The sequence below is a fragment of the Erinaceus europaeus genome, chromosome 2, assembly GCF_950295315.1.
Source record: "Erinaceus europaeus chromosome 2, mEriEur2.1, whole genome shotgun sequence".
In the NCBI taxonomy this organism is placed as follows: domain Eukaryota; kingdom Metazoa; phylum Chordata; class Mammalia; order Eulipotyphla; family Erinaceidae; genus Erinaceus; species Erinaceus europaeus.
This window is the reverse complement of record NC_080163.1, coordinates 69,726,152-69,870,330: the sequence shown is the minus strand read 5'-3', so window position 1 is coordinate 69,870,330 and position 144,179 is coordinate 69,726,152.

The window sequence follows — 144,179 nt, the reverse complement described above, 5'->3', positions numbered from 1 at the left end:
ATCATGTTTTGATGTTTGGCAGACTTTGTTTTGTGGCAGGGTGGACTGTGCCTGTCATAGGTTGGGGATCAGCCTTCCGTCTTACCCGTCATTGGAACACCTGGTCATTTTTGCCCAGTAGTACCAGATTCCCTGTCTTAGGTTGACTGGATAGCTCTAGTTTCCTCTTACCCGTCATTGGCTAGCCAGCCCTCTACATGGTGGACGTTCTGATGGAGGGGGGCAAATCCTCCACAGAAACTCAATATTCTGCCATGTCCAGCCTATGATAGTGAGTTTGTATAGGTTGCATCTTTATGGCATCAATCTGTTGCCACAAAAGGCCATGAGCTTGTGAAGAATTATAGGACTGTGGTCCAGGAGGTGGTGCAGTGACTAAAGCCTTGGACTCTTAAGCATGAGGTCCTGAGTTCGATCCCTGGCAGCACATGTACCAGAGTGAGTCTGGTTCTTTCTCTCTTTCTCATTAATAAATAAATTTAAAATGTTGAAAAAAAGAATTATAAGACCTATTGTGAGCAGAAGTAAAACAAGCTAGGGTCCCACAACTAAGGGTATACAGGTAAGGAAGGGGGAATGTATCCATTGATATGAAGAGGTAGGATCATATCTCAAGTCTAAGGGAAGCAGTCAGTGGATGTGATGTCCAGGGGAACAGCCATTTGTCTTTGGGGGTAGTAAAGGATGTCCGTGGCATGGGTGATGTTATAAAGGGAAACATCTTTAAATTGTTGGCTGACAAAGGCAGGCCTATGGTGCCAAGACAAGATACACCAGTTAAGTTTACAAGAATATGTGAATGTTGCTAATTCACATAGGTTGGATATGGAGGAACTTCTTACAGTTTAATACCTTACCATATGAACAGATGATTCCTCATATGAAGGCTTGATAGCTGTAATCACTTACTTGTGAAAAACAATAAAACTTGTAACAAGTTAGAGGTTTACTATAATTGACTTTGGACTATAAGCAGACTCAGGTTACTTAGAGAGTTAATGCATGTTAGTAACAATGGTTTTAACATTTAGAGTACTTCTGAGCAGACGGTTCATACAAAAATTTTTGGTCATTCAGCACACTCACTCACAAAACACAACTGGCCATTCATAACATAAGACATTCAGGGAAGGGGTAGGAGAGAGGGCTCTGTGAGCCAACTTTTGTAGGTTCTGCCATTTCATATTATGGATCCTGGGATGTATCCTGCATCTAGTCCTCTTGTGTTTCTTGTTCTTCAGGGATAACAGTGCCATCATGAGGGTATTGTCGGACATGGCGGGCAGGAACCCAGACAGGTTTAGAGTAATTATGAGGGAAAATACATGCAAAACCTCTTCCCATGGTCAATAGAGGGTCAGGCCCTTTCCAAATTTTATCAAGTGGGTCTTTCCATTTGATCTTAATAGATGGGAGAGTAGATGGTGTTTGCCAGTGAAGAATAATAGGAGGTAAGTCCAAGTTATTGCAAATATTAAAGAGATTTAACGTAGTTAAGGCTTTTGCTAGCTGTATGTTGGGGGGATACATTCCTCCTTTATCTGGAGTTTTAATTAGAGGAGGAACTCAGCATGGGACATTTGTGTCTTAGTTGGATGCAAAACCTCGCCTTGATTTTTAACATTTTTGGGTAATAAATATTTAACTGGAAACCATGCAGAGAGAGAAGGTATTCAACTCGAAGGAATGTAGTACACCAAGTCAATGGTTAAGGAAAATTACTACATTTTGCAGCTGGAGGCAGTAAATTCATTAATGAACTAGCAAATTGAACTGCTACTAAAAATCATGAAGTTGGAAGAGTAAGTATATCTTCAGGTTTCTATTGCTTTCATTTAAACATGTGTAACATGTATTTTTTATTTAAACATACATGTATTTTTACATGTGTTTCCATTAAAGTCTGTGCAAATATTTCATCAAGGCTAAGTAGACATAGGATTAAAGGAAAGATCTATAACTACAGGTAGTGGGGAATCCAAAACAGGTGTTTAGAATAGTGTCTGTCATCTTCTGTCACAACTAAAAGATCTTAAAATTCTTGTTCAGTCTGGTCTACACTGCATATAAAATGGTATTCACATTCCACAAGGTGATGTTCTTGGTGAGTCTCCTGCTCTTTTAAAAAAATTCTTTCAAATGCTGATGTCATCTGTTCCCCCATAATCTCTTCACTATTTCTCATTCAGAAATTCAAAAATAAGGGTTCAACATTTAACAGGATTTCCAGGGAGCATAGCTATAATGAATAAAATGTCAAGCATATAACTGAATTAATAAATAATCCAGGGGTGCTAGAAAAGCTGTTTGCACACTAACTTTCCTGAAATTTAAGTTATCTTTTTAAATGCACTTAAGGAATTTTTGTCATTATGACAGCCTTTTTTGAATCCTTTAAAAAACAAAGATTACCTTGTATCTGCTTTGCATGCTAGATTTCCAACCATTGAATTCCTTAAAGCATAGAAATCATAAATAAATGCCAATCACAAAATTCTCTGTGAGGTTTCTTAAATGACCAAATTCTTACTTTTCCTTTTAGTTTTCTTCCTTTCTTTCTTTTTTCTTTCTTTCTGCCTTTCTTTATTTCACTTCTTTGCTCTTTCACTCCACACCTTCCTCCTTAAAAGAAAACAAAGTATGATCATCTGGGACCATTATTGTATTTCTGAAAACAAAAGAAAAAGCATTATCCAGCTTCCTTCCTACTCTGTCTCCAATATCTTTTTTGAACAAAAAAGATATTGGAGACAGAGTAGGAAGGAAGCTGGATAATGCCCATGGGGGATCTGACTGTTTAATATGGGTCAAACATGAATATAGTAAAAATAGATTTATGGGAAGTTGCCTCTTGCTACTTAAAATTCCTAAGCTAATCACACATTTCAGCACCATCTTGTGAAAATAGAAGAGTTTCCATTTATTTAAATTGGGATCTCTTTCTCTTATTTATGATTTATTTAGTCTTTTAAAATATTTATTTATAAATTTATTGTTTATTTATTAAATTTATTGTATTTTATTTATAAACTTAATATTTATTTATGAATTTATTTATAATTTTTGTTGCCCTTATTGTAGTTATTATTGTTGTTGTTGGATATGACAGAGAGAAGAAGGGAAGACAGAGAGGAAGAGAGATAGATACCTGCAGACCTGCTTCACTGCCTGTGAAGCATGTGGGGACCTGGGTGCTCGAACCAGGATCCTTACGCAGTGCTTGAGCTTTGCACCACCTGTACTTAACCCATTGCGCTACTGCCAGACTCCCTAGTTTTGGGGTTTTTTTTTAATGACAATATTATCATATTTTTCATAGTGGTTATACCAGTTTGTATTGCCACCAACAGTTGAACAGAATTCCTTTTCCCTCACATTCTCATCAGCTTCACAAACAGTGGAGCAGTGTTTCGAGTATTCTCTCTCTCTCTCTCTCTCTCTCTCTCTCTCCCCTCCCTCTCCCTCTCCCTCTCCCTCTCCCTCTCCCTCTCACTTTCCCTCCCTCCCTCCCTCTATCAAAAAAAAAAGAAGCTCTGGGAACAGTAGAATCATGCAGGACATGAGACTCAGTAGTAAGTCTGGTGACAAAAAAAAAAAAAACCTGACAATTGTGGGACAAAGCAGTGGTGCACCTGGTTAAGTGCATACATTACAGTGTGCAAGGACCAAGTTTCAAGTCCCTGGTCTCCACTTGTAGGGAGAAAGCTTTATGAGTGGTGAAGCATGGCTGCAGGTGTCTCTCTGTCTCTTTCCCTTTCTATCTGCCTCCCATCTCAATTTCTTTCTGACTCTATTTAATAATAAACAAAATTAAAAGATTAAAAAAGTTTCCTAAAAATACCATATTTGCTTATTTATACTTAATTTGCCTTGCCCATGGGATTGAATCTCCAAATTCTTTCTGATATGAAAGTTCTGGAGTATATCACCCAAACTTCTGTGTGTTTTATGGTTTTTTTTGTCTTTAGCCCATTTTTGAGTAAACTTTTGTTTATGGTACTAAGTCATGGTTTAGTTTTATTTTTTCACATATAACTTTTTCCTCAATACCATTTATTAAAGAGGTTTTCTTTTTCTCTATTGTATAGTTTTGATTACTTTTTCATAGGTAATATCTCCATATATATATATATATATGTGTGTGTTTATTTCTAAGGTCTTTGTTTTATACTGTGAATCTGCATAACTGTTTGAATTAATTTGTAGTGGAATTTGAAGTTAGGAAACATGGTGTCTCCATGTTTCTTCTTTTCTCTCCAGATTATTTTGGATATTCATGATATTTTGTGATTTTAGAATTTTACAATTTTTGTTCTATTTTCTTGTAGAACACCATCAGAATATTAATAGGTAATTATAGACTTGGAAATTTTTCAATTATTTCCTTGCATATGGCTTCTGTTCATTTTCTCTCCCTTTTCCTGCTGGAATTCCCATTACTTGATATGTACTTTTTATAGTAAATCTGTGAGCATTTAATCTGCTTGATTTTTCACTTAAAATGTTCATCCTCTTTGATGAAGAACTGTGTTTTTCATTGTATCTTGAATGTAGTTTGCTATGTTAAGAGTTTGAAATTTATTTACATGTCAGTATGATTAATCTGTATTTTTTGTCTTGTAAACCCTCCATTTCTGCATCTATAGATATTTCCTAAGACCTGCTTCTCTTTATGGGATTCCATTATATTTTTATATAGGTTGAATATCTCTTTTCTCTGTTTACACATATGATTTAGCTCTTGTGGCTTACCTGCAGCTGATATTATGGTTATGGTGATGGAATTTCTTAATTATTTTGTATGCAATGACAGGGAGAACACTGGTGTAATAAAAGCTGCTGTGACTTCTAGTGTTGCCAATGGATGAGTAGGAGGTACAGAATCCAGTGAGAGGGCTTTTGCACTGCACCTGGGTTTTTATAGACTTCTAGTGCAATTAATGAGGCACATTTCTCTCCTCTTTTCAATAGACAATAATCTCAGTTGCCCCATCCACATGTGAATCATTCACTGTAGACTAAGGCTGTTTTCAGACCCAATCATTTCTCTTTTGGAGTACTGACTTTGTTGAATCCACATACCAGTTTTCAAATTATCTTATTTTCTTCTCAAGAGCTGAGTCTTTTCAGGCAGTTAAGTGCCTGGCTCCCTACCCCTTGGGAAGTTCCCTGAGACTGAAGATTAAAAGCAAACCTTGTCTCCTGTCCTCTCAGACTCTATTCTAGTAGCAGCAATAGTGGCCAGAAAATGCCACACCACTTGTTCCTAATAAATCTATTTGCTGCCTCCTCCACTAACCACTGATTTCACCCATCTCTAGGTGGTTTTTTTTGTTTTTTAGGCAAACTTAACTGTGAACTGGTGAGGTTTTGCTGTATTTTATTGATCACTATATCAATATTTTTTGGAAATCATGTTTTCTTGACACTACTGTGGAAAGGTTCCACTTCTAGAACTTGCAGAATCATATTTCATTTTCTTTTCTGCCACCAGGATTATTACTAGGGCTTGGTGACTACATGGCACCACCCTTCCAAGCAGTTATTTATTTATTTACTTATTTATTTTTATCTTTCTTTCTCTTCTTTTTCATTCTTTCCTCCTTCTTCCTTTTTTGAATATAGCAAGAGATAGATAAAAATAGAGGGGTAAAGAAAAGAGAGAAAGAAAGACATCTGCAGGGGCACTACTCCACTGCTCATAGAGCTGTGAAGCTTCTTGACCTGCAGATGGGAACCTGGGTTCTCATGCATGTAACATGTATAGTCTACTGGGTAAAGTACCACCTGATCTTTCACAGAAACATTTTTAAAAAGAAAACAGGACAGTTATTGGGAAATGTTTTAGCAAATAGACAAGGGATAGTGATGACAATTTGCTATTTTACTGGAGAAGTGGTCAGAAATATTTATCTTTCAAGCTTCAAGAAGGTCCCTCCAAGTTTTTTGCAGATAAAATAGATCCTGGTGGTATGTGTGTGTGTGGGGGGGGGGGGGATGCTGTTATTTAAGATAGGAATTCAGAGGAGGAGACAAGATGGTGACATGGACTCAGCAGCTGGCATGAGCTCAAACAAGCAGCAGCCTGTGACCTGGGAATCTCTGGATAGGGAGACTGGGTGTCCTATTGAGTGTGAGAGGAAGTTGTTTCTACTACTTCCCTCAACTAGCACTTTTCCCACCTCCTAGCTAATTAAAAAAAATTGTTTCCTTTTACTGCTCTTTTTTTTTTTTCTTGTTCTTGTCTTCTTCCTTCCTCCTTCTTCTGCTTTCTAAATTCATTGATACTCATTTGTGAATTATTTTGGGGAAGAAATTTGACTCAGAGTGGGCTCTGTGTGTGTTTCCCTTCTCTACTTCCCTTCCTCTACTTGCTATCCTTAGAATTCACAGTACACAGTAGATTTGCATAATTTTCTATTCTTGCTTTCCCTTTTTTCCTTTCTCTTTCTTTTTCCCTTGTATTTGGTCACTATTTTTTCTTGGACTGGAGGTGTTGTTTTGATAACTGGTATTAGTAGAACTGCAGCAATCCTTGCTTCAGTTAATATTGTAATTTCTGAGGTTGAGTGACTACATTTGTCATAAAGTAAAATACCTAGGAATAAAGCTGACCAAAGAAGTGAAAGATATTTATACTGAAAACTTTGAGTCACTATTCAAGAAAATAAAAAATTATTTCATGAAATGGAAAGACATCTCATGCTCATAGATTGGAGTAATAAATATCATCAAAATGAATATTCTCCCCAAGTCTATATACAAATTTAACATAATACCCATCAAAGTTCTGCCAAGCTTCTTTAAGAGAACAAAACAAAAACTACAATCATTTATATGGAACCAGAAAACACCTAGAATTGCCAAAACAATCCTGAGGAAAAGAGACAGAAATGGAGGCATCACACTCCCAGATCTCAAACTATATTCACTACAGAAGAGATCCAAAAGTCTATCAAACAAATGAAAAGTTGCTCCAGGTTGCTGATTGTCAGAGAAATGCAAATAAAGACAACATTGAAATACGAAATACCACCTCATCCCTGTGAGAATGGCATACATCAAAAATGACAGCAGCAAACAATGCTAGAGAGGCTGTGGGGACAAAGAAACCCTTCCATACTGCTGGAGGGAATGTAACTTGCCTCAACCTCTGTGTAGAGCAATCTGGAGAACTCTCACAAGGCTAGACATGGACTTTCCATATGTCCCAGTAATCTCTCTCCTAGGGATATACCCCAAGGACTCCATAATACCCAAGCAAAAAGATATGTGTACACCTATCTTCATAGCAGCGCAATGCTTAATAGCTAAAACCTTGAAGCAATCCAGGTGCCCAACAACAGATGAGTGGCTGAGACAGCTGTGGTATATATTCCCAATAGAATACTAAGCAGCTATTAAGAACAATGAACCCACCTTCTCTGACCCATCTTGGATCAAGCTAGATGGTGTTGTTTTCGACAGGTTATGTTGTTTTCGCCGGGCTTGCTTCACGGGCGGGTAACAGATGACCAGGGACTTATGGTTGAGCTGTAGGCAGTATCTCTTTATTCATGCAGGATGCAGCACAATCTAAGACGAGCTAAGCTAAACTCAAGTACCCCAAAACTCACAATGCTGTCTTTATATATACTTGCCAAGTAGGGTGGAAACAGGATGTGACATAGAGAGGGTGGATAGAAAAGTGACTGGTGAAAATCAGAGTGTGACAAGGAGGGGGCAGAGCAGGTGAGAATCCTATCACTGAACCACCAATGCCCTGGAGTACTTTATGTAAATGTAAAAATGATTTATGTAAATAGACCAAAGTTTTGAATGGGATTAAATCTATCCCTATATAGGCATTTGGTTAAGCAGAAGCCAGGGGGAGCTGGCATACTATCCAACAAGATTGAATTATGTTAAGTGAGAAAAGTCAGAAAGATAAAGAAGAGTATGGGATGATCCCACTCATCAACAGAAGTTGAGAAAGAAGAACTCAAAGCAGGATTTTACTGAATTTGTAGTAGGTCACCAAAGTAAAAACCCTGGTTTGAGGGTGAGGGTGGATGTTCAGCTTTACAGGGTGGGGGTGGGGGAAGAACGGGGGCGGGTATGGGACACAGTCTTTTGGTGGTGGGAATGGTGTTTACGTACACTCCTATTAATTTGTAGTCAGATAAATCTCTACTTACTTAATATTAGAGGGGAAAAATTGATTGAATATCTCAAACTTTTTAAATCACAGACTGAGTCTTTTTAATACATAGGCTGAGTCTTTGATATGTTGACTCTCTTAAAAGCTTAGAGCACATAGTGAGGGTTATATTGCTATATGGAAAACTGGGAAATGTTATGCATGTACAAACAATTGTAATTACTGTGGAATGTAAAACAATAATTCCCCAATAAAGAAATTTAAAAAAATGCTTAGACTAGGGAGAACAGAAGTAACTGGTGGCACAGCTATATAAAAATAATGTCAAAGAACATAAATTATGGTGATGTTGTGTATGATAGAGCAAATCCTAATGGTATTTTTCAAAGTTAACCCAAATGCCAAATAATGTGATTATAGCAATAACTATCTATTATCTTCTCAAACCCTAAGACAGCAGGAACCTCCCATTTCTACTATAGAGCCTATATTTCCCCCAGCCCTGGAATCTCTAGGGTGGGGCTAACTTCTCTTCATGCATCTCTTAATTCATACCAAATGATATTGCTTCTGCCAATCCCAGCCTAATCAATGCAACAAGTACCACCTCAGTATGCTTCACTTCAGACTGTGTCCAGAGACGTCAGGCATGGAATATACACCCTTCACCCTGATTACTCAGGTGAGACCTTTCCTTTCATGGTATTCTCTAATTCCATTCCAGGAGGTTCACTTCCTAACAAAGTCCCAAAACCTAGATATAGACCAGATCCCCTAAGATAGAGCATATGTTCACATGTATCCATAAATTAGGACAAAATATATACCTGAAAAATACACAATAGTCTGTAGTGAGTCATTATAAAGTATAAAGTTCATAATGAAATAGTGTCTACTTAGATACCCTCCTCACCTACTTCTTATTACAGTTCTCTCACTCATTCCAAAGCTAACCTCATCAAAGCAAATACTGAAAAAGCAGAATAAGGGCAAGAGACTGGCATACTTTAACGATGACTGTCAGGCCACCCCATCAGCTGGGGCCCTATTCGGGGAGACCTGAGATTCCCAAACAGACATGATGGGCCTAGACCTCAAATAAATCCCTCTCTCCATTGTTACCTGTCATCTTTATCAAGAACAACACAATATACCCCCTTGTGGATCCCCATAGGACCTTGCCCTCAACTTGGACCAACAATGGTAGAGAATGTTCCATCCTCCAAAGGGAGGCTGGAAAATATACTGTATACTACACCTGAGGAAGATGGGTCCTGATATTGGGGCAGCTTGAAATGTTCCTACTTACGACCACAGAATGTGAGCTCAAATCTACAGGGATGCAGAGGTCATATCATATAGGCTCCTAAGCTTAATATGGACCCCAGATGACATCAAATCTATGGGGTTTACAATGAATAATATTTATACACCTTTCCCAGATTTGTGAGCTACTTTCTTCCCTGTTCCAGCTTTCTGGTCCTTCTGCCAGCTATGACATCATCTCCCCAGACAATAATTAGGATCCACCTGCATATCAGATTTCAGGCTCAGGCAAAAAAGGAAAAAAAAGAAAACACTAGTATAGGCACAGGCCCTTTGGAATATAACTAAAATATTCCTACTAGCTATCTACAAAACAAATACCCCCCCCCCCAACATTTCACCTGCACTATTCCAGCTTTTAGGTCCATGATTGGTCAACAATTTCTTTGGCTTTGTATGTTAACTCTCTTGTCAACCACCAGGTTCCAGATACTAGCAGAATGCTGACCAGACTTCCCTGGACAGACAACCCCACCAATGTGTCCTGGAGCTCTGCTTCCCCAGAGCTCTTCCCCAATAGAGAAAGAGAAAGACAGGCTGGCAGTATAGATGGACCTGTCAACACCCATGTTCAGAGGGGAAGCAATTATAGAAGCCAGATATTCAACCTCCTACATCCCACAGGGACTGTTGGGTAGTATGCCAGCTCCCCCAACTTAAAGCTTCTGTCTCTAATCCTGCTTAACTAAGCACCGACATGCCTGCAGGGCATTGGTTTGATCCCACTTAAAGCTGCGGTCTATTTACATAAACCACTGTTAACTAAGCACCACCCTCCCTCCAGCGCATTGGTTTAATCCCAATGGTTCATACTCTTTTTGCTCTGCCCCCTCTCCTTGTCACACCCTGATTTCCACCAATCTTTTTTCGCTCCACCCTCTCTACGTCTCATCCTATTTCCACCCTACTTGGCGAGTATATATATAAGGACAAGACTGTGATTAGAGATAGCTTAGCTTAGATTGTGCTGCGTTCCACATAAATAAAGACTGAACTGCGAGTCCCTGGTTGTCTCTCTCTCCCGCCCGTGAAGCTAGTCCGGTAAAGGACCTTGGGTCCATACTCCCAGAGGGTTAAAGAATAGGAAAGCGAGGAGTCAGGAAGTAGGACAGCAGGTTAAGTACACATGGTGCAAAGCACAAGGACCAGCCTAAGGATCCTGGTTCGAACCCCGGCTCCCCACCTGCAGGGGAGTCACTTCACAGATGGTGATGCAGGTCTGCAGGTGTCTTTCTCTCCCCCTCTCTGTCTTCCCCTCCTCGCTCCATTTCTCTCTGTCCTATCCAATAACTACAACAATAAAACAATAAGGGCAACAAAAGGGAATAAATAAATAAATATTTTTAAAAAATAAGAAAGCTATCAGAGAAGGGATGGGATACAGAGTTCTGATGGTAGGAGCTTGTGTGAGGTTGCATCCTTATTATCCTGTTGTTTAGTCAGTGTTTCCTTTTTATAATTAATTTTTTTTAAAAGACAGGAATTCAAAAATCCAGGGATAATTAAAAGTTGAGGTAGAGAAGTAAAGTAAGATAGTTTCCTGTGGTAAAGATGTGTTTTAGAAGTTCAGTGTCCATTCAGAGACTCAGATCCATAGACATCCTAGCAGCAGGCAGATGAGCAAAGTTAAAGCAGGAGGACCTGAAAGTTTCTAGAGAAAAAAAGGATCACCATGACTGGAGATCTTCAACAAGAGACAGTGAATGATAGGTGGATACCTTACCATAGGGAATGTACATTAGCTAGAAGGATTTAGAAGTAAAGCTCAAGTTGAAAAGTCAGTTTTAGACAACTTATAGTTGATTATTATCAAGACTTATTTTTGCTATTTAAAGGTTTCTAAATAAATAGTTTATCTACCATCTCTTCTTATTGGACTCCAGCGTGATACTATGAAAATATAAATCTATCTATATGACTTTTCTACTCAGATTCTTCCTATGGGCTTCCCATATGCTGGGAGCAAAATCCAAGCCATTATCACATTCCACAAACCTTTCTAGATTCTCTCATTTAACTATATCCTGAAGTCGTCCATGTTCTTTAAATGTGTTATATGCTATCTGTCTCATAGGGTCTCTGCACCCTTCATACCAACTACCTGAATTTCAGTTTCCTAGAATACCAGCAAAACTCATTTTCTCTCATTCATATGCTCTCTACTCAAATGTCACTTTGTTGTGAGACCATTCTCACAAACTTTTTTTTTTTTAAATTTTTTATTTAAGAAAGGATTAGTGAAAAAAAGCATAAGGTAGGAGGGGTACAACTCCACACAATTCCCAACACCCAATCCCCATAACCCACCCCCTCCCCTGATAGCTTTCCCATTCTCTATCCCTCTGGGAGCATGGACCCAGGGTTGTTGAGGGATGCAGAAGGTAGAAGGTCTGGCTTCTGTAATTGCTTCCCCGCTGAACATGGGCGTTGACTGGTCGGTCCATACCCCCAGTCTGCCTCTCTCTTTCCCTAGTAGGGTGTCTCACAAACTTTTATCTCTTCTGCTTATTGCAATTGGTTCGTACCCTGTATCATAACCTAAGATAAGCTGAATATTTATAGTAATTGTCACTTCCCCCCAAGAATGCAAACATGATAATTAGAGGCACATTATGTTCTTCATTACTATATCCCCAGAACTTAAAATTACACCTGAAACACAGTAGACTTCCAATAATTATTACTGGATGAACAGATGCATTGAACATTTCTGAGAATTTGGATATTTGGTAATGAGATTAAAAGAGAGGGAATGCGTACTTAGTCTATTAGTCCACAGACTATAGCTTGACTACCTTTCGATTGAATTCAGTCCATAGTGCTTTGCTCAATGTGCCATTTTTCAGCAATATAAACCAATATTTAATATCAAGGGAGCTCACATAAATATCCAGAACTCCATCTTCCTTTCACAAAGTAAAAATATATCATATCCACTGGAACTAATTCTTACATTTCAACAGCATTCTGGAGTAGCTGCTCTTTCTCCAGTTTGTGCACACAAACTCACAACTACCTTCTCAACAGCAAGGCCAAATATTTGTGGCCATTTGTCATTGTTATTGCCTGCTTTATGGGTTGTGGTAGAGAAATATTTCTCTGTACCCATGTCTCTGTCAATCCCAAGAAAACAAAAGACCAAGAAAGCCACATGATTCAAGAAAAATGGAAGTCAGTATATTTCTTTGTAGAAGTAAATACATCTGGGCTAGAGAAACAGCACAGTGGTTATCAGAAGACTGTCATGTTGGAGGTTCTGAGGTCCTGGGTTCAACTGCCAGCACCCAAACAAACCAGAGCTGATCAATGCTCTAGTCTCAAACTCTTTTTTTCTCCCCTCACCACTCCCCCATTCTTTCTCTATACCTTTCTCTGTGTATTTCTCACCTAAAATTAATAATGCATAGATAAAAAGTCATCAAGTATTCTTTAAAAGAAGTAAATGCATTCCTATATATTTAAAATAACATTAGATCACTAGTGCTATGTATATTTCCTGAATGACCCCTATAATCACTTGAGTTTACTAGGCCTATGCTTACACAGAGGCAAAGAGAATGATGTGTTAGCTCTAAGAGTCCTCTGGATGTTAGGAAATCAGGGGTTTTAGAATAAAAACTCTTGGCTCAACTTCTGTGATTTTTACATATATTTAGTTCCTTCTTTTTTTCCAGACAGCTGCTTCTCTGGCTTATGGTAGTTCAGGGGATGAAACCTGGGACTTTAGAGCCTTCAGGCACAAAAGTATTTTTGTATAAATCTTATGCTATTTATCCCGACTCTTGCATTATGTTCTTGTTTGCTCTATTTTTTCTTAGAAAGGTTTGTTTGGAAAGAGCTTTATAGATCAGATGAATCACACAGATCTACACTTGTTACTCATCATATAACTCCAACAATGTTTATTTGCTTATCTCTTTGTTTCCTGAACTGATCAATAGCTTAATTAAAACATGTGGTCAAGTTCTGCCCTGGTAGCTTCAGCCTCAGGCTAAGGGTAACTGGTGTCCTGCAGGCAAAAGAAAGGGCAAAGGTCAGAGGTGAGAGGGATTGCTGAGAATTGGGTTTTTACTTCATGTACTGGGTGGCAGGTAGTAAACCAAGGCCCTGCTGGCTTCTGGCACAAATTCCAAACTGCTAAATGCCTTGTAGGCATCTACTAGTTTATTTAATTATCCCAATAAATTTATACAATATTACTTATTAGTCTATAAAATAGGAGAATTGAGACTCAAATTGGAAAAGGTATCATTCAGTAGTATCAAACCTAGTAAATATCAGAGCCAGAATTTAATTTCAAATCTGTTTGACTTTGAAATCCTTGCTCTTAGCTAACTTACTACTCTGCCTTCACTGTGACATTACATCAGAGCCTCTCTCTCTGTCTCTCTGTCTCTCTCTCTCTCACTCTCTGACTCTCTCGTGTTTGTTTATAAGAGAGAACTAGAGTATCACTCTGGCACATGTGATGTCAAGGCTTGAACTTGAAACCTCATGCTTGAGCATCCAGTGCTTCATCCACTGAGTCACCTCCTAGTTCTCTACAGCATATATACTATTAGTGCTATAGACAAAGGCACTGCTATTCAGCTTACTGTAGAATGTTTAACAGTTCCCTTGAATTTTATTCAACAGATGCCAGTCACATTCCCTCACCCCTTCCCAAACCAAAAATTTCTCCAAAGATATGGCCAAATGTTCCTTAAGTAAGAACTACTGCACTGTGGTGGCATGTGAATGAATGCAGGTTGTTGGTGGTGGTGGTGGTCAGAGGTAGAATGTAGTATTTGCATGTACAGTGCAGTCTAAGTTTGAGCCCCAGCTTACATTTGTCAAACTATTGTCCTGGTTCTCTATCTCCCAAGCAAATCTAGCTATCTCAGGGACAGGGGAGAAACTATTATACTAAATGGAGACTAATGTTTTCTAGTTCTTTCTTGACTAAGCTAGTTAAAATTCTCAGAGGGTCACAGGAAATAGAAATAGCAGCATTTTGAACTAAAAAATTAAAAAGAAAAGTATTTTTATAGGAAAAATTTAGATACCATCTCCCAAATGTGGTACAAAACTTAGAATGAAACTCAAGCATATGTATATATGGGCAGGAGTGATTATAAATCCATTTTCATCATGAGGTTCCCCCTCTGGAGCCATCAAGATGTAATTTAAAGCAAAAGCACTCGCAGAGCTGATCTGGGTTGACTTCAGTGTGATGCATGGCCAAAGATGAACTACGAAGTTAACAGAGCTAAGAGACTTAGAAATACTCAAATAGCTTCACATGCTCCAGCCAACTAATTGGTTTTTAAAATGTATGTCTTTGTAATAGGGGGGTTGGGCAGTAGTGCAAAGGGTTTAGCGCACATGGCACAATACCCAAGGACTGGTGCAAGGATCCCTGTTCAAACCCCCCAGCTCCCCACCTTTGGGGAGGGGGTTGCCTCATAGCAGAGAAGCAGGTCTGCAGGTGTCTGTCTTTTTCTCCCCTGCCCTGTCCTCTTCTCAAACAACAACAAAAGCAATAAAAATAGTAGCAATAACAACAACAAAGGCAACAAAAATGGGAAAAGATGACCTCCAGGAGCAGTGGATTCCTAGTACAGGCACTGAGCCCCAGTGATAACCCTGGAGGAAAAAAAATGTGGTTGGCTTTATTTATTTATTTTTTTAATTTCTGTATTGGGGAATTAATGTTTTACATTTGACAGTAAATATTGCAGTTTATACGTGCATAACATTCCTCAGCTTTCCACACAACAATACAACTCCCATTAGTTCCTCTGTCATCCTTTTTGGACCTGTACTCTCCCCCACACCCACCCCAGAGTCTTTTACTTTGGTGCGATATACCAATTTCAGTTCAGGTTCTACTTGTGTTTTCAACTTCTCCTGAGAGTGAGATCATTCCATAGTCATACTTCTGTTTATGATTTATTTCTTTTTTAAAAAAAATGTGTTTTAAAATATTTACTGATTGATTGATTGATTAACCAGAGCACTGCTCATCTCTGGTTTAAGGTGGTACAGGGTATTGTTTATTTATTTATTTATTTATTTATTTATTTATTTAAGTAAGGAGACATTAACAAAATCATAGGATGAGGGGGTACAACTCCACACAATTCCCGCCACCCAATCTCCATATCCCATGCCCTCCTCAATAGCTTTCCCATTCTCTATCCCTCTGGGAGCATGGATCCAGGGTCATTGTGGGTTGCAGAAGGTGGGAGGTCTGGCTTCTGTAATTGCTTCCCCTCTGAACATGATCCTTGACTGGTCGATCCATACTCCCAGTCTGCCTCTCTCCCTAGAAGGGTGAGTCTCTGGGGAAGCTGAGCTCCAGGACTCATTGGTGGGGTCTTCAGTCCAGGAAAGTCTGGCTGGCATCCTGATAGCATCTGGAACCTGTTGGCTGAAAAGAGAGTTAACATACAAAGCCAAACAAATTGTTGAGCAATCATGAACCCAAAGGTTGGAATAGTGGAGAGGAAGTGTTAGGGGGGTACTCACTGCAAACTCTAGTGTACCATTGCTTTCAGGTATATATTTGCCCTAGTTTATGGATATCTGTGAACATATGCTCTATCTCCTGGAACCTGGTCTATATCTAGGTTTTGGGACTTTGTTAGGAAGCGAACCACCTGGGATGGAATTAGAGAATACTATGAAAGGAAAGGTCTCACCCGAGTGATGAAACTGAAGGGTTGTAGTTCCACACCTGAAGTCTCTGGACACGTCTGAAGTGAAACATGCTGGGGTGGCACTCATTGCATTGATAAGGTTGCAATCAGCGGATGCAATATTATTTGATAAGAATTGGGAGAAGCATACGGGAAAGTGGGCCCTACCCTAGGGTCCCAGGACTGGGGGAAATTTAGGCTCTATAATGGAAATGTGAGGTTCCTGCTGCCTTAGGGTTCAAGAAGACAATGGATAGTTACTGTTATCATCACATTATTTGATAATTGGGTTAGCTTTGAAAAGTCCCTTTGTTAGACATACAATCAATTTTTCTACCTCTCATATTAATTAAATAGTGGTTTATATTACTACAATTAATAGGTGTGTACATAAACACCATTCCCATCACCAAAAGATTGTTGCCCCCACCTCCACCCTCCTGCCAGCCCAGTAAGCCACATGTCCACCCTCCCGCTCACCACTTATTTCACTTAACATGATTTCTTCAAGCTCCATCCAAGATGGGCTGAAAATGGTGAAGTCACCATTTTTAATAGCTGAGTAGTATTCCATTGTGTATATATACCACAACTTATTCAGCCACTCATCTGTTGTTGGACACCTGGGTTGCTTCTAGGTTTTGGCTATTACAAATTGTGCAGCTAAGAACATAGTTATACACAGATCTTTTTGGATGGGTGTGTTGGGTTCCATAGGATATATCCCCAGGAGAGGAATTGCGGGATCATATGGGTAGGTCCATTTATAGCCTTCTGAGAGTTCTCCAGACTGCTCTCCACAGAGGTTGGACCAATTTACATTCTGACCAGGAGTGCAGGAGGGTTCCTTTGACCCCACAACCTCCCCAGCATTTGTTGTTGCTACCTTTTCTGATGTTTGACATTCTCACAGGAGTGAAGTGGTATCTCATTGTTGTCTTCATTTGCATTTCTCTGACAATCAAAGACTTGAAGCATTTCTTCATGTGTTTCTTGGCCTTGTGGATTTCTTCTCTGGTGAATATTCTGTCCATGTCCTCTCTCCATTTTTGAATTTGGTTATTTGTTTTCTTGTGGTTGAGTTTGGCAAGTTCTTTATATATTTTGGTTATTAGCCTCTTGTCTGATGTATGGCATGTAAAGATCTCCTATTCTGTGAGGGGTCTCTTGGTTTGGGTAGTGGTTTCTTTTGCTTTGCAGAAGATTTTTAATTTGATGTAGTTCCATAGGTTTATGCTTACCTTACTCTTCTTTATAATTGGATTTGTTTCATTGAAGATATCTTTAAATTTTATGCGGAAAAGAGTTCTTCCAATATTTTATGCTAAGTATCTGATAGTTTCTGTTCTAACATCCAAGTCCTTGATCCAGTTGGAATTTACTTTTGTATTTGATGAAATAAAGTGGTTCAGTTTCATTCTTCTGCATTTCAACCCATTTTTTCCAACACCATTTGTTGAAGAGATTCTGCTTTCCCCAATTAGTAGTCTGAGCACCTTTGTCAAAGATTAGATGTCCATAGGTATGGGGGGCTTACTTCTGGGCTCTCAGTTCTATTCCACTGGTCAGTGTGTCTATTCACGTTCCAGTACCAAGCAGTTTTGATGGCAACATCTCTATAATACAATTTGAGATCTGGGAGTGTGATGCCTACAGTTATGTTCTTTCTTCTCAAGATTGTTTTGGCAATTCTAGTTCTTTTCTGGTTCCAGATAAACATTTGTAGCATTTGTTCTATTCTCTTAAAGCATGTGGTTGGGATGATGATGGGGATAGCATTACGTCTGCATATGGCTCTGGGTGGTATATTCATTTTGGTGATGTTAATTGTTCCAACCCATGAACATGGAATATCTTTCCACTTCTTTGTGTCTTTTTCAATTTCCTTGCATAATGACTCATAATTTTCAGTATACAAGTCCTTCACTTCTTTGGTTAGGTTTACTCCTAGGTATTTTATAGTTTTTGTTACTATAGTAAAAGGAATTGATTTCTGGATTTCAGCTTCTTCTAACTTAATGTTTGCAAAGATGAATGCCACTGACTGTTATAATGTTGACTTTGTAACCTGATACCTTATTGTATTGCCTGATGATTTCCAAAAGCTTCTTTCTGGATTCCTTAGATTTTTCTATGTATACTATCATGTAGTCTGCAAAAAGGGAGAGTTTGACTTCTTCTCTTCTAATCTGTATGCATTTAATTCCTTGCTCCTACCTGATAGCTATGGCAAGACTTCCAACACTATGCTGAATAGTAATGGTGATAGTAGGCAACTCTGTCTAGTACCTGATCTGAGGGGAAATGCTTCTAGTTTTTCACCATGAGTATTATGTTGGTTGTAAGTTTTCTATATGTAGACTCCACTAACTTCAAGAATTTTCCGTCTATTTCCATTTTTGTAGTGTTTTGATCATAAAGGGATGTTGTATTTTGTCAAAGGCTTTCTCTGCATCTATTGATATGACCATGTGGCTTTTGGTCTTGCTTTTATTGATGTGGTGGATCACGTTGATTACATATATTAAACCAACCTTGTATGCCTCTGATAAACCCCACTTGGTCATGATGAACAATCTTTTTAATATACTTCTGTATCTGGTTGGCTAGAATTTTGTGCAATATTTTAGCATCTATGTTCATCAGAGATACTGGTGTGTAGTTTTCTTTTTTGGTTGTGTCCTTGTCTGCTTTTGGTATCAGAGTGATGTTGGCTTCATAAAAGCTGGAAGGGAGTATTCCTAGGTCTTCAGTCTTCTGGAAGACTTTTAAATGTAGAGGCATTAACTCTTCCTTGGAGCTTTTGTAGAATTCATTTGTAAAATTATTTGGTCCAGGACTTTTATTGTTGGGAAGGTTTTTTATAACTTTTTCAATTTCTTTGGCTGTAATGGGCCTGTTCATATTAGCTAGTTCTTTTTTATTTAATTTTGGAAGTTTGTAGGTATCTAGGAAATTATCTGTTTCTTCCAGGTTCTCTAGCTTGGTAGCATATAGGTTCATAGAAGCCTCGCATGATAAATTGAATTTCTGCTGTGTCTGTTGTGATATCTCTTCTTTCATTTAAATCCCTATTTATTTGGTTCTTCTCCCTTTTTTGTTTTGTGAGTCTGGCTAAATGTTTGTCTATTTTGTTCACTCTTTCTGAGAACCAACATTTACTTTTGTTGATCACTTGTATGGTTTTCTTATTTTAAATGTCATTTATTTCTGCCCTAACTTTAGTGATGTCTGTCCTTCTGGTAAATTTAGAGTTCTTTTGTTCTTCTTCTTCTTCTAGGTATTTAAGATGTGAAACCAGGCTGTTTATTTGAACTTTTACTTGTTTCCTAATGTATGCTTGTATGGCTATGAACTTCCCTCTCTGTACTGCCTTAGCTGTGTCCCAAATATTTTGATAGCTTGTGTCTTCATTTTCATTGAACTCTCGAAAGATTTTGATTTCTTCCTTTATTTCATTTTTGACTCAGTAGTTGTTATGTAGTGTACTGTTGAGATTCCATATTTTCAGACTATTACTAATCTTTTGTTGATTGTTAAGTTTTAGTTTAATTCCACTGCGGTTTGAGAAGATGTTTGGGATGATTTCAATGCTCTTGAATTTGCTGATGCTGGCTTTGTGGCCTAACATATGGTCTATCCTTGAGAATGACCCATGTGGACTTGAGTAGAATGTGCGTTACAGTTCCTTGGGATGAATGACTCTGAAAATCTCCAATCATTCTAGTTTATCTATCTCCTCATTTAACTCCCTCATTTCTATATTGATTTTCTGCTTGGATGATCTGTCAAGTTGAGAGAGTGGGTGTTGAAATCCCCACTATAATTTTGTTGCTGTTAATATATTGCTGTAGTTCTTTCAGTAGATGTTTGATGTATTTAGATGGTTTATCTTTGGGTGCATAGATGTTAATAATTTTTATGTGGTCTTGATTGACTGATCCTCTGAACATTAAGTAATGCCCATCCTTATCTTTTTAAATTTTATTTGTTTTAAAGTGTATCATCTCAGATATGAGAATTATTGTTCCTGAACTTTTTTGTGTGTGGCATTGGCTTTTATGATAGTTTTCAATCCATTCACTTTAAGTCTGTGTTTGTCTTGTTGAGCTAGCTGGGTTTCCTGTAGACAGCAGATTGTTGTGTCTGTTTTCTGATCAATCTTCCTATTCTGTGCCTTTTAGTAGATGAATTCAGGCCATGGCATTTATTGATATCAAAGACTGAATATATTTTAATGCCATTATTTTAGAGTTTTAGAGTGTTGTGATGGAAGACATATTTATGGTCATCTGACTTTTTATAAGAGATCTTTCAGAACTTCTTTCTGGGCAGGCTTGGTGATTTTGATTCTTTCAACTGTTGCTTGTCTGAGAAGGTTTTTATGCCTCCATCTAGTTTGAAAAACAGTCTAGCAGGATACAGTAGTCTTGGTTGAAAGCCTTTCTCATTGAACATTACATAGATATCTTGCCATTCTCTTCTGGCCTGTAGTGTTTGTGTGGAGAAGTCTGCTGCTAATCTTATGGGTTTTCCTCTGAAGGTTACTCTTTGTTTTTCTCTTGCACCCTTCAGAGTACTTATTCCTTTTCATTTTAAATATGATGTGTCTTGGTGTCTTCAAGTCTGGGTTAATTCTGTTTGGGATGAACCTTTATGTCTTTGATGTTGTCTAGACTGGAGGACTTCTTAGCTATTATGTCCTAAAGAATACTTTCTTCCTCTCCCTCTCTTTCTCCCTCTGGTAAGCCAACAATGAGTATATTGTTTCTTTTGAAGTCATCCCATAGGACTCTGTTGTTGTTTTCAGTATCTCTTGAACTGTTTTTGAGATATTTTACTCCTTTTTGAGTTGTCTCTAATTTATCCTGGATCTTGCTAATTCTGTCTTCAGCCTCATTGATTCTATTCTCTCTCCCCTCTACTGTTTTCTGGAGTTCACCTATTTTGTTACCCTGTTCTGATAATGTTTGTTCATCTAGTTGTGTTTTTAGCCAACTATTTCAGTTTTCAGGTTTCTAATAACCTTGAGATTATTAGTGTTTTCTTCCAGAGTCTCATTTGTGGTTTCTGCATTTCTGATGACAATTCTTTCAAACACTTTTCTCAGTCCTGTGAATATTTCCTTAACTAGTTTTTGGATGTTGGCCTCACTTTTTTTGGTTCATCCTTTGGGGGTCTTTTAGCTGGACTCTTGTCCTGGTTCATTTCTCTAAGATTTCTTCTTGTTGGTTTAACTATTCTATATAGTATGTTATGAGCTCTCGCTCTCTCAGTACTTTTCAAATTACTGATCACTCTTGCCCGGATTGACTTGTGTATATGTAAGGTACTTAAAGAGTTCATAGTTGTGGAAATTGAGTTTTTTTCAATATTATTTCAATCACTGTGTTGGAGCACAGAGGCTGTTAAAGGCCTCTTATTTTTTTTTTCCCTGTAGGCTATGGGATCCTGAGGGCTTTTAAACTTTAAGTAGACTTCTTAACTTAATCACTCACACCTGACTAAGAGATAAGTCAGGTGGGGAAGAGATAGCACAGTGGTTATGCAAAGAGACTCTCATACCTCAAGGACTGAAAGCTCCATGCTCAATTCAGCTTCTCTGCCAAGCCTGACAGCACTGCTGGGCCCCGTGATTTTTTAAACAAGTCCTATTTATAGTCTGTAGGTTCTGAGGCAATTATTCACCATGTTCTCATGAGGAGAACAATGTGGAAAGGCTCCCACTATACAGCCCTCTGCTAGGCCACCAAAGTGTAGCTCTTCTCCTGAGTCTCCCGGTCAGTTCTCTGTTCCCAGATATCAACACAGGGCCTCCCCTCCGCTGCTCCAGCCTCTGAGAGCAGTAGCAATGGAGACTCACAGTTGCATATGGTGAGTCTTAGGGGAGTCCTCTCCTCCCTTCGGCAGTCATTTTGTTGGTTCAACAGACTGGAGGTGGTGTTTCAACTGATAAACTGTTGGACTGTTACCAGCTGCTCAATCTCTCCTTAAGCTCCTCCCTGTCCATAAGCCACATGTATTTGCACTCACCTATGGTTTGGTGGATTCCTGAAGTCATTCTAGTCATGCCTTGTTGTGGTCCCAGGTGGTCTCCTTTGATATTCCTAGTTGACCAGGGAAAGGATAGGATAGAAACACAGATGCTGCTGCTCCATATCCCTGCCTCTGGAAGTTCATCAGGTTGGCTTTATTTTTAAATAGAACTAAAACATGTACTTTAAAACTCTGCTTTATGGGGTAAACATGTTTTCTCTACTAGAAAATAAAATAGTACAATAACAAAATTATGATCTTCCTTGCTCAGCTTCACTTCGGTATTATTGCTAATCCTGCTAAGTACCTCTTCTCAAAACTTTCTTTGCAAAGTGCCCTTACCTGAAGAACACACCACCATGTTTTGAAGGATTTGCTCCAGTTATATCTCAAAGCAATTACTGTTATTTCAGTCTCATGGAATAAATCTAAATTAGACTTTCTAGCTTCTTTCAACTTGAAGACCCAAATTTTATCTGCTATATTCTTAACTTTAGGTTCTTAATTATTGGACAATTTGTTCTTCCTTATATCATAATACTTTTCACCCATCAAGTTGCAGATGCTACCATGTTGCCAACCTGACTTCCCTGGTTAGATAATCTCACCATTATGTCCTGAAACTCCACCTCCCCAGAACCCTACCCTTTAAGGAAAGATAGAAACAGGTTGGAGTATGGATCAACCTGTCAACTCCCAGGTCCAATGGAGAAACTATTAAAGAAGCCAAACCTTCTGTACCCCGTAAGTGTCTTTGGTCCATGCTTCCAGAGGGATAAAGAATAGGGAATCTTCCAGTGGAGGGAATGGAATGTGGAACTCTGGTGGTAGTAACTGCATAGAATTGTACTCCTCTCATCCCACAATCTTGTTGATCATGATTAAATCACTATAGATGCATATATATGTACATACACACACACACACACACACATGCATCAGGCAGTGGCACACTGGGTTAAACACACATACTATGTAGTACAAAGACCTGCACAAGCATCCTGGTTTGAGCCCGTGGCTCCCCACCTGTAGGGGAGGTAGTTTCACAAGCGGTAGAGCAGGTCTTCAGGTGTTCCTCTTTCTCTTTCTTTATTTCTCCTCCCCTCTCGATTTCTCTCTATCCTATTAAGCAAAATGGAAAAATTGGCCTCCAGGAGCAGTGGATTCTTAGTGCTGGCACTGGGACCCAGAGATAATCCTTTATTTTATTTAAAAACAAAATATAAAATGGAGGGAGGAGGAAAGAATGGAGAACTAAAGAAAAGAAATCTTCACTACTAAGAAAACCTAGATTTCATTCCAAGTTTTTAAGATTTCAAAATTGGAAGAGAGAAGTGAGGATTTGATTCATGGTATAGGAAGCATAGAACATGTTTTTAATTTATAATGGCAAATCAATTGCAACACATCTGAACTATGGAAACAACCAGTCATATTATTGTTCTTTGATGGAAACCTAGTAGGGCCATGTGGAAACCCTGCTGGAATCAGATGTCCTGCAGGTGGATTTATAAGGATCCAGTTAAATAGGGGACTGACATTCAAACTTTGAGCATCATTAAAATTACCACTGCAGTAACTTGGTAGATTACTTGAACCGTTATCCCAGTTTTGTCATCTGTAAAACTGGGATGGAAATAACATTTACCTCAAACATAGTTATTTTGGAGCATAAGATAATGCTAAGTATGTGCAGCATATGGAACAATGTCAGCATATCACAAGACAAAAACTGTTATAATTATTGACTTTTGATTCATATGTCTTTCCATGAAGTAGATTACACGGTTTGTTGGAGGAGGCAGTGAGTATGGTGAATCTAGTGTTCCCATTAAAATTCTGAAATGGATTAAACAATGGACATTTTATCGGATGTTTAAGGTCGTGTGTGTGTGTGTGTGTGTTGTTGTTGTTGTTGTTGTTGCTACAATGTTATGATCAAAGCAAACTATAGCAAAATACTTTTTTAACTCTGAAGGATAAGTAGTTGTAAGAAAAGTAAGAGAATAGGTCATGGTCACTTAAGATTTGATTTAAAGAACAGTCCCATCCTGTGACCTCCTTGTGTCCAAGGGTCTTTCTTCTGACCTTAAACTCAACTTCACAGAAACTCTGGGACCTGGTTTGGGTGAGTTGTAGACTATAACACAATCTAGTTCACTTCATAGTTCAAAGTATTTCTATTTAATAGAAGACCAGACAGCACAGCAGGCATTTTCTCCTCCTAACTGAGTGAAGGTTGTACAACCATCACCCATCATATTGACTGACAATGAAATGGAAGCACAGAGTTCTGTGACAGAAGCTGACAGAATTTAACAGTCTTCAAAATGGACTTTTACTTCACATCTTCTGCTTTAATGTTTTCTTAACAGCTGTTTTTGTTTGTTTGTGTTTATTTTTAATGAAGGAGAACTAGCAAGAAGAAAAAAGTTTCTAGGGTGCTGAAGAAAATCTCATGAGGCTTGTGTGCTGCTTTGTCATGCATGGCACCCAGGTTGAAGCCCAGCTGCACTCAACTGAAGGAAGATTGGTTCTGTGTTGTTCCTCCCCTCCTTCCCTGCCCCTCCCACTTCTCTCTGCCTCTGTGTCTGTTTTTATTTAAAAACAAACAAAAACCTTACTAGGTTTCACTTTCTAGGAGGAAGTCATAAAGCTGCAAAGAACACACACCAACCACTTTTCAAACTTCTTTTCCAGCCTGATTCTAACAATTGAATTACCTCCAGCTAAGTAAGGGCATACTTGCTGAGTTCTTGAAATCTCTCAAGTTTTGTCTTTGTTCTTACTACCACTGCCTAGAGCAATTCTCCCACACTCACATATTTCTCCATCAAATGTTTCCTGACCTCAAAACTGGGAGCAAATTCCTCCCTCTTAATTAGTATAACACACTCTTTTTGTGTTTCTATTAAAGTATTTTTTTTAATTTTCCAATTACAAAAAGACTTGATTTCTTTCAATCTGAGAACTTTTAAGGAGATCCACATCTTACACATCTCTTTAGTATGTAAAATTTATAGTTTCTGCAACTTCTCACAGATAGTTGTTTATTATTTTTTCTGTTACTATTACCTGAGAGAATGGACCTTCAAAGATGTTATTGAAAAGTATGAAATGTACTTTTAAATACTCAATTGTGACACCTCCCTACTTTACAGGTTTAGACAGTGTTCTTTGCACTGCGTCTGTGACTTGAGTCAGCTAACAGCTAGAATGTACAACTATGAGAAGTCAAGAATAAAGAAAAATGAGACTGAATCATCTCACTAAAACTGACTAGAAATGTTTTGTTTCCCAGACTCAAGACTTAGTACTTTATCTTATTTTCCAAAAAAGAGAGGACTTCGGGTGACATAGTAATAATTTCAGTGACCTGAAAGTTAATATTGAAACCAGACCAGTTTAAACTTTCCTACAGTTGATTTTATGTTTCCTGGTGGACTAATCTTGATTAATAAGAAAGAACAGACATTAAAAAGCTTGTCAGGAGAGATAGCATAATGGTTATGCAAAAGACGTTCATGCCTGAAGCTCTGAAATCCCTGATTCAATTCCTGGCACCACCATAAACCAGAACAGAGTAATTCTCTAGAAAATAAGTAAACAAATAAATATTTGTTTAAAAGTATCTGAAACCTAAAGAATTCTGGAAAAACCCTTGGCATTCCCATATTCCAAAGTAAAATTCAACCAGAAACTGCAATAACAAAAGTCAAAACTACCATATTTTGCTATCGACTGTAAGCCATTAATTCTCCCCAATAAAGGAAGTCAAGAAAAACGACTAAAATATAGACCCACCAAGATCAGAAGCAGATGGTTCCTGCAAAGGAAAAATGAATGAGTAATAGAGGAAGGGATTTGTATATTATGTTTGTAGTCTGAAAGCAATTTGCAAAAGTGAGAGATGGATTATTTATGTATGTATGTATTAGTTCTTTTGATGTGTCTAGTTTTCTCTCACACATATATATGCATATGAATAAATACAATGCTTCTTAAGTTCATTTTCTTTCCCTATTTTTTGAAGTAATTATTTTATTTTGTGAAATATATTAATAATAATTTTTTTTGAAAGTGGGAGAGTAGATGAGACCAGAGCACCTCTAAGTCAAATGTGGTATTAGGGACCACTAATACCACATTTGGGGCTTCACAGATGAAAGTTCTGTACTCTACTCACTGAGCTGCTTCTCAAGATGCTAGTTCATGTTCTATCTGATACTATATGTGACAGTAGTGGTTAGCTGTATAACTGGTTAACTGTGTAACTCAATTTTTAAGCAAAATAATTTCAGAATTTGCATGAGTGATCAGTATCACTCAGAGTATACTAGCATACCCAATTTAGTGTCTCCATTTTCCTCAGAAGTTGAAAATGTATTTGATTATGATCACAATGGTATCATGTTAGATAATATTTTTCTTCAGAAGTCAAATACAGATTAACTGAGTATTTTGAGTACCTCCTGGACAACAGGACGGACCTTGCTAGATTGTTAGATGTCACACTTTTACTATATCCCTACTGAGATAGATGTGAACATGTGTTTCGTGAAATTTGCATAGAATGGTTCTATTCTCTAAACTCATCACTGTTTCCAGGATAATAACATTAAACAAGCCCAAACTGAAGAACAGTATACACAATACTTAACTAATACTCTTCAAAACTCTCTGAGATCTTGGTGAAACTTCTGTAGACTGCATAACAGTACGATTTCTGTCCATACTCCATCCTTCCTTTGTTACTACTAATCCGAATAGCCCCACGATAAATTAATTAACTCTCCCAGCCATTTTTACCTCATTTCTCATTTTCTTGGAGGCATTTATCCTCTACTGAAAACCATACATTTAGTTCCATCTTAGGGTCAGCTTCATGGATCACCTGAACTAACTCACTCACATGTTAAGATCTCTCCTACAACGTAGAATGGAAGCCAGGGGCTGCAGTTTTGAGATAATTCTTCCCTTTGTGTTTCTAGGATAAAGTTTACCTACAAAAGTAACTAGCATGACACTTAGAAAGCAAAATGTGTGCAGGTTGATTATACTTGGGATGTCATTATAAGCAAATGCAGTGAATTAATAGATGTTTCAGTGAGCTACCATTTTACTATAATAAATGAGGAAAGTACTCTTTCCCACAACTAATAATTATCTCAGTATCTTTTTCCACTTAAAGCAACTTGATGAATAAAGGTAATTGTCTATATTTATCATAGGTATTTAATATTATATAGTCATCAAGGCAACATGCAAAGTTCATAAATTGCATAACCGTGGCTCTTGTTTATGTTCAGTCCAAGAGTAAGTTAGTGACAACTCTTCATCTTCAAGACAAAACACTGGTATTGAAGAGAATGCTAGCATTCATCCCATCTTTGTTTTCCTAGAAAATAGAATAACTTATTGCCATATTAAGAGCCCAGATAATACATATTCATATGGAGAAATCATAGAAAAAATAAATATGTTCATAGAAAAAAAGTATGTTCATATACTTGAATAACGATACTATTTTAAATGAAAACTTTATGTTCACAAAATTAAATGAAGTATAAAGAGATAAATTTAATATTCTAAATTGGGCCAATTAAGGACCAATACAAGAGAACAGCATATATATGCAAGTTTTACTGAAACAATGATTAAAACATTACAGGCATTTGTCTTGGGTCAACCAAAATGTGCGCTTTCCAAGTAGGCTTGCCTACATAATGTTTTATAAAGTAACCATGTATGCCCATGCTTTGAAACAAGAATCTCACAGTTCCTACTAAATTTGAGATGAACCATGTTTTTCTGTACAACAAAAACTACAATATCTATTCCATTACTAATTTCAAAAAAAAATAGTATTTGGGGGGAAAAATCTTTCAGGTTATGTTGAAAATCCAAACAAGCAAAAGTCACCCTTGGAAGCATCCATTTCTGGTAAATGGTTTGCATTTATGTTTCATGCTTCATTTCATACCTTTCAATTTAAAAACTAAGAATTTGTCTGAACAATCTGGTCTATTTGTCTAACAACACTCCAACATTTATATATCTTTTTTTTTAATTTGACTTCATATTTTTTCTCTTCTCTTTGTCTTTTCTAAAACTTTTACTTCAACATAACAATACACCAAAAGTCTTTCTAAGCTTAAAACTTATATAGGCTCTAGAAGACTTAGTGGATTCTATAAATTTATTCTTGGATATCCACTACTTTCTGTAAAGAAATCCAGAGCTCAGAATTCTAGAAAATTCTCGTCTTTCAAAATATTAACACAAATTCAATACCCCATTCATTGAGAATATTGTATAGATTTGTGCCACTATCAAGGGTTTTATTTATTCAGGAGTGGATAAATTCTGTGTCATTTAACTCACCAAACTGTAAGACTGAAAAAAATTCTACTTGTATATGGATATACACTCACAAACAAACATGCTTTTGCAGCTATAGTTCCTAAGGTGGAATGCAACACCCCAATTCCAGGTACTTGATATGTAGGTATTGACTGAACAATTTCTTTTCAATTGACAGTATGAAGCAACTTCAAAAAACAAGGTCAACTTCACTGTGTTCACAGACAAGTGAACTCTAGTCAGTTGTTTAAAACATGTTAACAGTCTTGATATAGTGGAGTATTTTGATACATTGGTTTAATTAAATTAAGAAAACATTCTAAAATTATCTACAATTGTTTTTGCCCTTTTGATAGCTGCTTAACTAACACACATCCATGTCAGAATGCCAAAGATAAAGTTAATTAAGATGCAGGATCTGCTGCATTGGTGATGTTTCTGATGACTTAGTGATAGAGGATATGTCAAAAACTTCATCTTAAAGTGAAAGATGAAACTTGTCCTTGTAAATCCCATTCAATACAAAGAGGCACAATATTGGAGAATGATTCTCTTTGTATTCTAAAAGACAACATATGCCACATTTCCTGTGCTATATAGTACAGTATCTGAGGAAATATCAAGTCTTCCTATTTTAGTAAGGTCTTCAGAAGATGGTAGACAACTCTGCCGTGTCCATTGTATTTTATGACTCAGTGACCCATTGGTGATTTAAGTTATTTTTGGAAGAGAGTGAATTAAAAAGTGTGGTGAGGGGCCCACTGTCTGGGAAGTCCAAGCCATTAATTCCATAGGAGTCTGAGCATGTTGACCCTGAGCCCCCTCCTAGAGTGGCAGGAGGAAAGTCCTCTCCTGACCTCATGAACTTATGATGGATAGGCTTTTTCAGAGTGGGAACCTTCCTGCACATGCTTCCTAATTCCCTCTGAACAGAGACCATGAATTACTGTGTACGGCCAACCGAAACCCACTGCAAATATCCTGGCTTTGCTCAATTGCCCCCTTCCCCCCTGCCCTGAGGTGCTCATAATTCACGCTTAGAGATAAAGGCCTACCTATGTATTGTGAGCTCATGACCAGACTTTATATGGCAACTTTCCAGTTGTGATCAAATACTTGATAAGTCAAGATTTAACTCTGTGTTGTGTATGGATTAATGATTACCTTAACCTTTCTCAAACCTTTGGGTATATCTACTTGCTTGTATGCCCCAATAAAGGAGTCATCTTTGAGACTTTTCCCGGAGGACAAAGTCGTGTGATTGCCTCCTCTCCATGCACTCTCCCTCATCACCAGGGTCTCCCAGGACTCCCAAGTGCTGCCCTGTCTCTGCTGCCAGTGGCCAGGGAGACAGAGAGCCCAGGATGACAACCCACAAAAAAAAAAAAAAAAAAAAAAAAAAAAAAAAAAAACTTGGTCATGTGAGGGAATGCCTACTTTGTCATGTCCACTACCCAGGTTCAGTCAGCTCCCAGTGCATTGGGGGAAGTTTCATTGTTGTGGTATCTTTCACCCCTCCTTCATTGCTGTGGAGTCTTTCCTCTTCTTCCACTCAGTAACTCTGCCTTTGCATCTCTCTTTCTCTGGAACAGTCAACCCAGAGTAGAGAAACTCCAATGGAAAAAAAAAAAAAGCCTCAGGTTAAATTTCTTAGGTCTTTCTAGTTAGATGATACCTATTCCTGCAGCTAACCTACTACAGGTCATTTCTGTATCCTAATAGTCACTTAACAGTGAGATATTTAGTGACTTTGTAGCCCTGACAGCTCTTTAAGAATTAAGCAATATATATGATATAATAATATACATAAATTTAGGCAGCAAGGTGACATTCAATGGGTAAATAGAAATAATTAATATTAGACTAAAGCTAAGAAGGTCCAGAAGTCATAAATGCAAAGCATATGCTGGTAGATCAAAGAATCAGATTCTCCTGGTGCTTGTTTCTCCACTATTGCCACCTCTCTTTCAGACTAAATAGATGATGATTAGGGGAGGTGGGCAAGGTTTATGAATAGGTATGAATGGTATCAGGTAGAAACGGATTGTTTCTCCATTGTAGCTCTGCTGAAGGTTGGTTCTTGAAAAGAAATCCTTCAAGTGCAAAGAACTTTAAGTAGAAATATCTGATTGCTTTCATGAAAAGTTGTTAGGGACTTGGAACAGGATTGTAATTCTGATGATATAAAAGATTTAGGAAGATCAAGTAGTTGAGTTTTGTAGTTTGGCAAGAAAATGTAAAGATATTATAAATGTCCGTCAGAAAGCATCTGTTATAAAATGACACAGCTTCATGAGAGCTAAACAGGACTGCAGGTGTCTCTCTGTTTCTTTCCCTCTCTGTCTTCCCCTTCCTTCTCAGTTTCTCTCTGTCTCTATCCAATAATAAATAAACAAATAAATTTTTAAAAAGAAATAACAGAGCTATAAAAATACAGATATATAGGGTCACAGCCCAAAGACCTAGATCATTAAATTTCTACTATCATAAGATTATGAAATGCTTTTTCTCCTACTTGCTATCCACACCCATTTATGATCTAAATGTATATATTTTATATATATGTATTTATATATATATTATTTCAGAAGATATTTTTTATCTTTTTCAAAATTCTCCTGTTATCACTAAGACAAATCCATAGGAAAAAATGCTGATGTTTTATATAGCTAAAGTAATAATTTACCTCAGGGTATACTATCAGTAGATTAAAGAGCTGTGATAAACAAATATTTTCACTTCTAGGACATTTAAATAAAAAGTAACATAATTCCCTTCTTGCCATAGATACTGAAAATCATTCTGGAGTATGCATATGTGTATATAGTTTTTTGATATAATATTTTACAATATATTAATAAATCTTTTATATAATTGGGCCCCAGCTGATGGGGTGGCCTGATAGTGACTAAAGAGTCATTACTTAAGTATACCAGTTTCTTGCCCTTATTCAGCTTTTGCAGTTCTTGCTTTGATATGTTTAGCTTTAGAGTGAGTGAGGAAAGTGTAATAAAGTAATAAAGTAGTTGAGTAGGTTATCTAAGTCTAAGTAGACATTATTTCATTATCAATTTTACACTGACTCACTGCAGACTATTGTGTACTTTTACTTTCAAGTATATATTTTGCCCTAATTTATGGATACCTGTGAATTAATGCCCTATCTCATGGGACCTAGTCTATATCTAGGTTTTGGGACTTTGTTAGAAAGTGAACCACCTAGAATGGAATTATAGAAATCTATGAAAGGAAAGGTTTCACCCAAGTAATGAGGGTGAAACATTGACATTCCATGACTGAAGTCACTGGACGCAGTCTGAAGTGAAGCATACCGTGGTGGTACTCATTCACTGATTAGCTCGGGATCTGCGGATGCAATATCATTTGGTATGAATTGAGAGAAGCTTGCAGAAAAGTGAGCCCCACCCTAGAGATTCCAGGACTGGGGGAAATATAGGCTCTATAGAGGAAGCAGGAGGTTCCTGCTGTCTTAGGGTTTAATAAGGCAATAGATAGTTATTGCTATAATCACATTATTTGGCTATTGTGTTAACTTTGAAATATCTCATTATGATTTGCTGTATCATACACAACATCATCATAATTTATGTCCTTTGACATTATTTTTATATAGCTGTGCCACCAGTTGCTTCCATTCTCCTTGGTCTAAGCTTTTTTTAACATTCATTTATTTACTTATTTATTCCCTTTTGTTACCCTTATTGTTTTATTGTTGTAGTTATTATTGTTGTTATTTATGTCATCATTGTTGGATAGGACAGAGAGAAATGGAGAGAGGAGGGGAAGACAGAGAAGGGGAGAGAAAGATAGACACCTGCAGACCTGCTTCACCGCCTGTGAAATGATTCCCCTGCAGGTGGGGAACTGGGGGCTCAAACCGGAATCCTTATGCTGGTCCTTGCACTTTGCACCACATGCATTTAACTCGCTGTGCTACCGCCCAACTCCCTGGTCTAAGCTTTTAAGAGAATCAACATATTGAAGACTCATCCTATAGTCTGTGCATTAAAAAGTTTGAGACATTCAATTTTCCCCCTCTCATATTAATTAGTGATTTATATGACTATGAATTAATAAGGTGTACATAAACACCATTCCCATCACAAAAAGTCTGTGTCCCATCCCATCCTCCCCCTCCCCCATCCTACCCCCATCCCTTCCCCTGTGAAGTAGAACATCCAGCCTCACCCTCACCCCAGGGTTTTTAAATTGGTGCCCTACTCCAAATTCAGTCAAATCCTGCTTTGAGTTTACCTTTCTACTCTTCTTTCTCAATTTCTGTTGATGAGTGGGATCATCCCATACTCATCTTTATCTTTCTGACTTAGCTCACTTAACGTAATTCCTTCTAGTTCCATCCAATATGTGTCAGAGAAGGTGGATTCATTGTTCTTAATAGCTGCATAGTATTCCATTGTGTATATATACCACAGCTTTCTCAACCACTCATCTGTTGTTGGGCACCTGGGTTGCTTCCAGGTTTTAACTATTACTATTATAAAGTTACACCGTTGTGCCATGCAATACAGATATTTGCTTTTAGATATTTCTAGCTTATGTCAAACTTCTATCCACTCTAAAACCTACACTTGAATGTTTAGGGCAGATTAATGATTACTAAAATTGGAAACAACTGAAATGATTTTTTAAAAATATTATTTATTTATTTTCCCTTTTGTTGCCCTTGTTGTCTTTTTACTGTTGTTGTAGTTATTATTGTTATTGTTATTGATGTCTTCATTGTTAGGACAGAGAGAAATGGAGAGAGGAGGGGAAGACAGAAGGGGAGAGAAGGATAAACACCTGCAGACCTGCCTCACTGCCTGTGAAGAGACTCCCTTGCAGGTGAGGAGCTGTGGGCTCAAACCAGGATCCTTAGGCCAGTCCTTGTGCTTTGCACTACATGTGCTTACCCCACTGTGCTACCACCCAACTCCCTGAAATTAATTTTTAAAAAATGTTTACTTATAAAAAAGAAACACTGACAAAACCATAGCATAAGAGGGGTACAACTCCACACAGTTCCCACCACCAGAACTCTATCCCATCTCCTCCCCTGATAGCTTTCCTACTCTTTATCCCTCTGGGAGCATGGACCCAGGGTCATTATGGGGTGCTGAAGGTAGAAGGGCTGGCTTCTGTAATTGCTTCCTTGCTGAACATGGGGGTTGGAAGGTCAATCTATACTCCCAGCCTATCTCTTTCTTTCCCTAGTGGGGCAGGGCTCTGGGGAAGCAGGGCTCCAGTACACATTGGTGGGGTCATTTGCCCAGTAATGTCTGGTTGGCATCATGTTAGCATCTGGAACATGGTGGCTGAAAAAAGACTTAACATATAAAGCCAAACAAATTGTTGACTAATCATGAACCTAAATGTTGAATATTGAAGATGAAGATTTGGGGATCTCCATTTTGGAGATAGATAGTAGGCCTATTTTAGTTATATTCCAAAGGACCCTTGACTATATTAGTTTTTCCTGAGCCTGACCTCTGATATGCAAGTGGACCCAAGTTATTGTCTGGGGAGATGCTGTCATGGCTGGCAGAAGGACCAGAAAGCTGGATTAGGGAAGAGAGTAGCTCCCAAATATGGGAAAGGTGTATTGCCATGCCCCGCTCAACTCCAGAACGACGGGTCTGACAGGATCAGCACCCCGGAAAACTCTCTTCAAGGAAGTAGAATTCTGGGAGTGGGTCTTGGCATCCTGAGCAGATCTAAATTGGAAACTCTGATTATTGTTTTCATTATGTACATGGTAATGATGCCGTGTAATCGGGGATGAACAGCCCCTGTTCCCAGATTAGATACAGATGAACAGGAAATGAGGTGGACGAAGTTATGGGTCATCAAATACATAAAGTTTTAGGAAAAATTCTTAGTAATACTTACTCACCTCCTCTTATGAAATATGTTAAAACTCTACATAAAATACTATCTGCTAAGCCTATTACTCAGAAATGCATCACCTCATGAAGTACTACATTTCTTTGTAAATCCACAAGGCCATCTAATCAAGAAATGAGCTTTACTTTCTGTTTCAGATATTGTTTATGTAAGACTGAAAGATATATAAACTCTCACTGGCTGAATAAAACTTGAGCTCAGATTCACCCTCCAACAGAGTGTGGTGTATTCTGTTCTCCCCTGAGCCGACTCCTGACCCACCAGGTAGTCGCTTTCGGAGTTCCCTGATCCTTCCTGCTGCTCTTCCGCTGTAGTGGTCCGTCACAGTGTATAAATATTGTTGACTGTAGACCCCATCGATTTGATCTAGGGCCTATATTCAGCTTAAGAGCCTATGTGACCTCTGCATCCCTATAGATCTGAGCTCACATTCTGTGGTCATGAGTAGGAACGTTCCAAGCAGCCCCAACTTCAGGGCCCATCTTCCTTAGGTGGAGCATAGAGTATGTTGTCCATCCTCCCTTTGGAGGATGGAACATTCTCTAGCATTGTTGATCCAAGTTGAGGTCAAGGTCCTATGGGGTCCCACAAAGGGGTCTATTGTGTTAGTATGTAAACTGGGAAGAAAAACATGCCATACAATGAAATATTCAGAAAAATTTAAGCTTACTATCAAGTCTGAAAAGACATGCATGAATCTTCAGTACTAAGTTAGAGAAGGCATATAAGAAAGTAACATGTTCTAAGATTTATATATGACATTCTGAAAAAAATGAAAGAAGAAAAAGCAATTTTTAAGAATCTCAGTTGTTTTAGGAGTTAGGGGAAAAATAAAAGGCTAGTTACTTGAAGTGTAGGGAAAATTTTAACATGATAAAACTATTCTGTATGACATTGTGTTGATGAATAAAAGATAGTTATACATCTGTCAAAACCCATGGAACTTTAAAATACTTGATATATTCAAATTGACTAAACATATAGAAGGTGAGGAGAATCCCAGGATGAAATGCAGAAAGTGACAACAACAAATAAAAAAATCTCTAACTCCATTACAAATGAATGAAACCATCTCAGTACAGGAAATGAAGAAAAGAACTTGCAAAATAAGTCAAAATTTTTATTTCAAAAGTCTTTTACCTCTCAGATTTACTCCAGAATGATATATATATATATATATATATATATATATATATATATATAGTTGTGTGTGTGTGTGTGTGTGTGTGTGTGTGTGTGTGTGTGTGAAGTTGAAAACAGAATTGCTTTATTCACTTCCCCTTTCCTTTGACTTATCATTTGTGCATAAAACTGTCACATATTTTGGTATAATTATTTTGTATCTTACCATTTTACTGAATTCACTGAGCTTCTAGTAATTTTTTTTTCTGGAATCTTTAGTATTTTCTGTGGATATTATCATGTCACCTGAAAATAATGAGCATTTAATGTTTTCTTTTTCAATTTGGATTTTTTCTTTTCCTTACTTGATTGCTCTGGCAGAGGCGTCAAGAACTATGCTGAACAAGTGTAGTTAGAGTCAAGAGTCTTTAGGTGCAATTCAGTTTTTCATCTCTTGGTATGACATTAGGTATGGGTTTGCCATGCTTTCACTTTATTATGTTGAAGTATGTTCCTTCTGCTTCTAGTGTATTTGGGGTTTTACTAATGTGTTCAGTCTTGTTGAATGTTTGGTCAGACTCTATCATTATCAGTGAGATTTTTAGTTCTCTTTTTTGTTGATGTGGCATTTTGCATTGAATGACTTGTGTATGCTAAACTTTCGCTGTATCCCTGAGATGAATTCCACTTGTTTATCTTGATTTTTAATACTATTATACAATAAAAAGAATGAGGGACATTTTATAAACATCTGAATATAGGTCTAGGTTAAGAAAAAAATAAGGTGAGCCTAAGGCATCTCGAAGTATATGAAAATAAGGAATTGCTTAAAACAAAAACAAAGTATTAAGGGCAGTACAGAAAGTGAACTCTCAAACATGAGGTTCATAGTTCAGTCCCCAGCAGCACATGCATCACAGTCATCTGTGGTGTTCTTTCTTGCCTATCTCATTAACAAATAAATTAAATCTTTTAAAAAATAATGAAGGGATATGTCAAAGAGCACGGGAGCTGATAAAAATATACCAAAAGTCAAAACTGGAAATATTTGAGCAACAAAATAGTTATTGGGTAATAATAAAATAAATACTTGTAGATTTTTACTAATACAAAATAAATCACAGACAAGTATTGAATGTCTGGATAAACATTCAGTACAAAAATCTGTGTTGGAAAAACACATCTTAGTCTTACTCACTGATTTACAGTGTGTTTCAAATAGGAGTAGCTAATTTTATTCTGGAAGTTATATAGATTTCCATGTTCTTCCCCATCTCTATCTCTCTCTTTATTTGTAAGTAATCTTAATTCTGCCCAAACTATTTCATTAATAAAGCTACTTTTAATTCTTCAGCTACTAAGACGTAAGTGGGTTTCCCCATCCTCTATTACTTAAAAGTATTGCATCATATATTTCAAAGAAATTATTATATTTACTACACTGATGTATGTTTATCTTCCAGTCTTCCCAGACATACTATTAGTATATAATAGGATTTTATTCTTTTAATTTTTAATTTCTTTCTTTTTTTTTTCCCTAGTGTAGGTTTTCAAGACATTATACATTCTATGGGAACCATTTCATCTCTCTTGAATTGTTTATAGCTATTAGAACTCATAGGATGGTTGGCAGTTAACACTTCAAGTGAGAACTTACTACTTGAGCAAATGAATACAAATAGACATGGTATAAAAATAGAGCATATTTTAGCTGATTTGACTCCCAATGGCATAAAATTCCATACAAGTTTTGAATTCTAGATATATTTTTATAATACTCCATAAAATGTTAATTCCCAAAAAAATAGTTTTTAAAAAACTGCTGGTCTGGAAAACTCTCAGAAGGCTAGACATGGACCTTCCATATGATCCAGTAATTCCTCTCCTGGGGTTATACCCCAAAGACTCCATAACACCCAACCAAAAAGAGATGTGTACTCCTATGTTCATAGCAGCATAATTCATAATAGCTAAAACCTGGAAGCAACCCAGGTACCCAACAACAGATGAGTGGCTGAGAAAGCTGTGGTATATATACACAATGGAATACTATACAGCTATCAAGAACAATGAACCCACCTTCTCTGACCCATCTTTGCTGGGAAATTGTACCTATGCAGTCACATCTACCATGTTGTCCCCTCAGGCTACTGCTAGTTTCCGCCAGAGTTGGGACATTCTCGGAGTGCCTGTTCAGCCATGTTGTGCCCGCAGGGCATTGTCTATCTCCCCGTGATATTTGGAGTGCTTTGGTTACTCCTCCCCCCTCCCATTCTCATGAGAGTTATTATCCTATCCTGCAGTGCTATGGTTACTCCTCCCCCTTCCCATTCTCACGAAAGCTACTCCAATGAAAGCCCTTCTTCTTCTGTACCTCACTCTCTTGCCAGCGCTTCACTCCGGTGTTCAGACTCAGGAAAGGGTACTGCGTGAGGCGGCCATTTTCGCTACCTCCACGTGGCCCAACCTGCTTCTCTAGCACCCAACTCTGAGGTGCCAGCGCAAATAAAGACTTGTGTTTCCTCTTCTCTCCAGACCCCCTCTCTCTCTTCTCCGCAGGCCACGCACAACAACACATCGTGGGCAGAGCTAGAAGGAATTATGTTAAATGAGCTAAGTCAGAAAGATAGAGATGAGTATGGGATGATCCCACTCATCAACAGAAGTTGAGTAAGAAGATCTGAAAGGGAAACTAAAAGCAGGACCTGACCAACTTGTAAGTAGGGCACCAAAGTAAAAACCCTGTGGTGAGGGGTAAACATGCAGCTTCCTGGGCCAGTGGGGGGTGGGAGTGGGTGGGAGGGATGGGTCACAGTCTTTTGGTGGTGGGAATGGTGTGTATGTACACTCCTAGTAAAATGTAGTCATATAAATCACTAGTTAATTAATACGAGAGGGGGAAAATTAATTGTATGTCTCGAAGTGTTTCAAAACACAAACTGAATCTTTTCAATGTATAGGCTGTGTAATTGATATGCAGAATCTCTCAAAGCCTAGACCAAGTAGATCAGAAGCAACCAATAGCACAGCTATATACAAGATACTGGGTACTGTACAGCAAACCCTAACAAAAGGACTTTTCAAAGTTAACCCAATTACCAAATAATGTGATGATAGCATTAACTATCCATTGTCTTTTTGAACCCTAAGACAGCAGGAACCTCACATCTCCACTATAGAGCCTCTACTTCCCCCAGTCCTGGAACCCTTGGATGGGCCCACTTACCCATATGCCTCTCCCAATCCATATCAAATAATATTGCATCTGTCAATCACAACCAAACCAACACAATGATTGCCACCTCAACATGCTTCACCTCAGACTGTGTCCAGAGACTTCACGTGTGGAATGACAACCCTTCAGCTTCATTACTCGGGTGAGACCTTTCCTTTCATAGTATACTCTAATTCCATTTCAGGTGGTTCACTTTCTAACAAAGTCCCAAAACCTAGATATACACCAGTTTCTGTGAGAGAGAGCTTATGTTCACACGTATCCATAAACTACTGCAAAATATATACCTGAAAGCAGAAGTCCACTAGAGTCTGCAGTGAGTACCCCCCTAACGCTTCCTCTCCACTATTCCAAGCTTTGGGTCCATGATTGCTCAACAATTTGTTTGGCTTCGTATGTTAACTCTCTTTTCAGTCCAGATGTCATCAGGATGCCGGCCAGGCTTCCCTGGACTGAAGACCTCACCAATGTGTCCTGGAGCTCAGCTTCCCCAGAGACACACCCTACTAGGGAAAGAGAGAGGCAGACTGGGAGTATGGACCGACCAGTCAATGCCCATGTTCAGTGGGGAAGCAATTACAGAAGCCAGACCTTCTACCTTCTGCAACCCACAATGACCCTGGGTCCATGCTCCCAGATGGATAGAGAATGGGAAAGCTATCAGGGGAGGTGGTGGGATATGGAGATTGGGTGGTGGGAATTGTGTGGAATTGTACCCCTCCTACCCTATGGTTTTGTTAATAAATCCTTTCTTAAAGAAAAAAGAAAAAAAATAATAAAAATAAAATTAAAAAAAAACTGCTAGTCTTCTCAATGAAGGATCAAAGCTCTAAAACTCATATTGATGTATAATGTGCTACATGTATAATATTCTTTATTACAGTATATTGACTATTACTTATTTTATATTTTATATTCTTATAAATTACTGAGAATATTTACTAGGAACTTGTAATTAAAATAGGTAATATGTGCATAGATACACAGCTATTTGGTTTAAGGTATATATAGTCGAAGAATAGGGTCATAGTTAATACTATAGGTGAATTGTAAGTTCCTTGTAAATTTTCTTAATATTGTATAAATATTTTAACAATCTTAGAAGGAGCACCATAATCTAGGAGCTGAGCTTCCAATCAAACAGAATTTTTTTAATTGTCTTATTATGGAAGCAGTGACTTACAAGATAGATGTAGTTACATGGATATAACTTCTCATCTTTCCACAATAAGTGTCTGCAAACCACTTCCATCACCATTAGGTCCTAACACCTACTAAACCCCGTGTCCCTTTAGCACCTTGATCTTGCTGCAAGAGGCCACACCTAACTACCTAGTCTAAATTTCACTTTGTATTTTCCCTTTCTTTGTTTCTTAATTTCTCCCTATAAGTGATATCATCTGATGTTTGTTGTTATGCCTTAACATGATTCCCTCAAGTTCCATCCAAAATGAGGCAAAGAAAATGATAGTAGTATTCCATCATGTATATGTAGCACAGTCTTCTTTACTTGTTTATGGTTGCCCATCTTGGTTGCTTCCATGTTTGAGGTATTACAAATTATGCTGCCACTGACATATGTATAGATTTCTTTGGGTAAGTGCTTTTGTTTTTGTTTTTGTACAAGAGGAATGGTCTCTTTGCAACTCAGATAGGATTATCAATAGTCATTATTCAAGTGACTGAGACCTAGGTAGACACAGAAGTAGTTAACTCATTTAAAGATGTGCCTTAGTATTGTGGAATAATAAAAATGAAAGTGATTTCTCTTCATCCATCTAGACATTCACACATCTGGAAGGCACATCTACTGAATGCAAATATAATGTTAGTCTCTAGCACATCATAGTCCCAAACTTACACTTATTTATTTGTTTATTTAATTGAAGACAAAGATTCAGGTGAATAGTCAATCCTCCCCAATCACCAAGCTAGTTATTGGCAAAGACTGGAAGTCAGGTGTCCAATATCTGCCTTTACTATATTTTGTAAATATGAAGAGGCTGGTGATGTTTTTCAAAAGGAAAAAGTGTGGTCTTTTCAGAGTTTCCTCTATATCTTAATTTCACTATTCTTTGGGTGGGAAGAGGCTCCTTCTCTTTCAGATTCTTTTGTGAGAAGAAAGAATAATATGACAATCTTTAATGTATAGAATATATTAATTGTTAAATGTGGGAGGAAAAAGTTGAAGCAGTATAGGCACACTGGGAACGTGACAGGAAATAGATAATAGTAAGTAAGAATAAAGAGCAGGAAGGACAGAAAATCTAAGTGCTGCACTGAGGCAGACAGATGCCAACTACTTCACAGCTTCGCCTCAGGCCAATCAGGCCTGTTTCAGAATAAAGTAATTAGCTTGCTGAAGTCTGAACCATTGGTTTCTCTGTTCGAAAGTTTCCCTGTGGCTTATAAACTTCACTCTGTCTGTGAGTGAGCAGACCTAGTGAAAAATCACCTATGACACAAAGTTTGCTGCTGATTAACAGGGTTACCTTAGGAGTGATCACCCTAGAGTCTAAAGAACAAAGAGCTTCCGTTGTTGATTGCAATATTTTCTCTTGTTTTCTATCAGAAATCTCAACAGGACAAAAGGACGAGCAAGAAAGAATTTTTTTAGGGAGTTGGGCGGTAGCGCAGTGGGTTAAGCGCACTTTGCGCAAAGCACAAGGACTGGCCTAAAGATCCCGGTTCCAGCCCCTGGATCCCCACCTGCCGGGGAGTAGCTTCACAGGTGGTGAAGCAGGTCTCCAGGTGTCTATCTTTCTCTCCTCTTCTCTGTCTTCCCCTCCTCTTTCCATTTTTCTGTGTCCTATCCAACAATGACGACATTAATAACAACAATAAAACAAGGGCAACAAAAGGGACTCAATAAATATTTTTTAAAAAGAAAGATTTGTTTTTAATTGTTAAAAGTAGATGAGAGTCTAGCAAGAGCACAAGTTTTCTGATGAGATAGTAAAAAAAAAAAAACTTAGTCTAGCTTCTTGGATATTTTTTCCCCATAAAAAATTGATTAGGAGCACTAGGTAGGTCCAGAGTGAACACAGAAAAACCAAAGGTCAAGTTTAATAGGGCTGTGCTCATGCAGGTGGAGTCCATGCTACTTAGAAAGGAATGTGGATGAAAACAGAGCATAAATGCTAGTACATTGCATGTAGAAAAGTCATTTTTCTCCTAGTTTTATATAAGTACAAGTCACTGAAATCAAGGGTCACAAATACCTATCAACTAACTCCCTTTGGATGACATCATGAGCATGGCAGTATATAACAATGGCTGTCAATAGTCCTCTGCTGGAAGTATTTGCTATCAGAATATGGCTTCAGAAATGGAACACTCCATGCTAGGATGTTGACAAATTGATCTGGTAAGGGTCTAGTCTGTCATTCAAATTCAAAGGCCCTTCAGACCAAAAGACCTCCTCAGAAAGAGTCTGAATATATTAGAAGCTTGAAAAGTACAACAGGAAAGATGGATTGAATACTCTTTAGTGCCATTTCATACAGAAATAAGAACTTATCTTTCACGAGAGAAACACTTGTCAAAGAGGCAAGAAAGCTTAGTCTTTGGAGTTTGTTTTCATTAGAAACACAATACCAGTCAACTCTGAATTACAAATAAGCTACAAGGTGCTTGATATTCTGTTGATGTTAAAGTTACTTCCTTTTTTTCGCCTTCTTTAAGCTTTTAATTGTGAAAGAATTCACAAAAAGAATTCAAGTGTGGAAAAGAACACATTAGATATTCTTTGAATTTCTCAGGTAGTCACTGAGAAACGAAACAGCAAGTGTTTGCCAAGCAATCTTGATTTATTTTTTTCTTCCACCTTTCTCCCTGTATCCACTGGGTTATTTTAATTCAAACCTCAGACATCATATTGTCATAAATATTTCAATATAGTTTGGCTTTGTATAACCTGTATGTTTCAGGGTGTACTTAACTGGTGCAGCACAGTTTGGCTGATTCTTCTGGAGATAAGGTATTGACTTGTTAAATACAACACCCTTTTTCTCTGTGCCCAGAATACTACATTGACTGTTAACTACCAAAGTGCATGTCTGATTCAGAAGTTCTGGTCCTTGTGCTTCGTACTATGTGCGCTTAAACCACTGTGCTACCACCTGACTCCCCTTTGACAGTATCTGTATATAGCTGTGCCATTGGTTGCTTCCCTTCTCTTCTTATAATAATGACTTTCTGCTAAGCCCCATCTCACTCATAGGCCTTTAAAGAGCATTTATTTACATCAGTCTTCTTTTTTTTTTTTTTCTCAAGATTGTTTTGGCAATTCTAGGTCTTTCCTGGTTCCAGATAAACATTTGTAGCATTTTTTTTCTTTTTTTTTTTTAATAATTTATTTCTTTATTGGGGAATTAATGTTTTACATTCAACAGTAAATACAATAGTTTGTACATGCATAACATTCCCAGATTCCCATTTAACAATACAACCCCCACTATGTCATTCATCATCTTTCATGGACCTGTATTCTCCCCACCCACCCACCCACCCCACAGTCTTTTACTTTGGTGTAATACTCCAATTCCATTTCAGGTTCTACTTGTGTTTTCTTTTCTAATCTTGTTTTTCAACTTCTGCCTGAGAGTGAGATCAACCCATATTCATTCTTCTGTTTCTGACTTATTTCACTCAACATGATTTTTTCAAGGTCCATCCAACATCATCTGAAAACGGTGAAGTCACCATTTTTTACAGCTGAGTAGTATTCTATTGTGTATATATACCACAACTTGCTCAGCCACTCATCTGTTGTTGGACACCTGGGTTGCTTCTAGGTTTTGGCTATTACAAATTGTGCTGCCAAGAACATATGTGTACACAGATCTTTTTGGATGGGTGTGTTGGGTTCCTTAGGATATATCCCCAGGAGGGGAATTGCAGGGTCATAGGGTAGGTCCATTTCTAGCCTTCTGAGAGTTCTCCAGACTGTTCTCCACAGAGGTTGGACCAATTTGCATTCCCACCAGCAGTGCAGGAGGGTTCCTTTGACCCCACACCCTCTCCAGCATTTGTTGTTACATCAGTCTTCTTAATGTTTCACCAGACCACTCTTTTTTTTTAATTTTTTTTTTTATTTAAGAAAGGATTAATTAACAAAACCATAGGGTAGGAGGGGTACAATTACACAATTCCCACCACCCAATCTCCATATCCCACCCCCTCCCCTGATAGCTTTCCCATTCTCTATCCCTCTGGGAGCATGGACCCAGGGTCATTAAGGGTTGCAGGAGGTAGAAGGTCTGGCTTCTGTAATTGCTTCCCCGCTGAACATGGGCGTTGACTGGTCGGTCCATACTCCCAGTCTGCCTCTCTCTTTCCCTAGTAGGGTGTGTCTCTGGGGAAGTGGAGCTCCAGGACACATTGGTGGGGTCTTCAATCCAGGGAAGCCTGGCTAGCATCCTGATGGCATCTGGAACCTCGTGATTGAAAAGAGAGTTAACATACAAAGCCATTCTTAACCCCACACTTAGTCTCTTACTCTCATGTGGCAGTTTTTCTGTCTACTTTTTTTTCTTATTCCAATCAGAAAGACTCTAAATCAGTCAGAGGATGAGGTAGAAAACAATCACCATGGCATCATTACATCACTTATGTCTGTACTGAACTTGAATTCATAAAAAGCCAGCTCAGGGGCCCTATTCGGGAGAACTGAGATTCCCAGACATGATGGGCTTAGATCTAGAATAAATCACTCTCTCCATTGTTACCGGTCATCTATATCAGGAACAACAAAATAGACCCCTTTGTGGGCCCCCATAGGAACTTGCTCTCAGCTTGGATCAACAGTGGTAGAGAATTTTCCATCTTCTGAAGGGAGACTGAACAATATACTCTATGCTACACCTGAGGAAGATGGGTCCTGATATTGCAGCAGCTTGGAACGTCCTACTTATGACCAGAGAATGTGAGCTCAGATCTACAGGGATGCAGAGGTCACATCACATAGGCTCCTTAACTGAATGTGGACTCCATATCACATCATATCTCTGGGGTTTATAATCAACAACATTTATACAACTTTCCCATATTTGGGAGCTACTCTCTTCCCTGATCCAGCTTTCTGGTCCTTCTGCCAGCCATGACATCACCTCCCCAGACAATAATTAAGACCCATCTGCATATCAGAATACAGGCTCAGGCAAAAAAAAAAAAAAAAAGCTAGTATATTGGGATATAACTTAGACATGCCTACTGGCTAGCAACTCTTCATCTGCACTCTTCCAGCCTTTATGTCCATGACTGGTCAACAATTTATTTGGCTTTGTATGTTAACTCTCTTCAACCACCTGGTTCCAGATGCTAGCATGATGCCAACCAGACTTCCCTGAACAGATAACCCCACCAATGTGTCCTGGAGCTCTGTTTCCCCAGAGCCCTTCCACACTAGTGAAAGAGAAAGACAGGCTGGGAATATTAATCAACCTGTTGACATCCATGTTCAGTGAGGAAGCAATTACAGAAGCTAGACCTTCAACAATCTGCATCCCACAATGAAATTGGGTCCATACTTCCAGAGGGTTAAAGAATAGGAAACCTATCAGGAGAGGGGATGGTATACAGAGTTCTGGTGGTGGGAATTATGTAAAGTTGTACCCTTCTTATCCTATGGTTTAGTCAATGTTTCCTTTTTATAAATAAAAAATTAAATAAAAAAGAAGCCAGCTCAATAGGGAATACCAGGTAAACTATAAGGGCAAGCAATTAAGAGGATAATTAGACAACTCTAATTATCCTAGACAACTCTAGATCCTTGTGTGGGGTCTCATAAATTAACTATGATGGAGCTACAGGAAACCACCACCAATTCAGTAGATTCTAAGACTACTCCACACCCCCAGCTTATTATTTGGACTTGGTAACTCTTATTATTTGGACTCTTCCATTCCTGGTGGCCTTTTCCCTTTTCTTCTTTTCTTTCTTTTCCTTCTCTCCTTTTCTGTTCTTTTCTCTTCCTTTCTCTTTCTTCTTCTCTTCTTCTCTTTAATCCTTTCTTCTTTCTCTATTGATAGAGGGTAAGAGAAAGAGAGAGACCTGTGCTGTGCCTCTTTTTCTCTCCCCATATCTATCTCCCTCCTCTCTAAATTTCTCTGTTTGTATCCAAAATATTTTTTAATCAGAAAAAGAAAAAAAAGACTGAATATTCAACAGTATCAAATTCAGTGAGAAGTCAAATGAGAAAATTATGAAATTAACTGTTATGTTTCTTTTAAAATAATGTTATATGGAAAATAGTGATTCATAGTATAGTCTTTAGCTCATGGGCATAGTTTATCACCTCCCAGTGACACCTATTATATTTCATAGCTTATTCTATCAGGGCAATTTGATAAGCTAATGGAAATGATAGTTTGATAAGGCGAGATTATGAGAAAAACAAGTAGAATAAAGCACAATATTCACAAATTCTAAGGAGAAATATTACCATAACTTGAGAGGAGCATAGTGTTTGAGCCAGGAATGTTCAGATGTCAGAGTCTAGTCAGTTTGCCTTGTCTTTCATACCTACAACTCACCACTTCTCTAAGTTAAAAAAGCAAGAGAAGAATATGCATTACCATAGTTCAAGATTCGAGTGGTCACATGAAAAACCTAAAACTACAACAGTTGTATTCATTTTGAACTGGAGCCAAGGAGAGAACTTAGCTTCTATAAAATATAGTCTACCTGTGAAGATTCTTCTTGCTGATGGCTTAACACTGGCTTGGAGAATCTTAACACTGGACAGTGATTCTGAGCAGTGTCTGGCTATGTAAGTTATCTGAGGAACTTTAAAAATGTCAATGTCCAGACTCTGTTCCAAAGTAATTTAATGAAACCTTTCAGTATATATGTTTCATGATATCCAAATGATTCTCATGTATAGCCAGGGCTGAGAGTCACTGTTTCTAATATTGCATTATAAAATAGTAAGGACTTATTTCTTCAAAAGTGTCTCCAGTGCTTGATTTCAGACCTAAAACATGCATCATAGGAATGAATAGTGAAAACTTAACACATCTTTCTACTATTAAGTTAATTTTCTTAATGAAATGGGCAGCCTGGAAGTTCTGGAATCTTTTGCTGATTTTTTGAGATTAAGATGAAAAGCATAGAAGTGGCATTTTCTGGTTTTCTTTCACTATAAATGGAGTAACTAAGCAGTGTGGTTTCCCACGTGGCACTGAGAGACATAACTTTCCTGGATGCTCTAGGTCACAGATTATTGAAGTAGGGGGACAGCTGCTTGCTACATGGAGTGAGGAATTAACACAGCTGATCTCTTTTCAGGCCACTAAAATGCCTTTCAGAGAATCTCATATTTATGCTTCTTTTATTTGGAATATATTATGTTCCTCATAATCAAGGTATTTCTCTTCTATAGCCTGAAATACTCGTCACTTTTACAGAATCAACACCTTGAATCTATGGATCAGAAATAAGCTACTGGTCTTTTATTGAGAATCCCACATTTCAGGTAAGTAATTTCCCCAAGTAGTTGGGATTTAGTCAGTGTTCTTAGTTATAATTAAATGATAAATCTTCATGTGGAAGGCACCTAACACCCAATATGTTAGGTCCATCAAAGCAAAATAAAGAACAAAATACATTTACCTAGAAAAATGATTCCACTTTGGAAAGCTATATCCTCTTGGCTGAAGCCAGATGACAAGCAGTCACCTGGAAACAGTCAATAACAAAAGGCTTTTTAGTGGCTCATAATGCATCTTCCTCACCCTACATCCATGCAGTTTTCTGGAAATAATGAGTGACTCCTCCCTGTCTGACATGTCTTTATTGGCATCAGCATCCCCAAAGTTCAGATAGGTTTAGTGCTCAGCTGATTTAGGAGCACTGTAAACTCAGCTGGGATGGGAAGCACATCACTGGTAGCTGTTTTGTGTCTCATGGATCATTCTGCCTCACAATATTGTTAATTATGCTCCTTTCAGATCTCTTCACTAAGCATTTATTAAATACTTCTCACTGACTGCTATCATATTAAGCAATGTCAAGGTGGGGGTAACAACTTTATGACTCTTTTGATTAACTTGTCCAGTGAAGCAGCAAGAGTTCATTGACATAAGGGTAAGTGCAAAACTCTGAACTAATCATTCAAATAGTCTTTTCCCAAGTTAAATTGCTATCTCTCTACTTGTGTGTGTGTATATATATATATATATATATATATATATATATATATATATATTTATAAGTTTAGACATAACACCTATTAATTCACTTTTGTATCTTTCATTATCCCAGAAAAAGCCACTATCACTCTTAGTAATTAATTGATCTTTTATTCATAATGTAGTAGTTAACACAATCACTGGAAATGCAAGATTTAAAAATCAAAAGTGGTAAGAAGCACATAGCTTGCATACTGCATGCAGAATAGTTGTGAATCATTTATTCCTCAGACAACTCTAGAAAATATAATTGTTTCAATTTTTCAAATAAGAAATTGGAATACAAAGGGGGCCAAGCAGTGGTGTACTTGCTAGATTGCATACATCATACACATGGACCTGGATTCAAGATCCCAGTCCCCACTGGTAGGGGCAAAGTGTCCCAAGTAGTGAAGTAGTGCTGCATATCTCTTTCTCTCTCTTTCTCTCTCCCCTTCCCTCCCTCCCTCTCAACTCCCTTCTATCTAAATTTGTCTCTGTCTCTATAAAAAAAGGAAGGAAGCAAGGAAGGAAGGAAGGAAGGAAGGAAGGAAGGAAGGAAGGAAGGAAGGAGGGAAAGTTGAGCACTGAGCAGTGGCACATTATGTTAAGCACATACATTATCATGTGCCAGTACCTGTGTTCAAGCCCCCTGTCTCCACCTGCAGGGGATGAGGGGAAGCTTTATGAGAAGTGAAGCAGTGCTATGGTGTCTCTCTTTCTCTCTCCTCTATCTCCCCCTTCCCTCTCAGTTTCTCTCTTTACTATCCAAATATATAAACAAATAAATAAAAAACACCTATCTTAAAAGAAAGAGAGAGAAGGATGGAAGGAAGAGAAAGACAGTCACTGGAGCAGTGAATTCCTCATGTAGACACCAAGCCCCAGAGACAACCCCAGTGGCAAAAAAAACTAAAATTTAATTTATCGAAAGGACTAAATTAATTTAGCAATATATACAGAATGGTTTTGAATAATGCTTGTTATTCAATACTAAAACGATATTTATTAATTTATGTAAAATGATGACTGTAGGGGAGTCAGGCGGTAGCACAGTGGGTTAAGCGCACATGGAGCAAAGCACAAGGGCCAGTGTAAGGATCTTGGTTGGAGCCCCCAGATCCTCACCTGCAGGGGTGTTGGTATGCTTCTGGTTCTGCTTCTGGGATCTCTTCCGTTACATTGCTTGATGTTGTGGTCTATTTACATGATCATTCTGTTACATTGGTTTGGTCTCACTCCCCCCGCCTCCAGGAGATTTGGTTTAGCCCTTGCTAGTTTCGTGCTTCTTCCCTCTCCCCGCCCCCTGCTAGGTGCTTCCTGAGTTCCTCCAGCTGCCACCGGAGGAGAAAGAGGCAGGACGGATTTGTGTGGTGATTAGATTAGTTTTTTGAACTGTTTGCTCATGAATAAAGAAATAATGCTTCTCTGCTCAGCCGTGTGTCCCTGGTCTCAGTCTCCTGCCCGCGAAGCTAGCCTGGCATACTGGTGCCCCGAACTTTCACAACACAGAGGGGTCGCTTCATAGGCAGTGAAGCAGGTCTGCAGGTGTCTATCTTTCTCTCCCCCTCTCTGTCTTCCCCTCCTCTCTCCATTTCTCTCTGTCCTATCTAACAAGACATCAATAACAACAACAATAGTAACTACAACAATAAAACAAGGACAACAAAAAGGAATAAATATTTTTTTAAAAGGTAACTACTTTGTTATAGATACCATCATTATTTAACTTCACTATAAATATTTATATTGTTGCCTATTGCTGGCCTTTACTCTTTGCAACAGATTGTGTACTCTCTCATCCATTCAGGGTTGTATCCCAGGAACTTATCCCTTTGTCCTATATTATTCTCTTGCTATATCATCCTAATCACCATTCAGACACCTCTCCTGTATTAAAGAAGTAACTCTATTTATCCCATTTACATACCAAATGCTATCCCTTTCTTTCTGTTCCTTGTTGCAGCAATATTCCTTAAGAACATTCCATGAGGGTGCCACAGACTGGTGCGCCTGGTAAAGTAAACATGTTACCATGTACAAGGACCTGGGTTTGAGCCCCTACTCCCCACCTGCAGGTATAAATCTTCATAAGGGATAAAGTAAGTACTGCAGGAGCATCTCTGTCTCTCTCCCTCTCTAACTCCCACTTTTCTCAATTTCCCTCTGTCCTATCAAATTAAAAAAAAAAATGGCTGCCAGGAGCAGTGGATTCATCATACAGGCACCAAGCTCCAGCGATAACACTGATGGCAATATATGTATTAGGATAAGAGGTATATAATTCCACACAATTCACACCACCAGAACCCCCTATCCCATCCATCTCCCCCCAATCCCCCAAAGCTCTCCTATTCTTTATCCCTCTGGGAGTATGGACCCAGGATCATTATGGGGTGCAGAATGTGGAAGGTCTGGCTTCTGTAATTGATTCCTTACTGAACATGGGCATTGGCAGGTCAATCCATAATCTCAGCCTGTCTCTCTCTTTCCCTAGTAGGACAGGGCTCTGGGGAAGTGGGGCTCCAGGACACATTGGTGGGGTCGTCTGCCCAATGAAGTCCGATGACATCATGGTAGCATCTGGAACCTGGTGGCTGAAAAAGAGTTAAGATAGAAAGCAGAGAAAAGTATTGACTAATCATGAACCTAAAGGCAAAAATATTGCAGATGAAGATTTGGGTTTTCATTTTGGGAAAAGTTAGTAAGTCTATTTTAGGTATATTCTAAGGGCCCCATGATAGCTAGTTTTTGCCTGAGTCTGACAGCTAATATGCAGGTAGACCCAAGGTATTGTCTGGAAAGATGGTGTCATAGTTGGAAAAAAATACTAGAAAGCTGGATCAGGGAAAAGAGTAGCTCTCAAACATGGGAAAAATATATAAATATTGTTAGCTGTAAACCTCATCGGTTTGATTTAGGGCCCATATTCAGCACAGGATCCTATGTAGCCTCTGTATGACTGTAGGTCTGAGCTTGCATTCTGTGGTCACGGCTCAGAACATTCCAGTCTTGTACTAATTTCAGGACCCATCTTCCTCAGGTGATAGAGTATGTTGTTCACCCTCCCTTTGGAGAATGGAACGGTCCCTACCATTGTTGATCCACATTGAGGGCCAGGTCCTGTAGGGGATCACAAAGGCACTCATTATGTTGTTCCTGATGACCGTAGAGAGAGGGATATATTAGAGGTCAAGGCCTATCATGTCTCTGTGAGAATTCCAGGGCTCCCTGTCTAGGGTCCGAGATGATGGGGTGGGCTGGTAGTGACCAAAGAGTCATCTTTATGTATTCCAATTTCTTGGAATATGTCCTCACTTATTATTTTTTAATAAATTATTTCAGGTAATCTTTGATTTTGCAAATAAAAGTAATAAAATCACTGTTACTATCTACAGAAGCCTATAGTTATTACATAACTCTATAGATGAAATTTTATAGAATTAGCAATATGATAATGCTGAATCTACCAATCAATTAACATAGTATGCTTTTACATTTATTTATGTCTTTTTAATTTTTAAAACATTTTTCATTATCTTTATTTATTGAATAGATACAGCCAAAAATTGAGAGGAAGGGGAAAAGATTGAGAGAAGAACAGAGATAGAAAGACACCTGCAGCATTGCTTTACCACTTGTGGGGACCAGGTGCTTGAACCCAGGTCCATGTAAAACTTACTAATCAGTACGTTTTGGTGAGTTCTAGGGGATTTTTCTGGTAGATAGTGATATTGTGTGTAAATAGACATTTTATTTTTTCACTTATAATCTCTATAGTCATTATTTTTTTCTTGCTGTTATTGCCTTGGACATGATACACTCACTTATGAGTTCTGAGGTGTTTTATCATAATTATGGGCAGAAAAAAACATGTAGTGTTAATGTTTCTTTCTTAAATTTGTGAATGCAGCCATCAATATCCCTAGTTTTATCAATTAGTTCAAATATATAAATAAATACGTAACTATTATAGTTCTGTATACTTTGGCAACTTGGGAAGTTTATCCATTTAAAAATTTCTCAATTTACCCTTTTAATACCTTTAGGACATCTAGTGACACTCCTTTTATTTCTGAATTTGCTAACTGGTATTCTCTCTCCCCTTACCCCTTTGACTTGCTAAGTTTCTAACTTTTGTCCCTCTTGGCTACAACTGATGATCATGTTTCAACAATTACAATGAATTATATGGTTGTGGTGGTGTCCTATTTGTTCCATCATTCCTTTGGTTCTTTTTGTCCTTTCAACTTTCAGTTAGTTTATGAGACTATCATATTTCCACTTTTCTCTATGAATGACATAAATATTTTTCTAAAATTATCTTATTTGATTGCCCTTCCATTTATCATGTCTAAATTTAATTTGTCATAATTTACCTTCAAATAACATACCACTTCATATAAAGTAAGAATCTTAAGTCAGTGTAATTAAATTTCTCTCTTCTTGCTATTATTGCAGTACTTTTTTGCTTTATATATGTTACAAAATCCACAAGATATCATTATTAATTTTGTTTTATGCATTCAACTATTTGAGTGATTGAAGATAATGAGCAAAATGACTTTTTAAATTCACTTTTATTATTGCTACTTTCAGAAGTCCTTATTTATTTTCTAGATTTATATTTATGATATTTGAAGACCATCCTTTAATACTTACTATAGTGCAGAGTTATTCAAATGAAGATGCCTCAGATTGTTCTTCTGATAAAAAAAATATGTTTCCATTGTGTAAGTCCATTACTTCTTATATAGAAGTCTAAGCTGACATTTTTCACAAACTATTTTGCTATGACTTTAAGTGTTATCTGACTTACAATTATTCTGACGTGAAGTAGACTGCATTTTTATTTTTGCTTATCTACATGATTATAACTTTTCCCTACAGCTGTAGCTTTTCATAAGTTGAAATATGGGTATGTGTATGCAGTTCACATTTATGCTTCTTGTTTTGTGAAACCAGTTAGAAATCTTTTTCTTGGCTTAGTGGTTTTATGTCTTTAGTTATCTTTGAAAAATTTTCACTCTTTGTCTCTTTATATATTTATTTTTCCATGTTCTTTCTCTCCTAAGATTTCAGGTATTTATACATTAGACAGTTTATAATTTATTCAAATGCCAAACATAGGTACTTGGTTATGTTTTTCTCTTTCTACAATTTGAGTAGTCTCTAGTGATATATCTTTAATTTCCCTAATTAATTTTCATCTGCCTTAACTTTCTCTTCTAATGTTTTTGAAAGAAATTTTAATTTTGATATAAATTTCTATCCTGTTTTTCTCTTTACTATAACTTTCCTAAACTGTATCATCTGCTCATGAATATTGTCCATGTTTTCTACTAAATCGACCCTTCAAGATATTATTCACAGTTATGTTTTAAATCCTGTATATAGTAGCAAAATGTGAAACAACTGAGTCTGATTCTGGTAATTGCGTTTTATCTTAGTTTGTTCTTTTATTATTTTTTTTTTTGGTGTGTGTTTTATAACTTTTATTGAATTTAGGTGTTTCGTGTAGAAAAATACATATTAGAGGAGTCATTTGGTGGTACACCCAGTTAAGCACATATTATCATGCTCAACGACCACCACCAAGCCAAGTTAAAAATATATATACCATAATCAGCCCCAGATCACATCAAATCTATGGGGTTTACAATGAACAATATTTATACATCTTTCCCATATTAGGGAGCTACTCTCTTCCCTGATCCAGCTTTTTGGTACTTTTCCCAGCCATGAAATCATCTCCCCAGACAATAACTTGGATCCACAGGCATATCAGATTTCAGGCTCAGGGGCAAAAAGAAAAAAGAAAAAAAAAAAAAAACTAGTATAGTCACAGGCCCTTTGGAATTTAACTAAAATATGCCTACTAGCTATCTACAAAATGGAGCCTCCCCCCCCCCCCAACTCTTCATCTGCACTATTCCAGCTTTTTGTTCCATGATTGGTCAACAATTTCTTTGGCTTTGTATGTTAACTCTCTTGTCAACCACCAGGCTCCAGATGCTAGCATGATAGCTACCAGGCTTCCTTGAACAGATAACCCCACCAATGGAGCTCTGCTTCCCCAGAGCCCTTCCCCACTAGGGAAAGAGAGAGACAGGATGGGAGTATGGATCTACCTGTCAACGCCCATGTTCAGCAGGGAAGCAATTACAGAAGCCAGACCTTCAACCTTCTACATTCCACAATAACCTTGGGTCCATACTCCCAGAGGGTTAAAGAATAGGAAAGCTATTTGGGGAGAGGATGGGAAAAAGAGTTCTGATGGTGGGAATTGTGAAAAGCTATACCCCTATTATCCTATGGTTTTGTCAATGTTTCCTTTTTATAAATAAAAATTTTTTTTAAATCATCCCACTTCTTTCTACTAAATCTCTAGACAATTCTCAATACTAACTTTTCCCTACGACCAGTGTTAACATAGGTGATCCCTCTTTATAAACATTTTCCTTGATTTTCAAGTCACAATGGCTTCACAGTTTTTCTTATTTCAAGATGCCTCACAGTTTTTCACAGCCAACTACTTAACATTTTCAACTTATTACTACTTATTGAAAGTTAAGTCTGAGAAATAGATCCTGGACAACTTCATTTGTATAATTCTAGTTAGAACTGTTGGTCTATTGGTATAGTAGAAAACTTAAAGAGGGCTCTTCAGCTATAAAGAAGCACTCTGAAAATCCACTTTAAATGTGATTCATGAGCCCATATATGGCATATCTCCTCCCTCCCCCCTTAACCAGATTTGTACTATCCTATGTGACATATAGCTAAGGGGACTCACTACAAGCATTCTTCTAGAGCTGAGGTCTAGAAATTTTCCCTATATAGTCTTTGCATATGCAACAATTTTCAGATTAATTCCAAACTAAACCATACTTTTCCTAATTTTATTATTGGGTTTTTTAATATCTCTAACAGATCTGGCCATAAGGATGTATACAAGCACAGAGGAAGGATGCCATTTACATTTGTATTACCATTATAATGTGAAAATGTTTTTGTTTTATTTTATTCATGTTTCACAAAACATGCTATTACAGAAAAGTAATTTTAAAGTTGAAAAATCTTACAACTCATGTACTTATAACCTCCCACATGAAGCAGATTTAGTGAAAATAACAGATATTGCTTGATAGCTTGTAGTAAAAGGAATTTATGGAAAACACAGTCAAGTGTTTATCATGATTGAACTTAGTATTTAGAAAAGTCAGCTTATACAAAGCATGTGTTAGTTATTGTAACCCTCTGCTCATCCTAAACCTATCTTCTGGAGCTGCCACTACATTAATCTACTCTCTCAGATATCATAAATAATATCTTCCCCCAAACTAAAGTTAGAAAATTGTCAAAATTAGTTTAAAAGGTGTGATTTCAAAATCTATGGGTAATCTGCCAGAATTCATATTAAAATGCACTTCCTTTGTTTTTAGCATTCAACAATCTATTATCAAAACTTAAAATTTCATTGTTTCTTTTATATGTGTCTATGTAGATGCATCAATAGTTGATTTATATTGTTTTCATACTAGAAAATCAAACTCATTTTCACATGAATTCCTGATAAATCAAGTATATCACATTTGAAATTCATGCAAATGATTTTTCATTTTTAAAAATATAGTATTTATTTTATTTATAATAGAGATACAGAGAAAGATGAGTCAGGGGTGGAGCAAAGAGAAAGGCAAGAGCATTTCTCAGCTTTGTCATATGATGGTGCTGGGGATTTAACCTGTGAGTTCAGAATCTCAGGCATGAGAATCTTTTGCATTACCATTATGCTCTCTCCTTATAAAAATAAATAAAAGGATTTCTTTCTAGCATTTTGAGGTATTTAAAGTTCGCAGTATTATAGCAGGGCCTGGACATCTTGACTTAAAGACCTCAGAGTAGGGCTTCTGGCAGTAGCACAGTGGGTTAAGTGCACATGGCGCAAAGTGCAAGGACTGGCGGTGTAAGGATCCTCAGCCCCTGGCTTCCCATCTGCAGGGGAGTTGCTTCACAGGTGGTGAAGCAGATCTGCAGGTGTCTCTCTTTCTCTCCCCCTCTCTGCCTTCCCTTCCATTCTCCATTTCTGTCTTATCCAAAAATGATGACATCAATAACAACTACAACAATAAACAACAAGAGCAACAAAAGGGAATAAATAAATTTTTAAAAATTAATAAAAAAAAAAACCTCAGAGTAAGTGTTTGCCCTCTTCAGTTTTCTGGAAGAGTTTGAGAATAGGTGTTTTGAAAGTCTTATAAAATTTGTTAGTAAATCCTCTAGACCTGGGCTTTTATTCTTGGGAAGACTCTTGGTTACTGATTCTGTACTATTGATTGGCTTGTTTAAGCTGTCTACTTCCTTTTGAGTTAGGTGGTATGATTCTAGAAATGGTATCTATCTCTTCTAGGTTGCTCAATTTATTTCTATAGAGATGTTCACAGTATTCACTTATGACTCTGTGTCTCCACATCTCAACTGTAATTTCATCTCTTTCATTTCTGATATTTTAAAAAATATTTTATTTATTTGCTATTGGATAGAGACAAAGAAAAATTGAGAGGGGGCTGAGAGACAGAGAGACACCTGAAGCCCTGTTTAAGTACCGCGCTAATCGACTGCGCCACTGGAGCTCCCACCTGAAGCCCTGTATCACCACTCATGAAGCTTCCTCCCTGCATGTGGGGAATGGGGGCTTGAACCTGGGTTGTAATGGTGTAATGCATTGTAATGTTGTAATGTGAACACTTATCCAGGTGTACTACCACCTGGCCACCATTCCTGATTCTTTTTTTTTAATTGTTGTTTTCTCTCTTTTTCTTTTTGCAAGTCTAGACAGTAGTTTATTTTATTTATCCTTTTGAAGAACCAGCTCTTGTTATCATTTATCTTTTGGGTCATCTTACTGAATTCTATTTCATTGATTTCTGCTCTTATTTTGTCTATTTCCTACCTTCTGCTGACTTTGGGGCCTCTCTGTTGCTCCTTTTCTAGATTACTCAGTGGTAGCTTACCTGAGGTCTTTGCTGTTTACTAATATGGGCCTGTGTTACTATAAATTTTACTCTGAGGACAGCTTTTGCCTCATACCACATGTTCTGGTAGTTGGTCTCTTCATTTTTGTAGCTATCCAAGTAATTTTTTAAAATTTTTTATTTAAGAAAGGATTAATGAACAAAACCATAAGGTAGGAGGGGTACAACTCCACACAATTCCCACCACCCAATCTCCATAACCCACCCCCTCCCATGATAGCTTTCCCATTCTCTAGCCCTCTGGGAGCATGGACCCAGGGTCTTTGAGGGTTGCAGAAGGTAGAAGGTCTGGCTTCTGTAATTGCTTCCCCGCTGAACATGGGCGTTGACTGGTCGGTCCATACTCCCAGTCTGCCTCTCTCTTTCCCTAGTAAGGTGTGTCTCTGGGGAAGCTGAGCTCCAGGACACATTGGTGGGGTCTTCAATCCAGGGAAGCCTGGCCAGCATCCGGGTGGCATCTGGAATCTGGTGATTGAAAAGAAAGTTAACATACGAAGCCAAACAAATTGTTGAGCAATCATGGATCCCAAGCTTGGAATAGTGGAGAGGAAGTGTTAGGGAGGTACTCACTGCAAACTCTAGTGTACTTCTGCTTTCAGGTATATATTTTGCAGTAGTTTATGGATACGTGTGAACATAAGCTCTCTCTCACAGAAACTGGTGTATATCTAGGTTATGGGACCCCGTTAGAAAGTGAACCACCTGAGATGAAATTAGAGTGTACTATAAAAGGAAAGGTCTCACCCGAGTAATGAAGCTGAAGGGTTGTCATTCCACACGTGAAGTCTCTGGACACAGTCTGAGGTGAAGCATGTTGAGGTGGCAATCATTGCGTTGGTTAGGTTGTGATCGGTGAATGCAATATTATTTGGTATGGATTTGGGAGACACATACGGGAAAGTAGGCCCTATCCAAGGGTTCCAGGACTGGGGGAAGTAGGGACTCTATAGTGGAGATGTGAGGTTCCTGCTATCTTAGGGTTCAAAAAGACAATCGATAGTTAATGTTATCATCACATTATTTGGTAATTGGGTTAACTTTGAAAAGTCCTTTTGTTAGGGTTTGCTGTACAGTATCCAGTATCTTGTATATAGCTGTGCTATTGGATGCTTCTAATCTACTTGCTCTAGGCTTTTGATAGAGTCTGCATATCAAATACACAGCCTATATATTAAAAAGATTCAGTTTATGTTTTGAGAAACTTTGAGACATACAACTGATTTTCCCCCTCTCATATTAATTAACTACTGATTTATATGTCTACATTTTGCTAGGAGTGTACATAAACACCATTCCCACCACCAAAAGACTGTGACCCATCCCTCCCACCCACTCCCACCCCCCACTGGCCCAGGAAGCTGCATGTCTACCCCTCACCACAGGGTTTTTACTTTGGTGCCCTACTTACAAGTTGGTCAGGTCCTGCTTTTAGTTTCCCTTTCAGATCTTCTTAGTCAACTTCTGTTGATGAGTGGGATCATCCCATACTCATCTTTATCTTTCTGACTTAGTTCACTTAACATAATTCCTTCTAGCTTTGTCCAAGATGGGTTAGAGAAGGTGGGTTCATTGTTTTTGATAGCTGCATAGTATTCCATTGTGTATATATACCACAGCTTTCTCAGCCACTCATCAGTTGTTAGGCACCTGGGTTGCTTCCAGGTTTTATATCCAAGTAATTTTTATGTTATCTTTTCATTTCTTCAGTGACCCAGGTGTTATTCAGAAGTGTATTGTTTAGTCTTCATAATTTGGGTATATATCTTTGTTTATTTTAGTAGTTGATTTCTATCCCCACTACCTCATGGTTAGAAAATATACTTTTTATGATTTTAATATTCACATATTTATTAAGGCTGTTTTTGTGTTCCCCAAAATGGTCAGTCCTTGAGTCCTTGAATGTTCCATGTGAACTTGAAAAAATGTGTATTCTCTTTAGAGCAGGAGGGAGATAGAAGGTTCTGAATACATCTATTAGATTCATCTCACTTATGACATCATTTAAGACCTTTATATCTTTATTGATTTTTTTATCTGATCTGTTTCTTGATGTGAATGGTGTCTTGAGGTCTCCTACTAGAACTGTGTTGCTGTCAATGTCTCCCTTGAAATCTGTAATTACTTTGTTTAAAATAGATTCTGATGCACACATAGTGGGAGTGTTACACTGGTCAATATGTAATGTCTATATCTGTGTTTTTTCACCTACTTTGCCCGAAAGGTTATTTCATATGATATTAGAATAGCTGTCCTTGGCCTTTTGTTTATATTACCGGCTTGTTCCAGCCTGTCACCTGGAGTTTCTCTGTTTTTATTTTGGATATGTGTTTCTTGGAGACACAGAGTAGATGGATCTTGGTTTTTAATCCATGCAGTCACTCTGAATCTTTTTTTCTGGTGAATTTAACACATTCACATTTAAGGTGATTACTGATATATGTGGTTTGCTTAAATCCATTCTGGTTTTTCTCTCAGGGTTGTTTTATACTTCTTGTTAAGTCTTTCCCTGTTTGTTGTTTTATGTGTATGGTTTTCTATAATGGTCTCGCGTACTATATCTATGTTTCCTATTTGCGCTATATTTGTTATCAAGAGGATTGTGCCTCATTTACAATATTTACAGCAGTCATTTTTAAGTTGGACTTGGTTCACCAACATGGGATCATCTCACTTTATCTATTTTGTTCTCCCCTTTCCTTTGTCTATTTTCCCCTGTTGTTGTATTCTTGGTTCTATTCTAATACTGATCACCTTATTAAAGACTGGATTTCCCTTGATTCTTTTTTATGTGGGAACCCCTCTCAGTTTATTCTACAGAGTAACAGTAATCAAAACAGCATGGGATTGGAATAAAATATATACTTTGATCAATGGAGCAGAATCAAGAACCCAGAAATGAGCTCAAACATATCAATCACCTAATATATGTCAAAGGGGCCAAAAGCATATGATGAAGCAAATAAGGTTTCTTCAACAAATGGCGCTAGGGAAATTAGACAACCATCTAACAGCATACACCAAAGTCAAATCAAAATTTGTCAGAGATCTGCATTTTGACCAGAAACTCTAACATTTATAGAAGAAAACATCAGTGAAATTTTACAGGATCTTTATACCAAGGACATATTTGAAGACAATAATATGGGCATAGGAAATAAAACAAGACTAAATTAATGGAATTACATAAAACAAGAAAGCTTCTACACTTCAAAAGCAAACTACACAAAAATAGTTAGGCAAACCAACAAATATGAAGAGATTTGCACATCGCACATCCAACAAGTAACTTCTTCTTCTTCTAGAGTTTGCCCTTCTTCCGTAGGCAGTCAACAGCATCAGGTTGAGCCTGATGTAAAGTTTCGAGACCTCCTTTGAATCTGGAGAGGTGGCAGTCATTGACTATGTGGGTCATAGTCTGTCTGGAGCCGCAGGGGCAGTTCAGGTCGTCTCTGGCTCCCCAGCAATGGAACATAGCGGCGCACCGGCCATGGCCTGTTCGATAGCGATTGAGGAGGACCTATCATAACGTGCTAGGTCAAAGCCGGGTTGACGCTTGCAGGGGTCTGTGATGAGGTGTTTGTTCTTTACTTCAGCTGACTGCCAGCTCTGTTTCCAAGAGACTGGAACAGAGAAGTTCAGTGTAGGCGTAGGGGACCAGATTGGGTGACGAGACGTCAAGCGTTGAACAGGGTGGGCGAAGATATCCACGTATATTGGCAGGTCCGGTTGAGCGTAGATGTGGGAAATGAACTTAGATGATGCTGCATCCCGACGAATATCTGGCGGGGCGATGTTGCTAAGAACTGGCAGCCATGGAAGCGGGGTGGAACAGATGGTTCCAGAAATTATCCTCATGGAGGAATATAATTTCGAATCGACCAAGTGGACATGGGGGCTACGGAACCATACTGGGGCACAGTATTCTGCAGTGGAATAGCATAATGCCAGAGATGATGATCGTAGTGTGGAAGCGCTCACGCCCCATGAGGAGCTGGCCAGTCTTGCAATGATGTTATTCCTCGCACCCACCTTTGCTGCAGTTTTTATGAGATGTTCGTGAAATGACAGAGTGCGATCGAGAGTAACGCCAAGATAGACTGGCTGGGCTTCATGCCGGATTCTCGTATCGCCAAGCTGCACATTAAGCTCACGTGAGGCCGAGGCATGGTGTAGATGGAAAACAGATGATACCGTTTTTGCAGTGCTAGGGATTAGTCGCCATTTTTTACAGTAATCAGATATCAGAGACATGTCTTTCGTGAGTGTTTCCTCGAGGATGTCGAACTTGGATGCCTGAGTTGCACAGCAGATGTCATCGGCGAAGATGAACTTCCTTGAAGAAGTTTCTGGGAGGTCATTGATGTAAATATTAAATAGCGTAGGAGCCAGAACAGAGCCCTGGGGGAGGCTACTTGAGACAAGTCTCCATCTGCTAGACTTGTCACCCAGATGTACCTGGAATTTTCTGTTTTGGAGAAGAAACGATATAGTGTTGGCCACCCATGGAGGCAGGCATCTTGAGATCTTGAGCAGGAGACCACGGTGCCAGACCGTGTCATAGGCTGCTGTGAGATCAACAAAGACAGCACCTGTCTTTAAATTCTTCTGGAATCCATTTTCAATGTAAGTTGAGAGGGCCAGGGCTTGTTCGCAGGTAGATCTTCCTGGGCGGAAACCAGCCTGGGCGGGTGATAGGAATTTCTCTGTAAGATGAGAAATACGGGACAGAAGCAGCCTCTCAAGGAGTTTGTAACACATGGAGAGGAGAGAAATTGGTCTATAGCTGGAGGCCAGTGTTGGGTCTTTCTTTGGTTTCAAAACCGCTATAATCTTCGCAGGACGCCAAACTTTGGGCATAGACTCAGATTCCAAGATGTGGGACAGGAATGAAGCAAGCCACTTCTTTGCCGCGGGGCCCAGGTTAAGAATGAGTTCTGGGGTGATGTTATCATAGCCAGCAGCTATTCCCGGTTTAACCCTCTTCAAAGCATCTTCCAGTTCAGACAGTGTAAAGGGAGAGAGTTTTGGAGATGGACAAGATAAACGGAAGTGGATGACCACTCATGGGAAATTTCTCTTTTCCAGACTGGGTCTATCTTAGCACGTCCAACTTGAGTTAGGTGACTGGCCACTGAGTTTGGAGATACGGGAGGATGGGAGATGGGAGGGGGTTGGCTACTGGCACCCAGTCTGTGAAGAAGCTTCCAGGCCTTCCTACTTGAGTGGGTGAAGTTCAGACTTTCCATGAGTTGTTGCCAGCGGGCTTGGCGTGCTGCATCCAGGGAGGCAATGAGATGGTCAGCCACATCTGGGTCGCCCGACTCATCATACTGCTTTAGTAGTTGCTCGCATTCAGCATCAAGACAAGGCGTATAGTTAGCACGTCTCCCACGAGGAATGGCTTGGGAAGCTGCTTTGAAGATGGCTTGGCGGAAGCGCCTGTAGGAATCTTCAGGGGGGATAGAGTTAATTGGAATTGCAGGAATAGATTTGTTGGTAAGATCACTGAACAGACGCCAGTTTGCTTTCTGAAAGTTCCATCTTAGTTTCTCCGAGCACAGTGGGAGCTGGAGACCAATGTAGATGATAGCTGGGCAGTGATGACTGTGCGGGAAGATCTTGAGAACTTGTCTCGTAGCGGGAAAGGCTTGCCCGTTGACTGTGCTAATCCAGCACAGGTCGGGTGACGAGTCTTTATTCAATCTAGCACTGTGAAAAGAGCCTGGTTGTTTGAGATCGTATAATAGGGAGAGGTCATTCGCTGAAGCCCAGTCGGCTAAAATAGAGGCGTCAGTACGAGTGGAGGAATATCCCCAGTCTTGGTGATGACTATTAAAGTCTCCAACATAAACGGCTGGGTGATTCAGGCTAGGCAGGACCTCGTTATCCCATGAGGCACTGGGAGGCTTATATACGTTGATGAGCTGAATAGTTTCAACAGTAATGGAGTCATAGAAGGTCGAAGAGGCCGTATGGTAAACGTCTGCAAGACACAATTTGGCGTAGATGGCTCGGCCATGTTTATGATGGAGATTACAGCATATTAAATAAAATCCACTGATGGTGAATCGAGCAGCTTCATCGACTGCTATATGTGTTTCTTGTAGGCAGATAACATCTGCCTTATGCTGTATCACCAATTGACCAATAAGAACACGTTTGGCAAAGGACAGCCACTCAACATTAAGTTGGAGGACTCGAAGAGCATGACCAACAGCTTGAAAGCTGGCAGGAGTTGCTTGTTGCTGGCTTTGAAAGTGACTGGGATCCATGTGGATTCAGTTGGCTAGGAAGGATCATCAGTTTCCCCAATGAATGGGTACTCACGAGATGCACCACGGGAAGGTCGATCCAATGCATCCCAAGTAACTGATATCAAACATCTATAAAGAACTGATACAGATCTACAAAAGAAGCAAAAATATAACCCAATAAAATGTAGGCCAAAGGCTTGCCACCTGCAGGGGCGTTGCTTCACAAACAGTGAAGCAGATCTGCAGGTGTTTCTCTGTCTCTCTCTTTCTCTATTTTCTCCTCCTCTCTTAATTTCTCTCTGTCCTGTCTTTAAAAATGGCCAGAGGAGCAGTGGATTTGTTGTGCAGTCACTGAGCCCCAGCAATATCCCTGGAGGCCAAAAAAAACAAAGCCAAAGAACTGAACATACAGTTTTCTAAAAAAAAAAAAAAAGAAAAGAAAGAGTTACACATGGGGCCCATAGACATATGAATAAATGTTCCACTTCACTTGTCATTAGAGAAATTCAAGTTAAAACTATGTTGATATCATCTCAACCCTGAGAAAATTGCTTATATCAACAAATCGGGAAATGACAATTGTTGAAGAAGTTATAGAGAAAAAGAAACTGCTAAACTGCTGGTGCAAATACAAACTGATACAGCTCCTTTAGAAGACTGTATAGAGAGTATTTAAGCAAATAAAAATGAAATTACTGTATGATCCAGTGATAGAATTCTTAGGCACTTATCCAAAGGACACTGAACCACTAATAGGAAGGTACACATACATCTATATGTTTATAGCTGCATTATGCACAATTGCCAAAGATTGGATGCCACTTAAATGTACATCAACAGATGACTAGCTAAAGTTATGTGACATATATTCCACGGAATAGTACTCTGCAGTAAAAATATATATATATATGATATTATGTCCTTTGGGACAAAATGGATGACACTGGAGTTTATTATGCTTAGTGAAATAAATTAGGAGATGAAAGGCAACTACTAATAGTTTCACTCATATGTGGAACCTATAGATGTGATACAAATGAATTTAAAAAAAAAGATGCAAGCAAACAAACTGTTTAAGACTTTTGAGAAATATGGTAGGTTTCTTTGGGAGGTAGTAGAGTGGGGATAAAAAAAATTGTGGTGGTGGATGTGGTATGGAGCTAACTATACACTGTAATTTTATAATATTGTAACATATTATTAACCACAAATAAAAAATTAAAGAGGTCACATAGGCTCCTAAGCTGAATATGGGCCCCAGATAACATCAGATCGATGGGATTTACAGTCAAGTATATTTATACAACTTTCCAATATTTGGGAGCTATTCTCTTCCCTGGTCCTTTTTCCAGCCATGATATCATCTCCCCAGACAATAACTTAGATCCACCTGCATATCAGATTTCAGGCTCAAGATAAAAAAAAAAAAAAGAACTGGTATAGTCATGGGCCCTTTGGAATATGCCTAAAATAGGTCTACTAACTATCTACAAAACGGAAACCCCCCCAACTCATCATCAAAACCATTTCAGCCTTTAGGTGCACAATAAGTCAACAGTTTGTTTGGCTTTATTGTTGATTCTTTTTTCAGCCACCAGGTTCCAGATGCTAAGATGGTGCCAACCAGACTTCACTGGGCAGACAACCCCACCAATATGTCCTGGAGCCCTTCTTCCCCCCAGCCCCGCCCCACTAGGGAAAGAGAAAGACAGGCTGGGAGTATAGATTGACCTATCAATGCCCATGTTCAGCAGGGAAGCAATTACAGAAGCCAGACCTTCCACCTTCTGCACCCCATAATGACCCTGGGTCCATACTTTCAGAGGGATAAAGAATAGGAAAGCTGCCAGGGGAGGGAATAAGATACAAAGTTCTGGTGGTCAGAATTGTGTGGAGTCGTACCCCTCTGATCCTATGTATTTTGTCAGTGTTTCCTTTTTATAAATAAAAATTGAAAAAAAATTAAAGTAAAAAGAAACTATACTTGCATAGATTACTTCCTGTCATAAAATCCATTCTCCAGACAAGATACAGGAATTCCAGGAGAAGAATTAGCAGAGTGGTGAGCCAGGGGAGCAGGCAAGTGTGTGAGCAAAGTTACAGGAGTAAGCAAGAGAACTGTTTCTGCCAAAGGTCCTCTTAAATCTAGGGGGGTCAGGTGGTGGCCCACTGGTTTAAGTGTGCTTGAGCTCCCAGCTCTTCACCTGAAAAAGGATGTTGCTTCATAAGCAGTGAAGCAGGTTTGCAGATGTCTATCTTTTTCTCTCCTCTATCTCTGCCCATCCCAATTTTTCTCTGTTCTAGCCAATAAAATGGAAAAAATGGCCACCAGGAGCAGTGGATTCCTGGTGCTGGCACCCAGCTTCAGTGATAATCCTAGAGGCAAACTAAATAACAAAACAACATCAACAACAAAAAAGGTTTTCTTAAATCTCTTCAGTTCTTGCAAATGCTTGTGTTACTATGTTGTATATTAATGGTGTCTACTAATCACGCCCATGTGGCCCTGCTTTCCTCTTCATTTAAGGCGTAAAGCATCACCAGTGTATTCCCAGACCCCCCAGCCCTCTTTTATCTTAAGTAATTCAAACACACTATGTTAAATTAATCTGTTGAGTTTTAATCCATTTTCCATTCTCTTAGGATTTTTTGAATTAACATTCAAATTATTGGAACCTATACCAAGTTTTATCTTTTAAAAACTGAAACAAATGCCTTTAAATGTTTATCTAACCTATTCATTAAAACATTAAATATAACAGAACTATTAGAACCCTTTGCTTGTTAACTTTAGCCCTCCTTCTTAAGTGGCATGATTCTAAAGATCTGTATTTTTCATGTGATTTTTCTAAAGGCTTCATACTTCCCTTACAATAATATAAAGTAGTATTTTTTATGTACATTCTCAAGCTTACAATGATTTAAGATAGACAAAGAAAGTTATAGACTGAAAGTGAAACCAAGGGAAATTCCTTTAAGTTATGAAAAGGTCCTATATCTTGGCTGGGGCATATATATTTACATGGGTTATACAGAATCATCAAATCCTACATTTAAAATATTTATATTTTGAATCATGTTAAATAGGTAAAGCTTTTAAAAATAGTTGAAAATAATATGCAAATTACACATTGATAAGATTAAATCAAGAAGTAAATTGTAATCAAAGAATGCTTTTCTTAAAATAAATGGAGACTGGAGAGTTCCCGGAAGATGGTGGACTGAGAAGCTGCTAGTGGCTTGAGCTCTGACCACATCTTCTGGAAACGGTAGGATTTTCTGCCTTTAGTAGGCCAGTCAATAAGGGGTCCTAGTGGTGACGCCAAGGAGGTGACTATAACTTAATTTGGGTTAAGAAATAGAGTAGAAAAAAAGGGAAATTTTTTTTCCTTTTAATTATTCAGCACATCACCGCCCCCTCCACCCCATAACCAGTCCCTAGGGACCAGCTCCTAGCAGGCTCCCCTGCTGAGCTTCTGTCTTTACCAAATTCCTATCCCACCAGGGAGTATCATTAATTCTAAGTCTATACCCTTCTGAAACCTCTGGCCTTTTTTCTTTCTAAGTAGCCAAACCCCCCCACCTCACCCCGCATAGCTAATTAAATAATTAAAAATAAATAAATAAATAAATAACAATTTCCTTTATGACTGTTCTTTTTTTTTTTTAATTTTTTATTTATTATTTAAGAAAGGATTAGTGAACAAAAGCATAAGGTAGGAGGGGTACAACTCCACACAATTCCCACCACCCAATCCCCATAACCCACCCTCTCCCATGATAGCCTTCCCATTCTCTAGCCCTCTGGGAGCATGGACCCAGGGTCGTTGAGGGTTGCAGAAGGTAGAGGGTCTGGCTTCTGTAATTGCTTCCCCGCTGAACATGGGCATTGACTGGTCGGTCCATACTCCCAGTCTGCCTCTCTCTTTCCCTAGTAAGGTGTGTCTCTGGGGAAGCTGAGCTCCAGGACACATTGGTGGGGTCTTCAATCCAGGGAAGCCTATCCAGCATCCTGGTGGCATCTGGAACCTGGTGATTGAAAAGAGAGTTAACATACAAAGCCAAACAATTTGTTGAGCAATCATGGATCCCAAGTTTGGAATAGTGGAGAGGAAGTGTTAGGGAGGTACTCACTGCAAACTCTAGAGTAATCCTGCTTTCAGGTATATATTTTGCAGTAGTTTATGGATACGTGTGCACATACGCTCTCTCTCACAGAAACTGGTGTATGTCTAGGTTATGGGACTTTGTTAGAAAGTGAACTACCTGAGATGAAATTAGAGTGTACTATAAAAGGAAAGGTCTCACCCGAGTAATGAAGCTGAAGGGTTGTCATTCCACACGTGAAGTCTCTGGATACACTCTGAGGTGAAGCATGTTGAGATGGCAATCGTTGCTTTGGTTAGGTTGTGATCGGCGGATGCAATATTATTTGGTATGGATTGGGAGATGCATATGGGAAAGTGGGCCCTATCCAAGGGTGCCAGGACTGGGGGAAGTAGGGGCTCTATAGTGGAGATGTGAGGTTCCTGCTGTCTTAGGGTTCAAAAAGACAATCAATAGTTAATATTATCACCACATTATTTGTTAATTGGTTTATGACTGTTCTTTTTCTTATCTTTTTCTTTTCTCTCTCTCTCTCTCTTTTGATTCTTTTTTCTCATTCTTGTCATCCTTTCTTCCTTAATCCTACAGCTTCCAAAGCCACAGGCCCCAGCCCCCACACCACCAAACAGTGTTCTTTTTTGAATTCACTGATACACATTTGAGAATTATTTTGGGGAAGAAATCTGACTCAGTGTGGACTCCCACTGCGAGTGTCTCTGCTCAACTTCCCTTCCTCCTTTAGCCACCCCTAGAATATACAGTGGATAGTAGATTTGCATAACTGTCTATTTCAGCTATCCTTATCTAGTCCTGAGGTTTGTTTTTTTTTTTCTCAGTCTTAACAATCAGCTGCCTCTGATCACAAGGTTTGAGGTAATCTGGGACAGGGGTTTTTTTTTTACCCTGCTCTATTTTATTATTAATATTATATAAAGGCATATATCTTCCCCCCCTTTAGGTTGATCAGAATTAACTCTTAGGGTATCTTTCATTGCTAGGGTAGTGGGCATCTTATCTATTGTGGGAGGAACTTATCTCCTTACTCCTAAATCCTCTACAGACTCTCCCCTCCCTCCTCCTCCTAGCTAATTAAAAAAAATTTAAATTAAATTAAATTAAAAATAAAGTAATAAAAAAACCCTTTCCTTTCACTGCTCTTTAATTACAGCTCTTTTTCTTATCTTTTCCATTTTCTCTCACTTGTTTTTTTTTTCTTTTTTTTTTATATCTTGTCATACACTTCTTCCTTCTTCTTTGCCTTTCTGAATTTGTGAATTATTTGGGGGAAGAAATCTGACTCAGAGTGGACTCTCTATGTGTGTACCTCTGCTCTAGTTCCCTTTCCCCTCTTGTTACACCTAGAATATACGGTGGATAGTAGATTTGCATAACTGTCTATTCTTGCTATCCCTTCTTTCTTTTCTCTTTCTTCTTCACTGGGATTTGGTTACTATTCTTTCACGGACTGGAGAAATTGATTGGCTAACTGGTAGTAATTAAACTGCTTCAATACTTGCTTCAGTTGCTACTGTAATTCCTGAGGTTGGTGAGTGCAATTGTCATAAAGGTATTTAGTACAGTGTTGCTTGTACTCAAGACACAACAGCTGAGGAACAAGAGAGCATAAAAAAATAAACACATAAATCAAAAAAATGGGTAGATCAAAAACAAATAAAACTGCTATTCCAATGAATGAAGACAAGAGCCCAGAAGAAACTACAAATCAGCCAGAAGTAACCATAGATAAGAAAAGTATGCAAGCAATAATAAACTTATTAATCACAGAAATGAAAACAACATTGGAGGAAAGGAATGGCAGTATTAGGGAAACAACAGTTGAGACCCCCCAAGGAAAATACTGATTATCTTGAGGCAATTAGAGAACTGAGAGCTGAAATAGCTGTAAGGAAAAAAGAAGCTGAGGCAAGGGAAAGCAGACTAACAGAAGCAGAAAACAGAATTAGTCAGACAGAGGATGAGTTAGAGAAAACAAAGAAAGAGGTGAAAGAGCTTAAAAAGAGACTGAGAGACACTGAAAACAACAAGAGAGACATATGGGATGATCTCAAAAGAAGTAACATTCGCATAATTGGCCTGCCAGAGGAAGAAAGAGAGGAAGGGGTAGCAAACATACTAGAGGAAATTTTAGAAGAAAACTTCCCAGACCTGAATAACAGAAAGGACATCAAGATTCAAGAGGCCCAGAGAGTACCAAACAGAATCAACCCAGACCTGAAGACACCAAGACACATCATAGTCACAATGAGGAGAAGTAAGGATAGAGAAAGGATCCTAAAGGCTGCAAGAGAGAAACAAAAAGTCACATACAAGGGAAAACCCATAAGATTATCTGGAGACTTCTCCACTCAAACTCTAACAGCCAGAAGAGAATGGCAAGATATCTATCGAGCCCTGAATGAAAAAGGGTTTCAACCAAGGATAATATATCCTTCTAGACTTTCATTCAAACTAAGACTTAACAATCAAACTAAGACTTAACAATCATTAACATCTATGCACCCAATGAGGGACCATCTAAATACATCAAGCACCTACTGAAAGAATTTCAAAAATACATCAATAGTAATACAATAGTAGTGGGAGACTTAAACACCCCACTCTCACACTTAGATCAACAAAGCAGAGAACCAACAAAGATACAAGAGAATTGAATGAAGAGATTGACAGACTAGACCTCTTGGACATTTTCAGAGTCCTTCACCCCAAAAAACTGGAATACATCTTCTTTTCAAATCCACATAACACATACTCAAAGATTGACCACATGTTAGGCCACAAAGACAGCATCAATAAATTCAAGAGCATCAAAATTGTCCCAAGTATCTTCTCAGACCACAGTGGAGTAAAACTAACATTTAACAACAAACAGAAAATTATTAAAAGTCACAGAATTTGGAAACTAAACAACATACTCCTTAAGAACCACTGGGTCAGAGATTCACTAAAGTAGGAAATTCAAATGTTCCTGGAAACAAATGAAAATGAAGACACAACCTATCAAAATATTTGGGACACAGCTAAAGCAGTACTGAGAGGGAAACTTATAGCCATACAATCACATATTAAACACAAAGAAGAAGCTCAAATGAACAACCTTACTGCACACCTCAAGGATTTAGAGGAAGAGGAACAAAAGAACCCTAAAGCATCCAGAAGGACAGAAATCACTAAAGTTAGAGCAGAAATAAACAACATCAAAAATAAAAGGACCATACAAAAGATCAATGAAGCCAAATGCTGGTTCTTTGAAAGATTAAACAAAATTGACAAACCCCTAGCCAGACTCACCAAACAAAAAAAGAGAGAAGACTCAAATTAATAGAATTGTAAACGATGGAGGAGATATCACAACTGACACCACAGAAATCCAGAGAATCCTGCGAAACTTCTAGAAAGAACTATATGCCACCAAGCTAGAGAATCTGGAAGAAATGGTACAATTCCTAGAAGCAGATGCCCTTCCAAAACTGAACCAAGAAGAACTACAAAATCTAAATGCACCAATAACAGACAAAGAAATTGAAACCATTATTAAGAACCTCCCCAACAACAAAAGTCCTGGACCAGATGGCTTCACAAATGAATTCTACAAAACTTTCAGGAAACAGTTAGTACCCATACTTCTTAAGCTATTCCATAAGATTGAAGAAACAGGAATATTCCCTTCCATCTTCTATGAAGCCAACATCACCCTGATATCAAAAGCTGATAGGGACAGAACAAAAAAGGAAAACTACAGACCAATATCTCTGATGAACATTGATGCCAAAATATTAAACAAGATCTTGGCCAACCGGATACAACAATATATCAAAAATATTGTTCATCACAACCAAGTGGGATTCATCCCAGGAATGGAAGGCTGGTTCATCATCCATAAATCAATCAATGTCATTCACCACATCAATAAAAGCAAAGCCAAAAACCACATGATTATCTCAATAGATGCAGAGAAAGCCTTTGACAAAATCCAACACCCATTCATGCTCAAAACTCCACAAAAAATGGGAATAGATGGGAAATTCCTCAAGATAGTGGAGTCTATATATAGCAAACCTACAGCCAACATCATACTCAATGGTCAGAAGCTGAAAGCATTCCCCCTCAGATCGGGGACTAGGCAGGGCTGTCCATTGTCACCGTTACTCTTCAACATAGTATTGGAAGTTCTTGCCATAGCAATCAGGCTAGAAAAAGGAGTCAAAGGAATATAGATTGGAAGGGAAGAAGTCAAGCTCTCACTATTTGCAGATGATATTATAGTATACATAGAAAGATCTAAAGAATGCAGCAGAAAACTACTGGAAGTTATTAGGCAATATAGCAAGGTATCAGGCTACAAAATCAATGTACAAAAATCAGTGGCATTTCTTTATGCAAACACTAAATCTGAAGAAGAAGACATCCAGAAATCACTCCCTTTTACTGTTTCAGCAAAATCAATCAAATACCTAGGAATAAAGTTGACCAAAGAAGTGAAAGACTTGTATACTGAAAACTATGAGTCGCTACTCAAGGAAATAGAAACTGATACCAAGAAATGGAAAAATATCCCATGCTCATGGATTGGAAGAATAAATATCATCAAAATGAACATTCTCCCCAGAGCCATATACAAATTTAATGCAATACCCATCAAAGTTCCACCAAGCTTCTTTAAGAGAATAGAACAAACACTACAATCATTTATCTGGAACCTGAAAACACCTAGAATTGCCAAAACTATCTTGAGGAAAAGAAACAGAAATGGACGCATCACACTCCCAGACCTTAAACTATATTATAAAGCCATCATCATCAAAACAGCCTGGTACTGGAACAAAAATAGGCACACAGACCAGTGGAACAGAATTGAAAGCCCAGAAGTAAATCCCAACACCTATGGGCATCTAATCTTTGATAAGGGGGCCCAAAGGATTAAATGGAAAAAGGAGGCTCTCTTCAATAAATGGCGCTGGGAAAACTGGGTTGAAACATGCCGAAGAATGAAATTGAACAGTCACTTTATCTCACCAGAAACAAAAATCAACTCCAAATGGATCAAAGACCTAGATTTCAGACCAGAAACAATCAAATACTTAGAGGAAAACATTGGTAAAACACTTTCCCACATACACCTCAAGGACATCTTTGATGAATCAAACCCAATTGCAAGGAAGACTAAAGCAGAAACAAACCAATGGGACTACATCAAATTGAAAAGCTTCTGCACATCCAAAGAAACTATTAAACAAACAAAGAGACCCCTCACAGAATGGGAGAAGATCTTCACATGCCAGACATCAGACAAGAAACTAATCACCAAAATATATAAAGAGCTCAGCAAACTGAGCACCAAAAAAGCAAATGACCCCATCCAAAAATGGGCAGAGGATATGAACAAAACATTCACCTCAGAGGAGATCCAAAAGGCTAGCAAACATATGAAAAACTGCTCTAGGTCACTGATTGTCAGAGAAATGCAAATTAAGACAACACTAAGATACCACCTCACTCCTGTAAGAATGGCATACATCAAAAAGGACAGCAGCAACAAATACTGGAGAGGATATGGGGACAGAGGAACCCTTTTACATTGCTGGTGGGAATGTAAATTGGTACAGCCTCTGTGGAGAGCAGTCTGGAAAACTCTCAGAAGGCTAGACATGGACCTCCCATATGATCCAATAATTCCTCTCCTGGGATAATACCCCAAGGACTCCATAACACCCAACCAAAAAGAGGTGCGTACTCCTATGTTCATAGCAGCACAATTCATAATAACTAAAACCTGGAAGCAACCCAGGTGCCCAACAACAGATGAGTGGCTGAGAAAGCTGTAGTATATATACACAATGGAATACTATGCAGCTATCAAGAACAATGAACCCACCTTCTCTGACCCATCTTGGACAGAGCTAGAAGGAATTATGTTAAGTGAGCTAAGTCAGAAAGATAGAGATGAGTATGGAATGATCCCACTCATCAACAGAAGTTGAGTAAGAAGATCTGAAAGGGAAACTGCAATATTTAATTCTGAAATTCTGAACTCCATTATGCATGTCAGTCAAACTATTGCAGTAAAAAACATCTCAGGAATTAGACATTAGAAGGCCAAAATTAAACTACTACTACTAATAATAATATTGAGAGCAGCCTTTTTAAAATCAAGATATAAAGCAAGGTAATAGTGAAACAGTGTTTTTGAGAAACTCTAATACAGAAAAGACAGTCCAGGGATATTATAGGCAAATATGCTGATCAACTATCAAGGTCAAAGGTGATGAGCTTGCACAGGAATGAACTCAAGACCTATTCATGGGCCTTTCTATAATAAATTACTAGGAGGTGACTTTTATCAAAGATATAATGTAAAAATTTTGGTGAAAGGATGGGTGGCAGTATTTAACATGTCTAATTACAGATATAAGAATAAAACAAGAATAAGGGAAAAGGTGAAAGAATAGCATGAGAAGATGACTTCATAAAGTACAAAAATTCAACTTTTCAAAATGTGAGGAAAAACACTTGATTGCATTCATCTATTCAGCCATTTAACATGTATTTATATAGGTCAATACAGGTGCTAATAGGATGGAAGTATTATCTGACCTCCTAAGAGGGCTAATATGCTGCTAAGGGCAGACCAAGCCATTAACAAAGGGTTAATTAATAGTAGTTAGTGCCATAATGAAAAAAAAATATCATAGGATCCAGGTGGTGGTACACCCAGTTAAGAGCACAGGTGACCATGGGACCTGGGTTTATGCCTCCCAGCCCCCACCTGCTTGCCAGAGAAGATTCAAAAATGGCAAAAATGCTGCAGGTGGTTCTCTCCCTCTCTATTCCATCCGTGTTAAAAATAAATAAATAAATAAATAAATAAATAAGATGGCAATTGAGAGTGGTTGATTTTTTTTAACTCCTGAGGTAATGTCTAGATCTAATTTAAACTTACTTGTGGGGAAAAAATGAAGTTTAAAGTGAGGTATGAGCAAGTTTATATGACTCCATTTTTCTACCATTTTCTTTTTTTCTTCTCATTATTTTACTTTATCTTTTTCACTTTTTTTCTCCTCTGTAGGGTCTCACTGAAGATGTATGCCTTCAAGATTTTACTATTCCTGGCAGATTATTTTTTTTACCAGATAGAAGGTAAGAGGCAAAGAGGCAAAGAGAGAGAGAAGAGACACCCAGCACCACTTTCGTGTACCTGAAGCTTCCTCTTTGCATTATACTCCCTTTATAGTATCCAGGGGTTCAAATCTTTATCTTTTAATTTATTTTTTATTTTTTATACCTTTATTTATTTAATGTATAGAGAAAGCCAGAAATCAAGAGGAAGGAGGGAGATAGAAGATAGAAAGAAAGAAAGAAAGAAAGGAAGGAAGGAAGAAAGAAAAGAAAGAAAGATAGATGATAGATAGGCTTGCATCACTGCTTCACCACTTGTGCAGCCCCACCACCCCCACCCCATAAGTAGGGACCAAGGGCTTGAACCTAGGTCTGTGTGTATCGTAACATGTGCACTCAGCCAGTTGCACCACCACCTGACCCAAGGGTTTAAGCCTCTATACTCATATGAAGTATAAGCTTTACTACCTGATTCATCTCCTGGCCCCTTTATATCAATTCTAAAGTATACATCTTTATTTTATTTTATTTTGTTATTTTATTGAGATTTTTTTCAATATTTATGTTATTTCCTTTTGTTGCCCTTGTTTTTTTATTGTTGTTGTTATTATTGTTGTCGTTGTTGGATAGGACAGAGATAAATGGAGAGAGGAGGGGGAAGACAGAGAGGGGGAGAGAAAGACAGACACCTGAAGACCTGTTTCACCACTTGTGAAGCGACTCCCCTGCAAGTGGTGAGACAGGGCTTGAACCGGGATCCTTATGCCGGTCCTTGTGCTTTGCGCCACGTTCACTTAACCTGCTGCGCTACCGTCCAACTCTCCATCTATGTTAACTGAAAAACTGGAAGTCTCTAAGTATTTTTCAATATGTGTTAAACATTTCTCTATAGTGTCAAATTTTCTTAGCATGAACATGAGAAATTATCTAACTTTACTTATTTCTTTCTCTGTTGCGTCTAAGTAATTAGTTTCATTGTTATGAACTGAAATTTGAATCATATTTTATGAATAATATATTTTCATCATATCCCTTTTAAGAATAGCAGTTAGCATTTGTTACACTTAAACCAACACTTTAATTATCTATAATTTTATGTGTAACTAGCTTAGTTGAGTAGATTTGCCAAAACTTGTCCATTTTTAAGTTTATTTTTTACTGCTTATTATATGATTTTTAGTTTAGTTTTTTTATTTTTATTTATAAAATGGAAACACTGATAAGACCATAGGATAAGAGGAGTATAATTCCACACAATTCCCACCACCAGAACTCTGTATCCCATCCTCTCCCCTGATAGCTTTCCTATTCTTCGACCCTCTGGGAGAATGGACCCAGGGTCATTATGGAGTGCAGAAGGTGGAAGCTTCTGTAATTGCTTCCCTACTGAACATGGGCATTGGCAGGTCAATCCATATTCCCAGCATCTCTTTCCCTAGTGGGGCAGAGCTCTGGGGAAACAGGGCTCCAGGACACATTGATGGGGTCATCTGCTCAGGGAAGTCCAGTTGGCATCATCAGCATTTGGAACCTGGTGGCTGAAAACAGTTAAGATATAAAGCAGAGGAAATAGTTTACTAATCATGAACCTAAAGGCAAGGACATTGAGGATGAAGATTTGGGGTCTTCGTTTTGGAAATAGCTAGTAGGTATATTCCAAAGGGGCCATGACTTTACTAGTTTTTGCCTGAGCCTAACATGTGACGTGCAGGTGGACCCAAGTTATTGTCTGAGGAGATGATTTCATGGCTGAAAAAAAGGGCTAGAAAGCTGGATCAGGGAAGAGAGTAGCTCCCAAAGTGTATAAATATTACTAAATATAAACCCCATCAATCAGATCTAGGGCCCATATTCAGGACAGGAGCCTATATAACCTCTGAATCCCTATAGGTCCAAGCTGGCATTCTATAATCATGAGTAAGACCGTTCAAGTTGCACCAATTTCAGGACCCATATTCCTCAGGTGGAAGAGAGACTATATTATCCAACCTCTCTTCAGAGGATGGAACAATCTCTACCATTGTTGTTCACATTGAGGGCAAGATCCTATGGGGGCCCACCAAGGGGTCCATTATGTTGTTCCTGAAGTATATGATCAGATAATGGATAGAGGGATATATTCAAGGTCTAGGCCCATCACGTCTTTGTGGGAATCTCAGGACTCCCCAACTAGGGCCCTAGATGATGGGGTGGCCTGATAGTGACTAAAGAATCATCATTAAGGTATGCCAGTCTCTTGCCTTTATCCAGCTTTCGCTGAAGTAGGTAAGGAGGGTATCTAGGTCTAAGTAGAAATTATTTCATTAGGTACTTTATTGTGTCTTTTTAGGTCTTTCTACTTGCTTGCTGCATTTTTTGACTCGCTGCAAACTATTGTGCACTTTTGCTTTCAGGTATATATTTTTGCCCTAATTTATGGATACATGTGTACATATGCCCTATCTCATGGGTCCTGGCATATATCTAGGTTTTGAGGCTTTGTTAGGAAGTGAACCTCCTGTAATGAAATTAGAGAATATTATGAGAAAGGAAAGCCTCATCCAAGTCATGAGACTAAAGGGTGGATATTCCACACCTGACGTCTCTGGACACAGTCCAAAGTGAAGCATGTTGAGCATCTCATTGCATGGGATCAGCAGATGCAGTATCAACTGGTATGAATTGAGAGAAGCATGCAGGAAGATTTTTAAGTTTCTTACACTGACTAATGTTTCCCAGGAAGAAAGTAATAACTTTCTTAATATTTATAAATACATTGTGTATAATATTTCAAAGATTATAGCAATTTAATGGACAAATAAGACAGAATTTTTTATATGATTCCTTTATTTTCATTTTTCTTTCAACTTTCTATTTACCAGAGCACTGCTTGTCTTGTTGTACCGGGAGGGGGTCTTCCAAAGACCACCAACAGGTAGTTTTGGGTATGCAAATGCTAAGGAATCTTTATTGCTAGCCGGCTAGGGTCAGGACCATCACGGACGCAGACACAGCTGCTCCTGGTGCTGACCCCGACCTTTGACACTGGCCTTCACTTATAGGAATTTCTAAGTACATTGAGCAAACAGCAAAGACTGAGCAAACATCCTGTAGTTTCGGTAAGGATAAGGGGGTCTCTTATAATTTTCAGGTTTTCCTGTCAAGTCCCTGCTAGTTTTGATAATTGCCTGTTTTTCCCATCACATTTTTCTGATTCATTTCCCAGAACTGTCCCACCCTGTTCTCCTGCTTGTTCCTGTAAATAATTATTCCCAAGAACAATATAATGTTAACTTAAGCTTTCACCTTCCAACAATCTCTAGTTTACGGTGGTGAAAGGATTGAATCTGGGACTTAGATTCTCATAAGAAAGAGATTGAAAGTCTTTTTTTTTTTATTTTTTATTTAAGAAAGGATTAATGAACAAAAACATAAGGTAGGAGGGGTACAACTCCACACAATTCCCACCACCCAATCTCCATATCCCACCCCCTCCCATGATAGCTTTCCCATTCTCTAGCCATCTGGGAGCATGGACCCAGGGTCTTTGAGGGTTGCAGAAGGTAGAAGGTCTGGCTTCTGTAATTGCTTCCCCGCTGAACATGGGCATTGACTGGTCGGTCCATACTCCCAGTCTGCCTCTCTCTTTCCCTAGTAAGGTGTGTCTCTGGGGAAGCTGAGCTCCAGGACACATTGGTGGGGTCTTCAATCCAGGGAAGCCTGGCCAGCATCCTGGTGGCATCTGGAACCGGGTGATTGAAAAGAGAGTTAACATACGAAGCCAAACAATTTGTTGAGCAGTCATGGATCCCAAGCTTGAAATAGTGGAGAGGAAGTGTTAGGGAGGTACTCACTGCAAACTCTAGTGTACTTCTGCTTTCAGGTATATATTTTGCAGTAGTTTATGGGTACGTGTGAACATAAGCTCTCTCCCTGACAACCCTTCAGCTTCATTACTCGGGTGAGACCCTTCCTCCCATAGTACACTCTAATTTCATCTCAGGTAATTCACCCTCTTTTTTTTTTAAGTTATTTATTTAAGAAAGGATTAATGAACAAAAACATAAGGTAGGAGATGTACAACTCCACACAATTCCCACCACCCAATCTCCATAACCCACCCCCTCCCATGATAGCTTTCCCATTCTCTAGCCCTCTGGGAGCATGGACCCAGGGTCTTTGAGGGTTGCAGAAGGTAGAAAGTCTGGCTTCTGTAATTGCTTCCCCGCTGAACATGGGCGTTGACTGGTCGGTCCATACTCCCAGTCTGCCTCTCTCTTTCCCTAGTAAGGTGTGTCTCTGGGGAAGCTGAGCTCCAGGACACATTGGTGGGGTCTTCAATCCAGGGAAGCCTGGCCAGCATCCTGGTGGCATCTGGAACCTGGTGATTGAAAAGAGAGTTAACATATGAAGCCAAACAATTTGTTGAGCAATCATGGATCCCAAGCTTGGAATAGTGAAGAGGAAGTGTTAGAAAGGTACTCACTGCAAACTCTAGTGTACTACTGCTTTCAGGTATATATTTTGCAGTAATTTATGGATACGTGTGAACATAAGCTCTCTCTCACAGAAACTGGTGTATATCTAGGTTATGGGACTTTGTTAGAAAGTGAACTACCTGAGATGAAATTAGAGTGTACTATAAAAGGAAAGGTCTCACCCGAGCAATGAAGCTGAAGGGCTGTCATTCCACTCGTGAAGTCTCTGGACACAGTCTGAGGTGAAGCATGTTGAGGTGGCAATCGTTGCATTGCTTAGGTTGTGATCGGCAGATGCAATATTATTTGGTTTGGATTGGGAGACGCATATGGGAAAGTGGGCCCTATCCAAGGGTTCCAGGACTGGGGGAAGTAGGGGCTCTATAGTGGAGATGTGAGGTACCTGCTGTCTTAGGGTTCAAAAAGACAATCAATAGTTAATGTTATCATCACATTATTTGTTAATTGGGTTAACTTTGAAAAGTCCTTTTGTTAGGGTTTGCTGTACAGTATCCAGTATCTTGTATATAGCTGTGCTATTGGATGCTTCTAATCTACTTGGTCTAGGCTTTTGAGAGAGTCCGCGTATCAAATACACAGCCTATATATTAAAAGAATTCAGTTTGTGTTTTGAGAAACTTTGAGACATACAATTGATTTTCTCCCTCTCATATTAATTAACTACTGATTTATATGTCTACATTTTGCTTGGAGTGTACATAAACACCATTCCCTCCACCAAAGGACTGTGACCCATCCCTCCCACCCACTCCCACTCCCCACTGGCCCAGGAAGCTACATGTCTACCCCTCACCACTGGGTTTTTACTTTGGTGCCCTACTTACAATTTGATCAGGTCCTGCTTTTAGTTTCCCTTTCAGATCTTCTTCCTCAACTTCTGTTGATGAGTGGGATCATCCCATACTCATCTTTATCTTTCTGACTTATCTCACTTAACATAATTCCTTCTAGCTCTGTCCAAAATGGGTCAGAGAAGGTGGGTTCATTGTTCTTGATAGCTGCATAGTATTCCATTGTGTATATATACCACAGCTTTCTCAGCCACTCATCTGTTGTTGGGCACCTGGGTTGCTTCCAGGTTTTAGCTATTATGAATTGTGCTGCTATGAACATAGGAGTACATACCTCTTTTTGGTTGGGTGTTATGGAGTCCTTGGGGTATAACCCCAAGACAGGAATTACTGCATCATATGGGAGGTCCAGTCTGGAAAACTCTTCAGAGAGTTTTCCAGACTGCTCTCCACAGAAGCTGTACCAATTTACATTCCCACCAGCAATGTAAAAGGGTTCCTCTGTCCCCACATCCTCTCCAGCATTTGTTGCTGCTGTCCTTTTTGCTGTATGCCATTCTTACAGGAGTGAGGTGGTATCTTAGTGTTGTCTTAATTTGCATTTCTCTGACAATCAGTGACCTAGAGCAGTTTTTCATATGTTTGCTAGCCTTTTGGATCTCCTCTGAGGTGAATGGTTTTTCATATCCTCTGCCCATTTTTGGATGGGGTCATTTGCTTTTTTGGTGCTCAGTTTGCTGAGCTCTTTATATATTTTGGTGATTAGTTTCTTGTCTGATGTCTGGCATGTGAAGATCTTCTCCCATTCTGTGAGGGGTCTCTCTGTTTGTTTAATAGTTTCTTTGGATGTGCAGAAGCTTTTCAATTTGATGTAGTCCCATTGGTTTGTTTCTGCTTTAGTCTTCCTTGCAATTGGGTTTGATTCATCAAAGATGTCCTTGAGGTGTATGTGGGAAAGTGTTTTACCAATGTTTTCCTCTAAGTATTTGATTGTTTCTGGTCTGACATCTAGGTCTTTGATCCATTTGGAGTTGATTTTTGTTTCTGGTGAGATAAAGTGACTGTTCAATTTCATTCTTCGGCATGTTTCAACCCAGTTTTCCCAGCACCATTTATTGAAGAGAGCCTCCTTTTTCCATTTAATCCTTTGGGCCCCCTTATCAAAGATTAGATGCCCATAGGTGTTGGGATTTACTTCTGGGCTTTCAATTCTGTTCCACTGGTCTGTGTGCCTATTTTTGTTCCAGTACCAGGCTGTTTTGATGATGATGGCTTTATAATATAGTTTAAGGTCTGGGAGTGTGATGCGTCCATTTCTGTTTCTTTTCCTCAAGATAGTTTTGGCAATTCTAGGTGTTTTCAGGTTCCAGATAAATGATTGTAGTGTTTGTTCTATTCTCTTAAAGAAGCTTGGTAGAACTTTGATGGGTATTGCATTAAATTTGTATATGGCTCTGGGGAGAATATTCATTTTGATGATATTTATTCTTCCAATCCATGAGCATGGGATATCTTTCCATTTCTTGGTATAAGTTTCTATCTCCTTGAGTAGCGACTCATAGTTTTCAGTATACAAGTCTTTCACTTCTTTGGTCAACTTTATTCCTAGGTATTTGATTGATTTTGCTGAAACAGTAAAAGGGAGTGATTTCTGGATGTCTTCTTCTTCAGATTTAGTGTTTGCATAAAGAAATGCCACTGATTTTTGTACATTGATTTTGTAGCCTGATACCTTGCTATATTGCCTAATAACTTCCAGTAATTTTCTGCTGGATTCTTTAGGTATTTCTATGTATACTATAATATCATCTGCAAATAGTGAGAGCTTGACTTCTTCCTTTCCAATCTGTATTCCTTTTATTTCTTTCTCTTGCCTGATTGCTATGGTAAGAACTTCCAATACTATGTTGAAGAGTAACGGTGACAGTGGACAGCCCTGTCTAGTCCCCGATCTGAGGGGGAATGCTTTCAGCTTCTGACCATTGAGTATAATGTTGGCTGTAGGTTTGCTATATATAGACTACACTATCTTGATGAATTTCCCGTCTATTCCCAAATTTTTTAGAGTTTTGAGCATGAATGGGTGTTGGATTTTGTCAAAGGCTTTCTCTGCATCTATTGAGATAATCATGTGGTTTTTGGCTTTGCTTTTATTGATGTGGTGAATGACATTGATTGATTTATGGATGTTGAACCAGCCTTGCATTCCTGGGATGAATCCCACTTGGTCATGATGAACAATCTTTTTGATGTGTTGCTGTATCCGGTTGGCCAAGATCTTGTTTAATATTTTGGCATCTATGTTCATCAGAGATATTGGTCTGTAGTTTTCCTTTTTTGTTCTGTCCCTATCAGCTTTGGTATCAGAGTGATGTTGGCTTCATAGAAGGTGGAAGGGAGTATTCCTGTTTCTATAATCTTATGGAATAGTTTAAGAAGTATGGGTATTAACTGTTTCCTGAAAGTTTTGTAGGATTCATTTGTGATGCCATCTGGTCCAGGACTTTTGTTGTTGTGGAGATTCTTAATAACGGTTTCAATTTCTTTGTCTGTGATTGGTGCATTTAGATTTTGTAGTTCTTCTTGGTTCAGTTTTGGAAGTGCATAGGTTTCTAGGAATTGTTCCATTTCTTCCAGATTCTCTAGCTTGGTGGCATATAGTTCTTTATAGAAGTTTTGCAGGATTCTCTGGATTTCTGTGGTGTCAGTTGTGATATCTCCTGCATCGTTTACAATTCTATTAATTTGAGTCTTCTCTCTTTTTTGTTTGGTGAGTCTGGCTAGGGGTTTGTCAATTTTGTTTAATCTTTCAAAAAACCAACATTTGGCTTCATTGATCTTTTGTATGGTTCTTTTATTTTCGATGTTGTTTATTTCTACTCTAACTTTATTGATTTCTGTCGTTCTGGTTGCTTTAGGGGTCCTTTGTTCCTCTACCTCTAAGTCCTGGAGGTGTGCAGTAAGGTCGTTCATTTGAGCTTTTTCTTGATGTTTAATATGTGATTGTATGGCTATAAATTTCCCTCTCAGTACTGCTTTAGCTGTGTCCCAAATATTTTGATAGGTTGTGTCTTCATTTTCATTAGTTTCCAGGAACATTTGAATTTCCTGTTTGAGTGAGTCTCTGACCCAGTGGTTATTAAGCAGCATATTGTTTAGTTTCCAAATTCTGTGTCTTTTAATAATTTTCCATTGGTTGTTAAATGTTAGTTTTACTCCACTGTGGTCTGAGAAGATACTTGGGATTATTTCAATGCTCTTGAATTTATTGATGCTGTCTTTGTGGCCTAACATGTGGTCTATCCTTGAGTATGTGTTATGTGGATTTTAAAAGAAGGTGTCTTCCAGTTTTTTTGGGGTGGAGGACTCTGAAAATGTCCAAGAGGTCTAGTGTGTTGATCTCTTCATTCAATTCTCTTGTATCTTTATTGGTTCTCTTCTTTGTTGATCTGTCTAAGTGTGAGAGTGGGGTTTTGAAGTCTCCCACTATTATTGTATTACTATTGATGTATTTTTGCAATTCTTTCAGTAGATGCTTAATGTATTTAGATGGTCCCTCGTTGGGTGCATAGATGTTAATAATTGTTAAGTCTTCTTGGTTGATTGATCCTCTAATCATTATGTAATGTCCTTGCCAATCTTTTATTCCTTTATTTAATTTAAAATCTATCGTGTCTGAGATGAGAATGGCTCTTCCTGCCCTTTTTTGTGGTCCGTTAGCCTGTATGATAGTGTTCCATCCTCTCACTTTAAGTCTGTGTTTATCTTGTTGTGACAGATGGGATTCTTGCAAGCAGCATATGGATGGGTTATGTTTTCTGATCCATCCCCCCACCCTGTGCCTTTTGATGGGTGAGTTTAAGCCATTGACATTTATTGATATTATGGATTTAATGTATTGTAGTGCCATTGTTCTAAAAAAAAATTCTTTTCTCTGATATATTGCAAGTATTATAGTGATGTTCTTGTTTATAAGAGGTCTTTTAGTACCTCTTTCAGGGCCGGCTTGGTGATGATTGCCTCCTTTAACTGTTGTTTATCTAAGAAGGTTTTGATCCCTCCATATAGTTTAAATGAAAGTCTAGCAGGATATATTATCCTTGATTGAAACCCTTTTTTATTCAGGGCTCGATAGATATCTTGCCACTCCCTTCTGGCTTTTAGAGTTTCAGTGGAGAAATCTGCAGATTATCTTATGGGTTTTCCCTTGTATGTGACTTTTTGTTTCTCTCTTGCAGCCTTTAGGATCCTTTCTTTATCCTTACTTCTTCTCATTGTGACTATGATGTGTCTTGGTGTCTTCAGGTCTGGGTTGATTCTGTTTGGTACTCTCTGGGCCTCTTGAATCTTGATGTCCTTTCTGTTATTCAGGTCTGGGAACTTTTCTTGTATTATCTCCTCTAGAATGTTTGCTTCCCCTTCCTCTCTTTCTTCCTCTGGCAGGCCAAATATACGAATGTTACTTCTTTTGAGATCATCCCATATGTCTCTGTTGTTGTTTTCACTGTCTCTCAATCTCTTTTTAAGCCCTTTCACCTCTTTCTTTGTTTTCTCTAACTCATCCTCTGTCTGACTAATTCTGTTTTCTGCTTCTGTTAGTCTGCTTTCGCTTGCCTCAGCTTCTTTCTTCATTACAGCTATTTCAGCTTTCAGCACTCTAATTGCCTCAAGATAATCAATATTTTCCTTGGGGGTCTCAACTGTTGTTTCCCTAATACTGCCATTCCTTTCCTCCAATGTTGTTTTCATTTCTGAGATTAATAAGTTTATTATTGCTTGCATACTTTTCTTATCTATGGTTTCTTATGGCTGATTTGCAGTTTCTTCTGGGCACTTGTCTTCATTCATTGGAGTAGAAGTTTTATTTGTTTTTGATCTACCCATTTTTTTATTTATGTGTTTCTTTCTTCTTTCTTTTTATGCTCTGTTGTTCCTCGGTTGTTGTGTCTTGAGTACAAGTAACCCTGTACTAAATACCTTTATGACAATTGCACTCACCAACCTCCGGAATTGCAGTAGCAACTGAAGTAAGTATTGAAGTAGTTTAATCATTACCAGTTAGCCAGACAATTTCTCCAGTCCGTCAAAAAATAGTAACCAATTTAAGAGAATAGAACAAACACTACAATCATTTATCTGGAACCTGAAAACACCTAGAATTGCCAAAAACATCCTAAGGAAAAGAAACAGAAATGGAGGCACCACACTCCCAGACCTTAAACTATATTATAAAGCCATCATCATCAAAACAGCATGGTACTGGAACAAAAATAGGCACACAGACCAGTGGAACAGAATTGAAAGCCCAGAAGTAAATCCCAACACCTATGGACATCTAATCTTTGATAAGGGGGCCCAAAGGATTAAATGGAAGAAGGAGGCTCTCTTCAATAAATGGTGCTGGGAAAACTGGGTTGAAACATGCAGAAGAATGAAATTGAACCACTTTATCTCACCAGAAACAAAAATCAACTCCAAATGGATCAAAGACCTAGATGTCAGACCAGAAACAATCAAATACTTAGAGGAAAACATTGGTAAAACACTTTCCCATCTACACCTCAAGGACATCTTTGATGAATCAAACCCAATTGCAAGGAAGACTAAAGCAGAAACAAACCAATGGGACTACATCAAATTGAAAAGCTTCTGCACATCCAAAGAAACTATTAAACAAACAGAGAGACCCCTCACAGAATGGGAGAAGATTTTCACATGCCAGACATCAGACAAGAAACTAATCACCAAAATATATAAAGAGCTCAGCAAACTTAGCCGCAAAAAAGCAAATGACCCCATCCAAAAATGGGCAGAGGAAATGAACAAAACATTCACCACAGAGGAGATCCAAAAGGCTAACAAACATATGAAAAACTGCTCTAGGTCACTGATTGTCAGAGAAATGCAAATTAAGACAACACTAAGATACCACCTCACTCCTGCAAGAATGGCATACATCAAAAAGGACAGCAGCAACAAATGCTGGAGAGGATGTGGGGACAGAGGAACCCTTTTACATTGCTGGTGGGAATGTAAATTGGTACAGCCTCTGTGGAGAGCAGTCTGGAAAACTCTCAGAAGGCTAGACATGGACCTTCCATATGACCCAATAATTCCTCTCCTGGGGTTATACCCCAAGGACTCCATAACACCCAACCAAAAAGAGGTGTGTACTCCTATGTTCATAGCAGCACAATTCATAATAGCTAAAACCTGGAAGCAACCCAGGTGCCCAACAACAGATGAGTGGCTGAGAAAGCTGTGGTATATATACACAATGGAATACTATGCAGCTATCAAGAACAATGAACCCACCTTCTCTGACCCATTTTGGACAGAGCTAGAAGGAATTATGTTAAGTGAACTAAGTCAGAAAGTTAAAGATGAGTATGGGATGATCCCACTCATCAACAGAAGCTGACTTAGAAGATCTGAAAGGGAAACTAAAAGCAGGACCTGATCAAATTGTAAGTAGGGCACCAAAGTAAAAACCCAGTGGTGAGGGGTAAACATGTAGCTTCCTGGGCCAGTGGGGGGTGGGAGTGGGCGGGAGGGATGGGTCACGGTCCTTTGGTGATGGGAATGGTGTTTATGTACACTCCTAGCAAAATGTAGACATATAAATCAGTAGTTAATTAATATGAGAGGGGGAAATCAATTGTAAGTCTCAAAGGTTCTCAAAAGACAAACTGAATCTTTTTAATAGATAGGCTACATATTTGATATGCGGACTCTCTCAAAAGCCTAGACCAAGTAGATTAGAAGCTTCCAATAGCACAGCTATATACAAGATACTGGGTACTGTACAGCAAACCATAACAAAGGGACTTTTCAAAGTTAGCCCTATTAACAAATAATGTGATGATAATATTAACTATTGATTGTCTTTTTGAACCCTAAGACAGCAGGAACCTCACATCTTCACTATAGAGCCCCTACTTCCCTCAGTCCTGGCACCCTTGGATAGGGCCCACTTTCCCGTATGCATCTCCCAATCCAAACCAAATAATATTGCATCATCCGATCACAACCTAACCAAAGCAACGATTGCCATCTCAACATGCTTCACCTCAGACTGTATCCAGAGACTTCACGTGTGGAATGACAACCCTTCAGCTTCATTACTCGAGTGAGACCTTTCCTTTAATAGTACACTCTAATTTCATCTCAGGTAGTTCACTTTCTAACAAAGTCCCATAACCTAGACATACAACAGTTTCTGTGAGAGAGAGCTTATGTGCACACGTATCCATAAACTACTGCAAAATATATACCTGAAAGCAGGATTACACTAGAGTTTGCAGTGAGTACCTCCCTAACACTTCCTCTCCACTATTCCAAACTTGGGATCCATGATTGCTCAACAAATTGTTTGGCTTTGTATGTTAACTCTCTTTTCAATCACCAGGTTCCAGATGCCACCAGGATGCTGACTAGGCTTCCCTGGATTGAAGACCCCACCAATGTGTCCTGGAGCTCAGCTTCCCCAGAGACACACCTTACTAGGGAAAGAGAGAGGCAGACTGGGAGTATGGACCGACCAGTCAACGCCCATGTTCAGCGGGGAAGCAATTACAGAAGCCAGACCCTCTACCTTCTGCAACCCTCAACGACCCTGGGTCCATGCTCCCAGAGGGCTAGAGAATGGGAAGGCTATCATGGGAGAGGGTGGGTTATGGGGATTGGGTGGTGGGAATTGTGTGGAGTTGTACCCCTCCTACCTTATGCCTTTGTTCACTAATCCTTTCTTAAATAAAAAATTAAAAAAAAAATGGTAACCAAATCCCAGTGAAGAAAGAGAAAAGAGAGAGAGGATAGCAAGAATAGACAGTTATGCAAATCTACTATCCACCGTATATTCTAGGTGTAACAAGAGGGGAAAGGGAACTAGAGCAGAGATACACACATAGAGATTCCGCTCTGAGTCAGATTTCTTCCCCAAATAATTCACAAATTCAGAAAGGCAAAGAAGAAGGAAGAAGTGTATGACAAGATTAAAAAGAGAGAGAGAGAGAGAGACAAGAGAGAGAAAAGGGAGAAGATAAGAAAAAGAGTTGTAATTAAAGAGCAGTGCAAGGAACTTCCCAAATGTGTATAAGTGAATTCAAAAAAAGCACCCTGTTTGGTGGTGTGGGGTATCCTGATAGGAGCTGGTCCCCAGGGACTGCTTATGGCAGGGGGGAGGTATGCTTGAAAATTAAAAGGAAGAAAAAAGAATTTTTTCCCCTACTCTAATTCTTAACCCAAATTAAGTTATAGTCATCTCCTTGTCACCACTATGACACCTTATTGGCTGGCCTGCTAAAGGCAGAAAATCCTATTGTCTCCAGGGGATGTGTACAGAGCTCAGCGGCTAGCAGCTTCTCAGTCCGCCATCTTCCAGGAACCCCCCCTCCAGACTTTTTTAAAGGATTTCTCGAAAATGAAAACTAGCTCCTAGTCCTTTGATCCAATGAGAGCTATACTTAAGAAGTCTTTGGATCCGCCCTCAGGGTCGTGGTGGTCCCTGGAGACTCCCAAGAGAAAGCCCCCCGAGCTACAGTGCTCCCTCTGGGTCCTCTGCCAGCCGCCCAGCAGCACTCTGCAACTGGCAGAGGACCCGCCTTCCCGGGCAGAGGACAATGCACGGCGCACCTGCCTTACCCGGCGCCGCTTGGGAAGTCTGGAGTCCCGCTAGTCCATGCCACCTTTACTCTAATTCTTAACCCAAATTAAATTATAGTCACCTCTCTGGTGACTATAATTATTGACTGGCCTGCTAAAGGCAGAAAATCCTACCGTTTCCAGATGTGATCAGAGCACACGCTGCTAGCAGCTTCTCAGTCCACCATCTTCCCATACCTTTATCTTCTATGTTATCCCTGTAAATAAACAATCCCAGTCTTTCTCTCCCGTTTTTTTTATAGATTCAGTATAAATCCACTTGAACAATCTCCTAAAACTCTCCTCATGAAACTTCTGTTGAAAGTCTTTTATCAGAACCGGTATGGTATCTCTCTGACAGGACGTGACATAACTTAATGATGAATTTATCATCATTAAGGTCACTTTAAATCCCATCTAGTAAAGGACATGTAGAGATATAATAAATTAAGTGGCAGTTGCCTATGTCTAAGAGACTTGCGAGATGAACTTTAAGGCCAGAGATGTTATATGAGTCTGTTTTTGTTGTTGTTGTTGTTGTTGTTGTTGTTAGTTTGTATTTTAAAAGGTTTATACAATTCATTAAGTAATGGATACACAAGTTTATAAATATTCCAAGTGTCATTGAATCACACAATGTCCACACTTGTTCATCTCCAGGCTTTTGGCATCTCTCTACTTCACCATGGTTTCAAATTCAAAGAATAAGCTAGATAAAAATTATAATAATAAGTACTTCACTCTTACCTAGCTGGATAATAATGAATTTGAAAATTATTTCCAGTATTTACTCTTTGTTCTATGATATCTGGTGTTTTACCCTCCCTATACTTTCACCCATTAAACTAGCTATTATAAATAAGTCTGACCAACTCACTCATGTTTTAGACTAAGGGCTTACTCTATGACCCTTGGGAAATATCATATTGCATACAAACATCATCACAGTTGTTGGTATTCTTCATGTTGGTTTGGTCCTCTTCCCCCTACCTCTGAGAGAAATGGTTTGGTCCTTGCTAGTTTCGCACCCCGTTTTCTCCTTGCCCCGTATGCTAAGGACATGCAGAGTCCCAGCAGTGGCGGAGAAAGAATGATAGGGAAGCACATGGTGTGGTGATTTGCCCACTCATGAATAAAGATTAAACTGCAGCTTCTCAGCCCAGCCGTGTGTCCCCGAGTCTGTCTCTGTCTACCACCGCAACGCTAGCCCAGCCAGCTGGCGCCTCCGAAACTTTAACAACAAATGGCGCCCACGTGGACCTGACCTGCGCATCTCTCAGATAAGTGAAGACAATTTGCCTACCTATGTACTATGGCCTTCTCTTCTGCTTGTGAAGAGATCTCCAAAGGCCTCTGCCCTTTCTTCACGAGACTGTTTCACTGTTTCTGGAACATTTATCTCTGGACCACTCTGTGGTTTCCGCCCAACGCCAGCCTGCAGGAGCCCAATGCCAGCCCGCAGGAGCCGGCTTTCCGCCACATGGCGCAGGGCATTGGGCGTGGGCTCCCTCCATGCTGCTCGGCCGACATGGATGGGCCATGGGGCAAGGCCGAGGCAGCCTATCCTGGCTGCCACCCCGGGGCACCAGGGCCTGTGCCTTCTGCACAGCTGGCCCACCTGCCCTCGTGCTATGAAGTCTGGACAGATCCCGGACCACCCAGAGACTCCCTGCCGAAACTGGGCCCCCTGGCTGAGATCCTCAGCTCGGGTCTGAAGGCAGACGAGCTAGAATATGCAGAGATTCGTGCAGAGATCACAACCCACAATTCCTAGAAGTGAAGTTGCCCAAGAGGCCACCACTGGACAATGCACTCCCCGAACGGCTAAGACAGTACAGATCTGAATTCGTGTTTGAAATGACATGTCTTTGTAACAAAAGTTTCTCTCCTTGTGTATTGAAGACCATGTTTACATGTGTGTTTAAAGTTTGGTAACATTAACTTTAAGGTTAAAAATATAACTTTAAGGCTATATTCTTACCAGACAGAGTTAAATGAAAAAAGGTTTTCAATGTAATTCTCATAAAGATAAAATTAACTTACATTTAAAGTCTGAGGTAAAAATTAGTTTAAATATCAATATATTTTAACTAAGTTGGTCAAAAAAAAAAACCTGCGCACACCTAGGGTGTGTCTCCATCTTGAATGGGTGTAACAAAAGGTTAAATAGACTTGTTGATATGTAAAACTCTCAATTACCTTCTCTATTAGAAATAGTAGATTACACAATGGCTATGCTAATGATTCTCATGCCTGAGGTTTTCTTTCCTTGATTCTTATGTCTACCTTTTCACATTCTATTGTTTAAACTTTAAACAACCTTAAAATCATTCTAAAAAAGACTTCTAATTGTAATAGAGTTATCAGTTGTGATAAACTTCTAACCTGCTACAAGTTTGTTTCATAGTAAGTAAATTGAAGCTGTCAAGTTCTCTACAGAAAAGCAGAATTCCGATGGCTGACATTCCCCATCAAGACAGACGTACAACAATTCACCCCCTGGCAATTCTTCGGTGGACATCTGCTTTGGACTTCTATCGGACTCACTGGTACACCTCAGACACTTTGCACAAAACTAGCAGCTTCCCTTATGCTGCTGGGTTTCTCAAAGACTGACTGAAGCCATGCCTTGGGACTCTAGGCCTCACCCTCCCCCCATGCTAGAAAATGCCCGTCGAGGCAAGTACGCCCCCCAGAGGCAGGAAATGTTTTTTTAAGCTGATAAAATTTTGCCCAGAGGCAAAAAATGGCCCCCTCAGGCCTTCCCTTGGCAGCACACTGGTTCTTGTTACTCGCTTACATGTTTCTCCATGTTTGTGCCAGTTTCTTTTTTTTGAAAATGCCTGTACAATATAGGTTTCTGTTCACCCCACACCCCTGATACTGTGGTCATTTAGTTAAAAAGACAAGGAGGAATATGTTGGTATTCTTCGTGTTGGTTTGGCCCCCTTCCCCCTACCTCTGAGAGAAATGGTTTGGTCCTTGTTAGTTTCGCACCCCATTTTCTCTTCGCCCCATATGCTAAGGACATGCAGAGTCCCAGCAGCGGCATAGAAAGAATGATAGAGAAGCACATGGTGTGGTGATTTGCCTGCTCGTGAATAAAGATTAAACTGCAGCTTCTCAGCCCAGCCATGTGTCCCCAAGTCTCTGTTCACCACTGCGAAGCTAGCCTAGCTTGCTGGAGCCCCCCGAAACTTTAACAACAAAGTATTCTTTGTGTTGGTTTGGCCCCCTTCCCCCTACCTCTGAGAGAAATGGTTTGGTCCTTGCTAGTTTCACACCCCGTTTTCTCCTCGCCCAGTATGCTAAGGGTGTCCAGAGTCCCAGCAGCAGCAGGAGAGGGAGAATGATGGGGGAAGCACATGGTGTGGTGATTTGCCTGTTCACGAATAAAGATTAATCTGCAGCTTCTCAGACCAGCCATGTGTCCTCGAGTCTCTGTTCACCACTGTGAAGCTAGCCCGGCCTGCTGGAGCCCCCCGAAACATTAACAACACACAGTAATTAAAATCTTTAAGTCAAAGAGAAAATGCCCTAGTTAGGGAATTTAAGGTACTAGAAAATACTAAACAGTCATTTGGAAATATAAAAATCAAGACACTAGAGTCTTCCAGAAATCAGCTGTACAACCTGTTGAGGCTGGCTCTTGAGAATTTCTGGCTTTCACTTCTACCCTCTGCATTAAAATTCTGGGAACCAACCAATTAGGCTAATATTTCTCTAATGAGTTCCTCTTGTCTAGCCTGGATAATTAACACACACACACACACACACACACACACATTTTTCCATCAGAGTGGGGTTTCTCACTGGGGCCCAGTGCCTGCAGAACAAATCCTCCACCTTAGGTGGTCATTTTCTCCTCCTCTCCCTCTTCCCCCTTCCCTTCTTCCTTTTCCACTTCCTTCTCCTCTTATTCCTCCTCCTTTTCTTCTATCTTATAGGACAGAGAGAAATTGAGAGAGGAAAAGAAGATAGGGCAAGATAGAGAGACATCTGCAGACCTGCTTCACTGCTCTTACAGATTGGGAGCAGGGGCTTGAACCAGGGTTCTTGTGCATGGCAATGTGTGTATTCAACCAGGTGTGCCATTGTCCTGCCTCCTATTAAAATTTATTCTTACTCTCTCCTTCCTTGTCCTCATCCTTGAAATTATATCATGAAAAAAAAGTTTATTAAAATAAGTAATAAATCCAAATAATTTATCATTTATCCTTTTCTTTACCCAAAAATAGAGCTAGAAATATTTTACATTTCATCTGTGATATTTATGAAGCCAAATAAGAAAAAAAATGCATCTAAAGAAGATGTGTATTTAAATATTGGTTATATTCCTCCCCTAGGAAATTTTCTTTACAGTTAAAGGACAGGGAGTCATATCATGTTTTGGTGTGTGTGTGTGTGTGTGTGTGTGTGTGTGTTTATTTGGTTAGTTAGCTATTTCATCACCACTCACCAGCATCTAGAGGTCTGAGAGAAAAAAAATGTCCTGTGTGACCTTTCACAGTGAAGAGGTGCCAAATAGGAAGCTTTGCCACCTTGGACGTTGGAAGGACACTTCAGGGATTTAAAAGAGAATTCCAACGCCCTGTACTTTACTGTCATACCATTCTCAATCCAGTAATTAGGGCTGTAGACAAGTCTTCCAAAGTAGTAATCAAATAAATCATGAGGGTGGGGGAAGTGATACTTTAACCCCATGTAGTCTGCTACTGTTAGCACTAACAGTGTAGCTAGCATATCTTTACTTCAACATAATCTTTCTTCCTCTTCCTGTGTCCAGTGGCAGTGTTATTTATTGTGATCTTTCTGTTTGAATAATATGTCTTTCAGCCACTTTATCTTCTTTGTCATATTTAGGTGGGTCACCAAAAACTTCTCTTAGAATTTTATCACAAACTCAAGCTGTGGTGTTTCGAGCTATATATCTTTACCTAGGGACCTATATCTTCTCTGATAGGATCAGTTTCCAGCACAATCATGATTACACACCGCCACACACACATCAGACCTGCTGTTTAATGGAATTTCTGTATTTTTTACTCACATTAGGCTAATAGTCTACCATGTATCCTGTTTTTCTCCCTTTCTTCTGTGTGTTATTCTTCCTATATTATCAAAGTTGGGCTTGACAACATAAGAGGAATCTGTTCTTTCCCCTGCCCTTTTGCAGCTTTTCAGAGAGACACATGTGTCAGCTGTTGAGGTGATTTTTAATTATTGACTCATCAGCCCTCGACTCCCCTGGGGGAAGGGAATCTGCTGTTCACATGTGTGCTATTGAGGGCAAAGTCTAAGATATGATAAATAAATAACAGTGTATGATGAATGTCTGATCATCTGTAGGCCACAGGAGAAAACTTCTGTCAAAGCAACCATGCCTCTTTCTCTTTTTAACAAGGGATCATCTCTGTAGCTGCACAGTGGCTTCTTTGGAACAATAAGCAAAGACTTAAATCACCTATTTTTTTTCTAACCTTGGTGGGGGGAAAGAGTGGCAAGCTTAATAAATCCTAAGCAGTGGGGCTTGTCTTATTTTCATCAATTCTCTGCCCCATTTTAAAGATCAACAAAAGTGAAATTTTCTCTCTGGAGACCTGGATGCATGCCCTTGTTATAACATTGTGGAACTCTTAGCAACACACCATCTTTCTGGTCTTCAGCTTCCTACTCTAACCAAACAGAAATATTATTTCACTCTGTCTGTATAATTGTCATGAGATCAAATGAAGTGATATGCTTTAAAATATTACAATATAAATATTTATCAGCATCCTTATCAGGAGATATTTTTATGTATCCTTTATTTTACAAATAGTTATTTTAAAGTCAATGAAAGATGGATTTTTTTTTGTTTTGCTTATTGTTTTGTTCTCAGTATGTAAAATGGGACCTGGAACTTGACTATTCATTAAATATTTGAGGAATAAATGAATGAAGGTGGAAAGAAATTATTTCAGCTTCTACTATGCAATTTCAGTGTCTGATACTGGCCACCATAAAACCTCTTGATTCTTATCCCTTGGAATTTATAGTATTATAGAAAATGCACCATACTTATAGCAAAGACAGTTTTCTCAGAAGTTAGACAAGAGTAGGGGGAATAAAGGAAAAGTAATATAACAACGTCTAAGTCAAAAATCAATTGAACTTTTGAAATAGGCACAGTCAATTTAAGGTTCCAGCTTTACCTTTCCAGTTTCTGCATGTTCTAAATTAATGACTTTTTTTTTCCTTTTTTTGCCAAAGCACTGCTCAGGCTTATAGTGGTTCCTGGGGCCTCAGAGCATCAGCTATTAGAGTCAGTTTGCATAACCATCATACTCTCTCCCTTGCTATTAGTGACCTTTTAATACTGTATTCTTCTTCTATTTCACAGAGAATCTTTATAGTTAATTCTATTCCCCCATTATCAATTTTTTTTAATGAAGACATCACTGATTTTCATAACGCAATACACTTCTCAAAGTAGTACACAGGGAGATGTCAATATCTGTTTCAAGTAGATTTGGGGGTATGTAATAACCCCATTTTCATTGCTGATACCATGTGTTCCTCTTTCTTAGAAAAATCTAGGGTTATACTCAATATATAGTCCATTAATACTTTCTGAGAAAGAAATTTCAAATTTATACATTTCTGTTATTTTTTTGTACTTCTTGGTTAGGGCTGCTCTAATTTTTATAACTTTCTTATTTCTAAATAATTTATATTTGCACCATTCCTGGATTCTTTCCTTCCTTTCTTTTTATTGCCAACTGGGGCTTAGTGCCAGGATTATATATACAGTCCTCCCAGTAGTCATTTTCCCTTTATTTCTTATTTGATAAGACAGATAGAAATTGTGAATAGAGGGGGCTCTAAAGACAGAGAGACAAAGAGAGACACCCACAGACCTACTTCACCACATACAAAACTTTTCCCCTGCAGGTGAGAAACAGGCTTGAACCCAGGCCCTTGCACATGGTAGCATGTGTGCTCAACCAGGTATACCACCACCTGGCCCCGTACTTACGGTTTATTAAGTTGTACACATATGTCATCGATATTAGACCTTCAATATATAATATAAATTTTCTTCCAAACTTTATCTACTTATTTTTGTCCTTTATCTTTTTTCCTTTTTAAAAAATTTTATTAGTGGTTTAACAATGATCAACAAAGTTGTGGGATAAGAGGGGTACAATTCAATACAATTCCCACCACCAAAGTTCCGTACCTTCTTCCCTCCATTGGAAGGTTCCCCTTTCTTTATCCCTCTGGGAGTATTGACCAGTGACCTTTATGGGGTGCAGAAGGTGGGAAGTCTGGCTTGTGTAATTGCTTCTCCGCTGGACATGGACAGTGACAGGTCAATCTATATCCCCAGTCTGTTTCAATCTTTTCCTAATGGGTTTCGGCTCTGGGGAGGTGGAGTTCCAGGACACATTGGTGAGGTCATATGCCTAGGGAAGTCAGGTTGGCATCATGGTAGCATCTGCAACTTGTTGGCTGAAAAGCATTAAAATATGACCAAATTATTTAATAACCAGTAATCTAAAGATAAGAGTATTACAGATGAGATTTGGGGGTTTTGTGTTGTAAGAGGCTAGGAAGTCATTTTAGGTATATTTCAAGGGGCCCATGACTTTATTAATTTTTGCCTGAGCCCCACAGCTAGCTAGCATGCTAAAGGTATTGTCTGGGAAAATGGTGTCAGAGTTGGGGATAAGACTAGCAAGATGGATCAGGACAGAGAGTAACTACCAAATATAGGAAAAGTATATAAACACTGTTAACTGTAGACCCCATAAATCTCAGGGCCCATGTTTATTCATATATAGCACAGGAGCCTATAACCTCTGCATTCCTGTCAGTCTGAACTTGCATTCTGTGGTCATATCTAGGAACATTCTAGGCTGCCCTCATTTCAGGTCCCATCTTCCTCAAATGTCAGAGTATGTAGACATAGCCTCCCTTTGGACAGTGGGGCAGTTTCTACCTTTGTTATTCCACATTGAGAGCAAGGTCCTGTAGAGGCCCACAAGAGGGTTTATTATGTTGTTCCTGATGGAGATAACCAGTGATGGTGGAGAGAGGGATCTCTCAGAGGTCTAGACCCATCATATCTATGTGGAAATGCACGAATTCCCTGAGTAGGACCCTGGATGACAGGGTGGCCTGATAGTGACCAAAAAGTCCATCATTAAAGTGTGCTGTTCTTTTGCCCTTATCCAGCTTTTATAATCCGTTTATCTTACAGGGTTAGACAGAGTGATTGAAGAAAGTGAAATAGGAAGTAGGTGAGGAGGATATCTAGGTCTAAGCAGAAAATATTTAAGTACTTTATGGCTGTCTTCTTTAGGTCTTTCTGCTTGTTTGCTGCACTTAATTGAATCACTGCAGACTGTTGCACATTTTTGCTTTAAAGTATTTATTTTTCTCCTAACTTATGGAAACATGTGCACATGTGCTCTATCTCATAAGCCCCAATCTATATCTAGGTTTTGTACTTTTGTTAGGAAGTGCACCACCCAAAATGGAACTAAGGACTCCTATGAGTTAAGAAAGGTGTCACCAGAGTAATGGAGCTGGAAGTTTGATATCCCAGGCCTGGCATCTCTGGACACAGTCCTAAGTGAAACATGTCGGTGGTGGCACTGGTTGCCTTGACTTGCCTGAGATCCATAGATGTAGTATCAAGCAGTACAGATCAAGAGAAGCAGGAAGGAAAACAAGCAAAGCCACAGAGGTTTCAGGACTGGGAGAAATAATGGATTTTATAGGGAATGAGGAAGGTTCCTTTCTGTCTTAGAGTTTAAGAAAGCAATAGGTAATTATTACTATAACCAAGTTATTTGGGAACTTAGTTTACTTTGAAAATTTCATGGATAGTATTTAGTGGACTATACAAGACCTTATCATGATTTATGTCTTTTAGTGCTATTTACAGATAACTATATCCGGCAGGGGTAGATAGCATAATGGTTATGCAAACAAACTCTCATGCCTGAGGCTCCAAAGTCCCAGGTTCAATCCCCTGCACCAACATAAGCCAGAGCTGAGTAGTGCTCTGGTAAGAAAATAAAATAATAATAATAATAAATAAAATAGACATTAGAACTCTAAAAAAAATAACTATATCATATATACTGACAAGACCAGTCGCTTTTGGTCTCTGTGGTCTAAGATCATAGGTGATTCAATATTTTAAAAAATTATTATTAAAAATTTAACATCAACAATTTAGGCTCAGTGTTAAAATTCAATCTATTTATTAATATGAAGCCATGCATGCTTAGACTGAAGTAATATATACTCAGGACTGAACTCTATGCATTTAAAAGATAGAGAGATTCAATTTTTCTCTCTAATATTGATAAATAGTGATTTATATGATAAGTTAATAGGAGTATATATTAACACCATTCCCACCACCAAAGATCTGTGTCCCTACCCCCAATTTCCTACAGTGGAGCTGAAAATCTACCCTTTCCCCCCATAGTTTTGTACTTTGGTGCAGTTCTCAATACTCAAATTCTGCTTTGAGTTTCACGTTCTGTTCTTTCTCAATTTTTGTTCATGAGTGGGATCATCCCATACTTCTCTTTCTCTTTCTCACTTATCTCACTTAATATTATTCCTTCTATCTCATCCAAAACGAATCAAAGAAGGTGGATTCATTATTCTTTAATAGCTGAGTAATATTCTATTGTGTATATGTAACACAACTTTCTCAGCCACTCATCTGTTTTTGGATACCCGAGTTGTTTCCAGGTTTTGGCTATTACAAATCATGCTGCCATGAACATAGGTGTACATATATCTTTTTTGGATGGTTGTGTTTGACTCCTTCGGATATATCATGACTTCTTATTACTTCTTATTACTGGGTCATAAGGAAAGTCCATCTCTAACTTTGTGAGGTTTTGTCTTTTATTTTTTTCATTATTGTTAGGTAAAAACTAATTGTAAACTTCCCTTGTGGTTTATCTTTTGGTTCATTAAGATTTATATGTATATTATTATTTTATAATTTAATGCAATTGTAATTGGAGCTCATTTTCTGTAAAATTTTAATCTTTTCAATAAGTGGAATCTCAAAACTGTGTCAAAATTGAAACGTCTTTTGTAGTATAAGTATTCTTGGATTGTATTCTATAAACAATAATTGGTTCCAGCAATTAGATAGTGCTGTTTAAAGAATTTATGGCAATGCTAATTCAGTGTACACTATTTTATAAAATACTGAGGGCTATTAAAACTTACAAGTGAATGTGTGTGTTTCTATTGTTTCTACCACATTAGTAAATATGAATATCATATATTATAAAGCTCTGTAAATAGCCATCTACATATTAATGTTTTGTATGCTTTTCTTACATAATAAAATTGATAAAATTATGGATTACTCTTTTTATGTTTTATAGTACTTTGTATTGAAATCTGTATTATCTTACACTAATACAGGTTTCTGATCTTACTGCTCACATAATATTTATGATTGTTACTTCAGCTATCATATATTTAAACCTAACACTGCATATTTTTCTGGTCTCTTCTAGTATCTCCTTTTCTTTTTTCAACAATAATTATTTTGAAATTTAAAAAATATTTTATATGTTTTATTTTTATTTTATTTAAGAAAGGATTAGTTAACAAAACCATAAGGTAGGAGGGGTATAACTCCACACAATTCCCACCACCCAATCTCCATATCCCACCCCCTCCCCTGATAGCTTTCCCATTCTCTATCCCTATGGGAGCATAGACCCAGGGTGATTGAGGGTTGCAGAAGGTAGAAGGTCTGGCTCTGTAATTGCTTCCCCGCAAAATATGGGCGTTGACTGGTCGGTCCATACTCCCAGTCTGCCTCTCTCATTCCCTAGTAATGTGTGTCTCTGGGGAAGCTGAGCTCCAGGACACATTGGTGGGATCTTCAATCCAAGGAAGCCTGGCCAGCATCCTGGTGGCATCTGAAACCTGGTGATTGAAAAGAGAGTTAACAAACAAGGCCAAACAAATTGTTGAGCAATCATGGGCCCAAAGCTTGGAATAGTGGAGAGGAAGTCTTAGGGAGGTACTCACTGCAAACTCTAGTGTACTTCTGCCTTCAGGTATATATTTTGCAGTAGTCTATGGATACATGTGAACATAAGCTCCCTCCCACAGAAACTGGTGTATATCTAGGTTATGGGACCCCGTTAGAAAGTGAACCACCTGAGATGAAACTAGAGTGTACCATAAAAAAAAAGGTCTCACCCGAGCAATGAAGCCGAAGGGCCGTCACTCCTCACGTGAAGTCTCTGGACACATTCTGAGGTGAAGCATGTTGAGGTGGCAATCGTTGCGTTGGTTAGGTTGTGATCGGCGAATGCAATATTATTTGGTATGGATTGGGAGAGGCATACGGGAAAGTGGGCCCTATCCAAGGGTTCCAGGACTGGGGAAAGTAGGGGCTCTATAGTGGAGATGTGAGGTTCCTGCTGTCTTAGGGTTCAAAAAGACAATCAATAGTTAATGTTATCATCACATTATTTGGTAATTGGGTTAACTTTGAAAAGTCCTTTTGTTAGGGTTTGCTGTACAGTATCCAGTATCTTGTATATAGCTGTGCTATTGGATGCTTCTAATCTACTTGGTCTAGGCTTTTGAGAGAGTCCGCATATCAAATACACAGCCTATATATTAAAAAGATTCAGTTTGTGTTTTGAAAAACTTAGAGACATACAATTGATTTTCCGCCTCTCATATAATTAACTACTGATTTATACGTCTACATTTTGCTAGGAGTGTACATAAACACCATTCCCACCACCAAAAGACTGTGACCCATCCCTCCCACCCATTCCCACCCCCCACTGTCCCAGGAAGCTGCATGTCTACCCCTCACCACAGGGTTTTTACTTTGGTGCCCTACTTACAATTTGATCAGGTCCTGATTTTAGTTTCCCTTTCAGATCTTCTTAGTCAACTTCTGTTGATGAGTGGGATCATCCCATACTCATCTTTATCTTTCTGACTTAGTTCACTTAACATAATTCCTTCTAGCTCTGTCCAAGATGGGTGAGAGAAGGTGGGTTCATTGTTTTTGATAGCTGCTTAGTATTCCATTGTGTATATATACCACAGCTTTCTCAGCCACTCATCTTTTGTTGGGCACCTGGGTAGCTTCCAGGTTTTAGCTATTATGAATTGTGCTGCTATGAACATAGGAGTACACACATCTTTTTGGTTGGGTGTTATGGAGTCTTTGGGGTATAACCCCAAGAGAGGAATTACTGCGTCGTATGGAAGGTCCATGTCTAGCCTTCTGAGAGTTTTCCAGACTGCTTTCCACAGAGGCTGTACCAATTTACATTCCCACCAGCAATGTAAAAGGGTTCCTCTGCCCCACATCCTCTCCAGCATTTGTTGCTGCTGTCCTTTTTGATGTATGCCATTCTTACAGGAGTGAGGTGGTATCTTAATGTTGTCTTAATTTGCATTTCTCTGACAATCAGTGACCTAGAGCAGTTTTTCATATGTTTGTTAGTCTTTTGGATGTCCTCTGTAGTGAATGTTTTGTTCATATCCTCTGCCCATTTTTGGATGGGGTCATTTGCTTTTTTGGTGCTAAGTTTGCTGAGCTCTTTATATATTTTGGTGATTAGTTTCTTGTCTGATGTATGGCATGTGAAAATCTTCTCCCATTCTGTGCGGGATCTCTCTGTTTGTTTAATAGTTTCTTTGGATGTGCAGAAGCTTTTCAATTTTTTGTAGTCCCATTGGTTTGTTTCTGCTTTCGTCTTCCTTGCAATTGGGTTTGATTCATCAAAGATGTCCTTGAGTTGTAGGTGGGAAAGTGTTTTACCAATGTTTTCCTCTAAGTATTTGATTGTTTCTGGTCTGACATCTAGGTCTTTGATCCATTTGGAGTAGATTTTTGTTTCTGGTGAGATAAAGTGGTTCAATTTCATTCTTCTACATGTTACAACCCAGTTTTCCCAGCACCATTTATTGAAGAGAGCCTCCTTTTTCCATTTAATCCTTTGGGCCCCCTTATCAAAGATTAGATGCCCATAGGTGTTGGGATTTATTTCTGGGCTTTCAATTCTGTTCCACTGGTCTGTGTGTCTATTTTTGTTCCAGTACCATGCTGTTTTGATGATGGTGGCTTTATAATATAGTTTAAGGTCTGGGAGTGTGATGCCTCCATTTCTGTTTATTTTCCTCAAGATGGTTTTGGCAATTCTAGGTGTTTTCAGGTTCCAGATAAATGATTGTAGTGTTTGTTCTATTCTCTTAAAGAAGCTTGGTGGAACTTTGATGAGTTTTGCATTAAATTTGTATATGGCTCTGGGGAGAATATTCATTTTGATGATATTTATTCTTCCAATCCATGAGCATGGGATATCTTTCCATTTCTTGGTATCAGTTTCTATTTCCTTGAGTAGCGACTCATAGTTTTCAGCATACAAGTCTTTCACTTCTTTGGTCAACTTTATTCCTAGGTATTTGATTGATTTTGCTGAAACAGTAAATGGAAGTGATTTCTGGATGTATTCTTCTTCAGATTTAGTGTTTGCATAAAGAAATGCCACTGATTTTTGTACATTGATTTTGTAGCCTGATACCTTGCTATATTGCCTAATAACTTCCAGTAATTTTCTGCTGCATTCTTTAGGTCTTTCTATGTATACTATAATATCATCTGCAAATAGTGAGAGCTTGACTTCTTCTCTTCCAATCTGTATTCCTTTTATTTCTTTCTCTTGCCTGATTGCTATGGCAAGAACTTCCAATACTATGTTGAAGAGTAATGGTGACAGTGGACAGCCCTGTCTAGTCCCCGATCTGAGGGGGAATGCTTTCAGCTTCTGTCCATTGAGTATGATGTTGGCTATAGGTTTGCTATATTTAGACTCCACTATCTTGAGGAATTTCCCATCTATTACCATTTTTTGTAGAGTTTTGAGCATGAATGGGTGTTGGATTTTGTCAAAGGTTTTCTCTGCATCTATTGAGATAATCATGTGGTTTTTGGCTTTGCTTTTATTGATGTGGTGAAAGACATTGATTGACTTACAGATGTTGAACCAGCCTTGCATTCCTGGGATGAATCCCACTTGGTTGTGATGAACAATCTTTTTGATATGTTGCTGTATCTGGTTGGCCAAGATCTTGTTTAATATTTTGCCATCAATGTTCATCAGAGATAGTGGTCTCTATTTTTCCTTTTTTGTTCTGTCCCTATCAGCTTTTGGTATCAGGGTGATATTGGCTTCATAGAAGATGGAAGGGAGTATTCCTGTTTCTTCAATCTTATGGAATAGCTTAAGAAGTATGGGTATTAACTGTTTCCTGAAAGTTTTTTAGAATTCATTTGTGAAGCCATCTGGTCCAGGACTTTCGTTGTTGGGGAGGTTCTTAATAACAGTTTCAATTTCTTTGTCTGTGATTGGTGCATTTAGATTTTGTAGTTCTTCTTGCTTCCGTTTTGTAAGGGCATAGGTTTCTAGGAATTGTTCCATTTCTTCCAGATTCTCTAGCTTGGTGGCATATAGTTATTTATAGAAGTTTCGCAGGATTCTCTGGATTTCTGTGGTGTTAGTTGTGATATCTCCTGCATCGTTTACAATTCTATTAATTTGAGTCTTCTCTCTTTTTTGTTTGGTGAGTCATTTTATATGTTTTTAATATGTAAGATACATACAGAGAGAAAGACCAAAGTTTAGGCTTATGGTAGTATTAGGGATTGAACCTGGGACCTCAGAGTCTCAGGCATGGAAGTAGTTCTGTATAACCACTATGCTATCTTCTCATCCTTTTGCTTATCTTTTTTATGAAAACTTTATTTTTAGAGAATTTTAAATTTCACAAAAGCAATTGAGGGTAAGATACAGATTTATTCCATGTTACCACACACATAAACACCTATATCAACAACATCACTCAGTTATTATTAATTGATGAACTCCACTTGACACATCAAGATGACCCATTGTCCATTGCTTGCATTACAAATCATGCATGGTGTTGCTGAGTCTATAGATTTGATAAATGTCTAATAATAAATGTACCTATCACTGTGAAATCACACAGTATGTTCACTTACCTAAAAGCTTCTATGCTTCACCTGCTTCCTCCACCTCCTAGTAGCCATTGACCAATCTATTGATATATCTGAGAAGTCATGATGCATTTTTGCATAAAATAATAGGTCATAACTTTTTGAACAATACAATATTTATCAGCAATACTTTGTCTCAATAACATACTTTTTCCAGAGTGCCGTATGTTTTATAATCTATTCAGTTTGGGCTTTTCATTTACAGTATACATTAAGTTTCTCTCATGTCTTTTCAGAAATTAATAGCTCATTTCTTTTACAGTACTAAGTGTATTTCATTGTCCAGATGTACTACAGATTTTCCATTCACCTACCACAAGTTTTCTCCAAATTTTAGCCATAATGAATAAATTTGCTATAAGTAATAACATGAAGAATTTTGTGTGGACAAAAGTTTTCAATTCATTTGGTTAAGTGCCAAGGGGAATGATTGCTGGTTCTTATGGCAATGATCTAATCTATTTTGCAAGAAAATGTCAAACTGTTTTCCAAAATGACTGCATTTTCCATTTCCATCAATGGTATATAATTCCACATCTTCACCATCGTTTGATGTTGTCAGTGTTCCAAATTTCAAACATCCTGATATTTGTGTAGTGATATCTCATTATTGTTTTATCTGTATTTTCCTGATGACATATACTATAGAGCATATTTTCATATATTTATTTTCCATTCAGATATTGTTTTTGATGAAACAAACTATCTCTTAAGTTCATTCACTCACTTTTACCTTTTTTTTTTTTTTGATAGGACAGAGAGAAATTGAGAGGGTGCCAGAACTGAGCAGTGCTCTAGTTAAAAAAAAAAAAAAAAAAGGGAAAGGAAAGAAGTAAAAAAGAAAAGGAAAGAAATTGTAAGGGATATATCAAGAGAAAAATATAGACACCTGCAGATCAACTGCCTTCAAAGCTTGCACCTTGCCCATGGGCAGCAAGGACTCAGACTGGGACTCTTGGGCATAGTAACCTGCATACTCAACCAGGTATACTACCAGCTGGCCCCTAACTCACTATTATTTTTAAAAAATCAAGTTGTTTCCCCAATAACTATAAAGTTTTCAGAATTTTTGTGTATTTTGCTTCACCAACTTTTATAAAATGCTGCTTATTTGAAAATATTTCCTCTTTGTCTGAAGTGCATCTTCTCACTTCCTTGGCATCATCTTTTATAGAGGAGTTGTGAATTTTAACAAAGTCAAGCCTTGCATAGTTTATGCCATTGTGATATGTCTAAAAAGCTCCTATAATATTATTAAGGTCATTGGGGTTTTCCCCTACGTTATTTTCTTTTATTTATTTATATATTTATTTATTTATTTATCTATTTATCTATTTCCTTTTGTTGCTCTTGTTGTTTTATGGTTGTAGTCATTATTGTTGTTGTTGTTGGGTAGGACAAAGAGAAATGGAGAGAGGAGAGAAAGACAGAGAGGGGGAGAGAAAGATAGACACCTGCAGACCTGCTTCACCACCTGTGAAGCAACTCCTCTGCAGGTAGAGAGCCAGGGGCTTAAACCAGGATCCTTATGCCAGTCCTTGAGCTTTGTGTCATGTGTACTTAACCCACTGCGTTACCGTCCAACTCCCCCCATGTTATTTTTTATGACTTTTACAGTTTTTTGCTAATATATTGATCTGTAATTCATTTAAAGTGATTATTTGTCAAGAGTGCAATATCCATGTCCAAACTCTCTTTCTCATAAGGGTTTCTCTTTGTTTCAGTTGTATTTATTGGATAAACTTCCTTGCTCCACTATAAATGAACAATTAACAGCAATCAAGCAGGTCAATTTCTGGGGTTTTCACTCTATCCCTTTAATCTGTTAGTCCATTGTTTTGGTACTATCTCCTTTTGATTAGTGCAGCTGCATTGAAAGTCTTAAATTTAAATAGTGTCAGTCTTTCAACTTTGTTTTTCTCCCACAGTATTGAAAGAGTTATAGTCTCATATATGTACACACATTTATCATTAACCATAGTCTCCATTTATTATTGAGAATCCAAGTTTCCATCTAGATTTCCTTCCATAAATATAAATAACAACTTTTATATTTCCTGTTGTACAGGTCAACTAATGAAGGCATATTTTCATTTTGTTTATCCTGAAACCTAGATTTTGCCTTTATTCTTCACTGATATATTTTCATATATAGAGTTTTGCACTGACAAGTTTGAGATATAGCCTTCATTACTTATTTATTTATTTTTATTTATTTATTTCTAGTCAGGACAGAGAGAAATTGAAAGAGAAGGGGGAGATAGAGAGAAAGACATCTGCAGACTTGCTTCATCGCTGGCGAAGCTTCCTTCCTATAAGTGGAGGCCAAGGGCTTGAATTAGGGCCTTGTGCGTGGTAATATGTTTGCTAAACCAGCTGCACTACTGCTTAGTCCCCTCCTCGCTTTGCTACTGTAAAGATCATGTTTTAGTGTCTTTTACATTCAGTTGTTTCTGATGAGAGGTTAGTTTTTATTCAGAGTGGCATATAATGTGATCCTTTTTGCCCTGCTCTGAAGATTTTGCTTTCTTTCTTTACATCCTCAGAAGTTTTGTTCAATGTTATAATGAACCTAGGTTTGATTTCCCTTGAATTTATTCTTCTTGGCACTTACTGTACTTCTTATATGATAAATTTATCTTTCATCTATTTTAGACTTTTTATCCATTACTACCTCAAATATTTTCTATCTGCCTTATCGTTCTCTCTCTTCTCTGTCTAGAATTGTGAACATTTTCATAAGTCATTTACTATTGTCTTATGTGTTTCTAAGACTCTTCATTGGTTTTGGTATTTCTTCCTCTTCCTCATATGAGAAAGATATTTATATAAATCATTTTTTAAATTATTTTTGCCATCACTAGAGCTTTACCATGATGGGTCAACTTTTTCAGGCAGACACAAAAAGAGAAAAACATAATCAGAGACACAGAGGGAGAGAGGGAAACACATTATAGTGCCAGAGCTTCCCCTAGCCCTTTGTGGAAGCTGAACTTGAACCTGGGTCTTGGGCATAACAAAGAATGCACCTTCCCAGATGAATTTTATCAGCAGTGCTTTATTAGTGGTTTTTAAAGTTCTTTGAATCTTTCTTCCTTTATATCTAGCCTGTTATTTAATTTATTATGGAAAGTATTCTTTACTCCAGTCAAAAATTTCAGTTACCTTATTTTTATTATATATATAATATTTATATGTATGATTTTTGCCATCAGGGTTATCGGTGTATGCACTATGAATCCATTACTCCTTGTATTCATTTTTCCCTTTTTATTCTTTTATTTTTATAGAACAGAGAGAAATTGAGAGGGGAAGGGAAGCTAAAGCAGGGCGGGGGGAGAGAAATACAGCCCTATTTTATAGCTCAGGCTCATGAAGCTTTCCCTCTACAGGTAGAAATCAAGGTCTTGGACATGGTAATTGTGCACTTAACCAGGTGCACCACTGCTTGAGCTCCAAAATTTTAAGTTTTAAGATGTTCATTTGTATCTTGTTTGTAGTGTTCATTTTTCTGAGAATTTTTCCAATCTATTCATCTATAGGCTTAGACTCATTTTACATTTTAATATAACTATTATAGATTACCCATTTGTCATCTTCTGTGCTAACTCTAATGTCACTCCAGGTTGCTTCAAGGTCGTTTCTATTTTTTGTATTTTCTTTTGATTGTGGTTCCAATACTCCAGTTGCTTTGTTCTCTTATTTTGGTCATTACTGGAGCTTCACAGATCCAGACCAACTTTTTCAGAGAGACAGGGATAGAGGGGGGTGGGGGAGAGAAACACCACAGTACTAGAGTTTTCCTCAGCAGGTAAGGGACTAAACTCAAACCTGGGTCATACACACTAAGTGAGCTGTCTTATTGGTCTGCAACAAGTTTCTTCCTTTCTCTCTCTCTCTCTCTCTCTCTCGTTCTCTCTCTCTCTCTCTCTCTCTCTTTTAGATGGTTCATCAGCACCTATTCCAGTTGATTACAGAAAGGTGCTAGTTTGGATATTTTTTTTAATAGGGAGGATTAATGGTTTATAGCAAATACAGTTGTTGATTCGTATGTAAATTTCTCAATTTTATGCAAAACATTCACATTCAGCCTAGATCCTCCATCTTGCACCAGGACCTGAAAGCCTCACTGCTCTTGCCCTCCCCCTCCCTACCTCCAGTGCCCTTTGAGTTTTTCCCCTTTCTATTCTTATTTCTCAATTTCAGTCCCTGAGTGAGAATATCCCATATTCATCCTTCTCTTTATGTCCAGACAGTTCCTTTTTCTCTTTTCTATTTTTATTAATTTAATTATGATCAACAAGTCCTTTGGATAATATTTCTACCATCAGATTTCTGCATTCCCTCCCCTCCACTGGAAGCGTTCCTATTCTTATTCTTTTATGAGAATGGACCCAGGATCTTTATGGGGTGCAGGAGGTGGAAGGTCTGGCTCTGTGATTGCTTCTCTACTGGATATGGGGCATTGGCAGGTCTCTCCATACTCCATACTCCCAGCCTGCTTCTCTCTTTCCCTAGTGGGACAAGGCTCCATAAAGTTTCTTAACTGGTGTAGAATTTGTACTGCAAAACTTACTATTTAATGCACTGTAGAGATTTTGAATACAGTTTAGATATCTTCCCCAAAGAAGTAACTTTATTTTCACCAGGCACTGAAATTAATGATTATCACATGTTTTGGGCAACTTTGTTTAGAGAGAGATAGAGGGAGTGTGTGTGTGTGTGTGTGTGTGTGTGTGTGTGTGTGTGTGTGTGTGTGTGTGTGTGTTAGTGTTTGTGTGTCGGGGGGTGGTTATTTAGGTACATAAAGACTGTGGCAGCAAATTAGGCAAAGGAGAAAGACTGGTTAGCCATGTGGCATGCAGCCATGAGCCTAAAGCTTAGTTACCAGTGTTCAGATACACCTGTTCAGGTCCTAGGGGAAGTGGCATGGTACAAGTTCCAGGAAGAAGGCAAGCAGGTAACAGAGCAGCAGGAACAGAGAGAGATTTCCACCAGACGCTCATTTAAATAACTTTCTATACCCACAATCTCTTGTGGGTTTACAAAAGTCCAAAGTATGTTCGCCAGGCTGTCATCAGCTATGTGATCATTGTGTTCTTGTCCCAGCACATTTCTTCTCCCACTTGATTTTATTTCTTAGAGAGTTAATGTTGGTTGACAAGATCATATTTTTTAGTTTATTTTTTATTTAAGAAAGGATAAATTAACAAAACCATAGGGTAGAAGGGGTACAACTCCACACAATTCCCACCACCCAATCTCCATATCCCCTCCCCTCCCCTGATAGCTTTCCCATTCTCTATCCCTCTGGGAGCATGGACCCAGGGTCGTTGTGGGTTGCAGAAGGTGGAAGGTCTGGCTTCTGTAATTGCTTCCCCGCTGAACATGGATGTTGACTGGTCGGTCCATACTCCCAGTCTGCCTCTCTCTTTCCCTAGTAGGGTGAGTCTCTGGGGAAGCTGAGCTCTAGGACGCATCGGTGGGGTCTTCAGTCCAGGGAAGCCTGGCCGGCACCCTGATGGCATCTGGAACCTGGTGGCTGAAAAGAGAGTTAACATACGAAGCCAAACAAATTGTTGAGCAATCATGTACCCAAAGATTGGAATAGTGAAGAGGAAGTGTTGGGGGGGGGGGGTACTCACTGCAAACTCTAGTGTATTTCTGCTTTCAGGCATATATTTTGCACTTGTTTATGGATACATGTGAACATATGCTCTCTCTCACAGAACCTGGTGTATATCTAGGTTTTGGGACTTTGTTAGAAAGTGAACCACCTGGGATGGAATTAGAGAATGCTATGAAAGGAAAGGTCTCACCAGAGTAATGAAGCTGAAGGGTTGTCATTCCACACCTTAAGTCTCTGGACACAGTCTGAGCTGAAGCATGTTGAGGTGGCAATTGTTGCGTTGACTAGGTTGTGATCAGCTGATGCAGTATTATCTGATATGGATTGGGAGAAGCATGTAGGAAAGTGGGCCCTATCCTAAGGTTCCAGGACTGGGAGAAATATAGGCTCTATAGTGGAGATGTGTGGTTCCTGCTGTCTTAGGGTTCAAAAAGACAATGGATAGTTAATATTATCCTCACATTATTTGGTAATTGGGTTAAGATCATATGTTTTAAGTGCACAACATTATGCCATACTGTGCCCATGAGTAAGCTATCAGAGTCCTCTCCCTGAAGTCCATTTGAGCTCCTCTCCAATAATATTCTCCTCCCCCCTTTTACAAACCCTAATTCTATATCAGAATCTCAGTGATTTACTCCTCTGCTTTTGTTGCAGTGTTTACTTCTATCTTATGACCCTGGTGATATTATTTGTAACTATGAGGTCAGAGTCATCAGGGAGATGTCACAGAATTTTGCCAACAGACTTCATGCCTGAGACACTCAGTTCCCAGGTTCAGTCCCAGGCACCACCACAAACCAAAGTTGGCAGTAATATGGCTAAAAATTAAAAACAATTGTTTTAAAAAGTAGAACTGATGTTTCTATCAAGGCTTTCTCATTTAACAATACCAAAAATCTAAACTGGTTTTCTTATGAAAAGACATCAGCTGAAATCTTTGAACTCTCACCTGTTTATTTCTGGGCTATTTTGAATCTGACACATACAGTTAATAGTTTGTGAGTTTAAGCTCAAACAGAGTTTACATTAAATGTTAGAACTCACTACTCTACAGATTCATTTTTTCCTAGAATCCTACCCCCAATTCTCAGTTGCCCCTGGAAATATGAATGAAATCCTTTTATACATTAAAACAATAATGTTGCATCTTCCACCTCGGATTCTTTTCAGTTGTTTCGGGGTGTCTCCCTCCTTCTCCGGCAGGGTGGCCTCCAGGGGAAAGGTAACGGGCTGGTTCTTTCTCGCTCACGACAGGGGTGACACGAAGTAAAAGACACCAGGGCACTCTTAGCGTGAATCTAGAATCTGAGTCCTTAGAGTCCCAGAATCCTAGAGTCCATTTATTAGCAAAATTGACATGAGTTAAATAGAAAAGCAATGGAGGTAATTATTGTTGCAATATGACAGAAATTACAGGTTTCTTAACGGTCAGCATACCCCTAAGTTAGGGGGTTGGTATGACAGGAATTGATGAGATACAAGACAGTTATTTTCCATAACACAAGCAACTTAATTATCCAAAGGTATTTGAGAGAAGCATAGGGGTTAAACCCGTAGGGTGAGACAGAGAGAAGATGGATATCAAAAGGCCATATAGTTTGGAATTTCTCTTGTCTGGGGTCTGAGGTGTGTGATGAAGTGTGTGATAAGGTGTGTTCTTCTGTGATCAGAAGGTGACTTTGAATGAGTGAATCTGTGGCCATGTGGCCTGCAGTTAATGGAGGGAAGTACTGGGGTATCTGTGGGCCTGAGAGTCAAGAAGGAAAGAACCAAGACTGAGTTTCCCCCCTTATGCTCACCTCGGTTGAGAGAGACTTACCAAGAGGTTATCTTCTCAGACCTCCATCCAAAGATGGGGGTGGTTCTCCCTAAGCTCTATCAGGCTCACACATGTTCCCAACACAGTTGCTCTATACCAACTTAACTGCCAAACAGAAAATACCCTCACAATAATAATCTATTTTGTAAATAAATAAATAAAACCTTAAAACAATAAGATTCTATGCCTGGAAGAAGGAATTCATAGAGCATAATATTTATAAGATCTATAGACAAAGAGAAAAAGAACCAGAGCATCACTCTGAAACATGGGATACCTGGGATCAAACTTAATGCTTCATACTTCCAAATTCAGTGCCATATTTACTGTGCCACCCCCTGAGTCCCCAAGAGTGGACTCATAAATACTTAGTTTTGTTCATCCCCCAGTGTGTTAAAATATCTGTGTAAATTCAGGAGCACATGTCTATATTATGTACTCATATCTAATAGTTACAACGCATTTTATATTTATTATAAACAACTCTAATCTTCCAGGTAAAGGCTTTCTTGATGTTTTCCTCTATCTACCTTAGATATTGTATTATTTTTTCCTTATTTCTTCAGGAAACATTTTGACTTTTCATCATATTTAATCACAAGCAACAATCTTTTGCTAATCTTTGCTTTACTTTGTGTTATAAAGAACTGATATGACAATAACTGAGCAAACATAAATCATTAGTATGATTTAATATCATCTCGTGTTCCTTTATGCTTAAAGACTGAGCATAAGTATAAAACAGACGAGGTATTTTTAGAAATACAGAGTTCTTTGAATTTATTAACCAAATAATTAATACAAAGACTAAAACATTGTCATAGGGTAATCACCTCTTTTGTGAATTTCTAAATATTTTTCTCCTTCCTGTGAATTAATTTCCGCAACATTTTGCTGAATACATGCATTTGAGTTTAAATATTTTTAAAATCCTTTCAGACGTCTTATAGTAGTAGGATAGGAAGAGCTTTTTTTCCTCTACTTATATTTTCCATTATGATATCTAGCTATCTTTTTTTTTTTTTTGTCTAATGCAGTGTTTCAGAATGGTCTGGAGACCAGCTGGAATAATTAAAAACACCTGATTTAATTACTTTAACAAACACGTATATGATTCAGCCCAAGTAAGTCTCTTAACTCCAGACACTTCAAAAACAAATGTTAAGAAAAGAAAACATATCTTATTGGGGGCATTAAAATAAAGGAACAGGGAGTCGGGCAGTAGCGTAGCGGGTTAAGCACACCTGGCACAAAGCACAAATACCGGCATAAGGATCCCGGTTCGAGCCCCTGACTCCCCACTTGCAGGGGAGTCACTTCACAGGTGGTGAAACAGGTCTGTAGGTGTCTTTCTCTCCCCTTCTCTGTCTTCCCCTCCTCTCTCCATTTCTCTCTGTCCTATCCAACAATGATGACAACAATAATAACTACAACAATAGAACAACTAGGGCAACAAAAGGGAATAAATAAATAAATAAATTGTTTTAAAAATAATAAAAATAAAATAAAATAAAATAAAGGAACAGTTAAAAATAATGCTAGTCATTCCTTAATTTCCTACCTTTGTATCAAGGGTAGAATTATATAACAATATAGTTTTGCTTTTGTGAAGTAGTATCGTGCAAGAGATGTGATTGTTAAAAGTACCTTCTGAATTTCCCATGGTTTAGCTATATACAGAACTGGGTCTTCAGGGCAGCTTCTGAACAGAAAGGAAAAGGCGATAATCATACAAACGCTAGTCTACAACATTGGTTTTTCACCTGTTGACTTCTCTTAGTGACCCCCACACAGACACACAACACTACTTTCAAAACAAGTCAGCTTATTCTTTAACTCTAAAATACCTCAGAAATAAGAACTTATTTTTTTTCTAGGTTTCTGTTCTCTGAAGTAGAAACCTACTATGAGCAGGGATTTAATATGTTTAACAAATCAAATTACTTTTCTGGATGAGTCTGTATAGCCAGTAGACATTTACTCCCAGGCACTCAATATTCTATTTTTGACTATTACTTCTATTTCTATAGAAAAATCCTTGCTGGGTATTGGAAAATTGTTACTATAAGTTGCCCTTGCTTTACTGTTTCATATCAAATCTCAAGGCCAAATATATCAAACAGTTCCTTAAAATTTTAGTTTTTATTTTTCAGTTGTCATGCCACTGTTTTCCAGATTCTTTTGGATAATCAACTGCTTAAGAAAATTGGACTTTGAAAATTTACTACAAAACCTAGTCAAATTTTGACATCTATGGATACTGAATAAATATATTTGGTTTTTGAATCCAGATTAAAATATCACAAAGCTTTATTTCTTATTAAATTATAAGCATTAGCAATTGACAAAGAAGCCTCTATAGAGCCTTACTAGTCTTTGTAAAGTGTGGTGGAGCTAATGTTAGTATGGGGTTAGTCTTCAAGAAAGATATATCTTCTCTTTGAAAAAAAAAAACTAATTTTGTTTAGTGACAAGGATAAACCAAATAGACTGAAGCAGAAATTCAGCAAAATATTTCACTTGGATAATAAGATGCTTTGCCATGCAGATGGCCCATGTTCAAACCTGGCCCTGGTCACACTGAAGGAACCTTCTATGCTGTGATCACTTTCATTCTCTCCCCCATCTCTCTTTCTCTAAATGTATAAATTAATTAAATTAAATTTAAATGAAGCACGGAGAGTCTGTGGCCTTACCACCCTGAGTATACCCTCTCTTATCTGAAGCAAGAAGAATGAGATTGATAATTCACTGAGTCCTGGGAATACATATTGAGAAAGAATCCAGATTCCCAGTCCTAACTGGATCTTTGAAAATTGACTGCATTTATTTACTATGTTTCAATGCTGAGGTGAAAGCAAACAAAGCTGAACTGTCCTTTCCTGATTCTAATTCCTCTGTCAAGACTCGGCCTTCCTTTAATTCTGTCTCAAGACATGATTTTGCTGGTCCACTTTCCCAACCGAATTTAACACTCCTAATCAGCATTTCACTTAATCTAGTTCATTAAGCATTCAAGGCAATCAGAAGGTTAAATTACACAGAACAAACACCACTGACTAGTGTACATGTAGTAGGTGGAAGAAATATCCCCAGAGGGCAGAGAATGGCAGGGCTGGTAATTTTGTGAATTGTATCATTAATAAAATATATTTTATTCTATTTGATGCTGACTTTTGGAAAGTTCCTGTGTGATGATTACATTTTTAAGCAGGCAATTTTTTTTATGGTTTTACCCAAGGCTAAAGGGAAATCTAATACAAAATTCAAAAAGTCTTAGCTGAAATACACATTAAAATTTTAGTTGTGTCCTTTTAGGAGTTCTTAAGAGCAATAAATTCAAAGCAACTCAATGTGGGGGGGGTATATCCTGAATAACTGTGTAATTCAGAATGAGGAACCTATCAAAGAAAATTACGATGGCCTTTATTTTTAATTTGAAAATCTTTTCAGAAGCTTTTACTTCCCTGGTTAATATCTTTAAAATTCTGTGTTTATAAAGATACAGTCATCTTACTGGCAATTAGATTTTTTTTTTCTAATTTAGAAGAAAAATAAATATTTAACATAAAAAAGAAAATCACTGTTTTGTATTGACTTTTTATATCTCAGAAAATTAGAGTACTCTGCCAGTTATCAATTATGAAATCCTTAATCTATGTAATTATAATTTTATTGACACAGATCCCTTCTAATTTTATGAACAATGTAGAAAACTGTATTCTAAGTAACATTTGTGAAAAAGATAAACAAGATATTGTATTGAAAAAGCATTGTCTTTAGCTCCTAGCAGGCAATCGTTTCTGAGGAAAAATAGGGATTGCAGTTTCCCTGAATTTCTAGAATCAAACTTCCATAAAGCAAAATTACTCTTTTAGTTTGATTTGACAAGTAATCAAGCACATTGGTCTTGATATTTCTTAACATAATACTTAGTAAACTCTTTCCAAATGCAAGAGTTTTGCCCTGCACCTTAAGTTATATTCAAGAATGACTAAAGTAGTACCTCTTTCTCTCTCTCTAAATTGGTAATCTATAAGAGAAATAACAACAGTGCAAAATATGTATACTGTCAGAAACAAAAAGGAAAGCAAACTTCTGGAGGAATTTCTGCTAAAAAGTTAAACCTATTTTGAAATGCTAATGTAGCTCTGAGAGTGTGGATTCTAGAATCAGAATGCATAAGATCAATTGCTAGCCTCACCAGCATATTGCTTTAAATGGGAAAGATTATCTACACTCTCTTGCAGAATAGGTAAATGGAAGTAGTAGGAAATGAGAGTCGAGAAGTAACCAGTGAGATTTAGACTGATTGCCTAGAGTCTTCCAGGTTCTGATAGAGATGTATCATACATACATATATATCATACACACATATGATTGACCACATAAAACTACTGTTGGGTTTGCAGCAGAAAAAAAATGATTTGGACCTGATCTACTTGGTTTCATGCTGATTGTAGACTCAAATCTGAAAAAGAAAAAAAGAGAGACATTTTGAAAATATGATATTTCAGGGAGGAGAAAAAATATTTAATGGAGTTTCTACTGGTTCAGTGGTATCTCCCTGCCTCCACCCCACCCCTAGCACCAACTCTCTTTTTCTATCTGAAAAAGTCAGCCTAGAGCAGTGAGGTCCTATTATTTCTTTAAATTTATTTATTTATAAAAAAGGAAACACTGACAAGACCATAGGATAAAAGGGGTATAATTCCCACCATCAGAGTTCTGTATCCCATCCCCTTCCCTGATAGCTTTCCTATTCTTTAACCCCGTGGGAGTATGGACCCAGGGTCACCATGGTGCAGAAGGTGGAAGGTCTGGCTTCTGTAATTGCTTCCTCACTGAACATGGGCATTGGCAGGTCCATCCATATTTTCAGCCTGTCTCTCTCTTTCCCTAGTGGGACAGGACTCTGGGGAAGTGGGGCTCCAGGACACATTGGTGGGGTTGTCTGTCTAGGGAAGTCCAGTTGGCATCATGGTAGCATCTGGTGGGTGAAAAAGAGCTAACATATAAAGCCATACAAATTGTTGATTAATCATGAACCTAAAGGCTGGAATATTGTAGATGAATATTTGGGGTCTCCATTTTGGATATAGTTAATAGGTCTATTTTAGGTATATTCCAAAGGGTCCATGATCGTATTAGTTATTCAGGTGGACCCAAGTTATTGTCTGGGGAGATGATGTCATGGAAAAAGGCTGGAAAAAGGACTAGAAAGCTGGATCAGGACAGAGAGTAGCTCCCAGATATGGTAAAAATATATAAATACTGTTAACTATGCCCATGTTCAGCAGGGAAGCAATTACAGAAGCCACACCTTCAACCTTCTGCACCCCATAATGACCCTTGGTCCATACTCCCAGAGGGATAAAGAATAGGAAAACTCTCAGGGGAGGGGATGGGATGCAGATTTCTGATGGTGAAAATTTTGTGGAGTTGTACCCCTCTTATGTTATGCTTTTTGTCAGTGTTTCCTTTTTATAAATAAAAATTTAAAAAATGTTGACTGTAAACCCCATCAATTTGATATTGGGCCCCTATTCAGCATAGGAGCCTATGTAACCTCTACAACCCTGTAGGTCCAAACTTGCATTCTGTGGACATCAGTAGGAACATTCTGAGTTGCACCAATTTCAGGACCCATCTTCTTCAGGTGGTAGATAGAGTATGTTATCTAACCCCCCTTTGTAGGGTGGAACATTCTCCACCATTGTTGATCCACATTGAGGGCAAGGTCCTCTGGGGACCCCAAAAGGGTCCATTATTCATTATGGTTTTCCTGATGGAGATGACTAATGATAATGGAGAGAGATATCTATTGGGGGTCTAGGCACATCGTGTTTATGTGGGGATCCCAGGACTTCCAGACTAAGGCCCCAGCTGATGGGGTGAGGCCCCATTATTACAGAGAGATGGAGGGAGAGGGAGAGAGAGAGGAAACAGAGCTTTTAGTAGAGATGATGTCCATGAACAATTCTGAATATATATTATAGTACAGCCTGCAGACTATCTCAAAACAATTTCCTGTTGGATTTTACTAAGCAACTGGATGCATGTAGCTACCATTGCAGTGGGTAGATTATGTTTAGAGGGGAAGTTTTTACTTTTATTTTGAAAGACCTGTTTCCCAATGGAGGTGTAAAATTCATAAACAAAGATCATCTGAAATAAAAAAATGTAAACAACAGCATAAAGCTGTTATAATTAGCTACTGAGTAAGATTATTAAATGATAAGGGTAAATGCAAGGGCTAGAAAAATAGCTCAACTACAGAGTTTATCTGCTTTGTCATGCACATGCCCAATGTTCAGGTTCTAGTGTGTCCTCATTGCACTGGGGGAAACTTTGATGCTGTAGTATCTTTCTTTCTCTCTGTTTCTGTCTGAGAAAAGTTTTCAAGGAGCAGTGAATCCCCAGTGATCAGCTACAATAACAACAAAAAAAGTAAATACCAAAGGGTAGGAGTTCAGAGTCATAGTCCCAGTTCACCCAAAAGCTAAGGAAATGAGGATATACAGATAAGGAAATTAAAAATCAGCAGCTGGTAAAAAGAAGAGAGGATATAAAAGAAATAAATGCCAAATTATATTAAATAAAGTAAGATAACTTACTTGATTTTACTGTTAGATCAAGTATGATAATTAAGAATTAATTGATCACCAGGTCAAGGAACATGAGACACCTTTTCAAGTATTTTAAGAGCAACTTCAGTAAAGTTTTATAGAGAAAAACTATACTGGAATGAACCTAAGGGGAAATAGTTGAAAGCAATGAGTATAAGTCTCTACAGGCAAGTCTGACCATGAAAGGTACTGAGAAATTATAGTACAAAGAGTTGCTGAGTCAAAGAGTGATGATATGTATATATGTAAATGGGGCAGATGAATTAGAAAGACTTATGGGTTCTTATTCCACACATAAAATGGATAGTAATATATATATTAACACCATTTCTACCACCACAGGTCTGTTTCTCTACCCCCAACTGCCTATAGTGGAGCTGAAAATCAACCTTCCTCCCAACTCCCTATTTTTTTTTTTTTTTTTTTACTTTAGTGCAACACTCCAAACAGTCAAATTTTGCTTTCAGTTTCCCTTTCTGTTCTTTCTCAACTTCTGTTTATGAGTGGGATCATTCCATACTGGTTTTTCTCTTTCGGGATAATTTCATGTAACATAATTCCTTGTAGTTCCACCCAAGATGAGTTGGAGAAGATGAGTTTATTATTCTTAATAGCTGAGTAATATTCCATTGTGTATATATGCACCAGTTTTCAAAGTCATTCATCTCTTGTTGGACACCTGGGTTGTTTCCAGGTTTGGGCTGTTACAAATTATACTGCTATGAAAGTAGGTATACATATATCCTTTTGGATAGGTGTGCTTGACTCCTTAGGAGATATCCCTAGGAGAGGAATTACGGGGTTATAAGGAAAGTCCTTTTCTAGATTTGTGAGGGATACTCAGACTGAGAGATGAGCTTTTTCAGCTTAACAAAGAATATGTACAAAAACCTTAAAGCTTATTGAAGCAATACCAAGTTAACAAATGGAAAGAATCTGTTTATTCCTCCTACTGACATTCAAAGAAAAAACATGATAATATATTTGAAATACACACAGACACATACACACACACACTTTTCACAAAAAAAAAAAAAGTTAAATATCCAGACAGCAGGACACATACAGGCAGTCTCTCCAATGAAAATCCAGAGTTCCTCCACACAACATCAAAGATCTAATTACAGTCAGAGAGAACTATGGCATATGAGACTCAGATCTGGTGAGCATATGATAGACCTTAATGAAGTCCTATTCCCCCAATCCTACTCCTCAATTTTACAACAGTAGGAAGAAATGTGATCACTGCAGCAGTCCTCACTGAACACTCATAGAAGCTCTAGGGAAGCCAAATTGGAATCCAGGTTTTATGACAACAGACCCTGTACATGGATTTTCAGTTCATATTTCTCCAGAATTAGTTTCCTGTCAGACACAGACTATTGGGTCACTATTTAAACTGAGGCCTCAGGCACATATCAGACCTGAATATTCACTCATGGCAATCTAGTGATTTTTCAGCTCACACAACTCAGAGCTTTTAGTTGACAGCTAGTTTCAAAAGCAGACACTCAAGCCCAGGTCTTCATGTAGCACCAAACATAATGAGAAGATAAAATTATCTTCACTGCTGGGTGAAAGCCAAAATTAGAAGAATCTAAATGAAACAGAACTATATAAACCTAAAGGAAATCTCAAAACAAAACTATAGTTCTAAGTAAGTCTAAGAAGCTCAGTGGAAGAAAATAAATAAGAGAAAATAAAATAAGTAATAACATAAATCAGAGATATAAACATTATATAATATATATATATATATATGTTGGAATGGTCAACCAAAAGAAATACTGAAATTAAGGATAAACATGGTGAGTCAATTAATAGGATAAATGAAATCACAAAAACCCAGCAAAAAGGATAAAGGAACTAAGAGAAATGAAGATAACATAAGAGAACTGTTGGACAACATTAAGAAGAAAAACATTCATATTATAAGGAAAGAAAACAAGGAAGGAAGGAAGGAAGGATAAAGGAACAGAACTTTTATTTAAAAAAAAATAAATTTTAACAGAATTTTCCCACAACTAAAAGGGATATAAACTCAGATCCGGTAAACTCTCTTTTTTTAATTAATTAATTTATTTATTTAAGAAAGGAGACATTAACAAAATCATAGGATGGGGGGGTTACAACCCCACACAATTCCCGCCACCCAATCTCCATATCCCATCCCCTCCCCTGATAGCTTTCCCATTCTCTATCCCTCTGGGAGCAGGGATTCAGGGTAGTTGTGGGTTGCAGAAGGTGGAAGGTCTGGCTTCTGTAAATGCTTCCCCGCTGAACATGGGCATTGACTGGTTGGTCCATACTCCCAGTCTGCCTCTCTCTTTCCCTAGTAGGGTGGGTCCCTGGGGAAACAGAGCTCCAGGACACATTGGTGGGGTCTTCAGTCCAGGGAAGCCTGGCCGGCATCCTGATGGCATCTGGAACCTGGTGGCTGAAGAGAGTTAACATACAAAGCCAAACAAATTGTTGAACAATCATGGACCCAAAGGTTGGAATAGTGGCGACAAAGTGTTGGGGGGGGGGGGGGTTGCTCACTGCAAACTCTAGTGTACTACTGCTTTCAGGTATATATTTGTCCTAGTTTATGGATACATGTGGACATATGCTCTATCTCCTGGAACCTGGTCTATCTATATCTAGGCTTTGGGACTTTGTTAGCAAGTGAACTACCTGGGATGGAATTAGAGAATACTATGAAAGGAAAGGTCTCACTCGAGTGATGAAGCTGAAGGGTTGTCATTCCACACCTGAAGTCTCTGGACACAGTCTGAAGTGAAGCATGCTGGGGTGGCACTCGTTGCATTGATTAGGTTGCAATCAGTGGATGCAATATTATTTGATAAGAATTGGTGGAAGCATACGACTGGGAAACTCTAAGAGTTCCAAACTTAATCTCACAAGATATGTAATAATTAATTTAGCAAATATAAGGAGAAAATTTTAAAAGAAGCAAGAGAAAAAGATCACTCATGAGACCGTAAGCTTTTATATATATATATATCACTTAGTTTTAAGAAATGATGAAAAAAGAAAAAAATGATGAAATCATCTCCTTTGATGGAACTTGAAGGAATCATAGTGAGGTAATCTAGATGGAGAAGGATTAGAAATTCTAAATGATGTGTTAAGTCAATAAAAGGAAATGAAATGAGTATTAATTTGGAGGGAATAAAACGCTATCTTGCATATGAATACTGTATTACCTCAGTTATACATGGAACATAAGAAACAAGAAAATAAAGAAAACACAGGATGAAACTTAGACTGGGTATTGTGTATCACAGGCTAGCAAAGGACTCTGCAGAAGGAGAAATGTAAGAGGGGTAGGGAAAGGGGTTAGATATGGTGTGGGGAACACAGTGCACAATGGTAGAAAAGACAATTTGGTGCAGGGTGAGGTATGTTGATACCTAGGATATTTAAAACTGTACCCCATGACAACAAAGTCTTGTGGAACAAAATTTCCTTAATAAATTAAAGAAATTTTAAAAGCCTACAGCTAAAAGCATACCTATTAGTCAAAAACTCAAAGCTTTCCTACTAGCACTACTCACTAATATCAGGTATAAAGCAAAAGAAATCCAAGGGTATTTTTTCATTAGATAATTTATAAAGTCAATAAAAGACAATAAAATGGGTACAAATTTGAAGGGGAAAAGCTATCTTTATAGTTATATACAATTATTTGCATATAATTTCTGAAATAATAGGAAAAAAACCTTAAGGAACTTATGAACATTTATAGCCAATTGCTGGGAATGTGCATAATATACCCATGTCAATTTCTTTTCTATGTATCAACAATAAGCAGCTGGATATTGAAATTAAAAACACAGCACCACTTACGGTAGCACCCCTAAAATTAAGTACTTAGGTATGACTGCAATAAAATGTATACAAAATGTATGTTCCATAATGTTATGGTGAGCAAAGAGAAATAATATGTGGGGATGTAGTTCTTAGTTGTGTAAAAGAAGTCTCTATGTTTTCAAGATAACATATCTCTCAAACTTGATATTTTGATTCATTATGATCACTATTAATATTCTAGCAAGTTACTTGTTGGATATCAGCAAACTTATCTAAGGCTTATATGAAAAAGCAAAGCACCAAGAATAGTTATCACAGTTGAGGAAGAAAAATTTTGGAAAACTGGTATTATTCAAGTTCAAAACTTATTATAAAGTTAGAATAATCAAGATTCTGATTGGTGAAAGAATAGACCAAAAGATTCGTTGAAGAAAATGAAGAAATTAGGAATAGATCCAAGCATATACAGTCAATTTATTGACAGAAGAAAAACAATATTATGATCACAGATAGCTTTTTTATCATATACAACTAGAACAAATGAATTATTATGCAATGAATATTTGAAAGACCTATGTACTGTGATATAAACCAGAAAGAGTAGAACAAACATTGTTTGAACTCATGAGTGGGGCTTAAGAAACAAAGACAAGCAGACTACAGAATGGGACTAGTCTGGCTGTTGTCTATTGCAACATATCCAAGAATTCTGGAGGGGGGAGATTGAGCTGATATTGCGGACCCAGTGTATGATGGTGGAGGAAGACTTCAGTTGATGGTCGGTGTGCAGATGCCTATTAGAGGGAGATAAGTAATTACTCATATGACAACTGCTATCTTGTGCATCCATATCTCTCCCAGTAAAGTAATTGAGAAGTTAACATAGGAAAAATTTAAATGACCTTGGATATAGCAATGCCTTTTCGGAACACCAAAAGCATAACCTACGAAAGTAATAATTCTAACTTCATTAAAATTTTAAATGTCACCAATTCTTTATTTTCTTTTTTTTAAAATTTTATTTATAAAATGGAAATATTGACAATAGGATAGGAGGGGTACAATTCCACACAGTTCCCACCACCAGAACTCCATATCACATTTGCCTCTTTTCATAGCTTTGCTATTCTTTATCTCTCCAGGATTATGGACTCAGGATCATTATAGGGTGCAGAAGGTGGAAGGTCTGGCTTCTATAATTGCTTCCCCACTGAACATGGACTTTGGCAGGTCGATCCATACTCCCAGCCTGTCTCTCTCCCTAGTGGGGCAGAGATCTGGGGAGGCAGGGCTCTAGGACATGTTGGGGTCCTCTGCCCAGGGAAGTCCAGTTGGCATCATGGAAGAATCTGGAACCTGGTGGCTGAAAAAGAGTTAAGCTATAAAGCAGAAGAAATTGTTAACTAATCATGAACCTAAAAGCAAGCATATTGCAGATGAATATCTGGGGGTCTCCATTTTAGAAATAGAAATCATTTTTGCATAACCGTTATGCTGTCTCTCCAGCCCCCAATAGAAATCATTTTTACATCTTAAACTTATTCAGTAACTAAACATTTTTTTTCTTTATAGGCACTAACTGCAACATCTATGGCCTATTTTATCCTCGCACAAGCCACTGAACCATATAGTGTTATCACTGGATTTGAAGTCAGCATTATTTTATTAGGTCTATTTTAGGTATATTCTAAGAGGCCCATGACTTTACTAGTTTTTGCCTGAGCCTGAGAGCTAATATGCAGGTGAACCCAGGTTATTGTTTGGAGAGATGATGCCATACTTAGTAAAAGGACTAGAAAGCTGGATCAGGGAAGAAAGTAGATCCCAAAATATGGGGAAAGTATATATATATATTGTTAGGTGTAAACCCCACCAATTTGATTTGGGGCCCATATTCTGCACAGGAGCCTATGTAACCTCTATATCCCTGTAGGCTTCAGCTCATATTCTGTGGTCATGGCTAGGAACATTCCACATTGCACTAATTTCAGGACCCATCTTTCTCGGGTCATAGGTAGAGTATGTTGTCTAACCTCCCTTTGGATAATGGAATATTCCCTACCTTGTTGATCCACATTGAGGGCAAGGTCCTATAGTGGCCCACAAAAGGATCCATTATGTTGTTCCTGATGGAGATGACCAGGCACAGTGGCGAGAGGGATCTGTTAGAGGTCTAGGAACATCATGTCTGTGTGAGTATCTCAGGACTCCTTGACTAGGCACACAGGTGATGGAGTGGTCTGGTACTGACTAAAGAGTCACCATTAAAGTATGCCACTCTCTTGCCTTATTCAGCTTTTGTAGTCCTTTCTTTGCCTGACAAGGTTAGCTTTGGAGTGACTAAGGGACATGTAATGAAATAGGTGAGGAGGGTAGATGATCAACTTGGGCGGCGAGGGCACAGAACTTTGGCAGTGATAATGGTGTTAATATACACTCCTATTAACTTAAAGTCGCATAAATCACTTTAATTAATATGAGAGGGGGAAATGGATCAATGTCTCAAAACTTTTTGATGCATATAACATAGCTCTTTCAATCTAAGTACTTAAGACTTCAAACTGGTAATCAGATTAACAGTGGGTTCAAATTGTTACTATATTTCTAATAATGACTTGTTCTTTGAAATATTAAATCTCCTAAAAGCTTAGACCAGGGAGAACAGAAACAACTGGTGGTGTTACCTTCTCTCTCTCTTTCTTTCTTTCTTTTTTTTTTTTTGCCTCCAGTGTTATTGCTGGGACTTGGTGTCTGCACTACCAATCCACTACTCCTGGAGGCTATTTTTTCCCTTTTGTTGCCTTTGTTGTTTATCATTGTTGTTATTACTGTCATTGTTGTTGGATAGGACAGAGAGAAATGGAGAGAGGAGGGGAAGACAGAGAGGGGGAGAGAAAGATAGACACCTGCAGACCTGCATCACTGCCAGTAAAGTGACCCCTCTGCAGGTGAAGAGACAGGGGCTCAAACTGTGGTATTACTTTATAATATACAGCTATATAATATGTAAATGTCAGCAATTCTTATTTACTGCTTCCTTTTGACTAACAGCCACCTCCAGATATCTGCATATCTTTGCTTTAGTATGCATGTTTTTATTTGTCATGTTTCTTCATATGTGAGTTAAATTTTATTTTGCATTATCGCCCATTGCATTTTATCCACTTCATAACAACTTTTTCTAGTTTATTTTCTTCACATAATAGTGTGTAATTATACCCCTGTTATCTCATAATTTTGTAAGTCAATATTAACTCACTAGAGAAATGTGAGAGGAGGGGTGAAAAGTAAAGTCAAGCAGTGTTATCTTTCAATTTTTTGCACTCAAGGACTTGTATTGCTATAAGTTATATTTTATGAAATGACTTGTATTTCCCTTAGAAACAGCTATCAGATAATTTCACTCAGACGTGCAATATAAATATTTAAAACATATAAACCTGAAAAAAGAAAAGTAACCAATTTTTTTTCTCTAAGACTTTGTGAAAACTATGGTAGTTATCTTGGCGTGGTGGGGGGTGGGTGGGCAGGCAGGGATTGTAGTGGCTGTTGTGGTGTAGAACTGTATCTCTGTAAGCTTATTATCTTACAGACCATTATTAAATTATACACACACACATGCACACACACACACACATACACACACACACAACCTCTGTTAAAGGTCATTGTCAACTTTATGAAAAGATGAGTCAAGGCTAAAAAAAATTACTTTCAAAAGACACATTTGATAAAGGACTATGATGCAAAATATAGAAAGAACTTTTAAAACTCAACAAGAGAAAACAACTAGACTAAAGATTAACAAAAAGTATATCAAAATGGGAAATAAGTGAGTGTTAATATTGTCACAATATTTAACATCAGGAAAATAAAATTAAAACAATAAAGAGATACTACAAAATATTTATTTTAATGGATGAAGTTTGGACCACTGACAATAGAAAATGCTGGTATTGAACTAGTTATTCAGCTATGTCCAGAATATTCTGGTTTTCTTCTAAAATTTCATGGCCCATGCCTTGTAGACACTCAGATATGAAAAATAGTCCCTTTGGGAGTCGGGCGGTAGCACAGCGTGTTAAGTGCATGTGGCGCAAAGCACAGGGACCAGCATAAGGATCCTGGTTCAAGCCTCTGGCTCCCCACCTGCAAGGGAGTCGCTTCACAGGCGGTGAAGCAGGTCTGCAGGTGTCTGTCTTTCTCTCCCCCTCTCTGTCTTCCCCTCCTCTCTCCATTTCTCTCTGTTCTATCCAACAACGATGACACCAATAACAATAATAACTACAACAATGAAAAACAACTAGGGCAACAAAAGGGAATAAATAAAGAAACTTAAAAAAAAAAAAAAAGAAAATAGTCCCTTTACTGATTTATACTGTTACAAAAAAATGTTCAGGAAGAAATAGTTACCTACAGCAGTGATTCAAGAAGCACTCTAGGAATGTGAGGAGAACACAGTTTAATAACATTAATGGGTCACAGAATGAGCTCCTGCTTTTAAAGAATTTTGTGCCCTGAACAAAAGGAATACCCAATTTATACAGGTTGACGGCAGAAAGCGTAGTCACAGAAGCAGACATGAAAAGTTAAGGAGATGAGACTATTCAACCCATTTCTCAGGGTCTGGTTGTTTTAGTTACTGTTATCTTTTCTTTCACAGCTGTGTCTAGGGGAAGGTTAGCTTTATGATTTATACAAACATCACTCTAATGAGGTGGGAATTCTGTAGTATTCAGTGGCTGCCTTAGAGATGGGCAGGATTTAGAAGTTCTATGACCTGTCAGGATAAGATGTACCACTCAGATGAAGAAGACCTTTCTGAAGCCCTTGTGCTATTTAAGCTGGATAGGTCTGGAATTCTCTTCTGTACATTTGGGGTTTGGATAGTTAACTCTTTCTTTGCCTTAACATTTCTTTTTTTTTTTTTCCTATTTTTTTTCCTATTTTTTTCCAATACCTTTAGGACAGAGATTACAACTATTTCTGGTAAACTGTCAGGATAAAGAATTGTAACAGACAAGAGTGAATAGTGTTTTAAATCAGAGAGACTGTAAACAGAAGCTACATCTTATCTGGAAAGTAAAATGACTTATGAATTTTGCACTTTCATGGACTGTATCTACAGAGTGAGATTACAGATTAAATGTAACATTATGTGGTCTAGAACAATGTATGGTTAATACATTATAGGCATTCCATAAATTGTATCTAAGGAAACCAGTGCTTGCATAGTATATTCTAGTTTTTAAGACAAGTTTTCATGTGATCAGGAAGAAGTAATGCACTAGACTCCTATGCCTGATGTCCCAAAGGTCCCAAGTTTACCCTCAGTGCTACCATACGCCAGAGCTGAACAATGCTGTTTTCTCTCATATATATATATGGTTAAACTTTTTCATTTTTCTTTTCTTTTTTTTTTTTTAGAAATAGGACAGACTGTCATTAAACATCTGTTTGGAGATTACACATAAACTTGTATGATAAGACAAGTAGTCACCCAAAGAATAGGGCCTGGGCAGGGGGAAGGTAATACAGAAGACAAGGAGGCAAATTGAAAGGGCATCAATTGACGTGGGACATCAAATGGACCTCCATGACTGAAAAGCCACTGAGTCTCCTGGGAGTATATAAACAGACATAGCATCATTATTTCAGCAAGTCAAATAACTTCAGTCTAGTGGTGCCAGTATTTTACTTACTGGCCAGAGTAGGAGAAGCCCTCCAGTGAACTCATTATATCTTCTATTCCCTTGCCTTGACGCACTTGAGCAGAATGAACCTCCGGTTTCAGAGACAACTACACTGAATTGTCAAGTAGTGACTCAGGCCAATTTTAATTTGAAAAATGAGAAAAAAATATATGTAACTTTATTTGATAGTACCAAGTGAATTATGACATTAACAATTATACTGTTATTACTAGTAATTTTATTATCATTATAAGATTACAGCTTCACAGAGGAACTCTCAGGAAAAATTAAAATAGCCCATCCTTTTTCTCTTGCATAAATCCCTAGAGTACCTAATGTTTCTCTTAAACTGTGCTTTTTTTTTTTTCTTAGGCCTTAGACAAAATCCTACCGATTTTTAGCTACCCTAGTCCCTTTCCCCCAGTATTCCATGAATAGGGGGGAAAATGCAACAACAACACACAACATACGCAGCTGGGTATTTTTATTCTGTCTTCAGAGAAAATGTCAGCATACCTGACCTTTGTAGAAAAACCATAAACTTTTAGTAGGTAGGTACCATCTTTTGCTGGATTTGTGTTGGTCTATTAACATCCAGCACAGTGAGTAGATTCAGGAGGTTTATGATTGATGGATGGGTTAGTTGCAAAAACACATTTTATAGTGGGCAGTGAACCCAGGAATGAAGAAAGCTCTCAGTCACAGCTGGAATTTCCAATATCCCTGTGGTGCTAATCATGACTTTCCTGTTACTTTACTTATTTGACACATCTATTTCTTATCAGCCTTCACAAAGTACCACTGATGATGTTTTTACTGTTCTTTACATTGACTTTTCTTTTCTCACCTCTACCTCTTTCGCCAGCCCCCCCAAAAAAAACCACTCTGAAGACATTTTTTGTTGTTTTTAGTATATAATTCCATGTCTGTGAAAAGTCATAGTTTATATAAAGACCAAAAAGGAGGGCAAAATCAGCACAAAATAGCATAAAAAAATCTTTATTTGCCATTAGTTTTCTTGCTCACCCCCTAACAATACTTCCTTTGACTCTTTCCTCTTAATCTTGTAATGTTGTCCTATGACAGCAGCTATATTTAATACCTTGGGCTATCTCTCTTCTTAAATATGAAGAGAATGTTAATTGTGTCAAAGACTAAGAATCATTTAATTACACTTTTTAAAGAATGTTAAAGGCACTGAAAATATTTAACCACCAGGTGAACTTCAGTAGCATAGCAAGATTAAGCAGCCTGGATTTAAAGAATGTGAGTGAATGGAAGAGAAAATGTGATTAAAATGTCAGTCCTGCCAATGGACAATTACTTTTTCCAAAAAAAATATGCTAATAGAGTTCAGTCAGTATTTTATTATGTCTCTTATCTTCATAATTATCTTTCTTTTTTGGGCGAGTCGAGCCTCCAGTATGGTTTCTCAAATACCTTCTTACTATTAAAGCAGAGACAAACCTTTAAAAATCATGTAACTATTCTTTGACAACTAAGTACTTGAATTTTCATTCTTGAAGGGCAGGAGGTGGCACACCTGGCTGAGCACACAGTTAGAATGTACAAGGACCCAGGTTCAAGCCCCAGCCCCCACCTGCAGAGGGAAAGCTTTGCAAGTGGTGAAGCAGTGCTGCAGGAGTCTTTGTGTCTCTCTCCCTCTCTATCACCCCCTTCCCTCTTGGTTTCTGTCTCTATCCAATAAATAAATAAATAATGATAATTTTTAAAAGTTTAAAAAATTAAATTAAAAAATGTCAGTCTTGGTTTATCTTCACCTCCAAGACTTTCAGCCACACAATTCTCTGCCTCTTAAAAATAACTTGGTGGGAGTTGGGCGGTAGCACAGTGGGTTAAGCACAGGTGGTGCAAAGCACAAGGACCCAGTTTGAGCTCCCAGCTCCTCACCTGCAGGGGAGTCACTTCACAGGCCGTGAAGCAGGTCTGCAGGTGTCTATCTTTCTCTCCCCCCTCTGTCTTCCCCTCCTCTCTCCATTTCTCTCTGTCCTATCCAACAACAACAACAACAATAACTACAACAATAAAACAAACGCAACCAAAGGAAATAAATATTTTTTTAAAAAGTGAAAAAATAAAAATAAAAAAATAACTTGGTATGGGTCCTTTGTAAATGGGGTAGAAATAACTCAAAAACATTGGTGTTGTATTAGCACAAAAATGAATATCTGGATTATGTCTGAGTTTCAAAGAGCTGGTGGCTACCACGTTATCTCTTACTCCAAAGAAGATTCTCTCCTGTCAGTCTCATCAGCCTGACTACACCAGCCACTGTTCTAACTGAAGATCTCCAAGTTTTTATATTTAAATCTTTGATTTTTACATTTATTCAGTTCAAATGTTCAAAAATACAATTGTCATCCCACCATATCCCTATTCCATTATCATATCTGAGAAAAGGGATAGAAGAATAAAATGTTATGTGATCCTTTTCTTAAAATCTTACAGTTTTCCCAGAACATATTCATATAAGCAAAACAAAGCCTGTTCTGAGAGCATTGGAGCAAAGCAGGAAACATGTCCAACTTGATGTGGAAAAACCACCAACAGAATCTCTGACACTTAATGCTTGAGAGTTGACACTTTGTTAGAGAACAAATTCAAATAGCATATAATAAACGGTTCATTCAAGAAAACACTTTCAGTTGGTATGGCAGTGGTTCAGGGTAAGTAGGAATAGAGCAGTAATTGTAACAATTGAAACTAATCAAGTGTAGGTGGGGGGAGCAGACTACAATAAAAATACATATAACTAATAGGCAGCCACTGAATTATTTTGTAAAGGAAAGTGTCATCGCTTATTAATGGGCAAAAGTAAGCAATAAGAGAGTCAAGGAAACTAATTAGTAGATCACCCCAATAGATCTGAAAAAAAGCCAAAAACAAGATTGCATGAAGACAATGGTAATGATTATGGAGAAGAAAAGATTTAAGAGATATTTAGAATTTAAAATTCACATAGAGTTGTACTGGAAGATGAAAAAGAAGCAGACTAGAAGGACCCCATGTTTCCTGACTTCCACTTCTAGGTAGCTTATTTTATATTTAGTAAATTTAATAATATAAGAGAAAATGGAAACCTAAGTGAAAAAAATAATATTCAGATATGGACATTTTCATTTTTAGTTATTTGTGGAAGTTCTCAGGCACTTACTAATGGCAAGCACTTGAATGTATATATGTGTAATTCAAAAAAAAAGATTTGAAATTTGGACTAAGACTCAGTAGACGGATGGTAATAGAAACTGATTTTTATAAGAAGTATTTCAACCCACCTCAGTCCACCATTCTGACATAATGTAAATTTTTTTAATTTAATTTCTTACCAGTGTGTTGCTCAGCTCTGGCATATGGTGGTGCCACAAATCAAACCAGGGACCCTATACCCTCAAGACTGTCTTTGACATAAGCTCTATGCTGTCTCCCCAGCTTGACATTATTATTTATTTACGTAAAAAATATTTTACTTATTTTAATGAGAAAGGGGGGGACTGACCAGAGCACTGCTCAGCCCTCACTCAGTGTACATATTTTTCTAATAAATTTCCCTTCAATATATGACTTATTCCTTTCATTATCTCAATATAGCCCTTATTTCTTTCTACTTCCAAGACCTTGCTCATTTTGTCACTTCCAAAAAAAGATCTCTCCCGGGAGTCGGGCTGTAGCACAGCGGGTTAAGCGCAGGTGGCGCAAAGCACAAGGACCGGCACAAGGATCCCGGTTTGAACCCCGGCTCCCCACCTGCAGGGGAGTCGCTTCACAGGCGGTGAAGCAGGTCTGCAGGTGTTTATCTTTCTCTCCTCCTCTCTGTCTTCCCCTCCTCTCTCCATTTCTCTCTGTTCTATCCAACAACGACAACAACAATAATAACTACAACAATAAAAACAACAAGGGCAACAAAAGGGAATAAATAAATTAAATAAATATTTTTTAAAAAATTTTTTAGAAAAATCTCTCCCCCTTCCTTGGATGTCAACATACTCTTCAAAATAAATAAATAAATCCAAGTTCCTCGTGGTCTGGGAGGTGGCACAACGGATAGAGCACTGGATTCTCAAGCATGAGGTTCTGAGTTCAATCCCTGACAACACATGTACCAGACTGATATCTGGTTCTTTCTCTCCCTCCTCCTATCTTTCTCACTAATAAATAATAAATAAAATATTTTAAAAAATAAATCCAAGTTCCTTGTAGTTTATAAATATTTACAAGTCTAGTTCAATCACACTAATTCCTGTAATCTTATTGAATTTTAATAGGGTATATTGTCACATCAGCTATAATTCGGTTATTCTCAAGCTTTCAATTTATAATTATATAATTATTTACACTAGTATGCCTTTTAAATGCATATATGTAAATATTTTTCTATTTCACAAAATTGTTACTTTTAAGTCAGTGGATTCTGAATAAGTCTGTAAGTAATATATTGTGAAAAATATGTAATAGATAGGTAGTTAAATTTCCTTCTAGTTTTATTTTTGAATTTTTTTAAATTTGCTTTTTTTCCCTTTTGTTGCCCTTGTTGTTTTCCATTGTTGTTGTAGTTATTATTGTTGTTGTTACTGATGTCATCATTGTTGGACAGGACAGAGACAAGTGGAGAGAAAAGGGGAAGACAGAGACAGGGAGAGAAAGATAGACACCTGTAGACCTGCTTCACCGCCTGTGAAGCGACTCCCCTGCAGGTGGGGAGCCAGGGGCTCAAACCGGGATCTTGACTCCAGTCCTTGTGCTTCAGCCCACTTGCGCTTAACCTGCTGTGCTACCTCCCAACACCCCACTTTTATTTTTTAATATACATATTGCAATGGCTATATTAGTAATGCATATAGTATCTCTTTAAAGATCTGTTGTGTGTTGGGGAGATAGCAAGTTTATGACTATATCTTTTCTTTTTTTTCCAGAGCACTGCTTAGCTCTGGCTTATGGTGATGTGGGAGATTGAACCTGGGACTTTGGAGCCTCAGGTACAGAATCTCTTTGCATAACTATTATACTATTTACCCCACCCCATAATTATTATGCAAACAACTTTCATGTCTAAGGTTTCAAGGTCCTTAGTTCAAGCCACAGTACCATTATCAGTAAAAGCTGAGCAGTATTCTTATAAAAGCATTTGTGGGGGGCCAGGAGGTGGTACACCCTGTTGAACACACATGTTACCAAACTGAAGGACCCAAGTCTGAGCCCCTACTCTCCACCTGCAGAGGGGGATGCTTCATGAGCCCTGAAGTGATTCTGCTGATGTTCTCTCTCTCTCTCTCTCTCTCTCTCTCTCTCTCTCTCCCTATGTCCACCTCTCCTCTGAATTTTTCTGTCCTGTCAAATAAAATATAAAGCGGGGGGGAACCAAACACTGCAAGGATTGTATTTAGCATATCAGCACTGAGCCCAAGCGGAAACCTTGTTAGCAAAAAAAAAAAAAAAAAAAAAACATGAGCTTTAATGAAATAGTTTATAGAAAATACCTTGCATTTGAAAGTATTCTGTAAGTTTAAGAAATAACGCTATAGCATTAATTTAGAAATACATGGAAACTAAGGCATTATCATATCCTCTGTGGATAATGAATGGTTAAAACTGGAATCAAATGTTGGTATATTAAAAACCAGAACTTCTAAAGCATAGCATCAGAGGCTTAGACTGTTCTCAACCTTTAAGAATAGGAATCCTTAGGTATATTACACCAAGGCAAAGGACTCTGGGTAAGGAGGACAAGGGGTGGGGTTAAGAGGAAGGGGTAGGTTTCAGGTCCTGATACACAATGATAGAAAAGGACCTGAACTGTAGGTGAGAGTGTTTTGCAGACACCTATCATAGTGAGATGGAAAATTGCACCCGTGGGCCATATACCATTAATCCACTTACTTCCCAACAAAATAGAAAAAGTAGGAACCCTATTTTAGGATGAGTTAAATTTCTGTGAGCAAAGCAAAAGGAAAAGACATTCAGGACCACAGTTGTCCTGGATTATAACAGATTAATTATTTCCTCCTTGAGTTTCCTGAAAATTATGTTAGATAAAATAGTGTGTGGGTCTAAAAGATGGCACACAAGCTAGGCTAAGGCATGTGTCTTACCATGCAAGTGGTCCAGGTTTGAGCTCTTACACTAAATGGGAGGTCTTTGAGAAAGCCCCAGTACTCTGTTGTCTTGGTCTCTATCTGAATAGGAATAATACATGTGGTGAAATCATAATATGTAATGCCTAAATACTACAAAATAAAAAATATATCAGCATGTATAATTCTTTATAAAATGGAAATAGCATAGTCATATTAAGTTAAATTTAAAAATAAGCAAGTTGAGGACCAGAGAGATGAATCACATGTTTGGGTATCTAAGTTGCCATGTGTTTAACCAGGTTGAAGCCCCAGTACCACAATGAAGCTGCTTGTGGCAACAGGAAACTCCCATACTCGCTCTGTGAATGAAAAATTAAATAATTAACTAAACTGGCACAGTTGATGAACTTGATGAGAGTTCTTTATTAAAAAAAAGCTGTGTTTTTCTTTATTTTACTTAAATGATCATTAGAATATTAATGCTCACCGTAGTCTTTCTTTAAAAAATTAATAATATTTTACAAATGACTAATCCAGGAGATGATTATGCAAATGTTTTGGTAACCAGAATGTGAAAATGACTTACTTGAGGCTAGAAAAAGAATCCTGGGAGTCGGAAGAGTAGCGCGGGTTAAGCGCACATGGTGCAAAGCGCAAGGACCAGCATAAGGATCCTGGTTGGAGCCCCTAGCTCCCCACCCACAGAGGAGTCGATGAAGCAGGTCTGCAAGTGTCTATCTTTCTCTTCCCCTCTCTGTCTTCCCCTCCTCTCTCCATTTCTCTCTGTCCTAATAATGACGACGTCAATAACAACAACAATAATAACTACAACAACAATGAAAAACAAGGGCAACAAAAAGATAAATATACATATATATTTTTAAAAAAGAAAAGAAAAAGAATTTTAATCATACCAAAACAAAAACACAATAAAGTACAAACTTTGATTTATATAGAGATAATTCTCAGAATCTTGGCTTCTTTTTCTCCTCTGGTGCACCTTCTTGGGCTAGGTAATCTTAATAATCATTGGTTTATTATAATGGACCACTCTAGCAACAACTGGAAGAACAAATAACTTTTTTATTTATTTATAAAAAGTAAACACTGACAAAACCATAGGATAAGAGGAGTACAACTTCATACAATTCCCACCACCAGAACTCTGTGTCCCACCCCTTTCCTTGATAGCTTTCCTAATCTTTAACCCTGTGGGAGTATGGACCCAAGGTCATTGTGGGATGCAGAAGGTGGAAGGTCTGGCTTCTGTAATTACTTCCCCACTGAACATGGGCTTTGAGAGGTCAGTCCATATGCCCAGCCTTCCTCTCTCTTTCCCTAGTGGGGTGGAGTTGTGGGAATCAGAGCTCCAGGACATATTGGTGGGGTCGTCTGTCTGGGGAAGTCTGGTCGGCATCATGCTAGCATCTGGAACCTGGTGGCTGAAAAGAGAGTTAACATACAAAGCCAAACAAGTTGTTGACTAATCATGAAACTAAAGGCTGGAGTAGTGCAGATGAAGAGTTGGGGGGGGGTCTCCGTTCTGTAGATAGCTACTAGGAATATTTTAGTTATTTCCAAAGGGCCTGTGACTATACTAGTTTTTTTTTTTTCCTGAGCCTGAAATCTGATATGCAGGTGGATCTTAGTTATTGTCTGGGGAGATGATGTCATGGCTGTAAAAGGACCAGAAAGTTGGATTTGGGAAGAGAGTAGCTCCCCAATACAGGAAAGGTGTATAAATATTGTTGACTATAAACCCCATTCATTTGATCTGGGGCCCATATTCAGCTTAGAAGCCTATGTGACCTCTGCATCTTTTTTTTTTTAAGATTTATTTAGAGAAGCAGTAGTGATAGCATAATAGTTCTGCAAAGGGACTTTCTTAAGTGAGGGAAAGAGCATAATAGAAAAATAATAAAAATAAATAAACATAAATAAATTAAGTAATTAAACTTGACAGAAGTTTGAGAATTTGTGTGGAGAATACTAAGATATTAATACAATGCCACTGAGTTGTCTATGAGTTTCAGACTTTGGAAGGAAGTCATACAGAGACACAGAGAATAGGAGGACTATCTGCTCTTTCAGGTACTCCAGGTCATAAAACCCATAAAAAGTGTATCAGGAAGAGTAAAAGGTTAGCATAAGAGCCTGATAAAAAGATGACAGTTGGGCAGGGCAATAGCACAGAGGGTTAAGCACACATGGCATGAAGTGCAAGGACTGGCTCAAGCATCCCAGTTCCACCATGGCTCCCCACATGTGGGGAATGGGGGTGTGGCTTCACAAGCAGAGAAGCAGGTCTGCAGGTGTCTATCTTTCTCTCCCCCTCTCTGTCTTCCCTCCTCTCTCTCGATTTCTCTCTGTCTTATCCAATAACAACAACAGCAATAATAACAACAGTGATAAAAAACAAGGGCAACAAGAGCAGAAAAATAGCCTCTAGGAGCAGTGGATTCATAGTGCAGGCACTGAGCCCCAGCAATAACTCTGGAAGCAAAAAAAAAAAAAAAATGACAGTCACACACATTCAAGCATAAAGCCATTCAAAACACATGCACATGTATCTCTGAGATCACAAACTTACTGATGATAAGGCGTTAGTTATCTTTACTATTGATATAATGTAACTGAAATGCCAGGAATGAAAGGTTAAAACAATAATAAACTGCAGAATAGGGAGGAAATGTGTAAAAGGGATTTAATCCTCAACGAGGAAGTTAATGAAATGGCCTAGGTACAGATAGATGAATGTGATCACCAAAAGGATACTAAAGAAAGTGGCCTGAGCTTCAAAGGTGAACACATTACTAAGGGAGCTGAGCAATGACACACCTGCTCAAGGACATGGTTCAAGCCCCTGGTCCCCACTTGTAGGTAAGACTTCACAGTCTGTGAAACTATGGTTCAGGTGTCTTTTTATCTGCCCCCCTTTCCCCTCCCTCTCCATTTCTCTCTCTGGCCTACCAAGTAGATGAAAAGAAGGGGGGAAAATGACTGCCAGTAGCATGGATTCATTGTGCAGGCACCCACATCCAGCAATAACACTAGAGGCGGGGGAAAAAAAGAGAAATAAAAGAAGATAAAAACAAGTTTCTGAATAAAATCATACTTTGAATTTAGTCACTGCTTTAGCAAGGTTAAAGTTTTTTCTATACCAGCATGAGAGTAATTGTCAAAGTAATGGAGAAAAAAAAAGAACATAGGTAAAGAATTCAGGAAAAGTAATTTTGGGGAAATTGGGAAAAGCCAATTTTCTTTCAAAGCTAATAGAAGGATCATTGATGATAAATTTTCAAATCATTGGAAAATATTCTTTCTTTAAATAATATAATAACAAAGTTTCATATAACTTAATTCCACTTCAGGTAGCGCACTTCTTAACAAAATCTCAAAACCTAGATATAGACCAGAGCCCATGAGATAGGGCATATGTGCATTCATCCATAAGTTAGAGGAAAATATATACTTTCAAGCAAAAGTACACAATAATTTTCGGTGAGTCAATAAATGAAGCAAGCAAGTAGAAAGACCTTAAAGTACCTAATGAAAGAGTTTCTACTTAGACCTAGATACCCTCTTTACCTACCTATTACACATCCCTCAATCACTCCAAAGATAACTTGTCAGACAAAGTAAGGACTATAAAAGCTAGATAAGGGCAAGAGACTAGCATATTTTAATGACTCTTTAGCCACTACCAGGCCACTCCATCAGCTGAGGTCCTAGTAAGGGAGTGCTGGGATTCCCACGAAGACATGTAACACAGTTGAAAAGAGTTAAAAGGGCAGATGGAAAATATGTATAAGCTCCTGAGGTAAGAAGAATCTAACCAGAAAATAAGTGGGAGTACAAGAGACATAATAAAAGGATTTACAGCTAAAACAGTAAGTGTTGGTAAGTGACATGAAGGAAGTGTTGAGATCTAACAATTAGATACCTTAGTTATACATGACTCCCTGTGAAATTCACTCTACTTTCACACTGCTACTTACACATAATAATTTAATACTGGAAAATATAAGAAAGAATTAAAGATTGATAGAGAAAAATGGTAAAAAAAATTAAATGAAAAGTAAATTTAGAATTCAATCAATTTCTTAAGTAGAGAAAGTAAATTTAATGAAGTTAAATTACTTGTCTAAACTTCTTCAGCATGGGAATAGAATTCATATTTTAACCATATTGGCCCTAATTAACTGTCAATCAAAATACTCATATTTTTACCATATCTCAGCTATTATAAGCTAGCTTTCTCTGCTTTACTTTTAATCACTACCTGCTTTTTTATTATAATCCTATGTGTGATTCAGACAAAATGCATAACACTTCAATCTCTGTGTTCTGGTAGCAAGGTAAACTCAATTTTGGACCATAGTCTACTGGTAGTATATGAAGTTTCATTCTTTTCCCAGGTAGAATTCCAGGGTAAAAAAATGGATTTGAATTCAGGATTCTCATATTTCCAATGACAATTTTGTCAAAATATTTTTAAAGTTTCCACCAGGGTTATCACTGGGGGCTTAGTGCCTACACAATGAGTCCACTGCTCTTTGTGACCATTTTTTTTTCTTTATTTTTTTCTCTATTGTATTTGGTAGGACAGAGAGCAATTGAGAGGGGAGGAGGTAAAGGAGAAGGAGAGAGAAATAGGGATACTTCCACACTTGCTTTAGCACTTGTGAAGCTCCTCCACCCACCGGTAGGGATAAGGAACTTGAACCTAAGTCTTTGCTCACGGTCGAGTGTGCATTCAACTAGGTAAAGCACCACCAGGCCCTCCAAAATCTGATTTTATTAAAAGTGCAAATAAATGTGAAGTTTTCTTTCTGACTTGGTCTTTTTCTTTCATATTATTCCCTCATATTCTCTCCCTGTGAAATTGTGTATAAGACAAAAACCTTTACTATTGTCAGATGTTTGAACTTTACCAAGTTTCTTCCTCTTTCTGGGTCTTTAAGTCAATTCTATATGAAATAACTAAGTTGTACTAAGATATTCCTTAAGTCTAAAAGAACATCTAAAAAACTGACACATAACTCTCAACCTTTCCCTTTTTCTTTTTTGCCCACAAAATAATAAAGTGCCAAACTTTTCTATCTTTGTACTCCATGACTTCAGAAAGCTATTAGTTCTAAAATATAGCTAAACTCTGACATAAAGTCATACTGTAGTAATAACCCCTACATTTTAATTCATACCTAAAGAGGCATTAAGTTTCAGCTATGCCAGAAATACTGAAAATCTGAGGCACAGAAACATGACTATAGCTAAAAATAATATGTGCTATAGAGTCAACTTTCTGTATCTTTCAGACACACATCCACAGATCCAACTAACCTTAGATGGAAAGTATATTTAGGCTTTCAATGGTTACTCAAAATTAAACATAAACACGCATTTTATTTTCTTGTCACTGAAAAATATAGTTCAGAGGGCTTCTAAAATGTGTGGTCATGGAGTAGCAGCTGCCTTCTGTCCCTCCCCTGATTAACTAGTTAAAATAATGAAAATTCACCTGAAAACTAACCAAATTGCAGTTAGGACTTAATCAGAAACTCACTTAGCCACAGATGGGTGCAGACACACATGGTCAGTAGATGGAAAAAACTGAGTGAAGGAGAAATTCTCATGATTTAACAAGCCATTCTTAGTGTCAGCTGATACCATTTTGGGAGTCTTGCAGCAAAGCACACTGTCAGTGGTAGGCAGGTGAGTATGGGTGCTTAACTTACAAACTCAGAGGTAACAGGATATTGAGCTGTCCACAGGGATCAACAGTGTTTAAGGAAAACTTGGATAGGAACTAAAGTACTATCATCTACTCAGGCCAAAACAACCAGCAAAAAAATATTCTGGCCAATTTCCAGAGGTGTGGCCAGATAGCAACAGATACTACACTTAACTTCCCTGGTCAATTAATTAAAAAAAAAAAAAAAAAAACTGTAATTGGTATTATAACTAGGAGTTCTTAAGAAACTTAGTAAGCTATAAGTAGGTGCAAGGACATATGGTCAGTAGATGGAAAAGGGGTGTTGGGCCTGCTCAGACCCTAGAACCCAGCTAAGAAAATAATCCTACTTGTTCTTTCAGAACTCAGAAGAAAGCAATTGTTCCATACTAATACTTCCTAGATGCTGGAAACACAACAGTGGGACCCTATATTAGCATCACATGTGCTAAATCAGCCAGCGACACATGATAGAATATTCCTTTCCACTTCCCCAACCACAACAGAGAACTCCAACACCATAACCACAGCACCACCTGCTGGGCCAACAACAAAAACCACACTAAATGCACAAGAAACATCTTTATTTGAAGCCACAAAACATAGATCTGGAGGCCACTAGACATAGATCTAGAAGCCACTAGACATAGATCTAGAAGCCACTAGACATAGATCTAGAAAAATATGACAGGAGTAGAATTTCAAAATATCATTATAAAGACAATTTAAGAAATTAAACTTAAGATACTGACACAAATTCAAGAACTTAGAAGTCACTTCACCAAAAAATTACAAAACACACATACAAAAAAAAAACCAGAGGTGCAAGGTGTGAAGGACACTTTGAATGCAGCTCAGACTCAGATAGAAGGCCTAAGAAGTAGACTAAATTAGGTTGATTAGAGAATATCAGCACAAAAACACATAATCACCACACTCCGAGAATTTTTAGCTGTTAGAGAGTAAAAGTTTAGGGAAAATAAAGCACTTCTCTACGAAATAGCAAATTCCTCAGAAAGATGAATATGAGAGTTATTGGGATACCTGAGAAGAAGAATATAAAAGAGGAGCAGAGAATATATTTGAAGAAATTTTAGCAAAAATACTTCCAAACCATAGCAGTGTTCTAAACATAGACATCCAAGAAGTTGTACAAGCATAAACACCCAAGTTTTAGAATCCAAAACAGCACCCAGTAAACAAATTATAATAAATCTATCCAAAAGCAAGTTATATATATATTGCAGGCTGATAGGGGAAGGAGGAAACTGACATACACGGGTAGAAACATCAGCATCTCATCTGTTTTCTCATTACAAACCATAAAGGCAAGGAGAGAGAGTTTCAAAGTATTAAAAGATATGAAGTGCCAGCCATACTCTATCTTGCTAAATCATTCTTTAAGTATCAGAGAGAAGTAAAGATATTTTCAAACATTTAAAAATTGAAGTAATTCACCACTACCAATCCTGCTTTTCATGAGTTACTGCTAGGATCCCCACATGAAATAAGAGGCAAAGGAATCCCATCTTTGCTTTAATGAGATGATCAATAGTAGAACAGAACCAGGAGCAAAATAACAGCAGGGGAAAAACAGACACAGGGAAGGAGAGGAGAAATGGACAGAACAATACAATTAAATGTTGGTGAACAAGGCCAACATTAAAAACTGTTGTATTGTAACTAGACATAATACTCATAGCACCACAAAACAAAGAAAAATATAACACATAGACAAATAAGAAACAGAGTAGGTAAGATCATCATAGATATCTATCCACACAAAGTAACAAGCAGAAACAAGCAGGAAAAGAATCTACCAGAATTTAAAAGAACTCAAAACAGATATCAGAATAGCTGTAAGTAGACTACATTTATCAGTAAATCACCTAACTAAACATGAATGATTTAAATTTACCAATCAAAAGATTCAGAATGACAGAGTGGATTAAAAATCAAGATTTATCTACTGTATGTCCCCACAAAATACACATCCCAAAGAAAGACAGACAGAAGCTCCAAATGAATACAAAGTATTCCAAACCATTAATGCTGACAAACAACAAAGGAGTTTCTGTTTTGCTATCAGCAAAATTAACTTTCAGGCAAGAAAAGTGATAAGAAACAAAAATGAACATTACTTATTGATCAGAGAATGAATCCAACAGAAAGACATAAATGTTGTCAATATATACACTCTAAGTCTGAGTGCACTCAAATACATAAAACAAGTACTTAGTGTCCTCTAAAGAGACATCCACAGCAACATAATAATAGTAGGAGAACTTAGCACACCACTGATAGCAAAGCTAGACCATCAGGTCAAAAATCAATAAGTAACAAGGAAATAGAGACTTTAAATAAAGTCACAGACAATGCAAACTTAAATATATTCAGAATATTTCATTCCAAAAGAAAAGAATATACATTCACTTCAGTTTCAAGAATTGACCATGTATTGGAATACAAAGACATCCTTAATAAATATGTGAATATAGAGATCATAAAAAATATCTTTTCTAGGGGCCAGGCAGTGGCACACCTGGTGAAGCACTCACATTACAGTGCACAAAGGCCCCCATTCAAAGGCCTGGTCCACATCTCCATGGAGAAAGCTTCATGAGTGGTGAAGCACAGCTATGGATGTCTCTCTGTCTCTCCCCCGTCAACCTTCCCCTCTCAGTTTCTCTATACCTCTATTCAATAATAAAGGTTCTTTTTTTTTTAAGTATCATTTCTGACCATGAAGTGGTAAGGTTATAAATCAACCACAGAACCAACATTTGGCTTCATTGATCTTTTGTATGGTTTGCTTATTTTTGATGTTGTTTATTTCTGCTCCAATATTGGTGATTTCAGTTCTTCTGGGTGCTTTAGGGTTCCTTTATTCCTCTTCTTCTAAGTCTTTAAGGCATTCAGTAATGTTGTTTACTGGAGCCTATGCACCCAATGAGGGCCCATCTAAGTACATCAAACACTTACTCAAAGAGCTACAAAAATACACCAATAGTAATACAGTAATAATGGGAGATTTCAACACCCCATTCTCACACTTAGATCAACTAAGCAGAGAGAGAATCAACAAAGAAACAAGATAACTAATCAAAGAGATGGAAAGACTAGACCTGGACATTTTTCAGAGTGCTTCACCCCAAGAAAATGGAATACACATTCTTTTTCAACTATATACAGCAGAGATATAAAGTAAACTATCTAACATTACAACAGAGTCAACTAAGTGGGTCCAACAAAGGGACCCAAAAGTCAGCAGGAGGAAGGAAACAGTCAAAATCTAGACCATAAATTTTGAGATAGAAACCAGAAAGATGACCCAAAGGTTAATAAAACCAAGAGACAGTTCTTTAAAAGGATAAGTAAAGTAGGTAAACTACTGGCTAGACTCACAAAAATAAAAAGAGAGAAGACTATAATTAAAAAAATAATCAGGAATGAGAGGTGAAATTACAACCAAAGATGGGGAGATAAAAGAATCATATGTGAATATGAAAAAGTTAAGTTTGACAGTGAAGTTATTTTACATCATGTATATATAACTAAACAAGTTACACTACTTAAATGTATATGATTTTTATCATTTACAGGCATATGTCATATTATTGTGTTTTACTTCATTGTTCTTTGCATAAATTGCTTTATTAGTCAAGTGAAGCTTTATAACAGCCATTTATCAGGAAAGTCTATCAGTGCTATTTTTTCCAAGAATATGTGTTCACATTATATCTCTGTATCACTACTTTAGTAGTTCTGGCAACATTTCAATTTTTTCATTATTTTTATACCTATTATGGTGATCCATTACTAGTGATCTCTTATGTTACTATTTAATTATTTGCAAGTGACACAATTCAGACCCATATAAGATACTGGACTTAATAAATATACTGTGTGTTCTAACTTCTTCATCAATGAGTTCTTCCCTGTCTCTCCCTCTATTTCAGTGATCCCTCTTCCTTGAGATGTAACAATATTGAAACAAGACCAGTCAACAGTCTTAAAATGACCACTAAGTGCTTAAATGAAAGAGTTATGTATGTCTCATTATAAATCAATATGATTTAACTTAGAAAAGCATATAAAAAGTAGATAGGTCAAAAGCTAAGTCCTCCCCCACTAGAGAAAGATAGAAACAGGCTGGGGGTGGGGGCTGTTTGGTGGTTAAGTACACATAGTAAGAAGCTCAAGGACAAGTGAAAGAATCTGTAGAGGGATTGCTTCACAAGCAGTGAAGTAAGTCTGCAGGTGTCTCTCTTTCTCTCCCCTGTCCTCCCCTGCTTTCAATTTCTCTCTCTATCCTATCCAATAAAATGGAAAAAATGATAACCAGGAGCAGTGGATTCATAGCATTGGCAACAAGCCCCAGCAATAACCCTGGAGAAAAAAAAAAAAGAAATAGGCTGAGGGTATGGATTGACTTATCAACACCCATGTCCAGCAGAGAAGCAATTACAGAAACCAGACCTTCCACCTTCTGCACCCCATAAAATTTTTTTATCCATACTCCCAGAGGGGTAAGTGTTAGGAGAAGATGACCGAAGTGCTCTGAACTCCAATCCCATTAGGACCTGGAAAGAAAAGAGAAAGGAAAAAAAATGTGTAAAAGTTGGTAATAAACAACTAATATCTTGACATTAAGAGAAATAGATTTATCCACAAATTAAAAATAATAATTAAAAAATCTAGTCCTCTTGTGCCAGTGAGCCAAGTTGTAAATAAAAGTTCTTAAAGAAAAATAAAAATGCCTCTAATCTAGAAGATACAGCCAGCCCACTCTTTCAATTCAAAGATGAGGGAGAGGAATGGTTCAGAAAGACTGAAGCAACTGTCTGTGAAATTGCAGATTCCATCAAAAGATTGAATAGAAGAGTGATAGTTATATTTGAAGAGGAGGACAAGGCCAAAGACCCAGTGTCCATTTTCAGAGCAATTTTAGCTGAGAAATTCCCACAATTAGGAAACCATAAGAACATTCTCATTCAAGAGGCAAAATGATCACCCAGATTTATAAATACAAAAATGACCAATGTCAAGACACATTATTGTAAAACTGTCAAAAGTTAACAACAAGGGAAAAATTGGCTGGCTGCTAGGGAAAGGAAAGAAGTTAAATACAAAGGCAGTGTTATAAGACTTTCATCAGATTTCTCTTCACAAACTCTAGAGGCAAGGAGAGAGTAGAATGACATATTCAAAGTTATAAAGGAAAAGAA